Genomic DNA, 144,179 nt, shown 5'->3' on the forward strand with positions numbered 1-144,179 from the left:
ACTATATTGAAACATAGAGAGAAGCAAAGGTCCACCACTTGTCCAATCTAGGGTCCATTGAAACATGGAGAGAAGGATGCTCCACCATTTGTCCAAAATAGGCTCCATTGAAACATGAAGAGAAGCAAGATGCACCATGTCTTTGAGATGCTAGGCTCCATTGAAATACCTTAAACCCATGATATTTTGTATATGTGGGGTTTAAATTCAAGGTCCACCACTTGTCCAACCTATTATCCCTAGTAGCATGAGTGGTTTGGTCTCAAGATTCACCACTTTTCCACTCTATGTCATTATATTAAGAAGATCTGGGTGTTAAGGTCCACCACTTGTCCAACCTATAAGGCTATATCTTAAATGGTATTATTTACCACCACTTGGAATGCACATGATGGGTTTTACATAGGGGTATGGTTCCAAGGTCCACCACTTGTCCAAGCTAACTCTATTGAAACATAGAGAGAATCCCAAGCTAACTCTATTGAAACATAGAGAGAATCAAAGGTCCACCACTTGTCCAATCTAGGCTCCATTGAAACATGGAGAGAAGGATGCTCCACCATTTGTCCAAGCCACGTTTAATTGAAACATGAAGAGAAGCAAGCTGCACCATGTCTCCAAAATGCTAGGCTCCATTGAAATATCTTGAACCCATGATATTTCGTACATGGGGGGTTTACATTCAAGGTCCACCACTTGTCCAACCTATTATCACTAGTAGCATGAGTGGTTTGATGTCAAGATTCACCACTTTTCTACTCTATGTCATTATATTAAGAAGACCTGGGTGTTAAGGTCCACCACTTGTCCAACCTATAAGGCTATATCTTAAAGGGTATTCTTTCTCACCACTTGGAATGACCATGATAGGTTTTACATGGGGGTTTGGTTCCAAGTTCCACCACTTGTCCAAACTAACTCTATTGAAACATAGAGAGAAGCAAAGGTCCACCACTTGTCTAAGCTAGGGTCCATTGAAACATGGAGAGAAGGATGCTCCACCATTTGTCCAAGATAGGCTCCATTGAAACATGAACAGAAGCAAGCTGCACCATGTCTCCAAGATGCTAAGATCCATTGAAATACCTTAAACCCATGATATTTTGTACATGGGGAGTTTACATTCAAGGTCCACCACTTGTCCAACCTATTATCTCTAGTAGCATGAGTGGTTTGGTCTCAAGATTCACCACTTTTCCACTCTATGTCATTACGTTAAGAAGATCTGGGTGTTAAGGTCGACCACTTGTCCAACCTATAAGGGTATATCTTAAAGGGTATTCTTTCTCACCACTTGAAATGTCCATGATATGTTTTACATGGGGGTTTGGCTCCAAGGTCCACCACTTGTCCAAGCTAACTCTATTGAAACATAGAGAGAAACAAAGGTCCACCACTTGTCCAAGCTAGGCTCCATTGAAACATGGAGAGAAGGATCCTCTACCATTTGTCGAAGCTAACTCTATTGAAACATGGGGGGTTTACATTCAAGGTCCACCACTTTCCAACCTATTAACGCTAGTAGCATGAGTGGTTTGGTCTCAAGATTCACCACTTTTTCACTCTATGTCATTATATTAAGAATATTTGGGTGTTAAGGTCCACCACTTGTCCAACCTATAAGGCTATATCTTAAAGGTTATTCTTTCTCACCACTTGGAGTGACCAGCATAGGTTTTACATGGGGGTTTTGTTTCAAGGTCCACCACTTGTCCAAGCTAACTCTATTGAAACATAGAGAGAATCAAAGGTCCACCACTTGTCCAAGCTAGGGTCCATTGAAACATGGAGAGAAGGATGCTCCACCATTTGTCCAAGATACTCTCCATTGAAACATGAAGAGAAGCAAGCTACACCATGTCTCCAAGATGCTAGGCTCCATTGAAATACCTCAAACCCATGATATTTTGTACATGGGGGGTTTAAATTCAAGGTCCACCACTTGTCCAACCTATTATCTCTAGTAGCATGAGTGGTTTGGTCTCAAGATTCACCATTTTTCCACTCTATGTCATTCTATTAAGAATATCTGGGTGCTAAGGTCCACCACTTGTCCAACCTATAAGGCTATATCTTAAACTTTATTCTTTCTCACCACTTGGAGTTACCAAGATAGGTTTTACATGGGAGTTTGGTTCCAAGGCCCACCACTTGTCCAAGCTAACTCTATTGAAACATAGAGAGAAGCAAAGGTCCACCACTTGTCTAAGCTAGGGTCCATTGAAACATGGAGAGAAGGATGCTCCACCATTTGTCCAAGATAGGCTCCATTGAAACATGAAGAGAAGCAAGCTGCACCATGTCTCCAAGATGCTAAGATCCATTGAAATACCTTAAATCCATGATATTTTGTACATGGGGAGTTTACATTCAAGGTCCACCACTTGTCCAACCTATTATCTCTAGTAGCATGAGTGGTTTTGTTTCAAGATTCACCACTTGTCCAAGCTAACTCTATTGAAACATAGAGAGAAGCAAAGGTCCACCACTTGTCCAAGCTAACTCTATTGAAACATAGAGAGAAGCAAAGGTCCACCACTTGTCCAAGCTAGGCTCCATTGAAACATGGAGACAAGGATGCTCCACCATTTGTCCAAGATAGGCTCCATTGAAACATGAAGGGAAGCAATCTACACCATGTCTCCAAGATTCTAGGATCCATTGAAATACCTTAAACCCACGATATTGTTTACATGTGGGGTTTAACGTCAAGGTCAGTCACTTTTCCAAGCTATTATCCCTAGTAGCATGAGTGGTTTGGTCTCAAGATTTACCACTTTTCCACTCTATGTCGTTATATTATGAAGATCTAGGTTTTAAGGTCGACCACTTGTCCAACCTATAAATCTAGATCTTAAAGGGTATTATTTCTCACCACTTGGAATGACCATGATATGTTTTACATGGGGGTTTGGTTTCAAGGTCCACCACTTGTCCAAGCTAACTCTATGGAAACATAGAGAGAAGCAAAGGTCCACCACTTGTCCAAGCTAGGGTCCACTGAGACATTTAGAGAATGATGATCCCCCATTGGTGGAAGATAGGCTTCATTGAAACATGAAAAGAAGCAAGTTGCACCATGTCCTGAGTGGTTTGGTCTCAAGATTCACCACTTTTCCACTCTATGTCATTATATTAAGAATATGCGCGTGTTAAGGTCCACCACTTGTCCAACCTATAAGGCTACATCTTAAAGGTTATTCTTTATTACCACTTGGAGTGACCATGATAGGTTTTACATGGGGGTTTGGTTCCAAGGTCCACCACTTGTCCAAGCTAACTCTATTGAAACATAGAGAGAAACAAGGTCCACCACTTGTCCAAGCTAGGGTCCATTGAAACATGGAGAGAAGGATGCTCCACCATTTTTCCAAGATAGGCTCCATTGAAACATGACGAGAAGCAAGCTGCACCATGTCTCCAAGATGCTAGGCTCCATCGAAATACATTAAACCCACAATATTTCGTAGATGAGGGGTTTACATTCAAGGTCCACCACTTGTCCAAGCTATTATTGCTAGTAGCCTGAGTGGTTTTGTCTCAAGATTCACCACTTTTATTAAGAATATGTGGGTGTAAGGTCCACCACTTGTCCAACCTATAAGGCTACATCTTAAAGGTTATTCTTTCTTACTACTTGGAGTGACCATGATACGTTTTACATGGGGGTTTGGTTCCAAGGTCCACCACTTGTCCAAGCTAACTCTATTGAAACATAGAGAGAAACAAAGGTCCACCACTTGTCCAAGCTAGGGTCCATTGAAACATGGAGAGAAGGATGCTCCACCATTTGTCCAAGATAGGCTCCATTGAAACATGACGAGAAGCAAGCTGCACCATGTCTCCAAGATGCTAGGCTCCATCGAAATACATTAAACCCACAATATTTCGTAGATGAGGGGTTTACATTCAAGGTCCACCACTTTTCCAAGCTATTATTGGTTATAGCGTGAGTGGTTTGGTCTCAAGATTCACCACTTTTATTAAGAATATGTCGGTGTTAAGGTCCACCACTTGTCCAACCTATAAGGCTACATCTTAAAGGTTATTCTTTCTTACTACTTGGAGTGATAATGATAGGTTCTACATGGGGGTTTGGTTCCAAGGTCCACCACTTGTCCAAGATAACTCTAATGAAAGATAGAGAGAAGCAAAGGTCGACCCCTTGTCTAAGCTAGGGTCCTTTGAAACATGGAGAGAAGGATGCTCCACCATTTGTCCACGGTAGGCTCCATTGAAACATGAGGAGAAGCAAGGTGCACCATGTCTCCAAGATGCTAGGCTCCATTGAAAAACATTAAACCCACGATATGTCGTAGATGAGGGGTTTACATTTAAGGTCCACCACTTGTCCAAGCTATTATCACTAGTAGCATGAGTGGTTTTGTCTCAAGATTCACCATTTTTCCACTCTATGTCATTATATTAAGAATATGTGCGTGTTAAGGTCCACCACTTGTCCAACCTATAAGGCTACATCTTAAAGGTTATTCTTTATTACCACTTGGAGTGACCATGATAGGTTTTACATGGGGCTTTGGTTCCAAGATCCACCACTTGTCCAAGCTAAATCTATTGAATCATAGAGAGAAGCAAAGGTCCACCACTTGTCTAAGCTAGGCTCCATTGAAACATGGAGAGAAGGATGCTCCACCATTTGTCGAAGCTAACTCTATTGAAACATGGGGGGTTTACGTTCAAGGTCTACCACTTGTCCAAGCTATTAGTGCTCGTAGCATGAGTGGTTTTGTCTCAAGATTCACCACTTTTTCACTCTATGTCATTATATTAAGAATATTAGGGTGTTAAGGTCCACCACTTGTCCAACCTATAAGGCTATATCTTAAAGGTTATTCTTTCTCACCACTTGGAGTGACCATGATAGGTTTTACATGGCGGTTTGGTTCCAAGGTCCACCACTTGTCCAAGCTAACTCTATTGAATAATAGAGAGAAGCAAAGGTCCACCACTTGTCCAAGCTAGGGTCCATTGAAACATGGAGAGAAGGATGCTCCACCATTTGTCCAAGATAGGCTCCATTGAAACATGAAGAGAAGCAAGATGCACGATGTCTCCAAGATGCTAGGCTCCATCGAAATACCTTAAACCCACGATATTTCGTAGATGGGGGGTTTATTTTCAAGGTCTACCACTTGTCCAAGCTATTATCGCTAGTAGCATGGTTTGGTCTCAAGATTCACCACTTTTCCACTCTATGTCATTATATGAAGAATATCTGGGTGTTAAGGTCCACCACTTGTCCAACCTATAAGGCTATATCTTAAATGATATTGTTTTTGACCACTTGGAATGTGCATGATATGTTTTACATGGGGTTTTGTTCCAAGGTCCACCACTTGTCCAAGCTAGATCTATTACATATATATTATACATACAATATTCAACTAGATTCCCTACCTATCATGTCCAGTAGCATGGATGCTCTAGCTTGAAGGTCCACCACTTGTCCAACCTATACTCTCTTATGTAAGGGAGATCTCGCTATAAATTCAAAACCTTCCCGCCTAAATTTAAAATATCCCTCCCAAATCTTAAATATCCCGCCTAAATTTTAAAATATCCCGCCCAAATTTTAAAATTCAAACTTTTTTATAAAAATTTAAATTTTACTACTTAAATTTAAAATATTCCACGCGAAATTGATTTTAAATTCAAGTTTACCACAAAAAGATATCATTATACCACCTAAATTCAAATATGCAAACCTCAAATCATTATATTGTACATAAATTCAAACAAATTCAAATTAACAAGCCTAAACTGATATTAGTTTGCATAGATATGAATTTATCACACCTAAATTATGTCACCATGTTAGAGAGAGTGGTTAGAGAATTTGAACAAGGTCCACCACTTGTCCAACCTAGATACCAAGAAGGATTGAGTGTACAAGGTATTGTTTGGAGGTCTTTATAGTCCACTGGTCTCAAGGTCCACCACTTGTGGTAAGGGTCACCAAAAAGTGTATATATTCATCCAAAGAAATACGCGTATTTTTGGTCTACATGTCCTAGTTTAAACCATTTATGTCCATTAGGTGTATCACTAAACAACACTACTATTTTTGAGAATCAGAAGTTACAATCATATCTACAAATGGATTAGAGGAAAATCAGCTCAGCATACATCCAGAACTCGCTACAAGAATCGACTTTAACAGATCACGCAAGTAAGTCTTCCATTCAATTTTACTAGTATTACAATGTGTTAGTTATTTGTGATATTTATGTATGTATATATACTATGTGTGCATATCGTAATTAAGTGTAATTGTGTATCTGCATTATGTATGAGTATTACAATGAAATAACACAAATATACATACATACACATAGATAACACAGACGCACACATACATGAGCATTACGAGAGAGAGGGGGGGATGGGGTGAGGTGGTGATGTGGAGGGAGGGGGGAGAGGATGAAGTGGGTGTGTGTGTGTGTGTGTGGATAATAGAGAGAGAGGGTGGTTCTTTCTGTGCTTGCACAGGCCCGAGCCATAAATGGCTGAGAGTGAAAGAGAGAGTGAGAACAATGAGGTGGCGGGGGGGGGGGGGTCGGGGAAGGCCGTGTGGGCCTCCGACAAGAGAGCGAGGGGGAAGGTGTTTCTTTGGCAATGAAGTGGGGTAAGGGGGGGGGGGGGGGGGGGGGGGGTGGGTGGTGTGAGAGGGAATATTATCCCTTTGCATGACAGCTCAAGGATAAGAGGAGAGGAGAGAGTCAATGGGGTGGGGAGAAGGAGAATATTAGCGGGCCAAGGGAGGAGAATGAGGCCGAGGGAGGGTGAGGCAAGTGGGTGGGTGAGAGAGAGAGGGAATATTATTCGGGCTATTGGCTTGCATAGAGAGCGAGGGAGGGGGTGTGAGAGGGGGGGCGGTAAGAGTGTGGATAGGAATACGGGAGAGAGAGAGAGTTTGCATGCGTCTCGACACAGAGGGAGTGCGAGAGAGGGGGGGTGGGTTCTTGAGGCTGCTACTGGCCGAGGGTGCCCAGTAAAGGGGGGGGTTATTGAGGGTCGACGGGGTGTGGGTAAGAGAGGGAGAGAGAGTGTGTGATTGGCCATTGGTAGGCAAGGAGGGAGATAGCGAGAGAGGATCTCCGGGTCAACTGTGGTCATGAAACCGCGACAAGAGCTGGGGAGAGCGGGTTGTTAGCAAGAGAGGAGGAGTGGATGAGGGAGAGAGTGGGTGCCGAGAAGGGAGAGAGGGAGGTGTGTAGGGAAAACGAGAGAGAGAGAGAGGGGGGGGATATTTCATTCGATGCCCGCCTCGGGAGTAAACTACAGGGAGAGAGAGAGAAGGGAGAGTGAAATCGAGGGCGGCCGGCTAGGCTGGGGCATGGACGAGCGAGGGCATGGGGGGTGATAAGGCCAGCCAATGGAAGGGGGGGAGCCATGTGACGAGGCCATGCCAGTAAAAACCAGCGTCATAAAGTTTTCCAGGCATTGCCGAGCCTTCCAACGGCACCGCCAAGGTTTCAGCAAGGGAAAAATAAGTTTTTTTTTTCTTTTTTTCTTTGATTTCCAGAAATCGGCCATCAATGCAAACTGAAAAGGAAGACACCAAGAAGAAGCTAGAAGAGGCTGAGAAAGCCAATGCTGAATTGAACGACCTTTTAGTGACCATGGGGGGTCAAGCTGAACAGGAAAAGAAAGCATATCAAAAGCAGATTGATGAGTTAAAAGGCCAACAGCAGACTGAAGAGCCACACTTGAGCACAAGGCCAACAACTATGGAAGGAATTGATATAGACAATGTGTCAGATCCAGTGGACACAACAATACAAGAGGACATCCTTGTGGGACCATCCCAAGAGCCCCGGGATCTGACACAAGAAGAAGAAGACAATCTACAAAAGGCAATAGAAGCAGTAATAAAAGACACCGCCAAAGAAGCAATGCAGTGGGAGCAGAGGATATTGAAGTCTATGACCATTCAAAAATTAGATGCAAATGTCATTTGACATGAATGGCTACAACCCTCTCTCCCATATCCTCTTTTCAAGTATGAAGCTGCTACAATAAACAAGAGGATTAAAGAGGAGCCGATAGTGCCACTATATGAAGAAGATATCACCAAACCAGAAGGTGTTAAGCTTATTGTGGCCTCTCAGTCAAAATTGAGGAAGGCATAGCTAACTAAATACCCACAATATTTAGTACATTTGGTAGAGACACCTAAATAATCAGAGACAACCTTAGATTTTGCCATCTACAAAGGATGCGGACCTGGAAAGAACAAGAACTGCTAAAGAAAAGCCACCCCACGTGGCTCAACTACCCAAAGCTGTCAGGATTGAAGGCAGGTGAGAGAATGAGTGAGCAATACATGGTGAAAACCCTAACGGGCGCCATTAAATTGTTGACTGGCTCGCCTGACCTCTCTTGCATTATGCTCAGGAAGATATGTAAAACCCTTCTGGAAGTTTTTGAGATCTTTAAACTTGGACAGGCAATAGACAGCATATTCTTCTTCCAAGACACATATAGATGTGCGTATGAATTGTTTGCTCAACCTTCCCATGAGGTGATACATGCCCTCTACTAGTGAATAATGTTTTTGCCCTCGTACCATCTCTAGGCCTTTGAAGAAGCCTTCTACACCGATTTCTTCACCATCAATACGGATATATTCGGCCCTACATTACTAGCCCAACATGCACGGTATGAGTCTCTTCTAAAGATGCACGAAAGCCTCCACTGAACAAGCAGTTCTACTGTCATGTCGGGGATGACATGATCTAGGAGGGGGGAGTGTTAGTGGCTGGACACACTCAATGGAGGATGATTTCCCAGTGGGATACTAATATACTTTGTAATCATTCCTTAATTGAGAAGAAACCGTCATTTCACCTTTGTAAATAGTGGGGCTTGCAGAAGCTTCCAAATTGTATCCCATTTTTGACATTTAGACTTAGTAAATGGTTAAATTGGAACATTAGGGTTTGAGATTGTAAGGTATTTATACCACTTTTGACCTTAATGCAAAGAACCCTTTTGTCATTTTTCATAAGTTTGTCTGTGTGAGTTGAGCGTACTTTGTGTACGAGGGAGAGTGAGAGTTTATCTTGACGCGACGCGCACACTGCTGGTCGGAATTGAGTGCGGAGAAGTGCAACATGGTACCATTGGAGAGAGCTACTGTCACCACCTACATTGCAGGTGTACGACCCCACTTTGCGAGATGTGATTCGGTGAGCATACGTTGTCCGTTTTTGCATTTCAGCATATCCACACATTCGTAATGAGTAGAGCTACACATTAGGCACTTTATTTTTTAGAAACGACGACCTACAAAAACCTGTCAGACATCCTACGTGATTCTGCACCGGGTGTTTAGGGTTGGGGTTTTGGGTCGCAGACCTTAGGGAGAGCAACCTATTGGTGTTAATAGGATTTTCCTCAAGTTCCATAGCGTTTCAAGAACGTTTGATGGGTATTTGGCTCTTGAAAGCATTGTAGGAAATCTCCTCTTGTGTACTCTTGAAGGCTGTAACTTAGACATTGGGTAAAGACCTCTGTAGGAAGTATTCAATAGTCGGTCAAGTGTATGTTGACACCCTATGCTTGCTTCCACATGCCTGCGGGTCGAGCTTCGTCCTAGCTGACAAATCTTGTTAGGTGAGTTCTCGTTGTGCTGACGTCCGTCGCGGCGTATCCGCCAACAATCTCTGTCACACCCTCTGGCGGGCCGCCACAAATATTGTATATTCTCTCTCTCTCCCTCTCTCTTTCAAATATTGTCTCTCTCTCTCTCTCTCTCTTTGCTCGTCCACACCCCAACCCCGGTGGGCCGCCATATTATACCCATCTCCCCTCTCTCGTCCACACCCCCCTCGGCCTTATTTACCCTCCCCCCCCCTGTTTTCCTACCCAACTCTGGCAGACCACCAACCTTATATCCCCCCCCCCCATCTTCACCTCCCACTAGCTCTCTTTCTCTTGGGAGAGTGGTCTTGCAAGACATGGAAGGAATCCACTTAACATCTCTCTCTCTCTCTCTCTCTCTCTCTCTCTCTCTCTCTCTCTCTCTCTCTCTCTATATATATATATATATATATATATATATATATATATATATATATATATATATATATATATAATATACCCCCCCCCCCCCCCCCCGGTTGACTAAACTCCCCCCCCCCTTTTGCGCCCTCTGTCGAACCCGCTTGCACCCATTCGCCCTCGCTCTCGGACCTAGTCTATGCGGGCGCGCTTGAAGCAACACCACACACACCCTATCTATCCTCTCACCCTCCCTCACAACCTCACCCACACTCTCTCTCACTCACGCTTGCACACACACACAACCCCACAGTCCATCTTCCGCTCCTCCCGCTATCTCTCTCCTCGCAGCCTGTACAGATGTCGCACCCGAAACACACACACATACACACACACACACGCTCGCACACACACTCTCTGTGTCACTCCATCTCTCCCCGCCTCTACGTCGCCAGCAATAATTCACCAAAAACTTTAAAAAATATATATATTTATGTATATACATAATATACCCCCCCTGTTCCCACGCACGCTCGCGCACACACATATATATATGCACCCATACACACACACACACGCATATATGCACACACCAATGGTAAATAAAAAAAAAACAGAGGATTCAACAGCAACGACGACATCAACAAAAAGGAGGACGGCCCAAATCACGCGACATCAACACTAAAAAGAACAAAGGCGCCGAAGGCATGCCTCGGCCGACCCCAAAGACATGAACGCGATACACCGACACACCGACAAAGCTACCATTTACTGGCATCACACGACCACGATGCCCCTTTCAGTAAACCGTAGGTTTTTATCATCATTTTTTCAGTTTTCACCCAAGCCTTGTAAAAAGATCCCAACTTGTAAATTCTCATATCTCTAGGTGATGGTCACAAAGGCCCACCTAGAGGTTTTCCTTTTTAATGACTCCCAAGACAAAGCAAGGGTCAACCACCCAGGACCCACCAACTTGCTTTGTCTCCCTGATTAGATTATCCTAATCACACCAGATTATCCTAATCTAAAGCAGCCAACACCTATAAAAAGGCATTGAGAGGTCACTATCGGGGGGGGGGGGGAGTTCATGAGAGGTCAGCACTTGGTAGTATTTTGGTGGGAGGAATTGGCAACATTTGCATCACAAGAGAGGGGACTTATCGTAGTGGCTTGCTTTGGGAATTATATGATGTAAAGGAATCTACGTCCACATCTCAACTCCAACGGTCGATCTTCACACACTCATGTTAGCAAGGTTTCATGTCAATGATCATATCTAGAGAACGCACCGAGTAGGTTCACTATCTCTCCCTCTATCTCTCTATCACCATGATGTGCCACCTCACTGGAAATAAGGTTGTTGTAAATATGGCAAGAGAATAATTCTCCCTCACACCCCCAAGGGTTTTCATCACCTGTCTATTCTCTCTATTCTCTCTCTCTCTCTCTCTCTTTCTCTCTCTCTCGCTTTGTGTGTGTGTGTGTGTGTGTGTGTGTGTGTGTGTGTGTGTAGAATTCGTGATATTTCAAATCACTGTTGTCTACATCCTAGCCACTCAAAGCTATAGGTGGTGCCCCCTGTTCGCTTTGTCGTGACGGGCTTGTGGCGTGCATCGGCTCCCGGCGTTTTAGAGGCCGTTGGGGTTCGTGTCTCGCTTTGCTCCCGTTAGTAGGATGTGTGTTCCTAGGACCATAAGGTGCCAAAGTAGAAACTCTAGGACCATAGGTTGATCTTTATTTTAATGAGAGATCCTATTGTCCTAGGGTTGTAGAGCTACCATTGTGGTTATGTAGGCACCCTTAAGAGGTATAAATGCTCCTCTAGACCTTTTACTTTGGAACCTTATGGACCTAGGAGGGTGATTCTAGTCTAATAAGAGATCATATGACCCTAGGGCCATAGGGTGGCATAGGTGCCCTTGTAGAACAAGATTGTTGTCACACTATGGACTTAGGGTAATAGGGTTCCTCGATAACATAGAGAGAAGGCATAGATGCCCTTGTAAAACCAGAATATTGGCACAATATGGACCTAGGGCCATTGTGTTCCTCAATAACATAGAGGGATGCCATAGGTGCCCTTATGGAAACTTTTTGTTGTCACACTATGGACCTAGGGCCATAGGGTTCCTCAATAGCATAGAGGGGACTCAATAACCCTAGGTCCATTGGGTGACAATTAACCTATGGCCCTAAGGCCATGGGATCTCTAATTAAATTTGATTTCCCACTATTCCATTGATAGACCCATGTAGGTGCTTGTGAATGGCTCAAATACTCCTCTAGAGTCTCTACATTGGCACCATATGGCCCTAGGTCAATAGGATATCCTCTAATCTAATGAAGGTTCTTATGGTGTTATGGATATATAGAAACCATTGTGCACATGTAGGTGCCCTTGAGTGTCTAAATGTCCCAATAGAGTGTCTACACTCCCACCATATGGCCCTAGGTCCATAGGGCGCCCTCTAATCAAATGAGATCTTCTATGTCCATGGTACGTAAGTAGGTACCCTTGAATGGCTTGAGTTCCCTTTAGAGCTTCTACACTGGCATCCTATGACCCTAGGTCCACATGGAACCCTCTTATCAAATGAGAGCTCCTATGTCCATGGTACCCATGTAGGTTCCCTTGAATGGCATGAGTGCCCTTTAGAGCTTCTACATTGGCACCCTATGGACCTAGGGCCACAGGGTTCACTCAAATTTAGTTACAGTATCTATGTACGCCTTTAATCTTTAGAGTCCTTTTAGATCTTCTACATTGGCACAATGTAAACTACCTCACATTCTCTAGCCATGCCCAATACCCATACACCTCGGTCTAGAGGTGCACGGAGACTCGACCATTGGGTTATTAGCTTGTCTTTATTGGTCAATACCTATATTCATGGGTCCTACGTACGTGCACACCCATGTATCTCTCATTAAATTAGAGGTAGAAGTAAAATCTCTAGGAGAATAGGTTGCTCTCTATTTTAATGAGGGATCCTATGGTCCAAGAGTCATAGCGCTGGCATTGTGGCCATGTAGGCACCCATAAGTGGCCTAAATGCTCCTCTAGAGATTTTACTTTGGCACGTTATGGCACTATGTGTGTCTCTCTAATCTAAGAAGAGATCATATGACCCTAGGGCCATAGGGTGGCATAGGTGCCCTTGTAGAACCATGTTGTTGTGATACTATGGACCTAGGGGTTTTGTCCACTACAATGCATGTAGTGGACACAATGCCTTTGTCTTCTGGTATTTCTAAAATGTGACGTCTACCAATAGCTAAAATGTGACCTCTACCATAAGCTTAAACTAGCTAGAATGCCAAAAAGTGCATCTTAGCTTGACTATGTAGTATTATGCATACTTGGGAATATGTTCTATGTACATCGGGTTATAATCTTGTCCTTGTTGATCAATATCTATTTTTATGGGTGCAATATACGTGCACACCAAGGTCTACATGACAATGCATGTATTGGAGAAAACACTTTTCCTTCTGGTTTATTTCTAAAATGTGACCTCTATGGTAAGCCTAGACTAACTTAAATGTCAAAAATTTCATCTTAGCTTGATTATGTAGTACTATACATACTGATAATATGTCCCCTTCTGTAATGTGCCTACAAGTCCTAAACCCTAGCAACCTATGATGCAATCAAAATGGTTCTTTAAGGGAATCTAGGCCACCCTATGGTCCCGGTGTCATATTATCTCTCATTACATTAGAGGTAGCATGTGTGGGGCCCTAGGGCCATAAGGTGCCAAAGTAGAAGCTCTAGGACCATAGGTTGATCTTTATTTTAATGAGAGATCCTATGATCCTAGGGTTGTAGGCCTCCCATTGTGGCCATGCAGGCACCCTTTAGTGGTGTAAATGCTCCTCTAGTGCTTTTACTTTGGAACCTTATGGCCCTAGGAGGGTTCTTTTAATCTAGAACTAAGGGTCAAGCTAAGGGCTATCCTATGTATGCTTGTGAGGAGCACTTTGGTGAAAGTAAGGCCCACTTTGTGTTTACACATGGGAGGAGTAAGGGAATGGAGACCAAATCTAGTGGGAACCTTTGGAGTGCAGATGCCGCAACACACCTCAGGATTTTGTGGGACAATAATGCTAAGAAAGTGGATTGGCCAGATGTTTTGTATCATTCATCTATAGGGTATCATATGGATAGGGTTAGTGAAGGGTCTTCAAAACAAGACCGAGTTGATCTGAAACAAAAGCCACAAGATATATTGCATCAAGGTACAAGTTTAAGAACTAACACTTTGCAAAGAAGCTAGTATAAGATTTCATGGTGGAGGTTGTGCTATCTACAAAAATCAATGGCCAAATGATAGATTTTGCGGCTTGTATTTCAAAAACTTAAACCTTTATTAAGACCTGGTTGATTTGAAACAAAGGATACAAGCTACAGCATCAAGGTACAAGTCTAAGACCTAAGGATTTGCAAAAAATCTAGCAGAAAATTTCATGTTGGAGGTTGTGTTATCTACAAAAAACAATGGCCAAATGACAGATATTGAGCTTAATAACTTATTTCAAATAATTAAACCTTTATTAAGTACCAAAATTATGCACTCAGTTGGATTAGCTATTTTCATACTAATGATCATACTATAATGCTTTTCTTCTAATTGTAATAAATTTGCAAGGTGGAAAAGGGATCACAAAGATAGTATGTGTGTTTTAGAACATGGATTGGAAAGTGATTTGTCGAACCATTTGGAGAGTCCATGTGAAGAGGACTAGAGATTGGCATATTGTGGCATGTCATGTGTATAATCAATACACACAAGAACTTCAAACAATTGTTGGGTATGTTTTGACCATGTGAAGAGGATTAGAGATTGGCATACCATTGTTGGGTATGCATTGACCATGGGAAGAGGATTAGAGATTGGCATACCAACATGGATGTCATATGTATAATCAATACATGCAAGAACTTCAAACAATAACCATTGGTGAGTTTGGATGTTAATAAGACTAGTCACCCTCCTGCAATTGGGATAGCTTGCGTAATGGTTGATTATGTGTTGTCTATTTATTTTTCTAATTGAGTCGATGATGATTTTGTAGAGTGGAATGCGGAAAGTTGGCAATTACTCTTAGCCATTTTATACTTGCACAGTATTTTAGATTTACATTCCAATAAGCCACTATGGCTCTGTAAATAATTGTAGTGGGCACTCATGCAAGAACTAATAAGCTTCACTCGTTTACAAAAGTGAAGTAGTTGTAAAAGAGGGGCCTCAATTTTTGGCATGTTAAACTCACAAATAATATATTAAATACCAACTCCACAAGAGAGGTTCCATGGAGTTTGGGGCTAGATTTTAGGCCTTTCTCTTGCAGATTCTCTTCTCTACTCTCTTATGCTATGCTCTGTTTGTTGTGTATTCTCTAATCAAGTATCCATCCCTTACAATTCTCTTACACACTCTTACAATCTTGTCTATGTCAATTCTATTTTCTATGTGTGTGTGTGTCATAGTTTAGGTGTGTGTGTGTATGTGTGTGCTTAGAATTGGGAAAAGAGGTGGACAGGTTGATGGTGATGTTTGTCAACATGTGTTGAATAGTTTAAGCAACCGATCCCCCCCTCTTCTCTCAAAAATGGTATCAGAGCTTCGGGTACGAGAAAATTGGCAATTAAATTCCAATTCCAAAGAGGATTTTTTTTCATTTGGCAATATCAAATCTGCAAGGTGAAGCTAATCGGTGATCCATCGACAAATTGACAAGTCAAAATTTTAATTTTCTCATCGACAATCAAAATTCGGTATGGCAAGTTTAAAAATTCAATCTATTGGCTAACTCTTGTGGATTGTGGAAAAGGAATAGTAAGGACGGTCTTGGGATTACGTTGAAGAGTCAACCAAGAGAAGAGGCGGCGGGCCTAACTGGTTACTCCCAGATGACCAAGAGATCGAGGAATGGAATCCACAGCTGCAGACATGACTCCCTTAACACCAGTACAACCACTAGGTATTTTCATGAAATGGGGTTTGGATTTTATGGGACCTTTCAAGAAGGTTATTCCCAGGAAGAATAGGTATATAGTGATGGCTACCTGCTATGTAACCAAGTGGGTAGAAGCTAAGGCTCTTCCTGACAACACAGACAAATCCACTGCAAGATTTCTATTTGAGAATATTGTCTGTCGCTATGGCTGTCCTGTGGAGATTGTGTCGGATCAAGGGACACACTTCATCAATGACACTATGGAGATCCTTATGGATATGCTTTCAGTCAAGCATCGGAAATCCACATCTTATTATCCTAGATGCAATGGACAGGCCAAAAGCAGTAACAAGACCATTAAGACTATTCTCACTAAGATCGTGCAGAAAAAGCCAGACCAGTGGGATTTGAAGCTTCAAACTGCTTTATGGGCATACATGACATCTTATAAGGTCACTACATGATTAACACCATTCATAATGGTATATGGCACTGAAGTTGTTGTCCCTATGGAGTTTGTTATTCCAAGTCTCAGAATAGCTGTAGATATCGGTTAGATTTTAATCACAATCTTAAGAAGCGACTGGAGGAACTTACCCAGTTAGATGAACTAAGACAAAGGGCTATGCTGGAACAGGAGATTGTTCAGCAAAGAAGGAAACACTGGCATGATCAAAGGATTAAGGTCCGGGAGTTTCAAAAAGGGGATCTGGTATTCCTATATCAGTCCAAATTGGAGCCTAAGAAGCCGAATCTAAAGATAGCCTGGGTAGAACCATTCGAAGCGGATTGGGTTTTCTCCAACGGTACGGTAAGACTGAAAGACCTATCTCAATTAATACTGCCAGGGGTATATAATGGAGCTAAAATCAAGCTCTACTATTCAAAAGCTAGAGAGCCTTGCCAGAAACAGGGTATTGATGATCTGGGCGCTGAAGACCAAGAAATTCCAGAATCAGCTATCTTGCGACTTTTTCATGTGCAGCCACTTCCAGAACTAATTCTCCTAAATGATTTTCTCATGTTAAACTGATCATTTAATATGGGGAAGTGCCAGGGGAGAAAAAGGTAGAATATTGGTTAAGTTAGCGGACCGGCCACAGTAGGGATCCAAAGGAGGGAAAATAGGGATCCAAAGGGGGGGCCATCTGCAAAAGAGCTATGTGCAACAATGGTCTCAAAAGACCCTAAGGTTTAGCCCATTAAGACTTCCAAAATGCTAAGGTTCCAAAATTCAAAGATTGTGTCCAAAGGTCAAACATTAGGGGAATTGGATGCTTTGAGTGTGTCCCAAAAAGTCTTTGTCAAGCCCTACATAGGAGAGGGGAGAGCCCAAGAAGTAGGGGATGAGAGAGAAACACCCACACACACTCACAAGCTTCATTTGTACACAAGGGGAAAAAGGGACACATGTCAGCTCCCTAGGCCAGATGCCCACAAGGTGTACTCAAATCGTATTGGATGGCCATGGAGGTGGACCAATGAGAATTAGGCTAGAGTAAATCTAGTTTAATTAATTTAAAAACACTTAATAAAAGAACCAATAAGAATTAAGCTCTCTAGAAGACTATTGGACAGTCTCCCAAGGGGACCAATGAGCATTCAGCAGCCCAATGGCTTACCCGATTCCTATTGGCCAGGAGGCAAAGGGGTCCAATGAGAGTTTAGTTGCATTTATTAATTACCTAAATCTCTCACAAAAGGGGAAAGGGGGACACATGTCAGAAGGCTATCACTTATGCTGCTTAATTTCCATTGGTTGAGGCTGGGGAGGTTCAATAGGGCTGTACCATGAGTAATTAGCAAGGGAGATCGACCAAGAGAGAGAGGGGGTTGACTTTTGCAAGGCATTATCACACACACACACACTCACACAATCTCATGTGTGAAGCAAAGAAGACTCTCTCTCCTTCTCAAGCTTTAATGGAAAGCTTACCACCTACTCCAAGCTTGTGAGAAGGGAGGCCTACATCAGCAACTCTTGGCTTTGTGATGCAAGAGACAAATATCAATGCATGTTCATCTTCTCTACCATGCTAATTACTAAGCTAAGCTATGCTAATATGAGTGATTATGTGAGGAGATGTACATCTTTCTCGTAAGAACACTCCTTCTTTCTCTCAATCTACTCTCATACCCTGCTAGCTCTCACCATCTTTGAAGGTGTGTGAGGTCTTGGATCTGAGACCGTGAGGGAATTGATGTTGTGTTTGATAAGTGTTTTGCTTAGTGCATAAATTTTCCATCTTCATTGCACTAGCTAGTATTGAAGGAACACAAAGAATTGTACTGTAAAATGTCTCTCTTGATGGGAGAAACCATAATACAAAGCCTTTTGGAGGGGGGACCGGCTCCATGAAAATCCGGTCCTCAATTGTTGTCAACTGCTTAATTTATCTCTCTTTTGAAGTATTGTTCATTCTATCTAACTAGGTGTTATGCTTTTTGTTGCTCTCTCCACCCAAGCACTCTTGTTATTATCACTAGGAAGCTATTCTAATGAAATGCTCACTATGTTCATGCTATTTTCCGCTACACACAAGTTACTAGACCATTAAATGTTATAGCACTCTTCTCTTTCATGGTTTTCCATTTTTGTTCTATTGCACACCATTTGGGTTGCTTAACTTGGGGTTTAGTAAACAATTGGATCCTCTTAAGAACCTCTTCTATGAGCTGTTCCTGACTCGGTTGTATCTCTAACCTCTATACTAATTTAGAGGATTTGGATCCACTTTGTTGTGATGATGAGTCTTCACAGCAAAGATGATGAATCATCTTCCAGATTTTTGTACTCCCCTTCTTTGTAGACAACACAATTGTCTACCAAGTATAGAGCTTCTTTGGTTAGTTTATTCAATGTAGTGATCTTTTTCATATGGAGATCTTTTTGGAGATCTGCATTCCTCAGTCCTTGGATAAAGATAATCATTAGCCTTGACTGGGTTGGTAGTTACTCTACTGGGGACAATTTTACGTATCTTTTTAGCCTTCAGGCTGCTTTCCTCACCGATTCTCTTCTTTCTGTTTGAACTTATGGATTTGTGAGACAATGTTATGAGCTATTCCTCGTTGGGATAATTCCTCTATAAACTCGTCGAACACTTCCTCCATCAACTCAAAATCCCTTCGTTCCACAAAATCAAACCAGGTAGCAGCATCGTCCTCAAGGGTCAAACCAATCCCACAAACTGTGTAGGGAAATCTAGGACTTCCTTGGCTTTAATGACTCGTACGAAGGCTGCAACATGATCGCTGGGATCTAAATTTTTTGAATACTCCTTGTAAACCCAGTTTTGGACTTGGGAAGGCCTAATCCTATGATGATCTACAAATCTAAGCATAGAATCCCCACGCCTTCCTCCTAGAACTCTCTCAAGTCTTGGAAAATGTAATGGTTCTTCCCTTAGAGATGCTCCCATTTTGTAACTCCTAATTGGTCTTGCAAGTGGATACTCCTCTCTAGGGATCCTCTCTTCTCACTCTTGTAGGTAATAGGGCACTTCTACTCTTGCCATATTTTGCGGTCCTGTTTTACTTTCATCTTGGTATTGCCAATGGAGTGGTGGTATTGGTGGTATTCCTAGCCCTATCATTTCCCGATAGCCACCTAAGTTAGTGTTCATGTCCGGTGCTGCATGATTTTGAATCCATGCCTGTAATGATGGCGATGTTGGAAGGTGGTCTAACTGGTTTGGTAATGGTTGTCTATTCAACTGAGCTGCGGTGTCATGATCATCTACAAAGGGGTTTGTAGACTTGCTAAAGGTTGATCTAGAACCTTGATCTGTCATAGGAGCCTTTGGACCAATTATTGAGCTCTCCATTCTTTGAATCTCCTCAGTTCTATGGGTACATATTCTCATCCAAACTTATCAACATTTATGATATTAGTTCCTTCACTGGCATCATAAGCAAAAAAAATAGAGATTTTTTGTTGTGCTTAGCTTTGATGTGTATGGTGTCAAGCATCTGAAATAAGTTTTTGATTCACCATAGGTATACTCATAAATTCCTACATTGTCATAACCTGTGGGAATTCTTATTATCTTTTTATCATAGACCCTGGTGGCATTAGGGAGATCAATATGAGGTGGAATACCTTACACTTGGGAATCAAAAAGTTTCAAAATATATATATATGAAAAGTAAGAGATAAAAATCACGATAATTATCTACTAGCTCAAAAATACACTTTTGTTATATTAAACTGATCGTTTGATATGAGAGGATAAGAGGGGAGAAGAGTTAGTATGTTAGAATGTGGAGCTAAAAGACCTTAGGGTTAGCTTCAGCAAAGACCTCTAATGGTTAGTGTAAAAATCCTTAGACCTAGGACCTTTAGGAAAGACTATGGTCAACCCTAGGACCTTAGACATTAGACAAGCTAAGCTAGTTTTTGACAAACCTGCTGACTAAGGTGCTTGAGGTGCTTAGTGACTTAGAAGCTTGAGATGACCAAGGTGCTTGGAAGTCAAAGCATCCTCCTACAAGGAGGGGGTGAGCCCTAGAAGAGGGGGATAAGAGAGCACACTCACACACACACACACACTCCATGGGCCACCCAAGCCAAAAGAAGCAAATATAACACATGTCAGGCCACTAACTAGGTTGCCCAATGTGAGAGAGCACATCTTCATTTGTGACCTTCTTTGTGAGGTTGACTTTGCGCGAAACGGGAAACAGATTCTCGACAATGCCTCTGTCCCTTAGGGCATCCTTAAGGAGTTGGAAGATAGCTTTGTAAACCTTAGTGCTGATCCCAACTTCATTGCAAACCTATTGCACATCACTTTCACTTACCTCATTAGCTAGCCTATGCATCAACTCCTTGGTGACCGCCTCACTAATGTGCTCCCCCTAAGTGATCGTAGAATGAAAATCACATCAAATGTATTGAGAAAATTAGTGAGACGATTTACTCGATCTTCTTGGCTCGATCCACTACATACCTCCTTAATAAAGTTCCTTGATTGCAAGAAAGAGAATGTGAGTGGTGAGTGTGTGTTGGGCAAAGGCCTTGTGGCCGGCACGCACGGAGTCGTAACTCGCTGGAAAGCCATTCGATTGTATGCAGAGCAGTGGAGTTGCGCTGAGCAGCATAGAGCAAAAGCGGGCAAGAACAGCGCCTTCTCATCAACTTGTGTGTGTGGGTGGGTGGGTATGTGCAATTAGTATCATCAACTGGTTGCCGACAGCGCTGTGCAATTGGAGCTCCTCATCAATAGAGCTCTCATCAAATGGTTACACGCACACACACACACACACACACACAATCGAATCGACAGAGCAGCAAATTGAAAGATTTTGTTTAAATTTCTTTTGTAAGGGGCTGTGCACAAGGTCGACAAGGGAGATGGCTTTCAAAGATCACTTAGGGAGCGACTTTTGAAATTTGGAGAAGAAGGGAGATGAATGCACTCGTTCTTCTCTGACTTTGATCATTTCTTCTCAGATTGTGCCTTCTTGGATTGCGTCCATACTTAGAAGGCATCGACATCTCTCGCACACGGCGTAGATTGGCTTCGGCATTCTTCTCGACATCGGTGGCATCGACACTGGCAATTCTCCCTGGCAGTAGCGCGGCTACGGTTTTTTGACGTTCTACTTTGCATCGGTTCGTCTCGGCTACGCATCATCGCTCGCTCCCACGGTCATCGATTAGCGGCATCGGTGACGTAGCAAGCGCGAACATCACATCGGCTCCTGGTGACTTTGCCACACAGAGAGCGATCTAGACAGCACACCGGCTTTCTCACCGCTCCGCATTATTATTTCCGGAGGAAATGGCATAACCAATCTACCGCACTTGTCAGGCTCATTCTCTCACACACACACACTTTCACTTCAGTTGTGTCGAAGTGAAATGGGGGTCTTGATACTAATGCTTTTTAAATAGTAATATGGAAAAAACATTAGTATCAAGAACCCCATTTCATGGCAACCACACTTTGAGTGGCTCATTGCCTGGGGAGGTAAATTATGCTATGCAAAGAGGAAGAGTGTGATCTGCAAGGCACTTTGTACAAGGTCCAAAACATTCCAAGTTGCAAAAGCACTCATCCCAAGTTTCTTCACAAACACAGGTATGAAGCTAGAGGCATGAATACCTCTAGGTTTCAGGGGAGGACTAATGATGAGGGGCTTTTTCGGCTCCCCCCCCCTCCTTCCACTCCCTGTTGCATGCGTGCAAGGCGACGGGGGGGGGGGGGGACCCTTGCCCCCCTGAGGGCCCTTCACCCCCTGCTATCCTATCCCCATCCCCAATCGTGTTTTCTAGGGGCAGTGGCATGAGGAGAGGGAGAGAGAGGAGGGACCCCTTGCCCCTCCCCTTGCTCATCCCCCCCCCCCCCCCCGCTCCCCTCTCCCTCCCTCCTGCTGGCATGTAGCAGTAAGAGAGAGAGGGTAGCACCCTTACTCTCTTGCTCACTCTCTCCCTCTAGCTCTCTCTCTCTCACACACAAACACCCCCCCCTCCCCTCTCGTTCTATGTCACACACACACACACACACACACCCTCTTTACCCCCTGTCCTCTCGTTCTCTGTCACACACAGACACACACACACACCCCTCCCCTCACACACATGCACACATATATACAAACACTTTTGCACGCTCATATGCACGAAGACACATACACATACATACATACACCTTCACACACACTCACACATGCTCATGCGCACATAAACATGCACTTACACGCTTATGCACCCTCACACGCACACACATACACGCAAAAAAGCACAAGCACACACGCACATAATAGAAAGGAGCCACACACGTGGCAGACACAGTTAAAAAAACAACAAAATCATTGACAATCACCAAACCGACAACGGATTCAGACGCCCAAGTTGCGCTGAGCAGGCCCCAAACGCCACGACTACGCCGAAGGCATGCGCAAGAAAGCATTGAACCATACAAACGACGATTTGGGCGGGTCTCGAACGTCGTGCATCAACCACAAGCAATTATCGATGACGTCAAAGCTTTGTAATTACTCATTCACTCCACTTATTTTCGTTTGGTATCAAAAAAGAGAAAAAAATTATCATGCATAATGGCGATAGCAAGACATCATTCAATGAAGCCATTGCTACTTTGGTAGCCTCCAACGACATTTTTGGCGGTTTTATCCTCTCCAATGACAATTGCCATTGACAAAGCCCTTGTAAATTCCCCTCTCTCTCTCTCTCTCTCTCTCTCTCTCTCTCTCTAGCTAGCTGCGACTAGCATACCATAATAAAAAAACCCCAAATTCCCTCTCTGTCTCTCTCTCTCTCTGTTACAATCTTCTCTCTCTAGTTGCAGTCTCTCTCTAGTCGCAATGACCACCCACGTGCTAGAGAGAGCATCTAACTGCACCATCTTCTCAAGCAATCCAAAACAACAGTCTTTTGTGGGCGTTAAGGCCATGTGCCCGCCCCTATGTGTCTAGGATAAGAACAACCAATGACCATTAAAATAAACCATTAAATCCCCTCTCTACGGCTATATAAGGAGCATGAGGGTTGATCTCAAGCGGGGCGTGCACAGAGGAAAAACAACACATCACTCTCAACGTGATCACGGTGCACAAAGAACCACAACACATCAAAATCACGACACGACCACGGCGCATTAGACAGGCAGAAAACACTACAAACACTATCACAATCGTACGCACCATAATGCGACGATCATCATCACCACAGTCATCACGGTGATAACCACTATCACCATCACGATCACCATCATGCACAAATCATCATCAACACTCTCACCATAAACAAACACTTTGGTCGTCCCAAGTACAAAGGCAAGGCAAAAGCTTGCACCACTAAAGAGAGAAGGAGATTTGGCGCACCGGCACCCATTCTCCATGGTGGTTTGTGCATCAGGCGATTTTGTACTAGTTTTCTTATTATACTAAATGTTTTAAAAGCATTTTACATCTCTCTCTCTCTCTCTCTCTCTCTCTCTCTCTCTCTCTCTCTCTCTCTCTCTTGTGTAAATACCATGTTTATCTCATATGATCATGCACGTGCGGCTACTCCATCACCGTCACTGCTGGTAGCACCAAACGCCCTGTGATGCACCCTCTCTCTCTCTCCCTCCCTCTCTCTCTCCCCACTTGCTAGCATCCATTGTGTTTTTATCTTGATCGTCCCCATTCATGTCCACAGTCTGTCATTCTTTTTTGCATCCTAGCCGCAACACAAGCTAGGTGGTGCCCCTTGTTTTGTACCCCTTGTGAGGAGGTCGTGGAGCACAACCCTGGTGTAGAGGCCACTGGGTCTGTTCGTTGAAACCCCGCGTCAACAGAATGGAGCTTTTGACAACAATGCGGAGTGGAGAGATCGGTCCCGACTCTACTTCAATGTAGGTGATGGCACATATGGTCTCACGGATGATGACTTTGTTTCTCTCCATGATGACAACGATAGGGGTTTAGGCCTAGGGCTACCCGCCCATCTATTCAATATCCTGTTTCCTTGACTCTCTAGGGGGTGCAAATAATTAGGTTAGGGTTCCTTATGCTGTTTGATAGTATTCAATAAGGGTTGGTGCCTCTTCCCACTGATGTGCCTCCCAGAGGTATTCTTTGTGTTTTCTAGTGGGTACAAGAACACATTGCCGTTGTGAGCGGGATGGAAACACACAGAACGCCTCTATAACAATCCGACACACACTCTTGGGAAGATACACACACACACACACACACACTATGGGGCACCACTCGGCTTACACAACCCACCTGGCCGACACAGGGAGCACACCGATGGAGTGAGAGGAGAGAGACTATCCTTTTACCCACTCCACACAGAGAGAGAGACACACACACACACACACACCTAAAAAACTCAGCTCAAAAGAGGAGAATTTCTGATGTTTAGATTCAATAGAGCTTGGTCCAACACCAATGGGGCAAGCAGCTCACACAATATGGGTTAAATATGCCAGATACAATCACAAACTGGAGCAGAAGCTTTGCTCATACGAGAAACTTACACAAAAAAAGCAGAAAAAAGTGAGGAATTTGGCAAAATGGATAGCTCCATCGCGTCCGGAACGGCCCAAAACCCCATTCTATAATGTCAAAGTGCTCAAATCGGACCTCGGATGAGCAGTTTACGGCCAAAACAGGCTCCAAAATGAGCAAAAACACATCTGCGGCTGTTCCTCCTCTCTTCTCCACGTTTTTTCTGGTCTTCTCTCTGTTTTTTCAGTTCCCACACTTAGCTTTTTGACTTGGGCACCCTTGGCCTTTTAGATGACCTCAAACGGACCCCGAACAGGCCAAAAATTGACCTCGCAGTGCATAGTTGTCACCCTGCTGCATCCATCCGCACACCTGGCACTCAACTGTTTCCAATAATGCATCCTGCCACCACGTGAAGTGGACCCAAAAGATGGTCCTCATGATGAACTTTTTGCATAATTATCACAAAAAAATATCCACATTGTGTCCGTACTTATTCACGTGCAAGTATTGACCCCATTCAACCTCCTGACGCCACTGAACGTCATCCGACGCACCTTCTTACCTCATGTCGTCGGCCCGCAGATAGCTTCCTCTAGAAGTTTTACGCGCTACCAAATCCTCATTATTGTAGAAAAAACACACTGATACTGGTAGCGATGAAAATCGATGCACTATGTACATGCTGTCCTACCTGTACACATGTGGGCCCCACGTAACCACCTAGCTCTGGAAAATGGGCAAACCTTTATTCGATGCACCATGCATGGGTATGTACATATGTGAAATCCCTTGCTCCAAAAAACTCATGACATAATTTGCCCATCCTTTAGCCTGCTAGATCATTCATGATCAGCAGCAGCAAAAAGAGATATGAGACTCGCCGCATCACAAGTCTCCTCATCCTTCACATACATTACTTGCTCTTCAGACAACTCATCTTGCTCCACCATCATCAATCTAGCATGATACAATTTAAGACGCAATCCATTGACCCTTGACTTATGCAGAATTCCATCCAGGTTAGCCAACTGATATGTGCCATTCGGAAAACACTCCACTACCCTGAAAGGGCCTTCCCACTTAATTTGAAACTTATTTTGGAAGGTGTTGTCCAGCTTACTGTTGTAGCGCAAAACCAAGTCATGCTTCTTGATACCCTTACTTTTGACCTTTTCATTTATCTTTGCCAAAGCCTTACCCTGCATCTGCCCATAATGCTCCAATGCACTCATCCTATCCAACTGAACCTCTTGTAACTGTAAGAGCCTCTCTTTGAATGCATCACTAGGCGGCCCAAGCAACTTCTCTAGCATCTTGACCGTAGGCAAGTCTACCTCCACAGGCAATAGTGATTCCTTTCCATACACCAAATGAAATGGAGTGAACCCTGTACCAGTCTTCACCGACGTACGGTAAGCCCATAATGCACTAGGCAATTCCAAATCCCAATTATTTCCTTGGTGCTCTGTCACTTTCGAAAGGATTTGTACCAACTCACCATTGAATCTTTCATTTAAGCCATTACACTGCGGGTAATAAGGAGTGGTATGCTGATACCTAATCTTCATCTTCACACATAAAAAGTCTAGCAGTTTAGCTCAAAATCCTGGCCCCTTGTCTGAAAGTAGCTCTAGTGGCACCCCAAACTTGCAACATATTTCATCATACACAAATTTTTCCACATCCTTTGCAGTGATCTGTTTTACTGCTATAGCCTCTGCCCATCTAGAGAGATAGTCCACTGCAGTCAAATATAGCTTTTTCCCCTGCTTGTGATAGGTAGCGGACCTATTGCATCAATCCCCCACTTTTCAAACACATCAAACGCCATTATGGTTTTTCGTAGCTCTGGCTTCAACACTCTCTTCCCAAATGCTTGACACCTATTGCAAGACCTATACCAATGGTGAACATCCTTGTGCAAACTAGGCCATACATACCCCTCTTGCAAGATCTTATGTAAGGTGATCTTTAGAGCAAAATGGCCGCTACATGCGCCTTCATGGTTCTCTTCCAACACTCTATACAGCTCCTCCTGCCAAGGTACACGTCTCAACACAAGATCAGTCCCTTTCATGTACAAGGCATCACCAATCAATTTGTACCTGTATGCTCTACGCACAAAACCATACTTCTTAGACTTCTGAGTCTCCTTTGGAATGATTCCTGTTAGCAAAAACTCCTCTTCTTGAGCCAAAATTTCTTGGCCATGATAAAGAGATAAATTGGTCCTCAACACAAATAGCTCCCCAATCATGCTTTGAGCTGCTTCATGTGCCTCTCCATTTAGAGCACGTTCAATGTGTCTGATGCTCCATGCTTCAAACTTTTTTAGCAGGCCTTTGATTCTGAAACACATTTCCTTCAATGTGGTGTTCTTGCTCTTCCACACCCCCACCACTTGCTTCACAACTAACAAGGCATCACCTTTTATGCTCAACCTTCTAACCCCATGCTTCAAACAAATGTGTAATCCGGCTTCCAAAGTAGCATATTCAGCCTCATTGTTACTATGTGCATCAAATTCGAACCCTCTCTTGCATACTAACTTCCCCTTTGGATCATAAAGTGCTATACCCCCTGAAGCCGCATCATGGCTCTTTCTGTATGAGCCATCAAAGAACAACACATGTGCATTGCTGATTTGTGGCACTTCTTCAACTACCCTTCTCAGCACCTCTTCCTTAACAAGAAGGGGATTCTCCTTGTAGGTCAACAAATCAGCTAAGGTAGCTCTTGTACTGTCTTCCACTAGGAAAGAGAACTCAAACTCTTGCAGCTCAATTACCCATTTCTTCACCACATTTGACATGTTTGTGCCATTAATTAGCTGTGGCAAAAAGGCATAACTCGTCAAGAAAACAAAAGGTCGTGGTAGCAAGTAATGACGAAATCGTCGACAAGAAAATACGACACTGGCCATCACTAGCTCTACTTCCGAGAATTTTCTCTCAGCTACCAACTTTACTCGACTTGCACAATAACTGGCCTCATATAATGGCTGTCCTTCCCCTTTTGAAATAGCATGGCTCCAATGGCATCATCCCCTACTGATGGATTTACATAAAACACTTTCTCCCAATCAGGAGCCTGCATGGCTGACAACCCCCCAAACACCTCTTTCACCTCTTGAAACACTTCTTCACACTTGTCATCCCATTGCAATGGGTCATGCTTTGCCACTTGTTGTAATGGATAAAGGAGCTGTGAAGACAATGGAATAAACCGCGCCATATAATTCACCTTGTGTATAAAGGTTGCCAATTGCTTCGTACTCGTAGGTGATGTAAGAAGAATAATAGACTTGACCTTGTCTGGATCAGCCTCAATGCCATTTTCTGACACCATGTGGCCCAGTAACTTCACCCTTGGCTGTGCTAGATGACATTTCTTTGGATTTAGTTGTCCTCCACATTCATCATATCGAGCTAATACCATCTGCAACTTCTCATGGTGCTCAGCCCTACTGCTATAGACACAGAAGTCGTCCATAAAAGCCTTAACACAACTACCAATGAATGGTTCCAATACCCAATTTGCTCTCTCTTGATAGAAAGATGGTTCATTTGACAACCCAAATGGAAATACTGTGTAGCAATAGCAGCCCCATGGCGTAATAAAAGTTGTCTTTGTGCGGTCTTTAAGAGAAATCTTCAATTGAAAATAGCCTGAAAAACCATCACACACACTGTACCTCTCATAACCTGCCACTGAATCCAAGATCTGATCAATGAATGGAAGAGGATATGGGTTCTTCTTAGTGGTTGCATTTAAGGGTTTAAAATCTACACAAATCCTCCACTTCCCATCCTTCTTTGGACTGACTACTACTGGACTCACCCATTCTGTGGTTTCCACTGGGACTATGAACCTTGCCTTCAATAACTTGTCTACCTCTTTCCGCAAGGCTTCCATTTGCTCTTGACCCATCCTTCTTAGCCTTTGCCGCATTGGCTTAGCACCTTCTTTCAGCTCTATATGCATCTCTTCGCCCTTGAACCCTCTAATCTCTTCATATGAAGTAATGAACAAATAAGGAAAACTAGCCAGCATGTGCAAATATATCTCCTTCTCCATAGCTGAGAGGTCTCCATTGATCATTTGCGTCATCAATTCCTGCTTCTTTGACAACTCAACCTTGGTTTGCATCAACCCTTCAATCACTTCATAAGGCCCTTCACTTTCATCTTCAACCACATTCGCAAATGCAACTAAACCAGACTCCTGGATTTCTTTGTCCATCAAAAGAAATGCAACATCAGCATCCTCATCACTGCTGGTAATACTATCACTATCCTCATCAGTCACTGTGGAATAGTCTTCATCACTAGACTCATCCTCATCTTCATAGAGCTCCTCCAACCATTTCCTTGTGTCCATGTTATATAGCTTCTTGGCACCACGTCGCCAATCTTGAACAGCTCCCACTGCACGTAACCATGGTCTGCCCAATATAATAGGATATGCTCCCAACCCCACTGGCATCACATGAAAATCAACCACTGCCTTTGCATCATATGCCTCCACTTCTAAGATCTTTACAACACCTAAACATTTTACTTTTTGATGGTTTGTCAATCTGATCCGAAAACCAGACACCCCAGTCACTGTAAGACCCACCTTCTCAACGCATGAGTGTGTTATCACACATATTTGGGCTCCACCATCCACATAACCTTGTCCCAAGTTTTTTCTTTTATGCCACACATCTACTATTGGAAAAATGTATGGTAGCTCATCCATTGCCAACACCTTCACTGAACCTCTCTCTGGTTCTTTCTCCATTGGGTTAACCATCCTCTTCCATTGCTGCTTTATCTTAGGCACCATCTCTATAAGCTGCCCAAAAATAACATCGGCTTTCTTGCTTGTCAGATCCTCCTTCAAGTCATAGCTTAATTGCCCATCCCCTAGTGGAAAATTTGAAACATGAAACTTGCGACGAGCCCTCCTTTTCCTCTTGGCCTTGACATCCTCGCCTTCATGAATCTTTCCCTTCTTCTTACTAGGACCTGGGGCACTTCTTCCTTCCTTTTCCTATGTGGTCCTCTTCCCAATAGGCATCACTAAGGTATCATCTAGCTTTGATGCCTTCTCTAAGGTGACTACACTTAGCACTTTTGTCTTTCCCTTTTCCTCCTAGGTTAATCCACTGGTTACTTCATCTCCCTTAATTTCGATGCCATAATCATTTGACCTAGTTAGCACCTGTCTTGGCAATGGATACATGTCTTCCCCCATCCTTGGTGGCTTATCACATTGCGGGCTGATGTGTCCCAACTCTTCACAATTATAACATGTGGGCGTCTGCCTCCAGAACCTACCATTGCTTTGTCCAGCACCATTCTTGGGTCTTTCTTCACCTCTTGGCTAATTTGCAAACCTCCCTCGACCTCGATTATTTCCCACTTGGCCTAGCATGTTTAGGTTGAGATTCTTCATTAAATCTACCACTTGCCTCATGTCTTGCCTTAGCCCATCATCTTGCACTGTTGTAGTGACCACTGCTGGCATAACCTGAGGAGTAACAGAAACCACTGGTTCATGATGAACCGCTGGCATGCGACCTTGTAAAGAGTCCATAGGCTGAAATTCAGACCTCATAGGCAAAGAATCCACCCCTAACTGGCTCATTTTCCTCAGCTTCCACTCTTTGTTCCTTGCTACCTCCAATGCATCTTCATATGTCCTAGGCTTTTTTAGCTCCAGCCTCCAACGTATATTCTCCCAAAGACCAGCCGAGAACCTGTCCTTCTTCATCATGTCAGGCGGGGGTACTTGTGGTGCTAAAGCCTTGCACATCCTCTCCCATGCCAATGAAAACTTACGTATATACGCATCTACTGGCTCACCTTCCTTCTGCACCAAACCCTCTACTTCTTGCCACACTTTGTCAGGATCTTCTATCTTCACAAACTCCACTTCCAACCCATGCTGTAGATTATCCCAACTCAACCTTACGGGTGGATCAGCCACACGCAACTCCTCTTCAAATGCTTTGGACCAAACTCGTGCATCACTCTTCAAACAAATTTGGAGAAGACGTAACATCTGCGCCGGGTCATGAATCTAGTTGCTAATGCAGGAAACCTCCATCTTTTCCAAAAAGTCTTCCACATCTTCATCACTTCTTCCATGAAACTCCGGATAAGAGAAAGCCATGGCTACCCAAATTACAATGCTTTGAGAACCCCTTCGAATACACGTGCAAGAACCCAAAAAATTTTACTACCCAATCCCCAGAAACTTCAATGGATCTCAGCTTTAGATAAGGACAAACACATGCACATTGAATGAGTTTTCATAGTTAATCATTGGAATTACAACAGGCAAAGGACATTCCAGTATCTCTCGTAATCTTCTTGGCGCGAACATAAAGACTATGCGCTGCTGGAAAAAAAATCTTCCTGGACACATGAACATTTATATGGATTCTCTGAGTTAAATGAAAAGAAGTTAATTGAGGTCCATCGTGATTATCCATTAAAAGCCATCCATGTAGATTCCAAGAAAGCACACTTGACTAATCCTCTGATTTTGCCAAAATTTCAGCAGCATAACAACATAAATGGCTTAAAAGACAAAAAAACCAGCCATCATAACTTGGAAAATTTTTGATAGAGTTTCCCCAGAAGTAGAGCAGTGAGAACCCAAAATATAGACTGTAAATGTATGCATAAACTGCCAACAATAGAACCCGAGCATCAAATATGAATCACTAGTACATAGCCTATGGCGAGGTCACGAAAAGGGTGCTCCAGCTACCTGTATCACCGAAAGGATCTCACATTTGAGAATCCCCCAGCTCAATAAAACCTCACGCTATCGACCCTCACACGGAGGCTAATGCAAATCGCGTATAGTCAAGTCTCAGAAATGACTATCTTCCAGACCAAGTCTCAGAAATGGCTGGGACTGCCAAATAAAACCAAATATGGCTCCACAAAGGCGTACAATGGCAGTTTCCACAAGTAACGTACAATACCAGTAGACAATATGCTCAAACAGGCGCCAAATGATGCATGCCCACTGTAACTGCAAGTGACACCAGTGCTAGTATATCACTGTACTCCAGCTATCTATAGCTGTGTGAATCACCTGTACCTGTACATGTCCCTTTAACCTGTAGTCTGCAACCTGTAATCCCGAATCTCAAAGATTGAAGCTCGAAGCAGAAGGTACTCGAAGAAGATCCTCCGGGGGGGCACCAAAAGAATGTGAGCGGGATGAAAACACACAGAACGCCTCTATAACAACCCGACACACACTCTTGGTAAGATACACACACAAACTATGGGGCACCACTCAGCTTACAAAACTCACCTGGTCGAGACAGGGAACACACCGATGGAGTGAGAGGAGAGAGACTATCCTTTTACCCACTCCACACAGAGAGACACACACATACACACCCAAAAAACTCAGCTCAAAAGAGGAGAATTTTTTATGTTTAGATTCAATAGAGCTTGGGCCAACACCAATGGGCAAGCAGCTCACACATGAATATGGGTAAAATATGCCAGATACAATCACAAACTGGAGCAGAAGCTTCGCTCATAAGAGAAACTTACACAGCAAAAACAGCAGAAAAAAAGTGAGGAATTTGGCAAAATGGACAGCGCCATCACGTCCGGAATGGCCCAAAACTTCAGTCTACAATGTCAAAGTGCTCAAATCCAACCTCGGATGAGCAGTTTACGCCCAAAATAGGCTCCAAAATGAGCAAAAACACACCTGCGGCTGTTCCTCCTCTCTTCTCCATGTTTTTTATGGTCTTCTCTCTATCTTTTCAGTTCCCACACTTAGCTTTTTTACTTGGGCACCCTTGATCTTTTAGATGACCTCAAACGGACCTCGAACAGGCCAAAAACTGACCTCGCAGTGCATAGTTGTCACCCTGCTGCATCCATCTGCACACCTGGCACTCAACTGTTTCCAATATGCATCCCTCCACCATGTGAAGTGGCCCCAAAATATGGTCCTCATGATGACCGTTTTGCATAATTATCACAAAAAAATATCCACGTTGTGTCCGTACTTATCCACGTGCAAGTATTGACCCATTCGACCTCCTGACGCCACTGAACGTCATCCAACGCACCTGCTTACCTCATGTCGTCGGCCCGTAGATAGCGTCCTCTAGAAGTTTTACACGCTACAAACTCCTCATTATTGTAGAAAAAACACACTGATACTGGTAACGATGAAAATCGATGCACTATGTACATGTTATCCTACCTGTACACATGTGGGCCCCATGTAACCACCTAGCTCTGGAAAATGGGCAAACCTTTATTCGATGCACCATGCATGGGTATGTACATATGTGCAATCCATTGCTCCAAAAAACTCCTGACACCATTACTAGGATTTTGAACTTCATGGAGTCTTCCTCTCGTTAACTCTTTGAATCACTTGCGATTATCAACACCAACACGTGTTTCTTGTCCATTAGCATTGCCCCTTATCTTTGTTTTTGCATCCATGTTTGTCTGCTTTAAATGTGTTGGTAGCACAATACACGGAAAATTTTTTTAAACTAAACAATAGATCCTATATAATTCTCTATCATAATCCCTTGTCTAGGTTAAAGAGTTAAGTAGTCTGACTAAGTTCCACCAATGAAGATACCTACCCTTCCTCGGATTGGCAATTGAACGGAGAGAACTATGCCATTTGGAAATCAACCATGATGGCGGCCTTTGACTCATACGAGCTTGAAGATTTTTTTTTGAGAAACTTTTGAAAGCCAAGGGGTCCTACAGAAGCAAAGTTATGGGAGCGTGTCAATGCTCGGATCCAATCATTCATCATCCTCAATAGTACTGCTTCAATCATCAGTCACATAAGATTGATGAAGGATGCGAAGCAAATTTTAGATCCTCTTTCATCCTTGTATGATCAAAATTCTCCAATGAAGCATATTGCCTTGGAGGTACAGTTGAGGACCTTGAATGCACGAAATTCATCCACGAGGGATCACATCAACAAGATGCACGAGCTCCAACAAGAGATACTTCACATTGGAAATCTCATCAGTTCAGAGGACATGGCCATTCAACTTTTGGCCCAGTTACCCTCTTGATACTCCAACTTTTATTCTTTGCTGATTACAAGTGGACGACTGAATATTATTTCTTGGGACGAGATTGTTTCAATGGTGTTGGACCAGGAGGAGTGGTTCAATGTGGGGATGAAGCCAGGATCCGAAGCCTTGGCCGATTGTTCCAACAACAACAACAAGAAGCAGAAGGGTAAGAAGAAGAGAAACAATAATTCAAAGAGCAGTGATGCTGAAAAGGATGCCTTGAAGGCGAATCGGCATTGCAATCATTGTGGTGAAAAGAGCCATTATTTGCGGAAATGTCCAAAGCGAGTTGGCAATGCCTTGACATCTGCGGTAGTGGTAGTAAAGTCACCATCCTTTGTTCATTTGGAGATGTTACCCTTTGAGGATTCTCCAAGGAAATCGGAGACTGAGAGAACACTTGCAGTTTGAGATAGTTGTGATTGGATTCTTGATAGTGGTGCCTCTCGCGGCACATGACACATTTGAAAGATCTCATGGCAAACATGCGTGCGACAACATGGTACCGTTTTTTTGGTGAAAAATCTGAAATTCCTATTCACAACGAGAGATACTTGGAGTTGATTCTTGATGGAATAGGGGTTATGCATGTCTCCAAGGTTTTATATGCTCCCAACTTGGATTTCATCTTATGTCTATACACGAGGTTGGCAAGCTAGGCATGGAAGTGATATTCATAGAGGATGCAGTGTCCATTTGGGATCGCGAATTAGGCAAGGAGGTTAGAGGGGGCACGGTGGATAATGGACTCCTTGGAGTCCATGCTTTTTTCTCATCCATTCGGATTACCACAGGTGATCTCTGGCATTACAAATTTGGCCATTTGAATGATGACTCTCTTTGGCTTGCTATTCAACAACAGATGATTCAGGGCTTACCAGATGTTGGGAGGAAGCATGACAAATGCATTACTTCCACTTGTGGAAAGCAACATAGAGATGCTATACACAAGCAGGCTTCACGTCAAACTATTGTTGTTTTGGAGTTGGTTCACACCAACCTTTGTGGACCTATGCAGACCCCTTCCCTCAGCAAATCTCTTTATTTCATGTTTCTTGTGGTTGTTTACTTGGGTATATTTTCAACAACACAAATCAGAGCCATTTGAGCTTTTCAAGTGTTGGCATGCTCTTGTGAAGAAGGAGAGCAACCAAGTATCGAAGATTATTTGATTAGACAAAGGCGACGAGTTTACCTCCAAGCTTTTCATCCAGTTTTGTGCGGACAATGGCATCAAACGGGAGCTTGTGAATACTCAATCTCTCTTAGAGAATGGAGTAACTTGTCGAGCGGAAGAATAGGACCATGGTTGAGATGGCATGGACTATGCTTGAGCATTGAAAATTGCCAAAGTCCATGTGGGCTGAGGCAGTTGTGACGGCAATCCATACCTTAAATCGTTCTTCGACCTCTTCAGTTCTTGGAAAGACTCCATTTGAGGCTTACTTTGGTAGAAAGCTCGATCTTTTCCATTTTTGGATATTTGGGAGCGATGCATACATCCATGTCCGAAAGGAGAAGCGAGGAAAGTTTGACTCCAAGTCCAAGAGAATGTTGTTTGTCAGCTACAACGACCTTTCAGAGGGATATCAGCATTACGATCTAGTGAAGAAGGACGTTGTACTTAGCCGTGATGTCGTCTTCAATGAGAATCTTCCTTCATAGGGGGACTTCCGCTCCCAAGACTTCCACGCCAACCCCAAATTTGCCAATCCTTGGAGACCTTGATGATCATGTACCTCTTGAAATTGATGAATCCTCTCTTCCCACCCCTGTCCCTCAGGCTATGGAGGATATATCACACATTCTTGATGATGTTGATGATAGGGGTTCTCAACATAGTCGAGAAGTAGAACCCGATGTATCAATGGCTCCCTCCCCATAGGGGGCAAGACAGACAAGTTGCCAAAATGGATTTTGGGGAATTTGCGAGATGCAACGACTTTAAATATTTCATCGGACTGGGCTGATGCCGGTACCACTTGATGCTCTCAACAACTATGGATTACTGGAAAACTGAGCCCTTGTTACAAGTGAACTATGCTTTGATGTCTACGGTAATCAAAGATAGAGATCCTCTGATAGTTGAGGAGGCACTTCCACAACCCAAGTGGAGGTTGGCCATGTGGAAAGAACTTGATTACAGTGAAAAGGACAAGACTTGGGAGTTGGTTCCATGCCGTGCCAAGCAAAAGATGATTGGTGTCAAATGGGTCTACAAGACCAAGTACAAATCTAATGGTTCGTTGGACAATACAAGGCACGATTTGTTGCCAAAGGCTTTTCTCAGAAACATGGTGTGGACTATGATGAAACCTTTGTTCTGACCGCAAGGATGGCGACCATTCAGCCAGTTTTGTCCCTTGCTACCTTCTTTGGGTGGCCTGTCTATTGGATGGATGTTGTTTTGGCTTTTCTCAATGGCAACTTAGAGGAGGAGGTGTATGTGGAACAACCTCTAGGGTTCTTAGATCGAGACTTCTCTGACAAGGTTTATAGGTTGTGGAAGGCCCTCTATGGCCTCAAACAATCTTCTCAAGCGTGGTACCAAAAGATAGATTCTTTCTTTCTAGGACACTCCTTTGGTCGTTGTTTTGCAGATCCAGATTTGTACATTTTCAGTGAGGGAGGATTGGTGACTCTCATTATTCTCTATGTGGACGATCTTGTGATTACGGGTAGCCATGTTGAGCACATCCGTAGTATTATGGAAATCTTGGCAAAGGAGTTTGAGATGACAGATCTCATCTTGCTTCACTACTTTCTTAGATTGGAGATTTGTCACACACAGAGGGGGGCATCTTTCTCTCTCAATAGCGCTATGTCGAAGAGTTGTTGGAAGCATTTGGTATGGTTGAGTGTCAATCTATCTCATCTCCTATGGATCCCAACCAAAGATTGTCACAATATGACTCCTTAGATATAGATGATGCTACAAAGTATTGGAAGCTGGTTGGCTCTCTTATTTGGGTTCTAAACACCCAATTTGATGTCGGATTCTCTGTGGGACTTCTTAGCTCTTTCATGCAAAAGCCCGTCAAGTCACAGATGGAGCAGGCATTTTGAACCCTACGGTATTTAATGGCGACCAAGTCATTAGGCATTCATTACGTGGCTAGAGGTACAAATTCCCATATCATTCTTAGAGGATGGAGTGATTCACATTAGGGAGGTGATCCAGATGGACGACGATGGACTACAGGTTATGTTTTTTCCTTTGGCTCAAAAGCAGTTTCATGGAGCAACAAGAACCAACCTACAATTGCCTTATCATCCACATAGGCTGAGTACAGGGCTATTTGCAGTGCTACATGTGAGTCAATGTGGTTACGGGGTTACTTTTGAAGATTGGATTTTCCCAGCAGACGACCATCATCTACTCTAACAACGAGAGTTGTAAGTCCATTGTGACGAACCCAATTTTTCATTCCAGGACCAAGCATATACTCCTCCACTGTGTGCCCACTCTCATACCAAACATGGAGTCATCCATTGCCTCCACGAGTGCCTCTCTGCCCACACCCACACCTCTATCACGCTCTATGTTGTTCCTTGAAGACACCAAATAACACGGGAAAACTAGAGCTGCACTCTTTCTCACTCTTCTCCCTGACCTTGCCACCACAATTGAGCTCCATATTGACGCATTTGCAAAGACTGTGGCGTTTATAGACGAGAACATCATGAAATATGCAGTTGCTATTGCACCACATGCAGGGATCTAGGTACCTTGCAACCTCTTGCGTTTCATTCACAAAGGAGACCTCCCGTTCGCCAAGCAGCTCAAACGGTATAAGGATATTCCCACTGATGTAGGGAATTTCCTTGACGAGAAGTCTACGAGGGTGCTGGCATTGAAGAAGTGCAAATTTGAGGTGCAGTAGCTCTCTCAAATTGCTACATTCATAATCTATGTAAGTGAGGAACTACATTCGGAGGAGGTGAGACTACTAAGTGCCAGTTTTTGGGCCATCTGTGCGCCCTTGTGGCCAGCCTTTTTTGCTCTTAGGCACTCACTAGCAATCCCTTGGAGCATGAAATTCAATGCATAAATGATGTTTGAGACCCCAACCCCCCACCTCCACCACAGACCCTCACATAATGACATAGATAGCCAGAACTTACACAAGATAAAGAAAAGGCATGGAGTTTTATTGAGCCACCACCTAAAAATCATCACAATGGCAATTGAAAATTACATAACAAGAAATGAAGAAGATGATGATTCCTCATCCTCTCTCCATTGCTGGCCAAGTGCTTTCATTCTTTTCTTTCGGTGTTGCTCCTATGGATGCGATGAGTCATTTCCTCGGATGTTCTACCTAGAGCTTGAAGAGGGCCCTGAATGCCCCGGAGTCCGTGGACGTTTATGTTTGTTCCCCACCCAAGGTAGCTTTTGGGTGCCTTGAAGAGTATTTGAGTTGGCATGCGGATGCACTTTGGCGGTTTGTTTCATGTATGCCATGGAGTGGGGTGAGAACTCACCTGTGACAATGATGGAAGAAACAAGTAAAAACCAAGTGAACCTTATGTTTATAAGGTCTTAGTTTTAAAAAGGGCCCTTTCCAAATGGGAGATTGTGAATACTAGATCTCTCTTAGAGAATGGAGTAACTTGTGGAGGGGAAGAATAGGACCATGGTTGAGATGGCAAGGACTATGCTTGAGCATTGAAAATTGCCAAAGTCCTTGTGGGCTGAGGCAGTTGTGACGGAAGTCCATACCTTAAAATTGTTCTCTGACCTCTTCAGTTCCTGAAAAGGCTCCATTTGGGGCTCACTTTGGTAGAAAGCTTGAGGTTTCCCATTTTGGATATTTGGGAGCGATGCATACATCCATGTCCCAAAGGAGAATCGAGGGAAGTTTGATTCCAAGTCCAATAGAATGTTATTTGTTGGCTACAATGACCTTCCAGAGCGATATCGACGTTATGATCCAGTGAAAGGATGTTGTACTTAGCCCTGATGTCGTCTTCAATAAGCATCTTCCTTCAGAGGGGGATTTTGCTCCCAAAACTTCCACGCCAACCCCAAATCTGCCAATCCTTGGAGGCCTTGATGATCATGTACCTCTTGAAATTGATGAATCCTCTCTTCCCACCTCTGTCCCTCAAGCTATGGAGGAGATATCACACATTCTTGATGGTGCTGATGATAGGGCTTCTCAAGATAGTGGAGAAGTAGAACCGGATGTATTAGTTGCTCCCTCCCTAGAGGGGGCAAGACAGACAAGTTGCCAAAATGGATTTTGGGGACTTTGCAAGATGCAATGACGCCGGATTTTTCACTGGACTAGGCAGATGCTGGTACCACTTGATGTTCTCAACAGCTTTGGATTGCTGGGAAAATTGAGCCCTTATTACAAGTGAACTATGCTTTGATGTCTACGGTGATCAAAGATAGAGATCCTCTAACAGTTGAGGAGGCACTTCCACAGCCCAAGTGGAGGTTTGCCATGCAGAAAGCACTTGATTCCATAAAAAAGGATAGCACTTGGGAGTTGGTTCCCTGGCATGCCAAGCATAAGGTGATTGGTGCCAAATGGGTCTACAAGACCAAGTACAAATCTGATGGTTTCCTGGACAAGCCAAAGCACGATTTGTTGCCAAAGACTTTTCTCAGAAACATAGTGTGGACTATGATGAGACCTTTGTTTGGACCGCAAGGATGGCAACCATTCAGCCAGTTTTGTCCCTTGCTACCTTCTTTGGGTGGCCTGTCTTTTAGATGGATGTTTTTTTAGCTTTTATCAATGGCAACTTAGAGGAGGAGGTGTATGTGGAACAACCTCTAGGGTTCTTAGATCTAGACTTCCTTGACATCATTTACAAGTTGTGGAAGGCCCTCTATAGCCTCAAACAAGCTTCTCAAGCATGGTACCAAAAGATAGATTCTTTCTTTCTAGGACAATCCTTTGGTCGTTCTTTTGCAGATCCAGACTTGTACATTTTCAGTGAGGGAGGATTAGTGACTCTCATTATCCTCTATGTGGACGATCTTGTGATTACGGGTAGCCATGTTGAGCACATCCGTAGTATTATGGAAATCTTTGCAAAGGAGTTTGAGATGACAGATTTCGTCTTGCTTCACTAATTTCTTAAATTGGAGATCTGGAACACACAAAGGGGGGGCATCTTTCTCCCTCAAGAATGCTATGTCCAAGAGTTGTTGGAAGCATTTGGTATGACTCAGTGTCAATCTATCTCATCTCCTATGGATCCCAACCAAAAATTGTCACAATATGACTCCTTAGATATAGATGATGCTATAAAGTATTAAAAGCTGGTTGGTTCTCTTATTTGGGTTCTCAACACCCAACTTGATGTCAGTTTCCCAGTGCAACTTCTTAGCTCTTTCATGAAAAAGCCCGCCAAGTCACAGATGGAGCAGGCGTTTTGAACCCTACGGTATTTAATGACGACCAAGTCATTAGGCATTCATTATGTGGCTGGAGGTACAGATTCCCATATCATTCTTAGAGGATGGAGTGATTCAGATCAAAGAGGTGATCCAGATGAACGACGGTTGACTACAGTTTCCTTTGGCTCAGAAGGAATTTCATGGAGCAACAAGAAACAACCTACAATTGCCTTATCATCCACATAGGCGGAGTACTGGGCTACTTACAGTGCTACATGTGAGTCAATGTGGTTATGAGATTACTTTTGAAGATTGGATTTTCCCAGTAGAGGACCATCATCTACTTTAACAACGAGAGTTGTAAAGCCATTGCGAGGAAACCGGCTTTTCATGCCCGAACCAAGCATATAGAGATTTAGTACCATTTTGTCCAAGAGAAGACCAAGGATGGCTCTATTTGACTAGAGTATATCCTGGCGTTTGAGAACCCTACTGATATCTTCACTAAACCCCTACCACTGGTGACTCTATCCTCTCATGCCAGCTCCCTTGGACTTGTTTCTCATCTAGGAGCTAAGAGGGGGTGTTAGAGTTCAGATTCTTGTCCGGTTTTAGCTCTTATATCTCCCTAGAGAAAATTAGAGAGTGAGGAATGTTTTGTGGATGTGCTCAGTTGTACTTGAGGTCGGTAGGCTGGCACAACCGTTCCTAGGGTTGCACGGGGTCACAACCTTCATTTTTTTGCACCACTGCTATTATATGTGCGTAGCAGGTCACTTTCAGTGAGTTTGCACATTTATTAGCATTTATTACTGGTTTATGGATCGTGGGGTTTTTTACAGTATGTTGGGCATTTTATGCAATCGGCTATATATGCAATACCCCACCCCTTGTACTTAGTGATGTCATGAGCAGATAGCCATCATTTGGGTGAACTCCTCTCTCTAGCATTTTCTCTCTCTTACGTTTTTTCACGTGTGCTACCCATATCCTCTCACTAGCATTTTTGCATGCCATAGCCACATCTCCCTCCCCCCCTCTCTCTCTCTCTCTCTCTCTCTCTCTCTCTCTCTCTCTCTCTCTCTCTCTCTCTCTCTCTCTCTCTCTCTCTCTATCCGTCTTTGTCTCTAATGCTCTCTGTCTGCATTGCATTGAGCACCTATTTGCACGATCACATACAACGTGATCGGCCCGTGCCCGTGCCCATTCTGTGGGCAATACGTGATAGGAGTTTGACATGGAGGAGATCTATCGTGATAGATTTGAGATCCATTGGGCTGCCTGATTTTGAGAGGAGTTTTGATCGTGGTAGTAGAGGAGATTGCGACCGGACTCACCCTATTTCGTTGCACCTTTGGCAATTCTCATAGAGGTGCACTTGATGCTGCAAAGTATTACTCATAGGCTGACTTTATGTTGAATGTTTACATATTGGAAAGAGAATGGAAGAAAAAATGAAGATCTAGGAGGATTGGGGTGTGGACGGGGCTAATGCTATCTCTATTAAAGCATTATTACTCTTTTGTGCTTTAACAATTTTACTTGTAATCAACATGCCAACTTTGGCACATTTTGGATTTTTGGTACGGTTTCTCTATGAGCTATGGTGTTTTCATGTACAATTCTTTTGAGTACCATTTTTGTGTAATTAATTGAAATATTGGTATCATTATAAGTCATCTGGTTTGTGTGAATATGATTGTGTGAAGTGACTGCCCACTCATAAATTTACGTATCTATTTAAAATGTTTTGTTTTTAAAAAATACCACTATAAAAAAGGGGGGGGGGGGGTGTCTCGATAACTCATTTACAGTTTTAACTTTCATAAACCTTGAGCTCCTCCACTATCTTCCCACTCTCATACCAAACATGGAGTCATCCATTGCCTCCACCAGTGCCTCTCTGCCCACGGCCATCCCTCTATTGTGCTCTATGCTCTTCCTTGAAGACACCAATAAGACGGGAAAACTAGAGCTGCACTCTTTTCTCACTCTTCTCCCTGACCTTGCCGCCACAATTGAGCTCCATATTGACGCATTTGCAGAGATTGTGGCGTTTATTGAGAAGAACATCGTGAAATATGCAGTTGCTATCACACCATATGCAGGGATCTAGGTGCCTTGCAACCTCTTGCACTTCATTCACAAAGGAGACCTCCCGTTCGGCAAGCAGCTCAAACGGTATAAGGATATTGCCACCGATGTAGGGAATTTCCTTGACGAGCAATGTACAAGGGTGCTGGCATTGAAGAAGTGCAAATTGGAGGCGCATTAGCTCTCTCAAATTCTATGTAAGTGAGGAACTAGATTCGGAGGAGGTGAGACTACTAAGCCCCAGTTTCTGGGCCATCTGCGTGCCCTTGTGGCCATCCTTTTTTGATTCAAGCACTCACTAGCAGTCCCTTGGAGCATGAATTTCAATGCATAAATGATGTTTGCACCCCCAACTCCCCACCTCCACCACATACCCTGACATAATGACATAGATAACCAGCACTTACACAAGATAAAGAAAAGGCATGGAATTTTATTGAGCCACCACCCAAAAATCATGACATTGGCAATTGAAAATTACATAACAAGAAATGAAGAAGATGATGATTCCTCATCCTCTCTTCATTGTTGGGCAAGTGCTTTCATTCTTTTCTTCGGCCGCTGCTCCTATGGATGCGACGAGTCCTTTCCTCGAATGTTCTGCCTACAGCTTGAAGAGGGCCCTGAATGCCCCGATGTCCATGGATGTTTATGTTTGTTCCCTACCCACGGCATCTTTTGGGTGTGTTGGAGAGTATTTGAGTTGGCATGCGAATGCGCTTTGGTGGTTTGTTTCATGCATGCCATGGAGTGGGGTGGGAACTCACCAATGACAATGATGGAAGAAACGAGTAAAAAGTAAGTGAACCTTACATTTATAAGGGCTTAGTTTTAAAAAGGGCCCTTTCACATTATAAGTTTTTTTTTTAAAGCTTTCTTTTTCTAAAGTGGTGATTGGGATGGATGAACCTTAATGAATGGAGAAGTTATTGGCGCTAGATCCACCTTGACCCTTGCCACACCATGTGTTGAAGCCATGTTGCATGCTTGATGGTGGGGGTTTTTTGCCACTTTGCGCTCTGATTTTGATGGTGCAGTTTGCGCACTTCGCTTGTTGATTGTCGTGCATCTCCATGCCTTGGCTACTAAAATATTTCTAGCAAACCATATTTGCGCATAAAAAACGCTCCATTCGCAAACAAAATATGTTGTTCACACGAGAGAAGGATGAAAACTTATAAAATGTAAAAATGCTTTTTGAATACTTTCACTATCTGAAATGGCTTACCATGTAATGTGTGATGTTGTTCTCACCCCACGTAGTAGTGAAGACCTTAGTAAAATACACAAACACCACTTGAAATGATTGTTGTTGCTCCTCTGTTGTGCTTGTAAGACCCATAAGCTTGACCATTCTGTCAAAAGTTACCCAAACTTGTTTTTACTTGTACGCAAACTTGCCATTTGAGTCATTGTCAATTATGGCTTTGCATAATTCTTTCCAAAGCTCCCAAAGGTTAGTTGCCCTATGGTTGGAGTTTTTTTGAACATTTTCTTGGCTTGAGTTTCGAGATTAGCTTTCTTCAAGAAGTGTCTTGGTTTTTGCCCACTATAGGCACCTGTTGAGAGCGATCTCATAGGCCTCCCTTGTCTGCTTTGCTACAACAATTGAAACATTTTCACCATGACAACCAATTGAGTTGAGAAGCTCGTCCACCTTGGTTATCGCCTCCTTGGACTTCTGCAAAGGCTTCATTGTGAAAGCATAGTCAACGTGAAGCTTTAACAACATGTCAAAAATGCGCATGAAAGTGTGTAATGTACAGAAATTCACATAAGATAGAGAAAATGGAAATATGGGGTTCCAATTTTTGTCCTTCATTGCATGATCGGGCACATCAGCATGAGACATCTCAAAACATATGATTCTCATTCCCTGCCTTCATCTCCGAGAATGCATGCGTCGATAGCTTCGTCTCCATCCTCTTGCCATGGAAGCCTTGCACCAGCCTTTGTAGAATTCTTTTGTGGTTTTTTTTTGCTTGGTTTGTATCCTTGTGTGCAAAATGAACAAGGGTAGAGGGAAGAAGCCCCTTGTTTGCAGCCAAGAAAACACACCAGCTGAAATGATTGGTGTTTCTCCTCTGTTGTGCTTGGAAGACCCATAAGCTTGACCATTCTATCAAAAGTTACCCAAACTTGTTTTTGCTTGTTTTCAAACTTGCCATTTAAGTCATTCTCAATTGTGGCTCTGCATAATTCTTTCCAAAGCTCCCAAAGGTTAGTTGCCCTATGGTTGGAGTTTTTTTGAACATTTTCTTGGCTTGAGTTTTTGAGATTAGATTTCTTCAAGAAGTGTCTTGGTTTTTGCCCACTATATGCACCTGTTGAGAGCGATCTCATGGGCCCTCCCCTGTCTGCGTTGCTGCATCAATTCAAACATTTTCACCATGACAACCAATTGAGTTGAGAAGTTCCTCCACCTTGGTTATTGTCTCCTTGGACTTCTGCAAAGGCTTCATTGTGAAAGCATAGTCAATGTGGAGCTTTAACAACATGTCAAAAATGTGCATGAAAGTGCGTAATATACAAAAATGCACATAAGATAGAGAAAATGTAAATATGGGGTTCCAGCTTTTGTCCTTCGTTGCATGATCCGGCGCATCCAGCATGAGACATCTCAAAACATACACTTCTCATTCCCCGTCTTCATCTCCGAGAATGGATGCGTTGATAGCTTCGTCTCCATCCTCTTGCCATGGAAGCCTTGTGCCACCCTTTGGAGAATTCTTTTGTGGTTTTTTTTTGCTTGGTTTGTATCCTTGTGTACAAAATGAACAAGGGTAGAGGGAAGAAGCCCCTTGTTTGAAGCCAAGAAAACACATCAATTGAAATGCTTGGTGTTTCTTCTCTATTGTGCTTGTAAGACCCATAAGCTTGACCATTCTGTCAAAAGTTACCCAAACTTGTTTTGTACGCAAACTTGCCATTTGAGTCATTGTCAATTATGGCTTTGCATAATTCTTTCCAAAGATCCCAAAGGTTAGTTGCCCTATGGTTGGAGTTTTTTTGAACATTTTCTTGGCTTGAGTTTCGAGATTAGCTTTCTTCAAGAAGTGTCTTGGTTTTTGCCCACTATAGGCACCTGTTGAGAGCGATCTCATAGGCCTCCCTTGTCTGCTTTGCTACAACAATTGAAACATTTTCACCATGACAACCAATTGAGTTGAGAAGCTCGTCCACCTTGGTTATCGCCTCCTTGGACTTCTGCAAAGGCTTCATTGTGAAAGCATAGTCAACGTGAAGCTTTAACAACATGTCAAAAATGCGCATGAAAGTGTGTAATGTACAGAAATTCACATAAGATAGAGAAAATGAAAATATGGGGTTCCAATTTTTGTCCTTCATTGCATGATCGGGCACATCAGCATGAGACATCTCAAAACATATGATTCTCATTCCCTGCCTTCATCTCCGAGAATGCATGCGTCGATAGCTTCTTCTCCATCCTCTTGCCATGGAAGCCTTGCACCAGCCTTTGTAGAATTCTTTTGTGGTTTTTTTTTGCTTGGTTTGTATCCTTGTGTGCAAAATGAACAAGGGTAGAGGGAAGAAGCCCCTTGTTTGCAGCCAAGAAAACACTTTATGGTCTTTAAGTCCCTGCCCAAGTACCACTCCACATCATAGCTACCTAAACCCTCAACCTCCAACTTCTCACCTGCAAGTTGGAGTGTATTAATTTTGTAATCCATGGGGTTCACTCAAAAATCCATGAAAACACTGCATTGGTCTCTTTGGGCACCTCAATGGCACCCACCACCATATGTCCTTCTCCGATGGCACATTAAAAGAATAAGGTGGGAGATGGACCCACCAAATCCCTTTGCATTGTCTGCAATAGGGATTCATTCATTAAAGTGATGCTCAATCTCTGGAGACTTTCACCTTTGACTATTTGACACTCATCAAGTTTTAGCACAAAGGAAACCTTTGTTCCTATCACTATGTCATATGTAGAGAAAAAATATTAGCCATCATAGTATATCTTTACAAGACTATAACCAAAATGAAAAAGTAGGGACACTGACTTTGGGAGGTAATGCATAGAATCGAAGTGAAAATAATTTACTATTTTGAAAGTCACTTTTTGTGCCTTGATTATGCACGTTTTTTATGATGTGAAGAAAAAGAGAAAAGAAGTAGTAGTTAATGCTACACTCCCTTTTCCCCCTTCACTTTCAAAACGCTAGTGAGAGAAATAGACATTCTAGCCTACCACATCCTACATTGGCCTAAAAAAAGGCTAGAGGCTCAGGGTATTCACCATGAAAAACTTATCGCACCACGTAAGTGCATGGGAGGGTTTTTTTTTTACCAAGTTACGTAAACATATAGGTAAGGGGCAGGCCCCCAATAATTTGTATCCTAAGATGAAAAATAAGGGAGGGGAGTATCATGTTATGTGGGGGGGGGAGGGCAGGGGGAGACTTGACCCGGGTTAATTATTGGTAATGAATGGTCCCCGATGTGCACTAAAAATCGGATGAATTTAGGAAAAGTTTTTAATTAGGTCACACATCAAATTTTGCATCAAGCTGGTCATAGATAAGAGCAGGTCAAGGATTTATTTACACCAGCTTTGGATGGGTCAGAATTGGAGAGTAGCTTGAGTGCAGGCTGATCGGGCACATAGTTTGAAAGTCAAACTAAGACACATTCAGGGTACATCTAGTTATCAACAGAAGTGGTTCCTTAGTACATTGCCAATCACTATGCTACACACTCTTTGACTAGTTTTACTCCATAAGATCATGTAAGATCTAAATTTCAAATATAAGAAAGGGGTATGCTAGTTTTCTTCATTGATTTTTGTATAAGCATATAAAGGGGGCTCATCTTCCCTAATATGAGTTGTATATAGGGGTTTTATCAGAGTTGTCCGCTCGCAAGTGGCGTCTAGTTTTCTATATAGAGTGAATCCCTTGGGGCTAGAGGTGCCTGTTAAAAACTATAGCTTCATGAATGCCTTTTTCCTTTTAGCCCTTTTCACAACATTAGCTTTAGTCCCTTAAATTTAGGAGTCCTTGTATGGACCCAAAAGGGTTCATATATTTCCTAATGATGCACCGTTATGCACATAGTCACACTTTTTTCATAGAAACCTATAAGCCTCACCCACGGTACTCATTCCATATACACAAGCTACACACTTGATAGCCACATGCTATTTGTGGTAGCTCACATAAACCTTTCCATTACCTTATGTGGTGCATATCCATCCTCTCATCAATTCCACTCCTCCACCTCGAGTCTATGTAAGGCCGATATCCAAAGCTTGTACTCTCTCTGTCCCCAATTCTAATCAATCAAGAAATCTCATTTCACTTCTTTGAGAAAATAATATCTATTCTATTTATTTATAATTGTTATGGATCCCTACCTATGATGAATGCCTCATTGGTCTATCAACCATAGGAACTACAAGAGATTGGAAAATCCGTTGTTCCCTCTTGATTGAGCTAATATGTAGTCAATTACAAAATTGGAAGCATCAACAAATTTTTATTTCACTTTGGAGACTTTAACATTGGAGAAAAAGACAAATATTGATTACTCTTTTTAAATGACTCTTCACATTCTTTGGTCTAGACAAAGAGAATGATCAAGCCATACATGGATTTCGCAATTATAGCATACATGTAGATAAATCTTTGATGATATTCGCAATGTCATATGAAAGCTTGAACTTCCTTAACATTTGTAGGTCTAGGAATTTCTACAATGACCAATATATGTTTGAGATTTTTGGTCGACCTAACCATGAATATACATTTCTTAGGATTTAAAAAAATCATATATAGATGGGATTTTTCAAAGCTCTTCTTTAGCTGTTCAGATTGGTCTATTCTTTTTTATGAGTGCACGCATAAATCATCCTTGTAAACCTTTAGGAACGTGAAAGCATGACTCATTATCCTCGAAATCGTAGCTAGAGAGCTAGTCTAGCCAAAAGGCACGTCTCTATATAAACATATACCCCATTCAGTAGTGTACACTATCTAATAATTTTGTTTTGGATCACTGGCTAGTTGATTATATCTTGAAAATCCATCCAAGAAGCTAAAGGCCTTTTTCTAGCCGCTCTCTCTAGTACATGATCAGTAATAGGAAGAGGGTGGTTGCCTCTCTTATAGTTTATGCATTTAACTTTTGGGATTGATCCACACTCTCAATTTTCTATATTTCTTCAGTACTACACAAATTAGAGATAGCCAATCCGTGTGTTCACTTTCATAGATAAATTCAGCTTCCTTGAGATTTTTATCTCCTCTTGGATTTTCTTGGCAAAGGTCTCATTGTGTGTGTAGGGTCTTTGTCTGCTCGGATTGGAATCATCTCTCATTGATATTGTATACAGATAAATGTTAGTTTCCACACCCTTGAGATCTTTGTATGTTGACAGATGTTATGATCCACATCCTTGAGATCTTTTTATGACCATGAAAAGAAATCTCTATATTCCCTTAAAGTTTTGATAATAATTTCCTCTTCTTTTAAGGAAAAATCATTTGTAAGATATGCATGCTTTATCTATTTCCTAAGTTTTGCTAGGTCAATCTTCTTAGCATTCTCCAACGCTTGAGATTTCTATGGGTCCTTAGAATGTCTTGTGGATTGTTTCACTATGATCCTTCAATCTTCTTAGCATTCTCCAGCGCTTGAGATTTCTATGGGTCCTTAGAATGTCTTGTGGGTTGTTCCACTATGATCCTTCTACCTTGTAGCATACATTTCTTATAATGAGATGGAACACTCATGGCACTATATTTTTTGTCATTTTTCTACTCCATTTTTGTCCTTTAGACCTCTTTCAAGGTTTGTTTCAACTCTCCATATTTAACTATCGTTATTTTTATTGTCATGGAGGGTTCTTTGTCCTCTAATTTGGGTTTATTTTGTGTCTTTTATTGTGCTTTTGTCAGTGGATTCAAGTTTTTCTCTTTATATTGGGTGAGGCATCTACCTCTCATCTTGTATTTGACACAATCATTGGCATTTATCAACATCATGAACTATATTTTCTTCATGATCATTGGCATATGTTTAGTTCTTAGAGGCTTAACTTCTTGTTGCTCCTATGTCTATCTCGGTGTCGGAAATGTTGATTGGAAAAATCAGAATATTTTTCCTTGTAATAGAAATTTTTCCTTTTAAACCCAAACTGGATTATTTTTCTATTTTCTTGTTCAATGTTTATAGTTTTTCAATCAATAGTTAGTAATTGTAGTATGAAAAGATACAAACCTCTTTATATTAAAAAAAGAGGCTAATCCCTAGTAGTTGTAACATTTTGAACGTGGTGAATGAGGGAGTAGAGGATGATTGACGCCCTATGCAAGGTCAAATTTATGTTATTTGCATTTTTAGTTTGCAATTCAGATTTGAAAATGTAATCGCCCTTGAGAAATGCAATCACCTGACAGATTTCTGATTTTGGTATATGTACTAAAAGCTATTTGTCAAGGGATTCTATGAATGCAATGGAAGTAAAGGCTATTTTTCTTCATTCTTATCTTCATGTTATGGTCCCTCATAACAGTTTGTAATCCATGCTTGGGTTTCATTCTCTCTTGGATGATTTAGAGTGAGAATCAAGAGGATTGGTAGTTGAAACATTTTCAATATGGTGAATGAGGGAGAGGAGGAGGGTTGAGACCATATGCAAAGTCAAATTTTTGTTTTTTGTGTTTTTAGTTTGAAGTTTCGATTCAAATTCGCGATTTTTGTGTATAACACCATATTAGTGAATTTGAAAATTTCTTAATTCCCACTTTCAAAGCAAGCTTAAGATTTGACTACATGGCCAAATCTTAGCCATACTTTTGAAAGCATGGCTTGAAAATCCTTTTCAAGTACTACCTTGTGGAAGTAATTGGTCTTAAAAGATAGTTTAAAGATCTGTCTATATGGCCAAAACTTCAATTACCCAAATTGGCTCTTAAGTCTCAAAGTGTCTAATATAGTGTTGTATGTACTAAAAGATGTTTGTTAAGGTATTCTATGAATGCATTGGAAGTAAAGGCTATTTTCCTTCATTCTTATCTTCATGTTATGGTTGCTCACAACACTTTGAAATCAATGCTTGGGTCTCACACTCTTTAGGATGCCTTTGTGAGGATGGAAGAGTACGAGTCTATTGACAAGAGAAGGGAAAGAGGAGATTGAATGAAAGAAGAAAATGGTGTGGAAATGGAAAAATTTGAAAACAGCATTCAAAATTTTGAAATCCAGGACCCTGAAAAGTGAGTTTAAGTGGTACCCTAAAAATTGAATCAAGCACTCATAATTCAAGATATAATTTTTGCACTTTTGAACTTGAAAGCAACTTGGACATACGAAGTAAAGAGAAGTTTTTGAATTCTTGTAGTTGAGTTCTTTCAACGAATTTGAACTCAAATCATTTTTGGACCTAAATCTTGAATCAATCAAAGTGGGATCTAGAACTTCAACAAAGTACAAGTTCATAAATTGGACAACCGTGAATCAAATTTTTGAAGACTTGGGGCGTCAAAAGTGTTTCAAGTAAGAAATATTTGAATTTTTGCGAGTGATTACTTGAATTGTTTATTTTAGAAATCCTAGAGCATGTATAAGCAACTATGTGTTACGGTTGGAGTGGATCTAGGTATTGTATGCTATGCTCTCCACTTCAAGCTTGCATATAGTCTCTGTTCAGTGCGGTGCACTGAATATGAGGGCTAACATTGCTATTTGGTTTTTGATCATAAAATGAGTAAGGAGAAGAAGAAGAAGAAGAAGAAAAAGTGATGTAATTGTCAAAAACATGGTCACTATACAAAGCAATGTCCTTATATGTGTCAGCCTTGTCAGAATTAGGAGGTTTGTGTCATGTAATGCATGCCAAAGTTGTATAGGGAGTTGTATCAAATAATTCAATGTTTTCAATATGCATCATGTCATCAAGACATGTGTGATGCTCAAGAGGATGTAGGTTGATTTTTCTACTTTTTTTGATGATGCACACAAGTGTATAATAGTCATGTTGGTAAGAAGAGGAAGTCATGCTCAATAGCACAGCAAATATCAAGGTTACAAGAAGCTATTGAAGTTATTTCAAAGCAATATGAAGATGAGTTTGATGATTGTCTTAGTGATGATGATGTTCAATTGTCTCTTTATCAACTTGCTAGTGGTTCTAACATAAAAAAACCTCAAGTTGTTATTTTTTAGTTACAAATAGCTTTTGAGGCACCTACAATTTAAAACCTTGAAATTTCAAAGCTTAAATCTGATTTTTCAGCACCTAAAGTTTTTCAACCTGATTTTAATGGTCTTGAACATGGGATCAAAGTTGTAGAAACTTAGATTATTAAAGGAGGCATTGTTCAAAGCCAGGATATGAAGTCCAAGAGATGATGGAGGAAGAAGGAGGAAGTGAGGAGTAGCTCATGAGCCAAAAGAGCCAAGAGGATTGCTAGCTATCCCCAAACCCACATCAAAGAGACTCACCTCTTTGCAAGAAGAGAATGGGAGTTTTCCAAAAGAATAATTGATGATTGAGAAGAAGCGAATGCAAGTGGGGGTGAGCCAAAGAAGCCACCAGGTGTTGTTTAAAGACAGAACATGAAGTCCAAAAGATGATGGAGGAAGAAGGAGGGAGTGAGGAGTAGCTCATGAGCCAAAGAGCCAAGAGGACTGCTAGCTATCCCCAAACCCACATCAAAGAGACTCACCTCTTTGCAAGAAGAGAATAAGAGTTTTCCAAAAGAATAATCGATGATTGAGAAGAAGCGAATGCAAGTGGGGGTGAGCCAAAGAAGCCATTAATATCCCATACAAACGCATATACCAAAATCGGACATCAGTCTTGAAGAGGTTGAAATTCAAGAAAAAATTAGATTACATTGTACATGAATGAAAAAGATGAAGGTAGATAAATACATAATGTGTCTTGATTATGAGGATTACATGATGAATGAGTTTTTGATATATCTTGATGAGGATTATCCCATAGGTGATACTCAGAAATCTTTTTGTGTTGATGGAGAAGTGTTTTTTGGAGGGAAACTAGGGATTATGCTACAACCTCTGGAGCCAACCAAGTGATGAAGTACTATATGGAATCTTTGCCAGAGTGATGTTTGGAATTGGAGCTGATCTCTTTAGATAGTTGATTCCTAGTGTTAGAATTTACAGCTACTGGAAGTCGTTGATGGAGCAAAAGATGTTGTGCGCACACTCACACACCCAGACAACTCAACACAACACAATAATTTACTTGAATTCCTCACCTCACTCACTACCACTCAAAATCTCCCTAAAAACTCTACCCACAAGCTCAATTCAAACTCCAAACGCCTCGACCTACAAGCCCTTGCCTGCCCGCAGACACTACAAGGTGAGTCGAGATGACCAACACTTGAAATCACGCTTGATGGTGAACAAAATATACAATAAAACCATCAAAAAACCAAAAAATCCATCCACAAAAGGACACTCTGAAACCATTGCTAAAGATTCACCAAACTCCACTCTGTTGGACTCTTTGGAGTAGCGCCAACCCTAATGGCACCGATACAGAGTCACATAGTCTTGCAGAAAGCCGCAACTTCTTCCCTCAATTCCTTGCACACACATATCCATGGAAACCTCAGAACTTCCATAGACTCTCCAAGGTGCAAAATGGAAGAGAGAAAGCTCTCATTCACTCCTCCATACACTCGAAAACAGGACGGGAACGCAACGGGACTGCACTAGACCCCACCTGTAGGAACCCTACTTCCTCCCACACACAGAGGGGTGAAAGTGTTGATATTGCTCTTCAAAAGTCCTCTCTCAGCTGGAACACTCATGCCACCATGAGTGATGTGGAAATTTGAATCCATTTCACACCTTTTTTGACCATTTTTTGATCTTTTTTGGCCCAGTTTTGGTCAGTTTTGACCCCCGGCGGGAATTTTTCGCAGGAAAAACCCCAAACGGACTCCAAAATTCACCAAATTTTGTACGCTTGATCCTGGATACCCAAATCACATTTCCAAATCCTCACATTTCATTTTTGACCACTTCTAGGGTGATGCACATATCACCGCAGATCATGCGCCGCAAATAGACAGTTACCGCATGTGTCAAACTTCTCGAGCGGGATGAGAGTACCCACACTTGTCACTTGCATTATTTACATTCTAGAAAGCTCAAAAACCTTATCTAGAGACAAAATAAGCCACCTAGAACCATATTCAAGGCCCCGATACCCTATCCAGGCATGTACGTATGCTCGACTGTCGACATGCAAGCACGCATATTTACCATGTGCACAAGTTGCACCTTTTTTCGAACTTGAAACCACTTTGCAAAGCTCCCTAATGCATGTATTTACATCTTTTTGTACATATGACCATGCATACAAACGCTACTTTGTACACGCCAAAAGCGGTCTATCATCATTGCCCACCCTCTAGGTAGAGCATTTATGCTCAACCAAGAGACTATTTGCATCAGGAACCACATCCCTTGCAAAATATTTCTTCAGTCTATAACCATTTATTCTGTAGCACAAACATTCAACAGATATTTTTTCCAACGCATAGGTGCCATTACAAAATACATACTTCACTCTGTATGGACCCAACCATTTGTCCCTCAATTTCTTCTGAAAAGTACAATCCAAGCGAGAATCATACTTCATCACCAGATCTCTCTCTTTGATTTCTTTCTCTGGCAGCCTCTTATTTATTTTATCCATCCTTGTCTTTGCTTGTTGACGATAATAATCACTGGATTTCTCTCTATTCATTCGCAACAACTCTAGAGAAAGAATTCTTTCTTGCAGCTTGTCACTACACTCACCTTGCATTCTGCACAACAACTTCAAGGCATCCAACTGCACTTGTATGGGCATAAGAGCTTCTTTTCCATAAACAAGCTCATATGGTGTAAACTGTGTTGACACTCTATACGCAGTTCTATAAGCCCACAAGCACTTTTCCAAGTCCAAGTTCCACTCTTTAGGATGCTCTCTAGCATACTTTGATAGCATCTTCACAATTTGACCATTGCATTTCTCAACCAACCCATTGCATTGTGGGTAGTAAGGAGAAGAATGCCTATGCTGAATTTTTAATTTCTCCATGAGAGTAGCAACAAGTTTTCCCCTAAACCCTGGTCCACGATAAAAAATGATAACCATAGGAGCTCTAAACCTGCAACACACCTGTTCATATAAAAAAGAGGCCACTCTTCCTGCTGTTACATTTTTTACTGCTCTTGCCTCCATCCATTTTGTCAAATAGTCCACAACCACAAGGATATACCTTTTACCATTGTTGGTCCTTGGCATTGGATCTACAACATCTACTCCCCATTTTGCAAATGCATCAAAAGACATTATAGCTTTCTGAGGCTCAGTCAAAAGCTTCCGATTTGCAAACACTTGACATTCATGGCATGACTTGCATAAAAAATAAGCATATCTCATCATAGAGGGCCAACAGTAACCTGCTCTCAAAACACGAAAGACAACCTGATCCTTGCCTTGATGGCTTGTTTCTCCATGGCAGTGCTCCAAAATCAAGCCTATCTCTTCTTTGACGGCACTTTTCTCAAAATGTTTTCCTTGCCATAAAGCATGAGATCCTCACCTACCAATGTGTATTTTCTTGATTTTGCAACTATTCTCTTACGCTGAACCTTTGACATGCCCTCTGGACATTGCCCTTTACCAAGAAATACTTCTACATCTTGCAATGATTCCCTTCCTACATACAAGGCTTCCTTGACCTTTAAAGGAGCTACCAAGGCATCCAACTTGTCCCTAGCCAACTCATCAGCTTCTTTATTATGCTCACGAGGAACATGATTAAACTATATCTTCTCAAACTCATGCAAAAGCTTCTTGATGCCATAGAACCACTTCTTCAAATTGTCTTTCTTAACATTCCACAAACCAAGCAACTAATTCATGACTAGCAATGCATCCCCTTTTGCAATGACCCTCTTCAATCCAAACTCAACACACTGCTTCAACCCAAGGAAAAGCGTGAGATACTCGGCCTCATTGTTACTTTCAGCTTCATCAAGATTGTAAGCTCTAGAAAAGATTACATCGCCTTTTGGGTTCTTAATGACTACCCCACCACTTGCCTTTTGAAGAACTTTCCTGTATGCACCATCAAACATCATTGTATACACATCTGTAATATCTACTTCCTCTTCATGATCATCCTTGTCAACCCTTGGGTAAGATGGAAGCTCCCCCCCTTATGTACGACTATGTCTGCCAAGTGAGCTTTAACAGAATGATCCAGTTTAAACTCAAACTCATTCTCTTGAAGCTCCAAATTCCACTTTAAGATGCGCTTGCTAGGCTTCAAATGTTGTACTACATCCGGCAAAAGATTCGATGTGGTAAGAACATAGAACTTTTGGGGAAACAGATAGGTTTTAAACCTTCGACAAGCAAGAACCAAGGCGAATACGGATTGTTCCATTTCCGTGTAGGAGAACTCGCTTATATTCTTCATCTTGCTCTCAAAATAAACTGGCTTGAAGTTCCTTCCTTGCTTTTGTAAGAGAACCGACCCAAAAGCTACTGACCCCACACTAATAGATACATAGAAAATCGATTGCAAGTCGGGAGGACTCACTGTTGGTAAAGCACACAATACCTTCTTGATGCCATCAAAAGCCTGTTGCATTTCTTCATTCCATTCAAAGCCTTGAACTCTTTGACTCAATTTCTAGAGAGGATACACATATTGACATACATCCAAAAAAAATGTGACAAATACCTGAGCTTATGCACAAATGATGCCAAATCCTTTCTGTTGTTGGGCGGATCCATAAGCAATAAAGCCTTAACTTTCTCTGGGTTAGCTTCTATTCCATTTTGGGAAACCACATGTCCTAGCAAAGGGACCCTGGCATGAGCAAACTTACACTTCTTTGGGTTGAGTTGCCCACCCTCTTGTTGAAGCCTTTCAAAACTCAACCTCAACTTCTCCAAATGTGTGACCCTTCAGCTATAACACCCAATGTCATCCATGAAAATGCAAATGAACTTACCCAACTTGGGACCAAATGTAATGGAATTATCCTATTCAACGTGAGAATAGCGGAAATTAATGAGAATACTTTCGAGAAATAACTTTGTGAGCATAGAGGGTAGACATAATTGAAGATAGCAACATAATCATAGCAATAAGTTAACTTGGCATGAACAATACTTTTGCAAGAGAGAGAATTTAGAGAACATGACAACAGTTGAGGACCGGATTTATGTGGAGCCGGTCCCCCCTCCAATAGGCATTTGTATTATGATTTCTCCCATTAAGAGAGACTTGTTACAATACATTCTTTGTGTTCCTTGTGACCTAGGTGATGCAATGAAGATGGAAAGCTTCATGCATCACAATCAAAACATAACATGAACTTGAAGAAAGCTTTAATTGTCCCAAGCCTCAGTCCCAAGACCTCAAACACCTTCGAAGGTGGAGAGAGCTAGCAGGGAATGAGGGTAGGGAAGAGGAAGAAGAAACATTTCATAGGAGAAAGAACTAGTTCCTCACTTATCATACTCTTGTTGCTAGCATACATAATAGCATAGTAATGAAGAAGAAGGAGATGACAAGCTCAAGCATTGAAGCATGGCTCTTGGTTGGATTTGCACTCCATAGCCAAGAGTGTTGGTGTAGGCTCTCAACCTCTACTTGCTGGGAGAGGGAGCTCTTGCACTTTGCATAGCACACAATGAGAGTGATTGTGAGTGTGTGTGGGTGAGTATACCCCTCAAGCAAGCCCCTAGCTAGCTTGGGTCGACCCCCCCTTGTAGCTCATGCTTGAAGCTCATTGGACCCTCCCAGGCCTAGCCAATCATGAGCAGGAGGCATTACAAGCAGTAGGGGTAGCCTTGAGACAAGTGTCCCCCTTTCCTTTTTGAGAGAAAGGGCTAGATAAATGCTAAAACAATTAGATAATTCATGTAATTTATCATTGGACCCCTTTGAAGCTTAGCCAATAGGCTTCAAGCAACACATGAAGGTAACATGGGTAGGGGCCTGACATGTGTCCTTGCTGCCTCTTCAAGTTGGGGCTTCCCTTGTGTGTGTGAGTGGGTGTTCTCTCTCTAGCCCCTAGGAAAAGGGCTCGCCCCCCCTCTTGTATGAATGCTTTTGACTTTAGGTGATCAAGCACCTTACTCACCAAGCATGACAAAGCACTTGAACTAGGGGGTGTTCCCACAAGCATCTCAGGCAAGCTTCTCAAGGCACCTCAAGTACCTTAATCATGCAGCAAGTCAAGCACCTCAAGCATGGACAAGCACCTCGAGCTTGGGCCGGGTTCCCACCTCAAGCTCAGCCCTAGCTTACCTAAGGTCAAAGGACTTTTACACACATTTATTGTAGGTCTTCAATGAAGCTAACCCTAAGGTCTTATGCTCCATTGGTTAGCCTTGCTCTTTGATAGACCATCTCTCTTTTGGGCCCCTTTACCATTGGCCCCGTGTTGAGATAGATCTATAAGCACATATCTATATCTTAACACTTGTTCCCATTTATTCTCCCACATTAAGTGATCAATTTAATATGAGAAAATCATTTGGGTTGGTTAGATATTAGATTTTATGACACCAAACACTCTATTCATCCATCCTTGGAAGGTAGCATATGCATTAACAGCCCAAAAGGCATTCTTTTGTAGGCAAAACAACCCCAAGGAGTAATGAAGATCGTCTTCAATCGATCTTCAATGGCTATCAAGATCTGAAACTAGCCAAAAAATCCATCCATGATTGAGTAACGTTCATGACTTGCAACCTGATTGAGGATTTCATTTAAAAAGGGTAGTGGATAATGATTCCTTTTCGTGGTAGCATTCAAAGGTTTGAAATCGACACATATCCTAAATCTTCCGTTCTTCTTGGCCACAATAACAACTGGAGAGACCCATTCGGACTCCTCCACTCGAAAGATGAAATCTGCTTCCAAAAGCTTTGTCACCTCTTTATGAAGTGCCTTCTCATGAATGACCCCCAATCTCTTAAGCTTTTGAACCTTTGGCTTGGCACCTTCTTTTAGATTGATTCTATGCTCGACTCCTTTAGCTCCTTGCAACTCTGTATATTCAGTGGAGAATAGCTTTGGAAACTCCTTGAACATGTCTTCATACTCCTTTTTTTCCTTTTCTGTCAAGTCCTCTCCTAGCATGCTCCTTACATTCATTTGGGCAGGCTCTACAATTTCTTTTGGACTGTCCTTCTCCTCCTTGACCTTCACATCATGCATCGATGCTTCCTTTTCAACACTTATCCCAAAAAGATCAGGACATAATTGCATCAAACCTTCCTCTACACTTTCTTCTGATGATGTAGACGAAGCATCACTATCGTATGATGTGGTTTTCGTCGAATCCGTATCTTGCATCTCCACTAGGGGCTGTGTACGGATCTCGTTTGTCTTCATGTTGTAGACAATGGTCCTTCCTTTATCTTTGTCGGGGATGGTGATCAAGCCCATGCCCCAATCCTGCTTAGCACCAAGGGTTATAAGCCATGGCCTCCCTAAAATGATTGGATACGCATTCTCACCCGCTTGCATCACGTAGCAATCAACCAAGCACTCAATCCCCAAGAATTTTATCTTCACATCTTCAGCTATTCCAAGACACCTTGCCTTTTTGTGGTTGACCATCCTCAAACGGATCAAAGCATTCACTGACATTTTAACGCCTGCTTCCTTCATGATAGCCTCGGTCATGACACACACCTGGGCACCACCATCCACATATTCTTGCACTTCCGTCTTCTTTCCCAGCATAGCTTCAACTATTGGCACCATATCCACTGGGTGACCAACCCTCAAAGATGACACCATGCTTTGACGCTTTTCCTTCTTGGAAGGGAGCCGCGTACTCACACACTTGGTCCACTGCCTCCTCAATCTAGCATTCAAAGCCACCAACTGACCAAAAGATATATTTGCCTTTTGATTTTGTATGTCGTCGACAATATCATAGTCTTCAACACCTTGGCCAAGAAGGAAGTCCTTTGGACCAATTTTCCTTCTTCGCCGCCTCTTGCTACTTTCTGGTTTTTCTTCTACCTTATCCTTTCCTTTCCTCGCTCTTTTTTCCCTCTCTTCTTCTGTCTCTTTCTCCCTATCATGCCTAGCTCTCTTATTGGCCAAAACATCCACATCTTGATGCTCAAGGGTAATGATGTTGATAGCCCTACCTTCTCCATTTCTAGGCAACAATTTTGGTGGTTGTTGTGGCAGTGGTGCTTCTAGTGCCCACTCTTGATGATTTTCTTCTATTCTTCCTTGACCACGTCCATATAGGGGGTATATCCCTCCTCTCTCTCTTGGTGGTTCAGGACAATCAGGGGTGTAATGACCCTCTTCATCACAATTGTAGCAGATACCTTGTAGCCTTCTTCCCCTGCCTCTCCCAACTGGCCGCTCCTCTCTTTGGTTCCTATTCATTATGTTAATTCTTAATTCTTGCACCTGACCAGCAAGATCATGCAAAACCCGGGCCGTAACAGGATTTGGACCTTGAACCACTCGCTCCACTCTATCATCCATTGTCACAGGGACCATTGGTTGCACCACAACTGGCTCAGTGTGTGTCATGCCTTGCTCCCACCTTCTCTTGATCTTCTTGCTCTTGGCCTCGAAAATTTCCACAGCTCTTTCAAATGTAGCAGGCTCCTCTTGATTGACCTTCTCCATTACACTTGGATGGAGACAATCCATAAATTGACACACTTTAAAGAAATCCCCTGGAGGTACTTGGGATGCCACCTCTAATTGAACCCAAAGTCCTTTGATGTGTTGCAAAAACTCTTTAAAGTTAGCATGAACATCTTGCTGCAAACCTCTCAATTTTGTCGTCGCTTCTGTTGCGGTTAGTTTCTTTCCAAACCTGTCAAAAAATGCCAGCTTCACCTGCTCCCATGTTTGCTTTCTGTCTTCCTCTAAACCTTCAAACCATCGCGAGCTTATCCTTTAAGCGCAAGAGGAAATACATGAAGCTTTGCTTCATCATTCACAATGTGCATACCAAGTGTGTGCCATTCCAAGTCCGCAATCCAGTCCTTCAGATCCTCCTTCCTTGTAAATACTGGCCGACTATACGCCATCCCTTTGAAGTCCCTTCTCCCTTGCGTGAGTAATTCCACAAAATTTGAAGTCTTGCACCTCAACCAAACCACCACTTTTCTTCAATAAAGCTCGAACTTCACAGCAAAACCGCTTCACCTGGGTGCACAACCGGAAAATTTCCGCTCCCCAGCGGGATCGCCAAAGGATGATGGAGCAAAAGATGTTGTGCACACACTCACACACCTAGACAACTCAACACAACACAAGGAATTTACTTGAATTCCTCACCTCACTTACTACAACTCAAAAGCTCCCTAAAAACTCTACCCACAAGCTCAATTCAAACTCCAAACACCTCGACCTACAAGCCCTTGCCTGCCCGCAGACACTACAAGGTGAGTCGAGATGAACAACACTTCAAATCACGCTTGATGGTGACCAAAATATACAAGAAAAACCATCAAAAAAACAAAAAATCCAGCAAAAAAGGCCACTCTCAAACCATTGCAAAAGCTTCACCAAACTCCACTCTGTTGGACTCTTTGGAGTAGCGCCAACCCTAATGGCACCGATACAGGGTCACATAGTCTTGTAGAAAGCCGCACCTTCTTCCCTCAATTCCTTGCACACACACATCCATGGAAACCTTAGAATGTCCATAGACTCTCCCAAGTGAAAAATTGAAGAGATAAAGCTCTCATTCACTCCTCCATACACTCGAAAACAGGACGGGAACGCAACGGGACTGCACTAGACCACATGTAGGAACCCTGCTTCCTTCCACACACAGAGGGGTGAAAGTGTTGATATTGCTCTTCAAAATTCCTCTCTCAGCTGGAACACTCATGCCACCGTGAGTGATGTGGCAATTTGAAGCCATTTCACACCTTTTCTGACCATTTTTTGACCTTTTTGGCCTAGTTTTGGCCAGTTTTGACCCCCAGCGGGCATTTTTCGCAGGAAAAACCCCAAACGGACTCCAAAATTCACAAAATTTTGTACGATTGATCCTCAATACCCAAATCACATTTCCACATCCCCACATTCCATTTTTGACCACTTCTAGGGAGATGCACGTATCACCGCAGATCAGGCACCGCAAATAGACAGTTACCGCATGTGTCAAACTTCTCGAGCGGGATGAGGGTACCCACACTTGTCACTTACATTATTTACATTCTAGAAAGCTCAAACACCTTATCTAGAGCCAAAATAAGCCACCTAGAATCATATTCAAGGCCCTGATACCCTATCCAGGCATGTACGTATGCTCGACTGCCGACACGCAAGCACGCATATTTACCATGTGCACACGTTGCACCTTTTTTTGAACTTGAAACCACTTTGCAAAGCTCCCAAATGAATGTATTTACATATGACCATGCATACAAACGCTACTTTGTACACGCCAAAAGCGGTCTATCATCATCACTTCAATCAATGAAATTGGAATGGAATATAAGAACTGAGCTGGAATAGTTAACTAAATTGAAATACTCAACTGGAACTAGAAACAGATTGAATGAATAGAAAAGTGTTTTAGGTTCAGATTTAGAGTTTATGAAGAATGAATACAAGGTATCACAGAGTGAAGCCCAATTGACTATTGTAGTAATGATTACAGAGTAGAGTTACAAGTGAAGAGATTATCACTCAAGACAGCTTCAAAGACTAGAACCAAGAGACCAGAAGTAAGAATTCAAAGAGTACAAGCAGCCCCAAAGTACAATCCACCTGATTACACTGTAATGGGTCCTATTTATAACCTCTTGAGGTTATTATGGTAACCGCTATGCTAATTACTGGCTGGTCCACTATTTGGCTTCCAAAAGACAATTTCCACCTATTGAGACTATCTCCGTCGTCTACATCCTTCCCTCCTTTCTTTAATTTTGGTAAGACTCCAAAAATTTTCAAAAAAATCCACCATCTGACCCTTTTGAGGTGTTAAGGTCTTTGCCTGCTTGCTGGGTTGGCTGATGTTCCTCATGAGTTGGCCTATGTTCCTCATGATAGTACTCTTTTGAAGTTGCTAGCTCTTCTAGTATTGTTAGCTTCATACCATACTTCATGCTTGTTGAGTGCTTGACACCCCTATAGTTGTAGTTCCATGGGCGTCCAACCAAAGAGACTCCAGTACCTTACTAGAAAAGTCCACCATCTGATTTTGAGAATGGTTGGAAAAATCCACCATCGGATTCTAGGGTGGAACTACCCAGTATCCTTCCACTGAACCCACTTCCTCTTGCCCTTTGGTCGTGTTGGTGTTTCAAAATTCCTAGTGCCAGAATTGTCCTTCTGGATAAGTCTATAAATGCCCTCCTGCTTAAGCTGATCTCACCTTTCTGTAGTCATTTCTACTTCATAAGGCGTGAGAGGATGATAGGTTTTAGTGTCGGGATCATAGAGCATGTATTTTCCTTTTGTTAGACGAGTTCTGTCCAATTTGTGACAATACAAAGCTGTATGGATCCATCCTTCTGGAAGAGGCTGATTTGTTTTAATCCTATCTTCAAAGAGAATCTGAGTCGTCTCTCTATATTGTGGTCCTAGACCTGGTCTAGCTGTAACATCCTTTATAGGGATTTTAGAGGATTCCACAATAAGTTGCAGCAGTTGGTTTGTGATCTTGGTGAGACCTCTAAGCTGGATTTTCCATTGTTCCATACACAACTTAATTCTCTGTATCTTCTCTTTTAGTTCCCCAGGAACATTTAATTGAAGAGCATCATTGAGCAGTGTTTGCCAGGTTTTCCATTTGACAGTGGATCGCTCATACCAATCCTGAAGATCATCAGTAATATTATAGTATGTGAGCCTATCGACTGGTTTTGGATGTTGAGGATACAATGCTGGAAAAAACCTACGCAGCTTAGCTTCTCTGGCTGGTAAAGCATACAGAAGAACTGGAGATTTGGGTACAAATTCCAATAAATGAGGACAGCTTGGATCTCCTGCTGCATCATCTTTCTAGTTACTCTGACCAGCTGAAACAGTCTTCGGAGAGCAGTTGCTTGTTCTCCTACTGTCATTTGAGTTCAAGGCCCTTTACTGGTGGTAGCCTCATCTTCAAGAATATCTTGTACCCTCTGATCCAGAACTCTCTCGGCAATTTTCATTTGTAGTAAAACCTCTTTTAATTGACCTCTGACGTCCTTCATACATTTATAGGTTGGCTTGTTCCCCAGCAGGAGCTCTAATTTGATGGCTAGGGAATGACGGTCTGCAGTAGACTGATGTTGCCAGTGTGGATTAGCTATTGTTTCATTAAAGTTTAGTATCCATTCAGGTACTCTTTCTAGCAATTGAGTTCTGCTAGGATGGTTCGGTAGTTGGCACACCTGTTGGTCATGGAAAGTAGCTCATTTTCAATGTTGGACCATTTCTCTGGCGCCAACATACAATCGCTAAAATCGTTCAAGATCATACAAAAGAAAATCATCCTCCAGATACATCTTGGTTATAGGAGCTTGCTGATGTCTTAGTCTCTTGTCAGTTTGATGAGCTAGCTATAATGAATGTTGCTCATCACCTTTTAGAACCTTAGTTAGAGCTTTGCCTTTCCCTTTCTCATCCGTACTGTGCTATGGTTGGTGCACTGGTGAATTCCTAGTGTTGCTAGGCTGTTGATCTCCAGCCTGGTGATCACCCAACTACTGACCTTCATACTGGTGTGGGTGGTTTGTATTGGACTAATTTCCTCCTGTGCCCCTGCTCCAACAGCACCAGATCCTGAAGGTCGATACGGAGGAGATTCATCATCATCATGCCTTCCTTGTGGCTCATCATCCTTCTCTTCCTCTTTTGTTGCCTTATCATTATCCTCATCGAGGTTTTTCTGTTGTTCAATATAATCCAGATAGCTTGATTTATCAAAGCAATGTTTTATTCAGAAATTATATCCTGCAAATCACTTTGCATTGTTTCCATAAGTGCTCTCAGATTATCTACATTGAAAACAACATTCCCCTCTAGATTCAGTATCTCAGTAAAATTATTATATATATCTTTCAGCTAAAGTGGCTTTCAGGGCAATGTAGCTAGTCTAGCAATGAGTTGAAATCAAATCTCTTCATTTGCAGCATGGTTTTGAATCTATCAGCAGCTCTTTCAGCCTCTCCCTTTTCTTCTCTAAGCGTCTGTATCTCAGACTTGATCTTGGACAACTTATCTTCTAAGTGCTGAATGGTCCTAGCTGATTGATTCTCAAGGACACTATGCCATAGGGACTAGGCTCCTCTCTCCTGCTCCAGCTTTTCAATTTGCTGCTCAGTCTCCCTCAGTTCAGTTTTTAACTTGTTCAATTCATCATTTGACACTGAGGCATCCAACATTTTTCCTATAGCATTCACAATAGTGTTCCAAGATGATTGAATAAGTACGGAACAACCAACATTCACTGTGGTTGGGTCACAGGCAACTGGCTTGTAAACTGTGATAAGGATAGGAGCCATATATGGTAGTGTAGCATAATCAGATTTGTGCAAGAGTAGACATCCTTTGAGAGGCTGAGTTTGCAGCTGTTGTAACCAATCCTTCTTAGTTAAATGCAGATCTACTTCACTGTAAGAGATGGAAACCTTACCGAGTGGACTCAAAGGTGCTGGTCCTTTTCCCTTATTAGTCTGACCCACTGACTACTCAGCACCAGTCCTATCTGGCTGGTCATTTCTTGCACTGGTGGTTGCTAAAATTTTCCCTGCTGACTAGCTAATTCCACTAGTGGTCTGGACGAGAGGTTTTTCAGACTGGCCAGCTGAAGTATGGTCTACTGGAGTCTTTTCAACAGACACTATTTTGACTTGACTTTCCAGCTACCTACGGAAAGCACTTCTTTTGGCCAATGTAGTTTTTGGTCTTTTTGAACTGCCAGCCTCCTCTTGCATGGCTTTCCTCTCTTGTCCAGTGAGAGCTAACTGGTTATCTGGGGCTTCTTCATATGATAATAAATCCACATTGTTAGTTATTGGAAAGGGCTTCTGGCTCGAAGCCATCCTTACCTGGTGATGAGCATCTAGAGAAGCTTCCTAGTAAAGGAACTGCCAAACATACCAAGCTTTGAAAAAATTTTGGGACTTCAACTTAGCAGTCTGCTGAAGCACATTATGTGACAGAATCTGACATAGATTTATTGGAACTATGGCGTTCAATATATTTGCTAGTAACATAGCAAAAAAAAAATTGACATATAAGCTGGGTTGTTTTTGAGACTCGCAGCTTCAACTACAAAGCGGTAAGCAAGATGAATGTCCAGACCTGCTACTGGAACCCCTTGCACACTGGCTTTGTGTTTCTTCTTGGCAGCACCATCTTCTCTCAGAGCTGTACTGATCTATTTTGCTATTGCTAAAGATGGCTTTGGCTCATTTGGAATCTTGAATGCAAAAGCAATATTCTACGGACAATAGACCATAGCACTTCCATCCTCCACGTTGAAGGAATCAAGAAACTGTCTAATGATAGCTATGTCGAACTCAATTCTTGTAGCTTGCACAACCACATGCAAATCTCATAGTCGGAGTAACGCTTTGGCTTGCTTAGTAAACACATACCACTGTATTTTACTATGAGAAATAAGTGGAAGAGAATATTTTGCAACATCAATAAGTGCTTGGGTTTCCTCTATAGTCTCCTGCATTCTTTCTGACATTTTCTTCCTACCCATTCACCGTGCAGACGATGAATTAGTAGAGGGAGAAGAAGAGGACTTACTTGAAGCTTCAAATTTGTATCCTCATGTAGCTGGTAAAGATAGATAGTAATCAGCAGTTCCTCAAACAAAGAAGTTTACGGTTGTAGTGACAAAACTTCAGAGCTTGGAGATGGAAAATGGATAACAGTAGGTAGACGTCGCGCAGGAGATTTACAAGGAAAAATACCTATGTGCCTTATTGTTATATGCGTTCGTGCCATAAAAGCTCCACTACTTATTGTTCCTAGAGTCCTTTGCACCACAAATGATGTGGCACACATGCATTGGCTAATCCTCTCCATCTTCTTTGAAATGATTACCTGTAATAGTCCAATTGACCATTTTCCCCATAAAAGATGATATTGATTTTGACACTTTACTGATTTTGGTACTGCCATGGTGTTATCGTACTGAGACTTTTCCAATCGTTTGACTGGTTCTGGAACTGGCTGTACATGAAAAACGCTTAAAATAGCTGATTCTAGAATTTCCTGGTCCTCATCTCCAAGACTACCAGTACCCTTTGTTCTGAAAGTCTCTCTGTCTTATGAATAATAGAGATTGATTTTAGCCCCATTATATACCCCTGGCAACAATAATCTAGAAAAATATTTGAATCTTATTGTGCCATTGGAGAACACCCAATGAACTTTGTATGGAGCTGTCCAAGCTATCTTTAAGTTCGATTTCCTAGGGCCTAGCTTTGATTGACATAACACTACCTAATCTCCTTTTTGAAACTCCCTCACTTTGATTTGTCTATCATGCCAATGTTTCCTGCTTTGCTGAATAATTTCTTGTTTCAGCATAGGCCTCTACCTTAACGCATTCAACTCTGTTAACTCCTCCAATCTCTGTTTCAAATTGTGATTAAAATTTAACCCATACTCGGTTGCCATCCTGAGACTGGGTATGACAGATTCCATAGGCACAATAGCTTCGGCGCCATCATTCCCGTGGTGACCTTATAAGCTGTCCAATATGCCTAGAGTGCTGTTTGAAGTTTCAAGTCCCACTGGTGTGGCTCTTTCTGCACAATCTTAGTAAGAATAGTCTTGACAATCTTGTTACTACTTTCAGCTTGCCCATTGCATCTAGGATAATATGGTGTTGATTTCCAATGCTTGACTGAAAGCATACCCATGAGAATATCCATAGTGTCATTGATAAAACACATACCCTGATCTGACACAATCTCCATAGGACATCCGTATCAACAAAAAATATTTTCAAATAGGAACATAGTAGTGGATTTTGTCGTGATGTTGGGAAGAGCCTTAGCTTCTACCCATTTGGTCACATAACAAGTGGCCATCAATATATACCTATTCTTCCTTGGAGTAATTTTCTTGAAGGGACCCATAAAATCTAGATCTCATTTCATAAAAACACCCAGTGGCTGAACCGGTGTGAGAGGAGTCATGTCTGCTGCCATGGGTCTACCCATTCTTTGGCATATATTAAAAGTTTTACAAAAGCTTCTAACATCAGATATTAAAGTCTGCCACCACAAACCAACTTGCAAAATATTTTTGGAAGTGATATCAGTAGAAAAATGTCCCCTAGAATCCCCATTATGTGCCTCCAAAATAGCTTGCATTTGTCCCTTCATAGGCACACATCTACGAAGAACCCCATCGACTCCCAATCTGTAAATTGATCCTCCAATGATGGTAAACTTTAGACTCTTAATAATCAGAGCCTTCTTCTGATTCTGAGTCCAGTTATCTGAGTTTCCTCCCTTAGAAAGAAACTGATATACCTCATACAATTCTAGATCAGTTGATTCTATCGCTGTTAACTCAAATAGTTCTGCATCCACTGGCTCGTCTCTTAAAGACACCTCAGAGTAGCCATATGTTCTCGTGGATACGAAATCAGCACCAGAATGGTTTTGGCCGGGGGGCTTATGGAAGATACGAAATTCAAATTCCATCAGGACCATCATCCATTGTATCAATCTGCCTTGAATAATGACTTTATTGATAAAAAAATATTAAGGCATGATGATCCACATAAAAATAAAATAGCTTGCTTAGCATATAATGTTTGAATTTGGTAGCACTAAAAACCATCCCTAAGGCTTGTCTTTCAGTAGTTGTATACCCTTGTTCAGCTTGATTGAACCTACAACTGGCAAAGTAAACTGGATAATCAGTTCTTACTTCTCACTGAGCCAGTATTGCTCCCATCACTAGTCCTGAAGCATCGACATGTACATGAAAAATGACATCGCAATTTGGTTGTTGAAGAATTGGCTTACTAATAAAAACATCCTTAAAATTCCGTAAACTCTCCTCACATTCATCAGTCCAACTGAACTAGCTGGTCTTCTTTGTAAGTTCATACAAAAGTAATGCCTAGGAAGAAAACTCTCCTCACATTCATCAGTCCAACTGAACTAGCTGGTCTTCTTTGTAAGTTCATACAAAAGTAATGCCTAGGAAGAAAACTTGTGCACAAATCATCGATAAAAATTGATATATCGTAGAAAAGAACTTAATTCTGACACATTTTGAGACGCCTTGGCCTGTTGGACACATTGGATCTTGTCATTGGCCATTTCTATACCATTCCTGGATACTACATGTCCTAGTAGCTGTCCTTTCTAGAGTAAGAAAATAGATTTGAGTGGGTTCAAACAGATTCTCTTTTCTTGACAGCGCTGGAAAACCATTTCGAGAAAAAGTAAATGCTCCTCCTCCATTGAATATATAGTAAAATAATCCATAAATATGGCAACAAATCGGTGAAGGAATTCACTGAATAGTTTTATCAAACATCATTGAAAAGTGGCTGGTGCATTGCAAAGACCAAATGGCATTACGAGATATATGAATGCTTCCCACTCAGTAACAAAAGTGGTTTTACTCCGATCTTTAGGAGCAATCTATAATTAGTTATAGCCACTATAACCATCCATAAAGCTATACATCTCATATCCTACGATTTCACCTAGAAAAATATCCATGAAGGGTAATGGAAATGGATCCTTAATTGTTTGAGCTTTCAACTTCCTATAATCCACACACACTCTGAGCTTTCCATTTTTCTTGGGTACCACCACAACAGGGAACAACCAGTCACTAATAGATACTTCAATAATGAACCCAACCTTTAGAAGGTTATCAATCTCTTCCTTGACCTTCTTAGCATAATTTGGATTCATTCGGTATCACTGTAACCGTACTGGTTTGGCATCTAGTTTCAATGGTATTCAACGTTGACATACTTCTAGCTCTACTCCTTTAAGATCAATACGTTCCCATGCAAACACATCCTTGTACTGCTGGAACATATATCGGGCCTTCTCTTTCATCTTAGGATTCAGATGTTTGTCGACTTTGATCAATCTAGGATTTTCCTCAGAACCTAAATTCCATTCCTCTATTTCCTGATCATCTCGAAGTAGCCAGTTAGGCCCTCCACCTTTTCTCTTGGTTGACTCCTTGACGTAATTCCAGGACATTCGCCTGGGCTCTGAATTGCTATTCTAATTTTTAGTAACTTCTTCCAAGTGTATTTGTTTAGAATCCACTGGTATACTGGAATTAACTAATTCTTCTGGCCTTCCAGTTAGCTGAACTCTCCGTTCTCCAAAGTTCTGCTCAGTGAATTGGTCTAGAAATTGCTGCTTTTTCTTTTTAGCGTGATCTTTGTCCAGTATCACTACGTTGAGATCTATCTCGATTAATGGAAAAATATTCATTGCTGCCAGCATTCTCTTAATTTTCTTCACCTTATACTTATGGCATAGCTCTTCAAGCCTCAGCTCCTTTTTCCAGCTCCTAGTGTCGTTCATTTGAATTTGAATTTTGCTACTGGCACCTTGTATTTTTAGAGTTTGATTAGCATAGTCTTGAACAGCCTGTGCCATTCGCAACCATGGGTGCCTCAATAGCATCCCATACGCGCCTTGCACGTCTAATACTAGGAAGCTAGTTTTGAATTTTTCCTTGCCCACTCTTATCTGCATACCTTCTATCTTACCAGTTTCCTGCACTACTCGATGGTCCACCATTTAAACTTTGAAAGGTGCAGGTTTTAGATTTGTAAATCCCATCCTTTGTTGAAGATGTGCCCCAAGGATGTTTACCCCTACTCCTCCATCCAATATGACACCAGATAGTGTCTCCTATTTTTTACCTAACTTTATAATCTACCTGGATCACTGGCACTTCATCATCTTTGATAGCAGCCAAGTCAACCGTTCTGGCTTCTGCCTCTCCCTTCCTTTACTGATTGATGAAATTCTCTTCTTCATACAAATTTTTTCTAATGTCCTCTAACTCCACCGTGAGTTTTTGAATTCTATCACAAATTTTGACATGAATTTCCTCCTTCTCATGATCGGAGTTGCTATCTTAACTTGAAGAATTGGTAGTATTTGCACAATACCATTCCTTTTTTCTAGTGCTTTGAGCTCCCTTATTAGTCCCTAATTCTTCCATCAATCCCTAATTTGCAGCCAACATGGTCTAATGTGTTCCAGACCTTGACTCTCTCATGGGCTGTGCATGCCGGAGTGTGCATCCTCAGAGAGAGAGAGAGAGAGAGGGGGAGAGACATGAAATGTTATATTGATCATAGAGATTAATATAACATTCCATGTCTCTCCCTCTCTCTCTCTGCCGGTGTGCGTAGCCCGCCCCACAGAGAGAGAGTGTGAAAGAGAGAGAGACTATGCGAAGGCCTTCAGTCCTCACTTATCTAGTAATGGTAGAGCCCGCTCATAAGCACCCTTCAACAAAACATTACATGGGATACACTCTCAAAGCTACCATCGCGTTGCATAGAGAGTGTAACCCAAATGATTTTCCTATATTAAATTGATCATTTAATGTGGGAGGATACCCACTAGATTTTAAATTTCATTTGGGGAAAAAGAAGAGTATAGAAGATTCTAGAAGTTTCTAGAAGCTTAGAGAAGACTCTAAAAGAAGCTCCAAGCCTCTAGAAACATTTGTGATTTTAAAAAGAGGGTCCCAAAGATTAAATAAAAATCAAGGAAAAGAAACCAAAAAATATATATAGTGGTTGTCGCAATCTCGTGACAATGTTTCTTTTTGTTGTGGATGTTTGTTCTTGATTCACTCTGAGAGTAGGGTGATACTCACTTGGGATTTGCTCCAGGTAGATAAAGATTAGTAGCACTTATTCACTCTCAGTTTCAATGAAGTTCCTTCGGATATAGTTTGCAGTTCATCACGATGTATATGGTGATTGGTGAATTTCTTTGGTTCTTTGTCATCAAAGAGTTAATTTCTCTGTAGCCTTGATTGTCATATTTTTTGGACTTCCCATGGCATCTTGGAGATTCTGGCATGTGGTATATGACCAGATGTAAGGTGCAGCGGAAATGAATGATGGTAATGATCAGGATGAGTGCTCAGAATTTTACTCAAGGGGTTCTTTTTACTTACGGAAGGGAGAGTCTTCCGTTCTTGAGAGAGAGAGAGAGAGAGAGAGAGAGAGAGAGAGAGAGAGAGAGAGAGAGAGAGAGAGAGAGAGAGAGAGAGAGAGAGAGAGAGAGAGAGAGAGGGAGAGAGAAGAATACGACACCAGATGGGGTCCCAAACCCCCCGCCAAGGGGCCCCCTCTCTATTGCTAGAGAGGTATTTGCTTTAGATTGCACAAATCTGGTACAATAGTCTAGATGTTGTGACTTGCAGACGATGTCAAGGACTATGATGGAAATGATGAGGACGGTTTGAAATACAAAGTCTGGGTTCAGACTCAGCCGGTGGAAGAAAGAAGTCTTCACAAATTTGCCGCCGCCTAGTGTGAACAGTGTGGAGGCAAAACAATGAAAAAGCAAAGGGGGCTAAGAGAGGCCATCAACTCTTCCGAGGGGGGGGGGATCGGAAGAAAAATGGAGGGCCCGGCGGAAGAGTGCCTCAACTTCAACCAATCAACTTTTTCCATGGAGCATTGACACCCCTTCGCAGTTTTCTTCTGCCACCTAGTCTGAACCCACCCAAAAATGCTACGGGTGAATTTTAAAAACGCTGGCTGAAATCTGGAAATGCTGGCTGATATGATGGTATTGTGAGGATCTGCTACGGTAGGGGTGAGATTTGTGAAGCTAAGGGATAGATCTGCAAGAATTGAATGTTGAAAACTGGAAATGATGATCTGGTTGGCTGATTGGAAGTGTTGTGGACTGAAATGCAAGGTTGATCTAGAGCTTGCAAAAATGTTAGGCGTTGAAGGCTGAAAATGCTAGGCTTCCTGTCAGTACTGCTAAGGAGAGACTCTACAAGCTGATAACTTCTTTTGCTACCTCTTTTGCTAATGATTGGCGCCCCCTCTTCTCCTTATATAGGTGGAGATGGCTGGGTCAAGGAGTTGCTCCCCAAGCCCCATGACCTCATAAAATATTTTATTAAATAATTATAAAAGAATCCCTACTAGTGGTGTCCATATGCGATAGGGGAAACTGATTCATGTACTGGAACATGCTCATGTTGGGTCCTACTGGGTTGTGCAATCAGAGGGTACGCAACTACTCAAGTGCCTGGACATGCATGGCTGCGCACAGGCTCACAAGGGTGCCGGAACACTTCTTAGGCTATCTTGAACCCTAGAACTGGGATAGTTTGTCCACATGCACATATGGCTAGATGTGTATGTGACATCCCCTCCTTTTTAAAGTGAGGTATTGTTACCAAGTTGCATGCAGGGTTTCTTGTAGTTGGCCAACAACTCTCGGTAGTCTTTGAAAAGGTCTTTGTCCACCCACACAACTTCATAGGTTTTTCAATATTTGAACTTCAAGAAGTACTATTGCACTTGTTTCTTTGAGCCATGGTGAAACCGATGCAACAAGACTTGCTTCGGCTCCATAACTTCGGCTTCATCTATGATTTCTGGTTCTTCTTCTTCAGAAATATCCTTCGGAGGTGTACCCTGAAACATTTTCAACCAAGAAACATGAAAATAATTGTGCATTGACCATGAGTTAGGTAGCTGCAATTTCATAGAGACATCCGTTATCTTTTTAATGATCGAAAATGGACCATACATTCTAAAAGAAAACTTAGGACACTTCTTCTCGACTTGCTTAAGGCATTTCTTCATGATCCTCAATTAGACCCAAACCCCTTCCTTGATAGTAACATCCTAACGATTCTTATTAGCGTGCTCTGGTGAATAAGACTCTTGAGCCTTGCTTAGCCAAAGCTTCACACTCTTAATAATCTCATACAATGACTGACTCTCAGCATTGGCATCATGCAATTGATTGACTGAACGAGTCAAAAGAGACTAAAAAAAACCGCTAAACGCTGCCTCATATGAAGTTCTACCAATGACAGAGGAATAAGAGTCATTTAAATTGCTTGGACTAACACGAGATAGAGCTCACAAGGAGGCTTTTGATCATGCACAAAAGACTTTAGAACATCAAAAGCCAACAGATTGTAGATTTTTGTTTGACCATCTGACTATGGATGAAAAGCAAAAGAGAAATTCAACTTTGTGCCAAAATTTTCAAAGAGAGCTCGCCAAAAATTTGACGTGAACTTAACATCCCAATCTAATACGATTGACTTTCGAAAACCACAAAGGGGGTACCAATGCTTAATGAAAAAATATGCTACATCTTGTGCGGTAACTATGGCCTTACAAGGAACTAACATGTAAAATTTGTTGAAACGATCAACGATAGTTAAGCATTGTGTGTTCCTGGCATTGTTTCCAGATTGTATCCCAGTTTTGATAAGTTAGATTGAGTAGATGGTTGATTTTGGAACTTTAGGGTTTGAGAATTGTAAGGTATATATACCACTTTTTGTTCTTAATGGAAGACCTTTTGTCATTTTGAAAACAAGTTTTGAAGTCTGTGATTGAGCGTACTGTGTACGAGAGAGAGTGTGAGCTTCATCTTGACGCTACGTGTGCTCCGGTGGTCGGAATCGAGTGCGGAGAAGTGTAGCGGGTTGCCCCCGACGAGAGCTACACACCGATACCTACATTGCGCGCGTACGATCCGGTTTTGCAAGCTCCTTCTACGAGCTTCATCTGGTGTTTGGGTGAGCATACGTTGTCCGATTTTGCATTGCAGCATATCCACACGTTCACATTGAGTAGAAAAACACACTAGGCCCTTTACATTTCAGATTTTGGCCAGACATCCTACGTGATTTTGCACCAGGTGTTTTGGGTTGGGATTTGGTTCATAGACCTTAGGGAGAGCGACCTATTGGTGTTAGTAGGTTCTCCTTCAAGTTTTATGGTATTCAAGATTGTTTGATGGGTGTTGGGCTCTAGAAAGTGTTGTAGGAAGTTTCCTCTTATGCACTCTTGAAGGCTGTGACTTAGAAAATTGCTAGAGACCTCTGTAGGAATTAGTTAGGAGTCGGTCGAGTGTAGGTTGACACCTTATGCTTGCTTCCACGCGCCTACGGGTCGAGCTTCGTCCTTAGCTGACATTATGTGTTAGGTGAGTTCTCGCTGTGCTGACGTCCATCGCGGTGTATCCGTCCAACATTGGCGCCACTGCCGGGGAAGAAAACCTTAGGTAGGTGACCGAGACTAATCCTTGAGGATTGGGATTTTTGGCTTGCCAAGAGTCTTGTTTTACATTTAGATAGGATCAGAGGGTGGAGGACTCTCTAGCTCTTAGAAAGAGTCTAGGAAGCGTGTGTCTGGCCTAGATCCTTCGACTTAGGTAGATTAGGTAGACCAAGATAGTTTTAGGTAGTAGTCGAGTTCTTGAGTAGGAGTTGGAGTGGTAGAAGTGGTGAGAGGAGAGCTTGAGAGTCCGGAGAGGCTAGAAAGCAACCAAAACATCATTATCACCATTTCACATGATAAGTAGGAGTAGAGTAAGTAGCATATCATGATTCAGGATCTAGAGCATTTCATGTATGTATACTTGCTTGGTAAAGTCATCACAAGTTTGTAGAAGACGCAAAAAGACACAAAAGTGTGTTTGAAAGCCTAAAAGAAGTCCAAAACTTACTGTGAGTGTTTTTGATAGATCTACAGAGCATCAAAAGCATTTCTTTCAGAAAAAAAATTAATTTCAAGCCAGGAGACATCTTACGCGTAGGATGTCTACAGGCTAATCTGGGGGTAATTTTGGGATTTTGAGTTGACCAGTGTGTTCAAAAGGTAGGGTTTACCCTAATTTCAACTAGAAAGTGAAAATTTGACCATATCTTGAGTGGATAAGGCTAGATAGACTGAAATTGCTAGACATCCTATCCAAATTGTGCCAAAACATTATTTTGAGATCAAAACCATAAGATGGTTGCAGGAGCATGTCTTGCATGATATATTGAGTGGCTGAGAGGGGTTTCACCTCATTAGGGTGAGAAAATTGGGTTCAAAGCAGACTTTAGCACTTTTGACTGAAAAAGGCAAGAACAGCTAAAATTGGGGACTTTTGAAATCCAACCAAAATTTAAGCATACCACTGGGTTACTGACATCAAGGGGAAGCCATGGGACAAGTTTGGGGTCATACAGGCCAAAAAGACATCCTACGCGTAGGATGTTTTCTGTGTGGTTTTGGACTCTAAACCAAATTTTGAGTATAGCAAAGTGATCAGCAACTCAAGGGGAGCCTGGGCTTTGGGATGAAGCCATTCTAATGAAAAAGACATCCTACACGTTGTCGAGAAATTAGCGGTCTTGCCGGGAAAGCACCGGGCTTATGGCTGTGAGAGTTTGTGAGAGAACTCAACAAAAACTATATGAAGGAGTTAAACCATAGATGCCATGAAGACTAGGGTTTGGAAAGAAGTGCAATCAAAGAAGACTCACTTTTTCTCTCTTGCATTCACACACACAAAGAAAGAACGCAAAAGAGAATGTCAAAATAATACGAAGATGAAAACATCAAGGCTATGGTCATATCGTATCATGGGTAATATGAAAGGGTTAATGGATGAGTTAATGGCATTCAATCTTGGCTGACCAAATAGGCTACGAATTGTTCTTTGGAATTGTAGTTTTGTGCTTACCATAATATATATATTTTGTCTAGTGATTGGGATTAATTGTGTGTACAAATCCTCTTGGTTCATAGCAAGATAACTACGCTTACATCAAAAGAAAAATTATAGTCTATGAGAGGTAGTATGATGGGATCCGGTGATAGAAGTATTTCATTGAGCCTTTCAGGGCCGAAGAGAAACACTATACGTTGTTGAAAGTGTATTTTACGGCTAATCCATACGTTAATTCTAATAGATCGTACAGAGTGAAAGCGATAGAAATGATCATCATGTGGGTTATTCATCTAGGATAGTATGCGAGAAATGTAGATATGAGAGAAGTGAAGAGATGAGAAGTTTCCCTCCCAAGCCCTATTCTTGCCCGTAGGCAATAAGGATACTGCGGGGAGAGATGTACCTGTAGCAAGAGAACCTAGAGAGGATGAATGAATGAGAGAGATAGGTTTGGTTAAAGAGATGAGATTAGATACATATATATATGTTGGATTAGAGATGAAAATGAAAACAACAAGAAATCAAGAAAACATCAATATAGAACACATCTTACTTGAAACCCTTCGGCACCATTATTGATGGAGAGAGAAGAAGAGTGGATAATTCCACTTTGATTGATACGCCAAGTACAACACCTTCTTTGATTAGAGTTGATCCTCCAAGGATGGCGTACAAGAATGGCTAGTTTTCCTCTAGGAGAAAGTATAGGCTTAGGCTTATGTTAATGGGGCTAAGTACAATTAGGCATTACTACTCACTCCCTCAAGAATTCCTCTCATCAATGGCTTGAATGCTTGAGTTCCTTCCAAGGAAGAAGAGGTCCCCTTTTATAGGTGAAGGGAACCCACAAGGGTTTACACAAGAAGAGAGGAGCCAGTGTGAACAGGAATTGGAAAAGTTGGAAATGAGCTGTCCCTGCATGATGTGGGCAGACTGGGGTCCAGTATTTTGATCATATCTCCTCAACCGTAGCTCCAAATAAAAAAGTAAAAATATGGGCAAAAACTTCAGCTCATTAGCTACGATTTTCATTTTAAAATCATTTTCCAATTTGGATTGGAACCTTGTGTAAAAAATTCATCAAAATAGGGTCCATTTTTGGCAGCAAAAGTCTTCCCGTGGTCCCCTTAGCCTAGACTTTCATTTAATTCCAAAGGACACCTCATGCCATATGAAAGCATGACATTGCTCCTTGACAAAGTTTTGTAATCATGCTTGCAATAATGCATTAAAATAAGTGTATCTTTGAAATCATGCCACCTAGTGTCCCACTAGGATTTGATTCCCTCCTAGTAGCTATTTAAAAAGAAATATTAGAAAAGTATAAACAATACATAGAATATATATATATTGGAGTTTACCCTAGATATAGGATCTAGCTAGGGTGTGAGATGATAATGAGATAGTAGAAATAAAGAATCAATGCTTTTTGCCCCAAGTTAAAGAGGCGGAGCTATTGATGCTTTTCCCATAGTATTTTCTGATGGTAAAGTAAGAATAGGTTACCCTTGAGAAAAATAATAGGATGAGATAGAAGGCTTATTATTATACTTAAATATGCATATGCACATTATAGGAAAGATAATTATGTATCTAAAAAATTACAAGATAACTCTTGTAGGATGCGTTCCCACTATGTACGTGTCACAACACGACATCCACCCCCTCTAAACCTGCACATCCTCCGGCATGTGCCAACCTCATGGTAACTTGTGAAAGCAATTGTATCCCCTGTCATCCCATGACCTCCTCCAGGATCATATGGGTAACTCAAAAACTTGTATTGTACTAAGCATTCAGATTCTCCGCATATTTTAATTGCTCTCGGATCAGAAGGAATTGTTATATACATCTGTCTCCAAAACATCGATAACAAATCTCCATTATGCGCAAAATCGTCATGACGTAGAGACATAAGTTCCTCATTCTCCTCTTCAAAAAACACTTCTAGGCTTCCTGTAATATACTTGAAAGATTTTTGAAACTGCACTTCAACCTTTTGACCAACCTGTAAATCCATATGTACCTCTTTCGCATAGAAGTCTGAATCTGCATCTTCATTCTCAAAAGAATCCTCTAGATATCATTTCTCAACATCTAGAGAAACCTCAGAAATGTGCATGGTAAACCTCTCATCAATTCTCTCACCTTTTACCAAATACCTCTCCAGCTTTATAGCATAAAACTTTGCATACCTCTCAAATATGGTGTCTAATTCCCTTTCCAAATAATCCTGGTAGGTATGCTCCCGGTCACTTGTAACCGACTGCTCAAAAACCTCCTTGGAGTTAGTCTCTGACACAATATCTTCACCCCTTCTTCCTTTTTGACTCATCGCTAAATTATCTTCAACTGAATCATGTCTCCACTTATCTAGGGAGAACCCTTCTTCATTACATGACTCTGGTGTCAGCATAGAGCTAGAATCCTCTTCTTGCTTCAAGGAATCACCATGTATACCCTTCCTATCCATAGCAGATAGATGCTCACAAACCTGCTTGCAATTTATACCCTGTGACACAAGACCTAAATCCCTTTTATGCCTCAGATATTGTTTGCATACCTGCAGGCAACCGAATTTCGTAGAACCCTGTATAGTAGGCACTTTATGGCAAGCATCTTTATTTGCATCTTCACACAGATAAGAAATATCACCCCCACCACAGACCATATCCGAAGAGGTTTCTTTCTCTTCTACTCTATCCTCTAATGTCACTTCAACCTGTATAGCATAACCAAACACTTTTCTATCTTTGATTTGTGAATCTTGAAGATTCATAGCTTCATCTGCAGAACCCCAATCCTCATGCAGAGAATCTGCATCTGTCATTCCTTCCTCTACCATGGAATTGTGAAATCTTGCTGCATCTAGCTCTAAATAAGGCACAATTTCATGAGTCATCTGCATCACATCTGCTACTCCATATATACAAGACATACATATTACTCTGTCAATGCACTCCTCTTCTTCCACCTCGTCTAACTGAGGTACTTCACAATCCGCAATGCTACTAACAGAGCTATACTCACAAAGGAAGAGATTTTCAGTCACCCCCTCTAAATCAACACTTTTGTAACTACGCATATCCATTTGGGTAGTACCACATGCATCAAACTCGCATAGGAAAGCATTGATAATGGCTTCTTCATCCTGGTATATGTCTTCAGTATAGGTATCCGGCTCTTCTAAACTTGGTAAAAGTTCCTGGATCTGCTCAAAAGTAGATTGTAGCACATCACTAATATAGCCGTCTTCCACTTGTTTTCCCTTCACATCCTCTGTCAAAACCATAGCATCCTCATCCTTGTATATACACTCATGTGCATCTTCAAACGAATCAAAAAGAGTGTCCAAATCATCTATCATAGCTGACGAGTTTGCATCATCCTCTAAGTCGCTTTGAGCCGTTTCAGGCGCTTGGATAGCATCATGAGAGTCATTATCTTGAGATACAAAGGTTACAAGACCCAAACGTGCATAAATAGCTTGCACTATGTCTGCTTCATCTGCATACAATAAATTTTTATCTTGCAAAAGATATGCATCTATTACTGCTTCTAAATTGGCCTGTATGGATGTGTTGACACTTGCATGGCTTACAGGAGACACCAACTCTAGCTGGTCACATCCACTTCCACTCTGCTCCATCTCTTGGTCTTGATGTTCCAAGCATACCTGTGTTATAGCTGTAGAAAACTCACCCCAGTTGCTTGCATATACACTTGCATAGTCTTGAACTTGGTGCTTGAAATCATCACTCACAAGTTCAACAAATGCTGCAATCATCCGAGCTTCTGGAATTGCTTGAAGCCTCATCTCTATCACATAGCACTCAAGAAATCCTTCTGGATCATAGCCTTCGAACATATTAAGCTCATTATATACGGATTGCATAGCGCTTTCAATCGCTTTTTGAATCCGGTCTTCTTCTTCAAGCCATTTGCATCTGTCTTCAAGCTCTTTCATTTCAGCATATAGCTGCTCCACTTTGCTAACCATCTTTATGTACTCTCACCCCGGCTTGTTCGCGTCGGGTTCACCAAAAATATGTCGAGAAATTAGCGGTCTTGCCGGGAAAGCACCGGGCTTATGGCTGTGAGAGTTTGTGAGAGAACTCAACAAAAACTATATGAAGGAGTTAAACCATAGATGCCATGAAGACTAGGGTTTGGAAAGAAGTGCAATCAAAGAAGACTCACTTTTTCTCTCTTGCATTCACACACACAAAGAAAGAACGCAAAAGAGAATGTCAAAATAATACGAAGATGAAAACATCAAGGCTATGGTCATATCGTATCATGGGTAATATGAAAGGGTTAATGGATGAGTTAATGGCATTCAATCTTGGCTGACCAAATAGGCTACGAATTGTTCTTTGGAATTGTAGTTTTGTGCTTACCATAATATATATATTTTGTCTAGTGATTGGGATTAATTGTGTGTACAAATCCTCTTGGTTCATAGCAAGATAACTACGCTTACATCAAAAGAAAAATTATAGTCTATGAGAGGTAGTATGATGGGATCCGGTGATAGAAGTATTTCATTGAGCCTTTCAGGGCCGAAGAGAAACACTATACGTTGTTGAAAGTGTATTTTACGGCTAATCCATACGTTAATTCTAATAGATCGTACAGAGTGAAAGCGATAGAAATGATCATCATGTGGGTTATTCATCTAGGATAGTATGCGAGAAATGTAGATATGAGAGAAGTGAAGAGATGAGAAGTTTCCCTCCCAAGCCCTATTCTTGCCCGTAGGCAATAAGGATACTGCGGGGAGAGATGTACCTGTAGCAAGAGAACCTAGAGAGGATGAATGAATGAGAGAGATAGGTTTGGTTAAAGAGATGAGATTAGATACATATATATATGTTGGATTAGAGATGAAAATGAAAACAACAAGAAATCAAGAAAACATCAATATAGAACACATCTTACTTGAAACCCTTCGGCACCATTATTGATGGAGAGAGAAGAAGAGTGGATAATTCCACTTTGATTGATACGCCAAGTACAACACCTTCTTTGATTAGAGTTGATCCTCCAAGGATGGCGTACAAGAATGGCTAGTTTTCCTCTAGGAGAAAGTATAGGCTTGGGCTTATGTTAATGGGGCTAAGTACAATTAGGCATTACTACTCACTCCCTCAAGAATTCCTCTCATCAATGGCTTGAATGCTTGAGTTCCTTCCAAGGAAGAAGAGGTCCCCTTTTATAGGTGAAGGGAACCCACAAGGGTTTACACAAGAAGAGAGGAGCCAGTGTGAGCAGGAATTGGAAAAGTTGGAAATGAGCTGTCCCTGCATGATGTGGGCAGACTGGGGTCCAGTATTTTGATCATATCTCCTCAACCGTAGCTCCAAATAAAAAAGTAAAAATATGGGCAAAAACTTCAGCTCATTAGCTACGATTTTCATTTTAAAATCATTTTCCAATTTGGATTGGAACCTTGTGTAAAAAATTCATCAAAATAGGGTCCATTTTTGGCAGCAAAAGTCTTCCCGTGGTCCCCTTAGCCTAGACTTTCATTTAATTCCAAAGGACACCTCATGCCATATGAAAGCATGACATTGCTCCTTGACAAAGTTTTGTAATCATGCTTGTAATAATGCATTAAAATAAGTGTATCTTTGAAATCATGCCACCTAGTGTCCCACTAGGATTTGATTCCCTCCTAGTAGCTATTTAAAAAGAAATATTAGAAAAGTATAAACAATACATAGAATATATATATATTGGAGTTTACCCTAGATATAGGATCTAGCTAGGGTGTGAGATGATAATGAGATAGTAGAAATAAAGAATCAATGCTTTTTGCCCCAAGTTAAAGAGGCGGAGCTATTGATGCTTTTCCCATAGTATTTTCTGATGGTAAAGTAAGAATAGGTTACCCTTGAGAAAAATAATAGGATGAGATAGAAGGCTTATTATTATACTTAAATATGCATATGCACATTATAGGAAAGATAATTATGTATCTACAAAATTACAAGATAACTCTTGTAGGATGCGTTCCCACTATGTACGTGTCACAACACGACAACGTAGGATGTCTAAAGCAATAAATTGAAGCCAGACTTTGACAGTGAGCATAGCAAGGTGTTGTATAGCCTAAGGCAAGCCTCCTAGTCAATTTTGGTCCAAATTGGAGTTGATTAGACTGATCAAGATCAACAACAGGCTATCGGAACAGATTTTTGATTCATTGACCAGCTTATAGGTGTCTAAATCAAAAAGTAAAAACATCTGTAGACTCAGCACATCAAGGGAAAACCATAGTACAAAAATCCAGGCAAAACAAAGCAGGAGATATTCTATTGGGGCCTACTGAAGAGAAAATTTGACTGGGCATAGACAGTGAGATTCCATTTGGCTTAAGGGTTCCAGAACTTCTTTCAGAAGTGAATTTGGACCTTGTTTTCCCATTTGACGAAGCAAAGACTGAATTTAGACTTTTTCGCGTAAATTGACCAACATTGAAGGGAAGTACAGTTTTAGATTAGCAGACCTAATCCAGAATATCAGCAGTGTATAAAATACAGTAGTGGTTGAGATTAACTCTCCAGTTATACCAATCATTACTAAGATAACCTCTAGTAGATAAATGCTTTGATTCGATTGCCGAAATTAAACGCTTGTGTATAGGTATATGCAGCAACAAAGCAAGAAGTTGTGCAAAAACTGATCCTTTTCCAGGTGAGTGGTTGGATTTGTGATAAATTGCATTGATAAGTTTGATGAATTTGAGATCAGGAAGATATATTGTTAGAGACAAGAAGGTGGCAGATGACCAAGGTAGCCTAGTGTCCACCAAAGAGAGTGTAACTCAGGCAAGGCTAGATCCGCTAGCACCGATTATTGAGGAAGGTAGTGATATTGACACTTCATCAGACAAATATTTCTTCATGATGTGTAGTCAACAGTCGGGAGGTTTCACCTATGACGGACGGATGCCAGGAGGAAGCACCTCTCAGAATCCTTTGAATGATTCCAAGCTCACTGTGATCTTCTTAGAGGGAACAAACTCGAGGGGAGCCCTAGTCTATTATGACTATCGAGGACGCAAGTGCATTTGTATCGAAGAGAGGCCAGCTCCTCAAAGATTGGAGATAATCTGAGTCTATGATGATGGAGATAGATTCCGAGACGAAAAGGGGAACCACTATCTCATAGTTAGTAACCGTGAAGATTACAACAGATATGGAGATAACGTGGCGAAAGGGAAAATGGTTTCAGAAGATCAAGAACCGCCACCAATTATTGATCGGCCCAGAGCTATTTTTATGTATGATAAGAAAACAACCAGGTTTCCAACTTATAACGAGAACGTGAGAATCTACAAGCATGAGAGTGAGGGTATAGTCTCTTAATTTTGCAGCAAAGAACCATACATAAACAAATTAAGCAAAGACAATGTTCTTTACTTATTCTCTTATGAAACTGCTATGGGGAAGGGTATAGTTTTTGTTGATAGATACGGTCGAGAATACCAACGTATTCTCCTAGAGGAGGTAGAAAGGGCAACAGGTCCAGGAGCATCAGCATATGCCCCTAAAGAAGTGCCAAGAGCCACCTACACCCCAAGCAAGTCAACGAATCCTTTTTCAGAAGATTATGATGCTACCTCACATTCCACCGGACCGCAAGCATTCAACAACCAAGACCAACTGGCAAACCAGCCATCATTGCAGGCATGGCTTCGACAGAGTGCAACAATGGAACAAGACCAAAACCGAGATAGTTGTCAAGCCGCACGAGGGCTAAGGGATTTGCAAGAACCACCACTCTATTCAAGGTATCAAGGAGAGAGTAAGCCAAAGACTCAAGGGTCGATAGAGCCTGGAGGACCACCCATAGAATGAGTTCGAAGAGATGAACCGTCTCTAGCAAGAACCGTTAGAAATTATGTCTTAGGAGCACCACTGGGAGAGGAACCAACATATTACAGAAGACCTGAGGAGGTATATCGATTAGGACGGGGAGATCCAATGATGAGGTTTGTAGACCATCGAAGAATTAGACCTTCTCAAGTGCAAAAATGGGTAAATAAGAAATACACAGGAAGCAGAGACCCAAGATATCATGTAGCGGACTTTGTGCGTGTAATTAGAGCCGAAGAGGTGTTAGACTTCCCTACCCAATTTGCAGGGTTTGGACTAACCCTAGAGGATGATGCCGCCACTTGTTTTGACTCTGTAGAGCGTAGAGACTTTGAGTCTATGGAGGAGGTGATTGACGAGTTTATCGAGGAATTCTCACAAAGGGGGATAGCTCATAATACCGTCTCATAGATCCATAAATTCAAACAGAAAGATGGAGAATTTGTACGAAAGGCAGCCCTAAGACTAAAAAGATATGTTAAGTTCTGTCCTGTTGAAGAACTGCCAACTCAGTCCAGACTCATGCTGATATTCATCCAGGGACTAAGGAATGCGGATCTCCAGAAAGACTTACATATGAAGAGGAGCACGACGTTGAATGAGTTGACCATAGAGGCTCTTTACCTAGTGGAAAATTGTGTGGTCTACAAAGAGGGGGAGTTCAAGGACCTTGACGACGATTCATCTTCACAACAAAGTGGAAGCAAGTCCTCTAAGACAACACCGAAAGGAGAAGTAGTGGTAAATCAAGAGTTGCTTGTAGATGAAGTGCTAAAAAAGATTAACTTGTACGCCAAACCCCAGGCTAAACAGTCCAAGTGGTGTGCTATTGAACAAAAATGGACAAACCATGGGACCGAGGAATGTTATTATAAAAAGGGGTATCTGAGAGAGACCTTACGCTCCCCAAGCTCCGGTTGCTTCTCCTCAAGCTCCACCGATGCCTAGATATCAAGCAGGCAACCTACCAGGACCTGTAGGGGTAGAAAGACCACAACCAGTGTTGGGGCAACAACCACCCCTACTAGGATTACGACTAGTCGGTATAAGATACACACCAATCGTAACTGAATCAGAGGATAAGGCTTTACTGCCTATGCATGCATATTATGAAGACCCCAATGGATATGTGGCAAACCCTGTCTATTATCCACCAGAAGAGCCCTCGACACCAGAACCATGGAGCATGATAGGAAATAGAGGACCACCAACTGCTGCACAGGCAGCAGGAGAAGGAAGATATAGCTTAGATGAACGAATATCATTGTTCATAGCCAATGGAGGCATGGGCGGACATAGACATTCTTACCAACAAAGAGGGGCACAAGGAGCACCTCAACAACCCAAGGGACCCAGCTATTAGTGTGATGGAGACCATTGGCTACGAGACTGTCCTCATGATGAAATCATTAGAGTCAACACATATTGCACTGAGTGTGGAGTTACTCATTTGATCCCTGATTGCCCTAAAAAGCCGAGCAAAGGACCAAGAACCACCTTGAACATGTTAGAAATAGTACCTTCGAGTGGAGGGTCGGAAAATGAAACAATCATACCCATTCGGGCAATAACACGAGCCCAAGCTCAAAGAAGGACGAACAAACCCATAGTTGAAGAACCAAAAACCGACGCCCAAAGTTCAGAAACAAAAAATCGGTGAAGCACTTGGAAAGCTAAAAAGGGGCGTAGGAAAGCTAGGAAGGAACGAGAGCATACAGCTCTGTCCGAGGAGTTGAAACATACAAAGGATAGATTAGAGCGGTTAGAGGATCTAGCTAGCCTAAGCTCACACACCACTACAACCATAGCACCCAAGGAAATAGCAAAGCCCAAAAGTGCAGGATCAGGAGGATCTGTACTGGCTGACAAGATAAATGAGCAGTTGGATGCACTTCTGAAAGCTTAAGAAGCTAGACTTAAAAAGAACCAAACCCAGGAGAAAAGGTGGATGACTTATCCATTTGCACAAATAGAAAAGCAAAGGTTGAAAATGTGTAAAAAGATGATCGAAACAGCTCAATCATTGATGGAAGACCTGCTGGGTAAACCTGCAAATTGGCATGAGGCACCAACTCCAACCCCTATCCAACCAACTTTAGAGAAACATGTGGAAACAAAGGAAAGACTCACTAATGCCTATGAGTCCATAGGAGAGCCTATCATAGTGCCAAATACCACAGATGAGGCAAGTGACGGGTTCCAGCCTAAAACATTAGCAGAAATGGGTAAGGACTATAATGGTCTAGACGATCTATGAAAGCAAATCCATGAGGCCAACGAGGCTAATAGGATGAGTAACCACATGAATAGCACAAGAAAAGAAAAGAATGTAATCTTACCTCCTATTGAAGAATTTGAGGCGAGATCACAAATGAACTTTGAGATACATTCACAAGGGGGAGACCAAGGATCAGTTAGTTCGGGGCACATCCAACAAGAATCACTGAAAACATTAACCTCTTAACTACGAGAGTATGAAGCCAAGTCGGAAGTGAGAGCAATCCCATCTCAAAGACTTTCTTCTAACAAAGTGATGGATTCGCAAGGATTGATTGAGTTATTGTCCACCATGTGGCATGCACAATCACATTAGCAGAACTCTTAAGGTTACGGCCAAACATGTGGACCACAGTAGGTAAATGCCTAGAAAAATTTGGAGTGAAAGACCCCATCTTGAAGCTACAGGAAGGGATCAGAGAGTTGGACAGTCCTCAATTAAACACTAGGCCAGCACCATTAAACAAGATTGGAGAGTACTGCGAAGGAGAAGATGGAAACACCACGCTGAAATTCTACTAGTAGTGTGGTATTTCCATCTTCTCCCTCGCAATATTCTCCAATCTTGTTTAAAGGTACTAGCCTAGTGTTTAGTTGAGGCTTATCCAATTCTCTGATCCCTTCTTGAAGCTTCAAGGTAGGGTCTTTTACTCCTAATTTTTCTAAGCATTTGCCTACAGTGGTCCACATGTTTGGTTGTAACCTCAGGAGTTTGGTTGACGTGATTGTGCATGCCACAGGTGTGGACAATAACTCAATCAACCCTTGTGAATCCATCACTCTGTTGGAATAAAGTATTTGATATGGGATTGCTCTCACCTCAGACTTAGCTTCATACCCCCCTAGGTAGGAGGGTAGAGTTTTTAGTGAGTCTGACTAGCTGTGCCTCAAACTAATTGAACCCTGGGGTCCCCCTTGTGAATGCATATCAAAGTTCATTTGTGATCTTGCATCAAACTCTTCAATGGGAGGTAAGATCTCACTTTTCTCCTTGTCAGCGCGATTTAGTTGGTGATTCACCCCATTAGCTTCATCTGCTTCCCGGATTTGCTTCCACAGGTCATCTAGACTGTTACAATCCTTACCCATTTCTATCAATGTTTTAGGCTGAAAACCATCAGTTGTGCACTTTGTTGAAGCCATGCCTGCAATGATGGTTGGGTTGCTTGTTGGTTCTGGTAGTTGAACCTCTGTTGTCGGTACCCCAAGAATTAGAGTTGCATACTCTGCTTAATTGTTGGAGTGGGAGTGTAATAACTGCCTGATGGAGAATACCCTTTCTTGTTGCTCATTGAAAATGACTATGCCAGCTGTAGACTTGTCCACTGCTCTCTTGTATGCTCCGTCAAAGAAAAGAGAGTGATCTCCTTCTAGCTTAGGATTATCTACCATTGGTGACTCTTCACTTGCTTCCGTGTTGAACTTCAGTTTCTTCTCATAATAGTGATGAGTAAGAATTCCCACTAAACTAGCCCTGGTGGACTTTTCCACTTACATGGTGTAGTCAAACTCTTGTAATCTAACCAACCATTTAGAGATCCTAGATGAGACATCCATGTGTCGCATTACATACGGAAAAACCTCCTCCATTGTCAGATTTACAAAGGGTCTGGGTAGAAGATGGGAGTGGAACTTTGTGGTAGCAAACATTAGTGCAAGAACCATGTGTTCTACTTCGGTGAATCCCTTTTCTGATGGGGTCATGACACGACTAGAGAAGTAAATAGGATGCATGAAAGAAGTTTGGGGACCCTTTTGCATCAGCTCCGAGTGTATCACTTCCTACACTAGGGTTACCATTTGGGGGGTGAAAAGGTGGGAATCATAGCTAGTATTTTCTTCACCTCGGTAAATTTCTGCTCATTTTCTTCACTCCATGAGAAGACATCCCTCTGGGTGACTTGTTGTAGAAGGAGAACCACTTGAGATAGAAAGTGAATGAACCTGCTTAAGTATCTTACCTTCTAAAGGAAAGAAACCAACTACTTAGATGTGGTGGGTGATGACAAAGATACCAAAGCTTGGATCTTGATAGGGTTAGCCTCAATCCCTTTTGCTGAAATTCCATGGCCAAGGAGAGTGACTTTGCTTTCACCAATGTGACACTTATCCATGTTGAGCTGGCCACCCAAGGTTTGCAGCCTGCTCAGGCCATCGTAGACTTTGCTTAAATGGATATATGCAAAAATCACCTATGGAAACCCGTATTGACATTCCAAAGTAGGGTTGGAAGACAAAAGTCACATAGCGCTGAAATGTGGCCGGAGCGTTGGTGAGGCCAAAAGGAATCACTCTATAAGCAAAGCATCCCCAAGGCGTGATGAAGGTTGTTTTCTTCTGGTCTTCTTCCACAATGCTAATCTGAAAGTATCGTGAGTAGCCATCACATACTGTGTAGCACTCATGTCCTGCCACTTCATTGAGAATTTCATCCTGGAATGGGAGGGGAAAGTGATCCCTCTTTGTGGCTGCATTGAGAGGTTTATAGTCCACACAAACTCTCCACTTGCCATTCTTCTTTGGTGTGACTACTACTGGAGAGACCCATTTTGAGTCTTCGATGGGATAGATGAAACCTTCCTATAGAAAATTCCTCACTTCTTTAAGTAGTGCCTCTTGTTGGATTACCCCAAGTCTTCTGATCTTTTGCACTACGGGTTTACTTCTTTCCTTGAGTTTTATGTGGTTCCGTACTACTGTGATTCCTGTGATCTTGTCATAGCCATCAATGAACAATGTAGTGAAAATACCTAGCATGATAACATATTCCTTCCTTTCTTCATTGGTTAACTCGTTTGAGAGAATCCGATGTAACTTACTTGCATTCTCTAGGGATTGCGTACCTGATGGTTCGTCTCGGTTTGTCCGGGGTGCTTCAAATTGTGTCAGTCTCTTTGGGTCTTTAAGGATGACCCCCATGACTTTGATGCTACTGTCACTCTCATTAGTTGTTGTTGTCTCTCCTCATGAGGTGGACGAGTAGTCGCTGGTGGACTCAACTTCTACAGCCTCCAAGATCATGTTGCATTGCTTCCCAGTCCTCATGTCGTAGAATATGGACTTCCCTTTAGCGTCCTTCATCTAAATCATTCCGATACTCCAGTCTTACTTAGCTTCCATAGCCATGAGCCAAGGTCTCCCAAGAATGATAGGGTAGCCCTCCCCTTTGTGTGGCATGAAAAAGATGTCTACCTCCACTTCTGTATTGAATGATTTTACTTTGACCGCATTCACAATGCGTACGCATTTCACTCTTACGCTATTTGCCATTTTGGCTCGGCAGGGTGCCGGCCTACTCACCTCTAGACCTAGATGGTGCATCATTTTTTCACTCATGATGCATATTTGTGCGCCACCATCTATGTAGACATTTGAGATTTGTTGTTGCTTGATGAGGGAATCCATAGTTGGTAGGATGTCGTCGATATCCCTCCCAGAGATAGCCCCAGCTATCCTTGGTCTTTATTTCTTGGTACTCATCACTCCGATAGAATCCACTTCTACTTTTTCTTTCCCTTCGTGCTTCTCTCAAACTGGTATTTCTACCTTTGCCTTCCCTTTAGCTTCCAAGCTAATAACACTCACCACTTGGTTTACAGCAGCAGGTGGTGGGGGTAGTGGCGGAATAAGAGGTTGCGGTGGTTGTTGTTGTACAGCTGGTCGAAGGATCTGGACCGGTGGAATCGGCCCTGGTTTCCTGGGTGGTGTGGTCTTGCCCTTGGTGGAGAGATCTGATTCTGTCTCCCTCCTCTATTGAAATTTTGCCTCCTTGGATGTGGGCAGTAGTACATACCATGGCCGTCTTCCCCGCAATTGTAGCAATGGTAATCTTGGTTTTGCCTTCATTGTCCTCTTCCTTGTTCTGGATTTTTGACAGGTGCATGCCCTTGCTGCACCAGATGCACGGATAAACTCTCGAGTTGGGTAGTGATGCGACTCAGCAGGTCTTACTCCTCTTTTGATGCCTCTTGTGGTTGGGCTTCATGAATGGCTGTTGCAGTCACTGGGGTTAGTCGGACTGAGCTTGTGTTGAGCCAGCAGAGGATAACACCCGCATTTTTGCTCACACCCATCATTTTGTAACCATTGATTGTAATAAATGTTATTCCGACATTAATTTTGATTTGAGCCATTCATTAAGTAACGGGACTCAATTGAGTTTCCAGCTTGTAATCCCGAAGTAATTTCACCTGTTGATATAAATAATTAGAGATGTTCTCACCTCCAAGGCTGAGGTATATAAGCCAAAGTTTTGTAACCTAAGGGAGATTCAATTATTAATCAAAGTGAGTTTTTGAGCGCCGTGACTGTGTCTGAGAGAGAGAGAGAGAGAGAGAGAGAGAGAGAGAGAGAGAGAGAGAGAGAGAGAGAGTCTTATCTCCTTGCTATGCGAGCTACGGGGCCGCCATTGGAGAAGCGACACCGCCATTGTGTTAGCAACAGTGAGAGCTACGCACAGATACCAAGAGTGCGCGCTATCGGCTTCTACGTGTGGTAAGTTCCTACGAGCTTCGGTGTGAGTTTTCTTCCAACTCGTGTGTCGGAATAGAGCGTGCAGCATATCTATAGAACCACAACGAGTAGAGCTACACATTAGTACCATCGGGGTCAAGTTTCGGTCACCTGTATTTTTCGGCCTGTCTTCATACGCGTTTACCGCACGGAGTGGTTATAGGTTGATTTAGCAGTTCAAGTCTTTAGGGTGTTGTTCTTACCTAGTGTATAGACTTCCCCTTGAGTTTGAGATCGGTTCGATGATTCTAGATCCTGTTTCGTATAGCATTCGTTCATAGTACGGATTTCAGTCACTTACGTATTTTAGAACTTAGATTTGATTTCCTTAGTAGTGATTGTCATTAGAAGGTCGAGTAGGTGATTTGACACCCACCTAGTTGTTTCCATGCGCCTGCGGGTCAAGCTCCGTCCTCGTTTGACAAATTCTGTTGTTGGTTGAGTTCTCACTATTTAGCTTCCGCTAACGGCGTAACCGCCTTAACATTTGGCGCCGCTGCCGGGGACGAGAGCCCTAAGTAGGTGACCTTAGACTAATCCTACGAGGTGAGTCGTATAAACTACTTTGTATACTTTAGTTAGAAAAGATCTAGGAGTGGTGGACTCCGAAGGTCTCGAGAGATACTAGGAAGTGGGGTATTCCTAGGTCTTCCGTGTTGACAGTATTTTTAGTTTAGCTTAGATTAGATTGTTTTTTATGGTGTTTAAGTGGTTGTTGACATAAAAAGCATTTGCTACTCCTTGTGTGGTAGTAAATCTCTTTATATTTTCAATTGCAAAAAATCCATTTTATGATTAGAAGTAGCTTAGGTAGGGCCTGATTTGATCCTGATCTAGAGCTATCAATTGGTGTTCTATTTGCTTGATGTGTTTGATTGCATGTTAGATCACTGAAAAAGTCGCTTTGGTAGTGAAATATGCAATAAACAAAGTTCAGAAAAATTTTCTGTGTAACTGATTGTTGCTGAGCACTTAAAAGAGCTAATGGAAGAGTTCTGTGCTGAAAAACTGGAAATCTACAACTTTAGACATCATACGCGTATGATGTCTTAGGACCTAAACAGAGACTAAAATTGAAAATTTGACATTGCCAGAGTGTTTAGAAGGGGGGTTTTACCCTAAGATCAACTTAAAACGAGAGCATTAACACTCAAAGAAACCCAAAAAAGACAAGTCAAAGTCCAAGAAACGCAAAGAATAGGAAATTTTGGATTCAAATCTTGTTTTTACATTCAAACCTGACAAAAACACTTGAAACTCAATTATAAACATTGGAGAAGGCTTAAAACCAAAAATAGTCAAAATCTGGGACAAAAGACATCATACGCGTATAATGTCTTTTGGCACTTCCACTACTTATTTTTGAAATCTGACCTAACAAGATTGTTACAAACACTGTAGGAAGCATAAATATCAAGTTTGGACCCAAATTGATGAAAAAGACATCATACGCGTATGATGCCTTTGACCTAATTTTGAACATATTTTGATACTTTGCTAACACAGATCCATTGTAATAGTTGTCTAGAGATATATTTCAAGTTTCATCCCATTTGGATAACAATTGACCCAAAAAAACAAGTCAAAAGCGGAAAATTGCCAAGAAAAGCCTGAACTAGCCATAACATGCTCAAACAGAGTTCAAACTGAATTTTGTGAGTGAACAGAGCATAAAGGGGCCACTGAGAGTGAGCATAACCAAAATTGTCCAAATCTGTGAAAAAAGACATCATACGCGTATAATGTCTTTTTCAGCATAACTGCGACAAAATTCTCACTTGATGAAACAGAAGTTGTCCAACTGACAAGATTAAACACTTGACCAAGTATCAATCAGTTTGGATCAATTCTGACCACAAAAACTTGGGGAAAACAAATTGCCGAGACGAAAAAGTTACAGTCCTTTAGGGGAATTGATGAATTTGAGATCGGGCAGAAATCTCCGGAATAATCAACCAAAACAAGGGGAACCAGCAAGTGTCATATCAACCGAGGGAAGTGTAAACCGAAGTTGGGTGCAACCATTAGAGCCGATCTTTGAAGGAAGTGTCTCTGATACTTCTTCGGAGAGATCTTACGAGATTTTCACCGAAAACTTGGAACACTTGAACCTGAACAACAGAGAAAATATGGCAGCAGGATCATCAAACCCTTCCGCCACCATGAAGCTATTGTTCATAAAATACCAGTACGACAATGAGCAAGGTGCAAATATCTACAAAGATGGAATGGACCGCTATTGTGTAAAGATAGAAGAGAGACCTAGTGAGTTCAAGGACTTAGTGCCTGTGAGCTATAGCGGGGATAGATATCTAGATGACGAGGGTACCATGTACTTGGTAGTCCTAAACCCTAACATTGTGGACAAGTGGGGATTGATGGGCACCAAAGCCAAAATAGATGAAGAACTCGAGGAGAAAGCACCAATAATGAACTTCCCTAATGCGAGGTTAAGAAGAGAGAATGAAACTACAAGGATCAACACTGATAACATCTATGTGGGGCTATACAAATATAATAATGGGGAGCAAGATCTCTATTATAGATGTGAAGAACCCTACACCGGAGAGTTGACAGACAAAAAAAGACTCTATGTCTTTACCTACACAGAGGGATCGGAAGTGAAAATTGCTGCTTACGATAAGTATGGCAGGCAATACTCAACAATGGGCAAGAAAGAATTAGAAGGATATACATACTTTGGGGGACCACTACATCAGTATTATGTTACTTCTAGCTCACATAGACCAGCACCAACAACTGGAGTGCAAAACTCAATGACAACAGGAGGACAAAGAACGCAGGTTGCTGACTCTTTCAGCCAACCTCAGTACTCGAAGCCCGGACCAATGGGATCATTACATTCCAGAGAGTCAATGGAGACGAATCGAGGTAGTGCAGTTCCAATCCCCACCTATACCACTCCAGGTCCAAGGTTTGAAGTGGAACCATCACATTTACCTCCCAGTAGTAGATTCAGGGCAGAGGAACCGACAAGGGTAACCCATGAAGTCCATGATGCTAGAGAAAGCTTTAGCCGAGACACAGGAGCAATGAGATTGGTAGCAGATCATAGACGTATGAGACCATCTCAAGTAGCCAAGTGTATGCCAAAGAAGTATGGTGGTTCAGGAGATCCGTATGCACATGTGTCACTCTTTAAGCAAGTCTTAAGAGCTGAGCAGATAACAGATTTCCATACACAATACGAGGGATTTGGTCTTACTCTAGAAGGTACTGCATTGAAATGGTTTCAACCAATGAACATAGGGGGATTCCATGACATTGACCATTTGCTAAGAGAGTTTGCTGAGGAATTCTCAAAACGAGGGATTAAGCACAATACGGTCTCACAAATATATGCTTTTAAACAGAGAGAACACGAAAAGGTGAAGGAAGCTTCACTTCGCTTCAAACAATACATTGAGAGATGTCCAGTACGTGAAGGACCACAAGATGACAGACTATCTGTTCTCTTTATTGAGGGACTGAGGAACGACACTCTCAAGAAGGACTTGCACTTGAAAGCTTGTACAAGTTTCGAGAAAGTAACGAGAGAGGCATTGTACTTAGTGGATAACTGTACGGTTTATGGAGAGGTGTCAGCGGATACAGATTTTGCATCCAGTAGCTCCTCCTCCGTAGCGAGCGAGACTACCACTAAAAAGAATGTTCAAACAACAACCATGCCAAATGTAGAGAAAATGATAGAAGATGCTCTAAAAAGGATGGCACCATACCAAAAACCATTGCCAAAAACACTGAAATGGTGTGCTATTGAACAAAAATGGACAAATCATCCAACAGAGGAGTGCTATTACAACAAAGGGTATGTAAGGGAGCGCCAGTATGCACCTCCTACTCAATTAGCACCACCTCAGATACATCCAGTACCTCGATACCCAACGGGAAATGTACCTGGACCTATGGGGATAGAAAGACCGCAACCGGTATTGGTACAACAACCACCTTTACCAGGAGCAAGACCAGTGGGCGTTAGATATGCACCAACCTTAGAGAATCAGGAAGAACAAGCCTTAGTGCCTGTTCAAGCCTATTATGAAGAATCGGGTGCACACATGTCTCCGACAGTGTATTACCCACCAGAAGAACCAAAACAACCAGAACCATGGGGCATGATGGGGAATGTTGGAATACCAACAATTACAAGTGCTTCTGATGAAGAGAGATACAATTTGGATGCAAGAACCTTGATGTTCATAGCTCATGGAGGGTTAACAGGACAAAGACCATCCTATCCACGAAGGACGAATCAAATGGGACCAAGACCAGCACTAGGACCCTGTTACAAGTGTGGAGGTGACCATCTGATGAATGTTTGCCCACATACGGAAATCATTAGAATTAACGCTTATTGCACTGAGTGTGGGGTTACTCACTTCATTGAGGATTGTTCAAAGAATCCAAACAAAGTGCAAAAGACGACATTGAATATGTTAGAAACTATTCCTACCAGCAGTGGGTTTGAAAATGAAACTCTGATACCAACGCAAGTTGTTACTAGAGCTCAAGCTAAGAAAACCACTAGAGAACCTGAGAATGGAAAGTTAGCGACTGAAGTGGTTAGTCAAGGACCGCGGAGTCAGAAAAACACATGGAAAGCTAGAAAAGCACGCATGAAGTTGAGAAAAGAACGTGAAGACGCTATTCTAGCTGAGGAACTAAAGCAAACTAAAGCTAGATTAGAAAAACTTGAGAGTCAAAACGGGAAACGAGAGATGAGCCCGGAAAGAACGAAACAAAAGAGTATCAAAGAAACAACGAGCTTAAGCTCAGGGGGATCAGTGCTAGTCGACAAAGTACACGAACCATTGGACGCACTGATGAGAGCTTACGAAGCTAGGTTAAAGAACAACCAAACACAAGAACAGAGGTGGATGACATACCCAAACGCGGAATTGGAAAAGACGAGACTTGAAATGTGCCAGAGAATGATCGAGACTGCACAAGCCTTATTAGAACCACCAAAAGAAACAATGAATTGTGGAAAGGAAAACCCAATTCAGCAAGAGACTATCGTTTCACGGGTAGCTGAAAAGACTCCCAGTGCACAAAAGCCTGAAAATACACAAAAGGATGACCGCATAGTATTGAACACAACCGATCAGGAGATAGAGAGTTTTCATTCAGTCATACAGGGGATTTACGGAAAAGATGAGGATTACAATGAATTTTGGAAACAAGTGAGAGAGGCAAACTTTGCAAACGAGCTAAGTTGCCAAGCTAATTAGACAAATTGGGAAAAGGACATCAGGAATCCTCCCATAGTGGAATTTGAGGCAGGATCTCAAGTAGACTTGGATCTGCAATCTTACTGGGGAGATGGGGGCTCTGTTAGAACAATGGAGAGCAAACCTCATTCACTGAAAACCTTACCTTCATACTTAGGAGAGTATGAAGCAAAATCCGAGATTAGAGCACTTCCCTCACGAAAAATCTCATCAGAAAAAGTCATGGACTCGCAAGGATTGATAGAGATTTTGTCAACACCAGTGACATGCACTATCACTCTAGCTGAGCTTTTGAGGCTAAAACCACATATGTGGACCACTGTAGGAAAATGCTTGGAGAAATTCGGGATAAAATATCCAACATCGAGATTGCAAGAGAGCATGGAGGAACTGAGCAAGCCACAAAAGAACGCTAAGCCTGTACCCTTAAACAAGGTCGGAGAGTATTGCGAAGGTGAAGAGGGGAATACAACTTTACCAGTTGAATTCCAAGGAGTGAAGACGATGGCAATACTAGACAGCGGAGCAGGGGTAGCCATTGCTACAAAAGAAATCTGGAAAAAATGGGGGAAACCAGCAATAAGGAAGACTAGGTTGAAACTCCAATTAGCAGATGGACACATGGAGAAACCTATGGGTTTATTAGAGAAAGTCGTAGTGACTTCTTGCGGCATTGAATACGAACATACTTTTGCTATTGTCGATTTTGCCAAGGAGAATAACTATGATATCATACTGGGAAGACCATTCATGAGACAGTTGAAAATGGTCCAGGATTGGGGCTACGATCACATATACCTAAGAAATATGGAAACCACTACACGTGTGAACCTGAAAGACCATAGCTACAAAGATGTGAACCAAACACCAGTAGAGGATTTTGATTCTGCTACTTTAGCGGGATCCGAATTTCCAGCTTGGTTAGGTAAACCCAAGGAGTTATGGATGTGTGGAGCTTCGAAATGTGGAAGTCTGAAACGAGAAGAATGTGTTTTAGAAAGGGCTATCGAAGACGAAACTTATGTAGGAGAACCCTTTCCAGAGGACACGTTTGAACCATTAGAATGGACACACATTCTAGCAACCCTAGATGTTTGTGCAATTCCTGATGGTCCCACAACGAAATTTTGTGACAAGGACGGGTACGACGTGGTTCCGTATTTCATGTTGAGAACTATACTCAAAAAAGAAACTGAAAAGAACAATACACTGGAAAAGGAAGATGAAGAAGAGGTGTTTCACGACATTTCCAATCATCCAGAGTGGGAAAATGAAGCAGACAACGAGTCAACGGACAATTCAAGCGGAAACGAAGAAACTATAATGGATCTCCGATTTTATGATTTTCCGAACCAAACAAAACAACGCCAGAAACATTGTAGAGCAAAGAAAAAAACAAAAGGGGTTAGAACCAATCCGATGCCTAGAATAAGAGGAAAAAATCAATTCCTAATGCTAGTAAAGGCTGAAGATTGTGTTAAGGATAAGATTTTTGGAAGAATGAGAGGCAGTGATCAAAAGAGCTTACGAAAAGACAAAAGAGGCTCAAGAAATCAAGTTCAAAAGAATGGAACGAAAACTGAAACAGAAAAATCAGAAAAGAACAAGCGCAACAGAGAATACACGGAGTCCAAGTTAGAACGTAGAAACAAGTACAGAGAGCTCAAGAAAACTCTGAAGGAAGTTTGGACGACAGAAATTGAGAGTGGAGAGGACGAAAACATCAAAATCAAGGAAAACATGGATGTTCCCTCTCACTATAGGAAATTCACAATAGAGGATAGGAAGGTGATATTAACCCCACCTATTCGAGAGAGGAAGGAGAACGAATCTTATGACGGACCAGAGGATGCAAAAAAAGTTGATTTAGTAGCTCCAGGTGAGACGCCTAGACCGGTGTACATAGCCACAGATTTGTCTCCAAGCGAGGAAGAGAGACTTTTGAGTCTTCTCAGAGAGTACAGGGATGTGTTTGCATGGTCTTATAAGGACTTAAAGGGAGTTGACCCATCGATATGCCAACACTCAATCCCACTGAAACAAGACGCAAAGCCTAGCAGACAGAGACCATACACATATAATGATACTTTTGCTAAGCGAATCAAGGAAGAGATAGATAAGCTAATGGAAGCTGAATTCATATACGAGATTGAACACACTGATTGGGTATCTCCGATTGTGGTAGTACCTAAGAAGAACGGAAAACTCCGAGTGTGTGTCAACCTAAAGAAAGTGAATGCTGCAACAATCAGGGACAATTATCCCCTGCCGATAACTGATCATGTTCTAGAGCGTGTATCAGGGAAAACAACATACTCCTTTCTTGATGGTTTTTCAGGATATAACCAGCTAGCCATAGCACTGGAAGATCAACATAAAACAGCTTTTGCAACGGAGTGGGGAATTTATGCTTATCGGGTTATGCCTTTTGGTCTAACCAATGCTCCCGCAACCTTCCAGAGGCTGATGACGCATGCTTTCAAAGAATACTTAAGGTTGTTTCTCGAAATATACATGGATGACTTATGTGTACATTCTCTACTGAGAGATGAGCATCTAGAACACCTAAGAAAAGTATTTGAGAAATGTAGGACATATCGCATTTGTCTCAATCCTGAGAAATGTGTGTTTATGGTCCGACAGGGCAGAATTCTAGGACATATTGTCTCACAAAACGGAATATCCACGGATTTAGAGAAGATAAAAGTTATAGTGGATATGCCTAGACCAACCAATGCGAAACAAGTACAGAGCTTTATGGGACATTGCGGATATTATAGACGATTCATTTACATGTACGCTATAATAGGCCAACCACTTTACAGGCTAATAGTGAACTTTGAATGGACAGAGGAGTGTGAGGAATCGTTCAAGAAATTGAAAGAGGCACTCATTACTGCTCCAGTCTTGAAATCACCAGATTGGGAGAAGATATTCCATGTGCATATAGATGCTTCGGCATATGCAATAGGATGTATTCTGGCTCAGCCAGAAGAAGGAAACATGGATTTTCCTATCTGTTACGCCAGTCGACAGCTCAACCATGCAGAGAAGAATTACACCACAACAGAGCGAGAAGGATTAGGAATGATCTATGCTGTGAAGAAATTTCGGCATTATCTTCTAGCCAACAAGTTTGTGTTTTTTGACGGATCACCAAGCCTTGCTCTACCTAGTGAATAAACCATGCAATACCGGGAGAATAGTGAGATGGTTCATTATCTTACTGGAATTCGACTTCACGGCAGTAGTAAAGAAGGGAAAAACACATCTTAGAGCTGATCATCTTTCGCGATTGACGAATGGAGAAGACCCTATAGGAGTAGATGACGACATGCCAAACGCGTACTTGTTCAACATAGAAATGATACCGAGGTGGTCTCAAAATGTCGTTAACCTATTAACCTATGGAGGAGAGTTCGATAGAAGAGAATACAACCTGAAACATATTCAGCAATCCAAGAATCTTCAATTGGTTGCAGGAAGGTTGTATCAATTGGGAAATGATCATGTTTTACGACTATGCATCAATCCTGAGGAATATAGTATATATCTGCGCGAAGCACATGTTCAGGAATGTGCATTTCATTGTTCAAGAAGGAACACATATAGGAATTTGTTACAATTGGGAGTCTATTGGCCAGGAATGAAAGAAAGCGTACATGAATATGTCCCTGTATGTATTGTATGTTCATCAAAACCTCCAGCCGAGTATTCGACATTATATCAGATAATGATCGCTCCAGAATGGAGTCAGTATATTGTTGAATATCTCACAAATAGAACTTTCCCAGAAGGAACGTCAAAAGCTCGTCAGAAATCTGTAGAGACAGAGGCTAGAGAGTACGCTTTAATAGGAGATCAACTCTATAAGAGAGGTAAAGACAACCAGCTTAGGATTTGCGCATCAGAGTCTGAGTATGTGATAATCCTGGAGCAAGCTCATGGAGGAGTAGGTGGAGGCCATTTCTCAGGTGATAAGACAGCAAAACTTGTCTTAGCCGCAGGAATATGGTGGCCAACATTACATATGGACGCTGAGGAATACGTTAAACGGTGTGATGACTGTCAGCGGACCAAAGTACCACTTAAAAGAGATGATATGCCGCTTAGACCAATGATGGGGGCAAGAGCTTTTGCAAAATGGGGGATTGATTATGTCGGACCCATTTCACCTCCTGCATATAAGACTCATGCACAATACATCATTGTGGCTACAGACTATCTAACAAAGTGGGTCGAAGCAAAGGCAACTCAAAAAGCAGATGCCAGGACCACGGCACAATTTCTATATGAATACGTCTTTGTACGATATGGATTGCCAATAGAAATTGTGAGTGATCGAGGCACACATTTCATAAATGAAGTGATAGAGATCCTTCTAGATGAATTCATGGTAATCCATAGGAAATCAGCCCCGTATCATCCACAAGCAAACGGACAAGCTGAAGCAACAAACAAAACCATATGCACGGTCCTTACGAAGATTGTATCTGAGTCGAGAACTGACTGGGACCAGAAGTTGCATTCAACATTATGGGCATATAGGGTAGCATATAAAACATCAATAGGAACGACCCCATATAACATGGTTTTTGGGCTAAATGCTATCTTACCAATAGAATTCTTGATTTCAACCTTAAGGGTGGCTAAGGATCTAGAGTGGACAGGGCACGAGCTCTTTGATAGAATAGATGACCTGGAAAAGCTAGATGAGCTTCGCCTAAAAGCAGTAGCTTCCATCTACGCTCAAAAAAGGCGAAAAAAGGAATTTTTTGATAAGCATGTGCGGACTAAAGAGTTTAAAGTTGGGGACTATGTCCTAGTTTACACTCTGAAACAACATGCTAAGAAGCTTAAAAAGCGAGGGGTGGGACCTCTGGTGATTAAAGATCTATCACCAAGTGGAGCCGTCAAGCTTGCTACATTAGACGGAGAAGAAATGCCCAATTGGATTAGTGGATGCAGAGTGAAAAAGTATCTTTTGCCGCTAACCCAAGACATGCTTCTCAAAATACATCAAGAAAAGCTGCGTGTCCAAAAAAAGAAAAAGATTGTAGAGGAAGCGCAAGCCGAGGCGAAGGAAAGAATGGAGAAAAGAAGACTACTGCATCAGAAACAGCGCAATGAAAGAGCAATACGAATAAACGCAGTCAGTATAACAGAAATGGGGAATGACAAAGAAGAACCCATCATTGAATGCAAAGTAGGGACCAACCAAATCAAAGCCAGAGCACTATTGGATTCAGGAGCTCAAGCTAACCTACTTTCACTCAGTTTGTATAGACAATTGACAAATGACACTAAACTACAAACTGCCAAGCAAGAGTTAAAGAGTTACTCTGAGAATTCAATCAAAATTGTCGGATGCACAATTTTACATATACAGATTAACCATTATGTGTATCCTCATATGTTTTACGTGGTTGAAGACCAAGCTACACAACATCCATTATTACTAGGACAACCATGGCAGAAGCAATACAATGCAATGATTGACTGGAGTTCTAATTCAGTGCTTATCAAATACGAAGGTGAAAGTCAATCAGTTAAGTTCACCAAAGGAGAAGAGCCAACTCCAAAGGACGAATCCAAAGACAAAGATAAACAACAACCAGAGAAAAAGAAGAAGCAATGGCAACCAAAAGTTTCTATACAACCGGACTACTCTTCGACGAGGAATTCTCAACATTGGATAAGGAAGACAAGCAATAATATAACAGCTCAACCTTGGGATAAAACGGAGTCAACGTTGGTATGGAGACCAAAAAAGGTGGTGCCAGAAAACACAAACAGAGTCTTCAATACCAGACAACAGAGTGATCCCCGACAATCAAGGACAGTGAAACAGATCTGGATTCCAAAGAAGTTCATGACGGCACAAAGCTACAGCAAGCAAATTTGGATCCCAAAGATTTGTAAACAGGAACTCCCTTCAATACAATCAACGGAAACTCCTAGGTATTTCAAGGCGAGGAAATCAACACACAGAACAAAGCAGGTTTGGGTCGCAAAGAGTTTGTGGCAAGCACAAGCAAAGCGGAAGCAGATTTGGATTGTGAAAAAAGACAACAAGGTAATGAAGAACCCATCTACTGATTCTACTACCGAAGTGCCAAAACCAACCCAAAACCCGACCACCAATCCTTCAATCAAACAAAGAGCAGCTTTATTGGAAAGAATGTTGTATCGTCGCTCTACAATTGCATTGGGAACTTATGACCAAAACAACTACAATGCTTCACCCACAGACACTTCATAGTCGTCCGGGAGGACTCAGACTAGGAGGGGGGGAGGTATACAGGAGCTACAAAGCAGCTACAAGCGGAAAAAACAAAGAAAAACAAAAATTATATTACAAGGACAGTGTCTTACATGATTTTGCAATTTTTTATGTTTGATTGCGGATATTGATAATATTTATGCCCTTATATACCTTGTTTTGCAACAAGAAGAGATCAAATGATGAATTTGGATCTCTAGATGTGTAAATATCACTAAATAAGAGTGTTTTTGGAGCTAAAAAGTGGTAATCCAAGTCCAAAAATCACAAAGAAGTGTATATTCATATACACAGGGTTACCAGCTATTTATCGTGTATGTTTGGAATTTTTTGGCTTCAATTTGCTATTTTCCTTTATTTTTTATGATTTTCTTAATAAAAATAAAAGAAAAATAAAAAAGCAGGTGAAATGAGATCGGAAAAAAGAAAAGAATAGACGGTGATGATCCTAATGACAAGGGCAACCCATGGTAAAAATGGGGTACAATTCTGAAAAAGTTGCGGAAAGCCCGAAATGACAGAATTTTGGCAAAGTGGACAGATTTCTCAGAAACCGGTCAAACGGAGTCCAAATTGAGAAATTTCAAATCCTAAAGTGCATTTCACGACGAGATAGGAGCACATGTCAAATTTGGTAACAAGTGATCCGGGAAGCCCGAAGTTAAGTATTTTTCACTTCACTATCAAGCTCATTTCCACTATTACCTTCTTGGAGAGAGCAAAGAGCACACAGGAGCATCCGACCTTCTACCACCTTCTACGACTGCTACGAGAGCTCAGAGGACACCAGACATGAGAGGTAGACTCGTTGCCATAAGCTTTTGATGCTTATCGTTAACTTTTGTCGCGAAAACTCACCAAAACCAAGAAACAAGAGCAGACGGGGAATGGGGAGGAACGCTAGGTAGGGGCACAACCGCCTAACCAAACCTTGCAAGAACTTAGAGGTGGGTTACCCTAGTATAGGAGATGAGTTTCTAGCACTCAAAGCTCGAGAAAGAACGACTGGAAAAACCCTAGGTCAACAGAGCCTGCAAGAGGCAAACAGAAAAAAGTTGTCGGAACGACACAAAACTTCTCAAGAAGCTTAACAACATCGAGGGCAATGCAACCATGGAGTATCTCCGGGTTTGATCACCAAAAGTAGGTCGGAACAACCGATTCGGCTGCGGACACACAAAGCGTCATTTTGGCATAACGGCTAAAATTGACGACCAAATGACATGAAACTTCACAAGCAGCTTCAACTATACATGGATGACTTATGTTTGCAAGCAAAACCCAAAAGAAAGCTGATTCACTTACCGATGGTGAAAAAGACGCTTTCGGGCAACCAAATGGAAAAGATGGAGAACGGGGAGCCAAAGTCAAGTTCAACCAAATAGGTGGCTTCACAACATATCCAATGAGCTGGAAATGCAACTCTCGAGAAGAAAAGTTGAAGAAATTCAACTCCAAGGCAAAAAGACGACTTCGGAGACTGAAATGCTTATAAGGGGGCTTTTTAGCTAAACTGATGACTTTTTAAGTTGAAAACTAGTTAGCAGGGCTTAGGGCACTAGCACAAAGCATTCTTTGCACAAAAAGACCAACATTTCAAGAAAAGACATCATACGCGTATGATGTCTCACAGCATGATTTTCACATCCATTTCAACATTTGAGTGCATAGCCTCATTCCACATGTTAATCACATCCTATGAACCAAGTATCATGAGAATTGGAGTTAGAAAACCCAAGGAAAACCAAAAAGACGCAAAGTAGGCCATAAAATTGATTTTTGGTCCTAATTTTGTCAAAATAACTCCAAACTCATTGAAACTTTGTAGGATTGTTGATTAACACATCTACAAGCTATCTGGAACCAAAAAGCACCATTTTGACACAAAAGACATCATACGCGTATAATGTCTATTTGCACTTACAGAGCCAAAAATGCTCATTTGTCATCATACATCCATTATATATATCTAATACATGCTACATATGAAGTTTGGAACCATTTGGTCAAGTGGATCACCCCATTAGCCCAATTAAGAGAAAATCCTTCATACAAAGCCTATTTTTGTCCCAAATCCAACATATTCAAGTCCAAACCAAGATTTGAGTATAAACAGTCCTTCACTAGCACATGGAGAGTCCACAGAACCAATCCCATAAAAATTGATGAAAAAGACATCATACGCGTATGATGTCTCCAGAGCCATTTTTAGTCCAAATTCTATCCAAACTTGATAAATCCACTGAATAAGCCTATCTAAAGCCAAAACCAAGCTTATAGAGAAAATTGGTCCAAAAATGCACTAAAAGACATCATACGCGTATGATGTCTCACTATGTGATTTTGGCACCTCAGGGCTTCAACCACCAAACAGAAGTGTTCTACATGCCATTTGAAAGTAATCCACCAAGTTTTACCCAATTTGGATCATAAAATCCATTTCCCTTTCAAAATTTTGCCAAGAGCCTGAACTGGACTAAACTGGCCAAAACTTGACCAAATGGGATCCAAACTCAAATCCAAGCATATGATACTCATGTATACACTATCAGCTACAAGCACAACCAATATGAAGTCATTTTGACACAAAAGACATCATACGCGTATGATGTCTCAGCATGATTTTGAGCCCAGTTTGCATATTTTTTCACCTACATTGCATCCTTAGGCCCTGAATAGCTCATGTTTCAATTTTCAAGTCATTTGAATAGTTAAAAGCTTCATTTCGGCTTTCAGTACTAAAAAGACGCTAACTTCTGAAATTGGAGTTACAGGATCCATGGATTCCGCTAAGTCATCGGCAACTAAGAGAAAAAGACCAACCATCAAGGATGCTCTTGCAGAAGCAGAACCTTTTGATATTCCAACAGAAACCCTCAAGCCAACCAAGACTTGGGTGGAGGAAGCAGTACTAGAAAAAGAGGGAATAAAGATCTACCAGGGGACTTTCAGAGATCCTCAAGGGCAATCGGTCGATGTACCTATGATCCCACGAGAATTAGTGGATTATAGCAGATCAGAGAACATAAGCAGATACCTGGAAAAGGCTGACTTACACAGGTTCTTCACCTCGAGACCATCAGGTGTAGACACAAGAAGAGTGTACGAGTTGGCAACATCCATTCAGAAGGATGGGAAAGCCACGTTGACAGCCATGGATGGAGAAACAGTTGAAGTACAAATCACTCCACAGCTCATTGCAGATGCATTGAAGCTGCACAACAAAGGGAGTTCTGTCAGAGAAAGAAGGGAGGCCATAGAGGTCTATGGATCAAAGAAACAAAATACAACCTACGGAGATATGGCAGATCAACGAGCGGCAACCCTTTGCCGATTATACAACCAGTTTTTCCATGTGTGCAGTAAAAGACCGCAGAAGTATACTACACCACCCCATGCCATTGCGACAACCATCACATGGGCACTGAAGAGCAACGTGCCAAAAGAGGTGAATTATGCTCAATACATCCACGAGCAAGTAATCGCCATGCACAACCAGAAGCCAAAGTACATAGGAGGAGGAGAAATTCTAACAAGAATAGCTAATGAAGCTATTGGAGCTAGGGATCAAGGGCCACGGGTTCCCTCCCAGAATGAGTGGCTTAGAGAAGCCGATGAGGAGGAAGAACAGCAAGAAGTATCCAAGAGGGCGTCCACAAGAGCACGCCAAAAACTAGAAATAGTTTCAGAACCTGAAGAGGCTGTGGACGAGCCGCTCAAGAAGAAAGTGAAGAAGAAGGCCGATCCCAAGCAAACCAAAAGTCAAAAAGCCGCAAGAATGGAAAGGCTGGTAGAGCAGTTTAGAGCGGAAAGAGCTCTAAAGGGGGACTTCGAAGAAATGTGGGTGCCAGACCCCAGTAAAGTCGGAACCAGCTCAGCCAGGCCACATGTTGATCAATATGATCAATATATTAGAGCTTATGAGGAGTCCGAGGCCATACTGGAGCAGCAACCTGTCGAGCCTTATACTGAAGAGGAAGTACAGCTTTTAAAAGCTGAGCTACAAAAGGACGACAAGGGGAAGAAGAAAGTAGATGAGTCTACTGAACCTCAAGAGAAATACGGGCAAGCAAACAAAGGGAAAGCCAAGATGACTGAGGACAATCAGCCCTCCTTTACTGTTGTACCAAGCCCGAAGAAGATGGAAATTATTGTGGAGGAAACCACAATAGAAATAGAAACAGAAGTTATGGAAAAGCCGGAGGCCGGGACCAAGGAAAAGGAGATAGATCCAGTTCAGCAAAAGAAAGATGATTATGAGGATCTGGTAGCGATCGGATACAGTGAAGAAGAGGCCCTGGAGGCAGTTTATGGGATATCCCTACGGAAACAAGATGATCGGAAAGGGACGAAGGAAAAGACAAAGGGTACAATGGAGAGTGAAGAAAAAATGGACGAACAGAACATACTAGAAGAGCCAAAGCCATTGGAGGTGGTGGCAGAAAGAGCTGTCAAGTTGACAGATGAAGATGAAAAAGACATGCACATGGTGCATGAACTGCTCAGCAAGATTAAAGAAAGATCCAGAGCAAAGGAAGTAGCACTTGAGACAGCAAAACAAAAGGAAGCAGAGTTGCAGAGGAAGTTAGAGAATGCTATGACTGAATCTGAAAGTCATAAAGCATCACTCTACGACGCAGAAAACGAGAGAGACGGCTTGATACTCCAACTAGCCGAAGCTTCAAGAGAGGTAACAAGTTCACAGGAAGCAAAGGAGCGAATAGAAGATGAGCTGGAGGCAGCCAAGGATGAGCTCATTGAGCTAAGGAAAAGAGTCGAACTTCAAGAAAGAACAATCACTAGACTCAGGACTACCCCTAGAGCTAGCAGAGCAGGAACGAACAAGAGGGAGCCCTCTTGTACCAGCTCTGGAAGACCAGGTCCGAAGCTTGCAAAGAGAGCTAAGATTAGAGCAAGTGCAAAGGTTGCACATGGCGGAGGGATCATTGGCTGCAGAGGAGAGGCTCACATCAGAAAACCAAACACTAAGGACAGAAAATGAGGCCCTCCGCAAACAGCTCCAAGACCTCCAAGAGCAACAAAGAAGAGAAACAGAGCCACCACAAGAAGAAGCAGGAGGAGCAGCCATAGAGCTACCAGAAACTGGAGAGGCAACCACAATTGAAGATCCAGCCCCAGTTCAAGAAGTGGCCTCGACTTCAGGAATCTCTGAAGAAGAAGAACAAAGGCTCCAGGACCAAATAGAAAAGTCAACAGAGGAAAGTGCCAAGGCGGAAATGGAATGGGAAAGGAGACTCCTCATCTCCATTAGACTTCAAGGTTTAGACACAAAAGTGCTCCATGAAGAGTGGATGCAACCCAGCCTGCCTTTCCCTCTGATGAAATTTGAAGTGATAAAGACGAAAAAGAGAATAGAGGAGGAGCAGTATGTCGCTCTTTACGAAGGCGATATCACAAAGGATGAACAATCAAAGAAGATTGTAGATTCTCAACCTAGATGGAGGAAAGGTTGGCTGAACAAATACCCAGCCTACCTCATCTACTTGGTAGAGGCTCCAAAGGAGATTCGGAAGGATGCAACCTTCTGCCCGGTGCCAAGAGTTAGAAACTGGAAAGAGCATGGCAGGATTGCAGAAAAGAAGCCAAATTGGCTTAATTATCCCAGGATGCCAGGACCAAAGGAAGGAGAGAGAATAGGTAAAGCCTACATGGTGAAAACCCTAACGGGCACCATCAAACTCTTTACTGGCTCTCCTGACCTTTCGTGTCAGATGCTAAAGAAAATCTGCAGGACTCTCTTAGCATGCATTGAAGTGTTCGCGCCAGATAAAGCCACGACCTCGAGTCTACTATCGACGGCCGACACAGTGACGGATATGATGTATGATCTTTCATTGCAGCCATCACCAAAGGTGTTACATCTCTTATACCAAAGAATTATGTTTTTGCCTAGCTTCCACATGCAAACATTCGAAGAAGCTTTCTACACCGGCTTTTTCACTCACGAAAGCAAAATATTCGGCCCAACCTTGACCATCGGCAACCTACGCTACGAATCACATTTGCAGATGCTCAAGACGACAGGACTCTATTGATCAAGCCTAAAAGTCATGTCAGGGACGACATGAACGCGGAGGGGGGGAGTGTTGAGCCAGCAAAGGATCACACCCGCATTTTTGCTCACACCCATCATTTTGTAACCATTGATTGTAATAAATGTCTTTCCGACATTAATTTTGATTTGAGCCATTCATTAAGTAACGCGACTCAATTGAGTTTCCAGCTTGTAATCCCGAAGTAATTTCACGTGTTGATGTAAATAATTAGAGATGTTCTCACCTCCAAGGCTGAGGTATATAAGCCAAAGTTTTGTAACCTAAGGGAGATTCAATTATTAATCAAAGTGAGTTTTTGAGTGCCGTGACTGTGTCTGAGAGAGAGAGAGAGAGAGAGAGAGAGAGAGAGAGAGAGAGTCTTATCTCCTTGCTATGCGAGCTACGGGGCCGCCATTGGAGAAGCGACACCGCCATTGTGTTAGCAACGGTGAGAGCTACGCACAGATACCAAGAGTGCGCGCTATCGGCTTCTACGTGTGGTAAGTTCCTACGAGCTTCGGTGTGAGTTTTCTTCCAACTCGTGTGTCGGAATAGAGCGTGCAGCATATCTATAGAACCACAACGAGTAGAGCTACACATTAGTACCATCGGGGTCAAGTTTCGGTCACCTGTATTTTTCGGCCTGTCTTCATACGCGTTTACCGCACGGAGTGGTTATAGGTTGATTTAGCAGTTCAAGTCTTTAGGGTGTTGTTCTTACCTAGTGTATAGACTTCCCCTTGAGTTTGAGATCGATTCGATGATTCTAGATCCTGTTTCGTATAGCATTCGTTCGTAGTACGGATTTCAGTCACTTGCGTATTTTAGAACTTAGATTTGATTTCCTTAGTAGTGATTGTCATTAGAAGGTCGAGTAGGTGATTTGACACCCACCTAGTTGTTTCCATGCGCCTGCGGGTCAAGCTTCGTCCTCGTCTGACAAATTCTGTTGTTGGTTGAGTTCTCGCTATTTAGCTTCCGCTAGCGGCGTAACCGCCTTAACAGCTTGATTCCTCTAACTCGTTAACTCTTGCTTGCATGCGCAACTTCTTGTCTTTAAGGCAGGCTACTTCAACTGCCAACTCATATGTTGCAGGAAGCCTTCCCTTCACCTTCTCTTTAAGAGACGACCACAGGCCAACAATGAAACGGTCCTTCTTTGGGAAATTAGACGCTCCTTCGCCTCCCTCTAGTGAGGCAACCCATCTCTCCCACAAATCCACAAACTTGGACTCGTAGGTGGCATACTCTAGCAGACCTCCCTACTTCAATTTCATTAGTAACTGCCATAGCTTCTTCGAGGTTGTGCCTCCACCAAACCTCTTCACAAAGGTAGCAGGTAGCACATCCCATGCATTTTTGGTAGCTTGAGGCAAAGCATTGTACCAGGACTTGGCCTCTACTTTCTTGAGTAGAGGAAAAATTTGAATCCGTGAGGCGTCGTCATCCTTGTTGGAAACCACACAAGCAATGTCAAAATCATCCAGAAAGTCGGTGGTGAGATCTTCTCCCATCTTTCCACTGAATGTGGGGAAAGAAACACTTTCCATGGTAGTGACTCAGGAAGTTACAAACCCTTTTTATAAAAAAAAATTAATGACAGTAGCGGCTCATAGCGGTTTTTACAAAATTGGATGGATAGATTAAAACAAGATAAAGATGGAAACATTGAAGGAGTGGTGGTAATCCAATATAGGGACAATGATAGGGTTTGGAGAATTAAGGATTTCTCCTAGCACCGCCGCACCGAACAGATACACGATCCTCTGTTGATAGAAGATTTTCCTATCTACATAGACATTCACATGCATATGTTGTAGGAATCTATACGGGAATGCTGTCGATCCGTTTTCCATCATGCACAGAGGGTGGATTACTTACTTATACTCTTACCATGCCAGTGTTTATGAGTTAGCACATCCACAGGAGGTCTTTGCCTTTCATGGGCTCCACCTTTCCTTCGTCGCTCAGCACGTACGGGGTGATGGCGATGCGTCTGACCACTCCCAGCCTTTTGGCTAGCAGCAACTGCAAATAATTACCGTAGTCGATGTGTTGCATGAATTCTACTCCATTCACCTGTAATTCGTCTCTAGCCCACTGGGTTGCACCCGTGGTGGAGAGCTTCTTCACGATAAGTTGTACAGGGTGACTGAGGAAGACCCTCTACCCGTCTTCCACACCAGCAAGAGCAGTAGCTGAACCACTCTTCCTTAGGGCATGGGAACCTTCTTACCACTTCTATTTTCAGGATTTTCAAAGTGGACTGGCAGTACTTGCATGCGTCATGAAAATTGATAGACGACCTTCTGCGGCTTAGCCTAAGATGACCTTCTCTTTGGCAGACAAATTACGACCCGACTTTCTGAACTTGAAGCACTTGCTTGGCCAGATGCTTCTTCCTTTGGAGTCATGTGTTTCCAGACTGGCTTAGCCTTTCCTTACCTTTGGCTCGAGTAGCCCCTTTAGGCCATTTTAGAGTAGAGGTTATACCTTTGATTGCAGTTTCCTTAGGAAAGAGAGGCCTTACCGTTTTCTTTCCTCCTTTGATGTGGATGACTTCCTCGCGGTGAATGTCAATGTAGACAATTTCAGCCCCTTCGCTACCTTCGTTGCTGGCACTCATTGACAGTGTGTTTTGGTTGACAGCAGTGAGAGAACTTCATAGACCTCCCACCTGATGCTCTCAATTTGTGGTTAGAACGAGCAACACGAGATGGGGAGCTTACCTCTTGAATGCTGACGACATTGCAACCTGGTAGTAGTACTTCAATGAAGGTGGCTAGTGCCTCCTTGGTCTCCTCCTCTTCCGTCCTCTTGAATGCTGACGACATTGCAACCTGGTAGTAGTACTTCAATGAAGGTGGCTAGTGCCTCCTTGGTCTCCTCCTCTTCCGTCCTCCAGTTAGAGAATTCCTTCAGCCATTCGTCCATGATTGATGGTATGTGTTACTTTTGGCATTGTAAACTGAAGGTTTTCGAGAAGCCCTCCTCAGTGGGGGCACCAAATGACGGGAGGAAAGCAAGACATGAACCCCGACGGCCTTTAAAATGCCGGGAGAAGATGCACGCCGCGAGCTGATCACGATAAAGCAAACAAGGGGCACCACCTAGCTTTGGCGGCAGAAAATGGTGATTTGAAATATCACGAATTCTATACACACACACACACACACACACACACAGGGAATAGAGAGAATAGACAGGTGATGAAAAACCTCAGGGGTGTGAGGGAGAATTATTCTCTTGCCATATTTACAGCAACCTTATTTCCGGCGAGGTGGCACATCATGGTGATAGAGAGATAGAGGGAGAGATAGTGAACCTACTGATGGCCGATTTTTGAAAATCAAAGAAAAAAAAAAAACTTTTTTTTCCTCTGCCGGAGCCTTGGCGACACTATTGGAAGGCTCGGCAACTCCTGTTCAACCTCAACGCTTTTACAAGCATAGGGTTACTTCCCCCCCCTTGATTGTCCGGCCTTATCACCTTCATACCCCTGCTCATCTATGCCCCAGCGCAATAGGCCACCCTCGGTTTCAGATACCTCTTCTCTCTCTCTCTCTCTCTCTCTCTCTCTCTCTCTCTCTCTCTCTCTCTCTCCCTGTAGTTTTATTCCCCCGGCGGGCATCGACTAAGGTATCTCTCTCTCTCTCTCTCATTTTCCCTACATATCTCTCTCTAATATCCTCCCTCTCGTACCGACACCTTGTTGACCCCAATAACCCCCCTCACTGGCCACCCTCGGCCAGGAGCGACCTCGAGCACCCACCCCCCCTTCTCTCACTTTCTCTCTCGCGCTCCCGCTGTGTTGAGCCCATAGAACAACTCCCTCCCTTGCTCTCTATGCAAGCCGATAACCCGAAAATATTCCCTCTCTCTTCCCCACCGGTCCCGTTCGCCTCACCCTCGACCTGATTCTCCCTCCCTTGGCATGCTGCCCCTACCTCTCCTCTCGTCTGCACCCGCTTCGGCCATATTCCCCCCCCCCCCCCCCCCCCCCCAATCTTCACCTAGATCTACCCATCCCCTCTCTCTTGGGAGAGTGGCCCCGCAAACCATGGAAGGAATCTCTCTCTCTCTCTCTCCATTCCCTTCTCATTCACACCCCCCCCCCCCCCCCCTCCCCAATCCTCTCTCACCCATTCCCTATCACCACCCTCACTCACACACTCTCTTCCCCCCCGGTGGGAACCCTCTTTTATTATATAATCTCTCTCTCTCTAACTCCCAAAAGGCCTGTTGACTAACCCCCCCCCCCCCCCCCCCCCCCTCCTCATCGCCCTCTGTCGCCACGCCACCACCTCCCCTCCTTCTCCAGGACCCAGCTCGAAGGCTCCAGTACCACACACCCTCCCACCTACCCATCCTCTCTCTCTCTCTCTCTCTCTCTCTCTCTCTCTCTCTCTCTCATTCATCCCAGCCTGTGAAGGTGCGCAAAGAACGGGAGTTTCTCCCCCCGTTATCTCCACACACACCACACACACACACTCTCTCTCTCCCCCCACTCACCCCATTCTCTCTCTCGCGCTTTGTTTACGGCTCCAGCCCGCTCGCAGTCTCTCTCTCACTCACTCCCTCTCGGGCCTGTACAGGCCTAGCAAAAACTGCTCTTCTCTCTCTCTCTCTCTCTCTCTCTCTCTCTCTCTCTCTACACGCACACCAGACACACACACAACCCACGCCTACACACACACACACACCATCACCCCCCCCCTCATCCTCGCATCACGTAGCTGCAGCAGACCGCCAACAGGGCCGAAAGAAAAAGATATATATAATATATATATTATATAAGCCCCGTTCCCACGCACGCTCATGCACACACATACACATACAAATACACACACACCCACACTCACGCATGCACATCCACATCTATATATATATATACACACATCCGCCCACATGCACATACATACACACACACACGCATATACACACCACAAATACAAAAAAAAACAAAGGATTTCATGACTATGACGACAAAGAAAAAGAAGGAGGACCCAAATCATGCGCCGCCAACAACAAAAAGGAAAAATGCGTTGAAGGCATGCCCCGGACGACCTTAAAGAGAAGTACGCACTACACCGGCGCATCAGCAACACACCATTCGCCGGTATCACGCAACCACGACGCCATTTTCAGTAATTTATAGGTTATTTTCATCATTTTTTCAGTTTTTCCCCAAGCCATTGTAAAATTCCCACTTTGTAAATTCCCTCTCTCTAGGTGATGGTCACAAAGGACCACATAGAGATTCTCATCTTTTAATAACCTCCCAAAACAAAGCAAGGGTCAACCACACCGGGCCCACCACTTGCTTTGTCTCCCCGATTAGCTTACCCTAATCACACCGGTATTACCATAATCCAAGCAGCCAACACCTATAAATTGGCACTGAGAGGTCACTATCGGGGGGGGGGGTGCAGTTCACGAGAGGTCAGCACTTGGTAGAGTGTAGTGGGAAGAGTTGACACTATTGGCATCACGGGGAAGGGGGGGCTTGTGTGTTGGTTTGCCTTGGGATTTGCACCATGCGAAGGAAGCCACGTCCACCTCTCGAGTCCAGTGGTCGATGCACACACGTACACATGATCTTGGTAGCAAGCTTCACAATCATTGAGTTCTCTTAGAGAACGCACCAAGTAGTTTGCACCATCTTTTCTCCCTACCTCTCTATCACCACGGGGTGCCACCTCGCTGGAAGGAAGGTCATTGTAAATACTACAAAAAAAATTGTCCCTCACACCCTCAAGGGCTTTCTTCATTTTGCAAATCTGTGTGTGTGTGTGTGTAAGTTTGCGGTGTTCATATCATTGTGGTTTGCATCCTTGCTGCTCAAAGCTAGGTGGTGCCCCCTGTTTGCTTTATCGTGAGAGGCTCGAGGCGTGCCATTCGGCCCCAGCGTTTTAGAGGCCGTCGGGGTTCGGGGTTCGCTTTTCTCCCATCATTTGGTGCCCCCATGGAGGAGGGCTTCTAAGACCCTTTGGTTTACCATGCTGAAAGTGATGCCCACTATCAATCATGGACGAATGGCTGAAGGAATATATTAAATGGAGGACGAAAGAAGAGGAGATGAAGGAGGCGCTAGCCGCCTTCATTGAAACTACTACCAGGCTGTAGTGTCGTCAGTATTCAAGAGGTAAATTCTCCATCTCGTGTTGCTCGTTCTAACCACAAATTGAGAGCATCAGGTGGGAGGTCGGTGAAGTGCCATCACTGTTATCAACCAAGACACACTGTCAATGAGTGCCAGCAACGAAGGCAGCGAAAGGGCTGAAATCATCTACATTGACATTCATCACGAGGAAGTCATTTACATCAAACAAGGAAAGAAAACGGTGAGGCCTCTTTTCTCTAAAGAAATTGCAGTTAAAGTTATAACCTTTACTCCAAAGTGGCCTAAAGGGGCTGCTTGAGCCAAAGGTAACGAGAAGTTAAGCAAGTCTCGAAACACACGACCTTGAAGGGAGAACCATCTGGCCAAGCAAATGCTTCAAGCTCAGAAAGCCGGGTTGTACCGAGTTTGCCAAGGAGGAAAACATACGAAGCTAAGCAGCGAAAGGTCGCCTACCGATTTGCACGACACATGCGAGTGCTACCAATTCACTTCGACAATCCTGAAGAAGAAGTGATAAGAAGATTCCCATGTCCTCGGGAAGAGTGGTTTGGCTACTGCTCTCGCTATTTTGGAAGACGGGTAGAGGATCTTCCTCCTCTTCCTGTACAGCTTATCCTGAAGACGCTCTCTACCATGGGTGAAACCCACTGGGCTAGGGACGAGTTGCAACTGAATGGATTAGAATTCATATAACACGCTGACTACAGAAATTACCTGCAATTGCTACTAGCCAAGAGGTTGGGAGTGGTCAGACGCGTCGCCATCACCCCGTACGTGCTAAGCAATGAAGGAAAGATAGAGCCCATGAAAGGCGACAACCTCTTGTGGATGTGCCGACTCATCAACACTGGCACGGTAAGAGTATAAGTAAGTATTCCACCCTCTGTGAATGATGGAAAATGGGACGACGGCATTCCCATTCAGATTCCTGCAACATATGTATGTGAATATCTATGTAGATAGGAAAGTCTTCTACCAACAGAAGATCGTATACCTATTCAGTGCGGCGGTACTAGGAGAAATCCTCAATTTCCCAACCCTATCATTCTCCCCATATTAGATTACCATCATTCCTTTAATGTTTCTATATTTATCGTGTTTTAACCTATCCACCCAACCCTATAAAAAGCCGCTACTATTGTTAATGTATTAATCTAAAAATAAAAATAAAAATAAAAAAGGGTTTGTAATTTCTTGAGTCACTACCATGGCAAGTGTTTCTTTCCCCACGTTCAGTGGAAAGAAGGGAGAAGATCTCACTACCGACTTTTTGGATGATTTCGACATTGCTTGTGTCATCTCCAACAAAGATGATGACGCTTCATGACAGAATTTTTCCTCTACTGGTGAAAGTAGAGGCCAAGTCCTGGTATAATGCATTGCCCCAAGCTACCAAGAATGCATGGGATGTGTTAAGGGCTGCTTTTGTAAAGAGGTTTGGTGGAGGCACAAACTCGGAGAAGCTATGGCAGCTATTGACGGAACTGAAGCAGGGAGGTCTGCTAGAGTATGCCACCTATGAGTCCAAATTTGTGGACTTATGGGAGAGATGGGTTGCCTCACTGGAGGAAGGAGAAGGAGCACCTAATTTCCTAAAGAAGGACCGTTTCATTGCTGGTCTATGGTCGCCGCTTAGAGAGAAGGTGAAGGGAAGGTTTCCTGCAACATATGAGTTGGCTGTCGAAGTAGCCCGCCTTAAAGACAAGAAGCTGCGAATGCAAGCAAGAGTAAACGAGTCAGAGGAAACAAGCTCGGCCCGACCAACCCCAGTGACTGCAACAGCCAGTCATAGAGCCCAACTGCAAGAGACATCAGAAGAGCAGCAAGACCTGCTGAGTCGCATCACCACCCAACTTGAGAGTTTATTTATGCATCTGGTACAGCAAGGGCATGCACCTGTCAGGAATCCAGAACAAGGAAGAGGACAACAAAGGTAGAACCAGGAGTACCACTGTTACAACTGCGGGAAAGACGGCCATGGAATGTACTATTGCCCACACCCAAGGAGGCAGAATTTCAATTGAGGGGGGAGACAGAATCAGATCTCTCCACCAAGAGCAAGACCACCACCACCTAGGCAACCAGGACCGATCCCACCGGTCCAAATTCTTCGACCACGTATACAACAGCAACCACCACCCCAACCTCTTATTCCACCACTACCCCAACCTCCTGCTGTGAACCAAGCGGTGAGTGTTATTAGCTTGGAGGCTAAAGGGAAGGCAAAGGTAGAAGAATCAGTTTGAGAGAAGCACAAAGGGAAAGCAAAGGTAGAAGAAGTGGATACTATGGGAGTGAAGCGTGCCAGGCACGAGGAAGCCTCTCAAAGAAAAGAGAAGATGGAAGGAAAGGACGAGTCTAGCAAGCAAGCAACTAAACCGCGATGGAAGATAGACATCGTGGACTTCTCACTAGGTGAGTATGCAAAACCCTATGACTTAGTTCAAGATGTGTTAATGCAAGGCCCGAAGATAACTTGGCCCCAATTACTCCACCTTGCACCAAGGATGAGGAGGCAATGGACAAAAATGGTAAGTACTAGGAAATCAAGACCCAAGATAGTTGGGGCTATCTCTGGAAGGGATCTCGATGACATACTACCAACCATGGATGCCCACATCAAGGGGCAATGAATCTCAAACATCTACATAGATGGTGGTGCGCAAATATGCGTCATGAGTGAAAAGATGATGCACCATCTAGGTCTAGAGGTAAGTAGGCCGGCACCCTGCCGATCCAAGATGGCAAACAATGTAAGAGTGAAATATGTGGGCATTGTAAATGCGGTCAAAGTAAAAGCATTCAATACAAAATTAGAGGTAGACATCTTTGTCATGCCACACAAAGGGGAGGGCTACCCCATCATTCTTGGGAGGACTTGGCTTATGGCTATGGAAGCTAAACAAGACTGGAGCACCGGGATTATTCATATGAAGGACGCTAAAGGGAAGTACATATTATATGACATGAGGACTAGAAAGCACTGCAACATGATCTTGGAGGCTTCAAAAGATGAGTCCACCAGCGACTATTCGTCTACCTCAGGAGAAGAGACAACCACCACCAACGGAAGTGACAGTAGCATCAAAGTGATGAGGGTCATTCTTAAAGACCCAAAAAGATTGACACAATCTAAAACACCCCCGACAAACCCAGAGGGATCATCAGGTATGTAGTCCTTGGAGGATGCATGTAAGTTACAAAAAATGCTCTCAAATGAGTTAACCAATGAAGAAAGGAAGGAGTACGTCTCCATGCTAGGTCACTTCACTACTTTGTTCATTGATGGCTATGATAAGATCACAAGAATTATAGTAGTGCAACACCACATAACACTCAAGGAAGGTAGTAAACCCGTAGTACAAAATCTCAAAAGACTTGGAGTAATCCAACAAGAGGCACTACTTGTCTCACTAACGCCCCGACCACATTTTAGCGCTATGTAACCTTTGTTTTCCAACCCTACTTTGGAACATCAATACGGGTTTTCTTAGATGATTTTTGCATCTATAGTTCACGAGCCCTTCATTTAAGCAAAGTCTATGAAGACTTAACCAGGCTGCAAACCTTGGGTGGCTAGCTCAATGTGGATAAGTGTCACATTGGTGAAAGCAAAGTCACTCTCCTTGGCCATGTAATTTTAGCAAAACGGATTGAGGCTGACCCTAGCAAGATTCAAGCCCTGGTATCTTTGTCAGGCACCTGGGTTTATAAGAATCAAGTTTTACTTGGTCAACTACGCCAAGTTAAGGATCTTCTAAGGAAGTTCGAAGCAGTGAAACTATTTCATGTCCCCATAGCAGAAAATTAGGAGGCAGATGCTCTAGCCAAAGAAAGAATACAAGACGTTCCCGTAGGAGACATCAAACTGAAGCTACCCCACTTTCAAGGTAGTGATGCTATGCCTGATGTCATCAGCTTTTTAGATACAGGAGAATGTCCAAAAGGATACACCAAAGGCCAGGAATAGTGGCTGGTTAGGAAGGCTACTAGATACCGCCTTGTAAACGACCACTTGTATTGTAAGAGCAAGGATCAAATTCTCAGGCGGGTGCCAATCTCTAGTGAGATCATAGAGGTAATTTCAAGTTTCCATGATGTCGTTTGCGCTGGTCATTTTGCTCTAGATATCACCAGTAGGAAGATTCTACAAGCAGGATACTCTTGGCCTAGTTTGAATAGGGATGTACACCATTGGTGTAAGACATGCAAGGCATGTCAAGTGGCCAGTGATCGCACATTAACCTACGAGCCACAAACTCCTATCATCTCATATGGTCCATTTGAGAAATGGGGAATAGATGCATTCGGTCCTTTACCAAGGGCCCAATCCGGTAAACTGTATATCATAGTGGGTGTAGACTACATGACTTGATGGACAGAAGCAGCAGCCACCACCCACATTACAGCCCAAGAGGTAGCAAAGTTCATTTTTGAGAATATCTGTTGCCGTTTTGGCACTCCTCTTGAGATAATATCAGATAGAGGACCAGGATTCAGAGGTCATTTGGTGGGAGAACTGATGACGAAGTTAGGCATCACACGCCGACATTCCACACCATACTATCCACAATGCAATGGTCTGGTAGAGAAGGTAAATGGAATGATTTGCAAAATCATCACAAAGCAAGTGAACAATCACACAGGGGACTGGGATAAGCATCTCATGGCAGCTCTTTGGGCCTACCGAACAACATTCCGAACATCACTATGTTTCACCCCTTTCCATCTAGTTTATGGGAAGGAGGAAATTCTACCCATTGAGGTATAGATAGCTAGCTTACGAGTTTTGGCTAGGCAGATACATGGTCCAATTGTAAATCTCTGAAACCACATCTTGGATATGGAGAGGCTCCAACTACATAGGGAAGAAGCAATCAATCACTATGCAGTGCAGACAGAACAACGCCGACTCACTTTCAATCAAGGGATTAAAGAAAAGGGACTGGAAAAAGGTATGTTAGTGCTGAGGTACGACAACAGATTTGACACCAAGAAGGACAAGAAATTTCAACCCAGATGGGAGGGACCATTCATCATCAAGAAACACTATGATAACGGCATCTATAAGCTGATGGAAGCAGATGGGAGAATTCACAAGACTAGGATCAATGGATGGAGACTGAAAAGGTATTTTCTTAGGTTTGATCCAGAATTCATGCTAGACATTCCGGAAGAGGGAGAACCCTCTAACTCCACAACTAAATATGCAGAGGAAGGGCTAGAAGCATGAATGTCTCTAGCCAAAAGGAGAGTGCTAATGATGGCCAATTTTTGAAAATCAAAGAAAAAAAAAAAAGAGAAAAACTTATTTTTCCTTTGCCGGAGCCTTGGCGACATTGTTGGAAGGCTCGACAATGCCTGGTCAACCTCACGACGCTTTTTCAGGCATAGGGTTACCCCCCCTTTGATTGGCCGGCCTTGTCACGTTCATGCCCCCGCTCATCTCTGCCCTAGCGCAGCAGGCCACCCTCGGTTTCAGATACCCCTTCTCTCTCTCTCTCTCCCTGTAGTTTTATTCCCCCAGCGGGCATAGATTGAGGTATCTCTCTCTCTCTCTCTCTCTCTCTCTCTCTCTCTCTCTCTCTCTCTCTCTCTCTCTCTCTCTCTCTCTCTCTCTCTCTCTCTCTCATTTTCCCTACATATCTCTCTCTAATATCCTCCCTCTCTTACCGACACCTTGTTGACCCCAATAACCCCCGTCACTGGCCACCCTCGGCCAAGAGTGGCCTCGAGCACCCACCACCCCTTCTCTCACTTTCTCTCTCGCACTCCCGCTGTATCGAGCATAGAACAACTCCCTCCCTTGCTCTCTATGCAAGCTGGTAACCCGAAAATATTCCCTCTCTCTTCCCCACCCGCTCGCCTCACCCTCGGCCTGATTCTCCCTCCCTTGGCCCGATACCCCTACCTCTCCTCTCGTCCACACCCCCTTCGGCCATATTCCCCCCCCCCCCCTCTGTTTTCTTTCCCAACCATGGTGGACCACCAGCTTCACACCCCCCCCGCCCTATCTTCACCTAGACCTACCCATCCTCTCTCTCTTGGGAGAGTGGCCCCGCAGACCATGGAAGGAATCTCTCTCTCTCTCCATTCCCTTATCATTCACACGCACACCCCCCCATCCTCTCTCATCCATTCCCTATCACCACCCTCACTCACACACTCTCTTCTTCCCCCCCCCCCCCCCCCCCCCCCCCCCCCCCGCCCCGCGGTGGGAGCCCGCTTTTACTATATACTCTCTCTCTCTCTCTAACTCCTAAAAGCCCCGTTGACTAAACCCCTCCCCCTCATCACCCTCTGTCGCCACACCACCACCTCCCCTCTTCTTCTCTCGGATCCAGCCCGAAGGCTCTAGCGCCACACACCCCTCCCACCTACCCATCCTCTCTCCCTCTCTCTCTCTCTCTCTCTCTCTCTCTCTCTCTCTCTCTCTCTCTCTCTCTCTCTCTCTCTCTAGTGTCCAACCCGCCCGCACGCTCTATCTCTCTCTCTCTCGTTCATCCCAGCCTGTGAAGGCACGCAAAGAACAGGAGTTTCTCCCCCCCTTATCTCCACACACACCACACACAGACACTCTCTCTCCCCACTCACCCCATTCTCTCTCTTGCGCTCTGTTTACGGCTCCAGCCCGCCAGTAGTGTCTCTCTCTCTCACTCTCTCTTGGGCCTGTACAGGCGTAGCAAAAACTACTCTTCTCTCTCTCTCTCTCTCTCTCTCTCTACACACACACCACACACACACACACACACACACACATACACCATCACCCCCCCTCCCCACCCCTCATCCTCGCATTGTGTAGCTGTAGCAGACCGCCAATAGGGCCGAAAGAAAAAAACCAAAAAAAAGATATATATATAATATATATTATATAAGCCCCGTTCCCACGCACGCTCGTGCACACACATACACATACAAATATCACGAAGGGGTGCCGCCTCGCTGGAAGGAAGGTCATTGTAAATACTGTAGAAACAATTGTCCTTCATACCTCCGAAGGCTTTCTTCATTTTGCAAATCTCTCTCTCTCTCTCTCTCTGTGTGTGTGTGTGTGTGTGTGTGTGTGTGTGTGTGTGTGTGTGTGTGTGTAAGTTTGTGGTGTTCATACCATCGTGGTCTGCGTCCTAGTCGCTCAAAGCTAGGTGGTGCCTCCTACTCGCTTTACCGTGACAGGCTCGAGACGTGCCATTCAGCCCCGACGTTTTAGAGGCCGTCGGGGTTCGGGGTTCGTTTGCCCCCGTCACTACTTGGTGCGTTCTCTAGAGATGACTCATTGACATGAAACCTTGCTAACATGAGTGTGTGTGGATCGACTAATGGAGTCGAGATGTGGACATAGATTCCTTTACATCATACAATTCCCAAAGCAAGTCACAATGCTAAGTCCCCTCTCTTGTGATGAAAATGTTGCCAATTCCTCCCACCAAAGTACTACCAAGTGCTGACCTCTCATAAACTTGCCCCCCCCCCCCCCCCCCCCCCCCCCCCCCCATAGTGACCTCTCGGTGTCTTTTTATAGGTGTTGACTGCTTTAGGTTAGGATAATCTGGTGTGATTAGGGTAATTTAATCGGGGAGACAAAGCAAGGCGATGGGTCCTAGGTGGTTGACCCTTGCTTTGTCTTGGGAGTTATTAAAAAGGAAAACCTCTAGGTGGGTCTTTGTGACCATCACCTAGAGATATGAGAATTTACAAGTTGGGATCTTTTTACAAGGCTTGGATGAAAACTGAAAAAATGATGATAAAAACCTACGATTTACTGAAAGGGGCGTCGTAGTCGCGTGATACTAGTAAATGGCAGCTTTGTCGGTGTGTCGTGTTTGTCTCTTCGCGGTCAGCCGGAGCATGCCTTCGACACCTTTTCTCTCTTTAGTGTCGGTGTCACGTGATCTGGGTCGTCCTCCTTTCTTTTGATGTCGTCGTTGTTGCTGAATCAAATCCTCCGTTTTTTTTGTATTTACCATTGGTGTGTGCGTGCGTATATGCATGTGTGTGTATATATATGGGTGCGTATATATATGTGTGTGTGCACGAGCGTGCGTGGGAACGGGGGGGTATATTATGTATATACATAAATATATATATTTTAAAAGTTTTTGGTGAATTACTGCTGGCAACGCAGAGGCAAGGAGAGATGGAGTAAGAGAGAGAGAGTGCGCGAGCGTGTGTGTGTGTGTGTGTGTTTTGGGTGCGGCACCTTGTACAGGCTGCGAGGAGAGAGAGAGAGAGAGCGCGCGAGGAGTGGAAGGCAGGCTGTGGGGCTGTGTGTGTGTGTGATCATGAGTGAGAGAGAGTGTGGGTGAGGTGGTGAGGGAGGATGAGAGGATAGATAGGGTGTGGGTGGTGTTGCTTCAAGCACGCCCGCATGGGCTGGGTTCGGGAGCGAGGGCGAGTGGGTGCAAGCGAGTTCGATAGAGGGCACAAAACGAGGGGGGGAGTTTAGTCAACGAGGGGGGGGGGGAGGTATATTATAGAGAGAGAGAGAGAGAGAGAGAGAGAGAGAGAGAGAGAGAGAGATATGTTAAGTGGATTCCTTCCATGGCTTGCGGGACCGCTCTTCCAAGAGAGAGAGAGCTAGTGGGAGGTGAAGATGGGGGGGGGGGGGGGGGGTATAAAGGCTGAGGGGGGTGTGGACAAGAGGGGGGAGATGGGTATAATATGGCAGCCTGTCGGGGTTGGGGTGTGGACGAGCAAAGAGAGAGAGAGAGAGAGAGAGAGAATATTTGAAAGAGAGGGAGAGAGAGAGAATATACAAAATCTGTGACGGCCCGCCAGAGGGTGTGATAGAGATATCTCATCTTATGCGCCCACTGGGCCGGGTGATGTAGTGGCAGAGTAAGTGAGAGAGAGAATTGGTGGAGCCGAGCAGTAGGAGAGAGAGTCTGTCTTCTGGCAATAATGGAGAGGTGTGGCCAAATTGGTGGCGCCCCGCTAGTGGTTAAACCTAGAGGGGGGTTGAATGGTAAAGAGCTTCCCTTTTTTGTTTTTTTTTTCTTCTTTGGTAATATGCCTTCCCTTTCTTGGGGTGTGGTTCTCGCGGTCACGGTTTCGAAAATTGGTCGTCACTACCTCTAATGTAATGAGAGATAATATGACCCGGGGGTCATAGGGTGGCCTAGGTTCCCTTAAAGAAACATTTTGATTGCACCATAGGTTTCTAGGATTTAGGACTTGTAGGCACATTATAGAATGGGACATTTTCTCAGGTACGCATAGCACTTTACATAGTAAAGCTAAATCATTTTTTGACATTCTAGTTAGTCTAGGCTTACCATAGAGGTCACATTTTAGAAATAAACTAGAAGGCAAAGGGGGTTTCTTCCCTACATGCATTGGCCTGCAGCCATTGGTGTGCATGTATATTGCACCCATGAATATAGATTATGATCAATAAAGATGAGATTATAACCCGATGTACATAGGGCATATTCTCAGGTACACATAATACTACATAGTCAAGCTAAGATACATTTTTTGACATTCTATCTAGTTTAATCATATGGTAGAGGTCACATTTTAGAATTAAAACTAAAGACAAAGGATTTTTGTCTACTAAATGCATTGTAGTGGACAAAAGCCCTAGGTCCTTAGTAGCATAACAACATGGTTCTACAAGGGCACTTATGCCACCCTATGGCCCTAGAGTCATATGATCTCTTATTAGATTAGAGACACACTCATAGTACCATAAGGTGCCAAAGTAAAAGATCAAGAGAAGCATTTAGGCCAACTTAAGGGCGCCTACATGGCCACAATGGCAGTGCTATGACCCTAGGACCATGAGGTCTCTCATTAAAATAGAGAGCAACCTATTCTCCCAAAGATTCTACTTTAGAGCTTCTACCTCTAATTTAATGAGAGATATGTGGGTGTGCACGTATGTAGGACCCATGAATATAGGTCTTGAACAATAAAGACAAGATTATAATCCGATGGTCCTAATCTCCATGCACCTCTAGACCGAGATGTATGGGTATTGGGTATGGATAGAGAATGTGAGGTAGTTTATGTTGTGCCAATGTAGAAGATCTAAAGGGACATTTGTGCCACTGCACGGTACATACCTTGAAACCATGTCCATAGATACTCTCATTACATTCAAGAAAAATTATTGGCCGTAGGTCCATAGGATGGCAATGGAAAGCTCCAAAGGGCACTCATGTCATTCAAGGCAACCTATGTGGGTACCATGGACATAGGAGCTCTCATTTTATTAGAGGACGCCATGTGGACCTAGGGCCATAGGATGCCAGTGTAGAAGCTCTAAAGGTCACTCAAGTCATTCAAGGGTACCTACATGTGTACCATGGACATTGAAGCTCTCATTTGACTAGAGGGCCCCCTATGCACCTAGGGCAATAGGGTGCCATTGTAGACGCTCTTTAGGGACATTTAGCCACTCAAGGGCACCTACATGTGCACAATGGTTGATTTATATCCATAACACCATAGGAACCCTCACTAGATTAGATAGTAGCCTCATACGTAGGGCCATAAGTGGCCAATGTAGAGACTCTAGAGGAGCATTTGAGCCATTCACAAGCACCTACATGGGTAACATGGCATCCCTATGACTCTAGGGCTATATGATCTCTCATTGGAATAGTGGGCAATCAAATTTAATTAGAGATCCCATGGCCTTATGGCCATAGGTATATTGGTACCCAATGGACCCAGGGCTATTGAGTCCCCTCTATGTTATTGAGGAACCTTATGGCCCTAGGTCCATAGTGTGACAACAACAAGTTTCTACAAGGGCATCTGTGGAATCCCTCTATGTTATTGAGGAACACAATGGACCTAGGTCCATAGTGTGCCAACAATCTGGTTCTAGAAGGGCACCTATGCCTCCTCTCTATGTTATTGAGGAACCCTATGACCCTAAGTCCATAGTGTGAGAATAATCTTGTTCTACAAGGGCACCTATGCCACCCTATGTCCCTATATGCTCTCTTATTAGATTAGAAGCACCCTCCTAGGGCCATAAGGTTCCAAAGTAAAAGCTCTAGAGGAGCATTTACACCACTTAAGGGTGCCTACATGGCCACAATGGTAGCCCTACAACCCTAGGACCATAGGATCTCTCATTAAAATAAAGATCAGTGTAAGGTCCTAGAGCTTGTACTTTGGCACCTTATGGTCCTAAGGACACACATGCTACCTCTAATGTAATGAGAGATAATATGACCCAGGGGCCATAGTCTGGCCTAGGTGCCCTCAACCATTTTGATTGCACCATAGGTTTCTAGGGTTTAGGACTTGTAGGCACATTACAGAATGGGACATATTCTCAAGCACGCATAATACTACATAATCAAGCTAAGCACTTTTTGACATTTTAGTTAGTCTAGGCTTACCGTAGAGGTCACATTTTAGAAATAGACCAAAAGGTAAAGGGGTTTTCTCCACTACATGCATTGTCATGTAGCTCTTGGTGTGCATGTATATTGCACCCTTGAATATAGATATTGATCAATAAAGACGAGATTATAACCCGATGTACATAGGACATATTCTCAGGTACACATAATACTACATAGTCAAGCTAAGATACACATTTTGACATTCTAGTTACTTTAAGCTTATGGTAGAGGTCACATTTTAGAAATAAACTAGAAGAAAAAGGGGTTTTGTCCACTACATACATTGCAGTGGAAAAAACCCCTAGGTGCATAGTATCACAACAACATGGTTCTACAAGGGCATCTATGCCACTCTAAGGTCCTAGGGACATATGATCTCTTATTAGATTAGAGACAACCTCATAGTGTCATAAGGTGCCAAAGTAAAAGCTCTAGAGGATCATTTAGGCCACTTAAGGACGCCTACATGGCCACAATGGCACCGCTATGACCCTAGGGCCAAAAGATCTCTCAATAAAATAGAGAGAAACCTATGCTCCTAGAGCTTTTACTTTAGAGATTCTACCTCTAATTTAATGAGAGATATATGGGTGTGCAGGTATGTAGGACCCATGAATATAGGTATTGACCAATAAAGACAAGATTATAACTTGATGGTCCTGATCTCTCTATAGCTCTAGACCAAGGTGTATGGGTATTGGGCATGGCTAGAGAAAGTGAGGTTGTTTACACTATGCCAATGTAGAAGATCTAAAGGGACATTTGTGCCACTGCAAGTCACCTACATTGAAAACATGTACGTAGTTACTCTCATTACATTCAAGTGAACCTTGTGTCCCTAGGTCCATAGGGTGCCAATGTATAAGAAGCTCTGAAGGGCACTCAGGCCATTGAAGGGAACCTACATGGGTACCATGGACATAGGAATTCTCATTTGATTAGAGGGCACCATGTGGACCTAGGGCCATAGGATGCCAGTGTAGAAGCTCTAAAGGTCACTGAGGTCACTCAATGGTACCATGGACATAAAAGCTCTCATTTGGTTAGAGGGACCTCTATGGACCTAGGGCCATAGGGTGCCAGTGTCGTCGCTCTATAGGGACATTTAGCCACTCAAGGGCACGTACATATGCACAATGGTTGCTTTATAGCCATAACCTTGATGGTGGCAGCCAAGATTTGAGAATCAGGCACATGAAGATTTTCTGATGGCAAGAACAAAGCCTTTTGTAAACTTATTTATACTCGTGCCAAGACCATGCACGCTATCCTCTTCCCATGCCCTAGCCTCCGAGTCAAAAGAACTTACTATAGAGTCCTTATCTTTCGTGCTCGCTCCATGTCTCCATGCATGCGAGAGCTTGTTCTCTACGCAATCAATATGACCAAATGTCAAGACGATGTGGTCGTAACTGAAAGCATAGTTAGATTTTTCATGGAAAACATAATCTTACTAGTTGCAAAACGTTTTTGTTTAGATAATCCTTACCTCTCCACTTTCTTTGGCTACTTGTGGCAAAGTGTGTCTTCAATGGACAAAAGGTAGAACACTTGGAGTCGCTCTAATTCTATGAGACTCCTTATAGGTTTCTCTCTCCCTCTCTCTCTTCTCTCTCTCTCTCTCTCTCTCTCTCTCTCTCTCTCTCTATGTGTGTGTGTGCACGATTACAATTTCGACCAAGTTGCAAAGCAAAGAGCTCCTTTAATGATTGAAGCACTACATTTATCACGTAGGTGAACATATCTGAAGAAAATAGAGGATGCCCAAAACATTCCAAGAACATGGGTACCTTGCAACCAATGTGATCGAACAAATGACAATTTGGAAAAAAAGATCGTCAAGAAGTTCTTGTGCTTTCGTAGGACACCATACTTGGCTTATATATTGATCAAAGCACCACAAAGCACTACATCCTTCATGTAAGGCCATAGGTCTTTACTGTGGAAGCATAGGTGAATGCATCTGGAGAAAGGCATTTCCTTTGCATCAGGTTAAAACAGCCCAGGGCTTGGTTTCCATAGCCATGATGGGCATAGCCTGCAATCAACACATTACAAGAGATGAAAATTTGTAGAGGATGTCCAACACATTTCAAGAACATGGGCATACCTTGCAACCAATGTGTTTGTATAGAAGATAGTTTGGACAAAAAGGTCATCAAGAAGTTCTTGTGCTTTCGTAAGGACACCACACTTGCATACATATTGATCAAAAGAACCGCAAAACACTACATCTTTCATGTAAGGCCATAGGCCTTTACTGTGAAAGCATAGGTGAACACATCTGGAGAAAGACATCTCCTTTGCATTAGGTTAAAATAGCCCAGAGCTTGGTTGCCACAGTCATGATGCACATATCCTGCAATCAGCACATTTCAAGAGATGACAATACATAGAGGATGCCCAACACATTCCAAGAACATGGGTATACCTTGCAACCAAGGCGGTTTAATAGATGGCAAGTGGGACAAAAAGATCATTAAGAAGTTCTTGTGTCCAACACATTCCAAGCGATGACATGCAATGAGCTGCTGTGATTAAAACAGTGAGAGCTGTTGATGGATATGGACATACTCTCTATATAAAGTTACGACAACTTCGTGCGTCTAAAAAAGCGAGCACTGGAACTGCTGCAAACTGCGATGATCTATTGAGATTAAAATAGTGAGAGTTGTTGATGGAGATGGACAAATTCACTATATAAAACTATGGCATTAACTTGCTGTGACATTAAAACAACGAGAGCCGCTGATGGAGATGCACAAATTCATTATATAAAACTGCAAGGATCGTTAAAAATAAGGATGGAGCCATTTGAAAATCAGAGACACGTAAAAGAATATGTACCTCTTAGATATCGAAGTAATAATAAGTTGACAAAATACATTATACCTTAATGAGTACATAAGTAAATACATAATTCTAGGGTGTCCATGCATTTCATGTCTAAATGATGCCTAAATGAGTACATAATCCCAGGATGTCCATGCGTTTTACATCAAGTAGGTGTAGCTTTATGTGTGTGTTAGTAGCATTAGTCCCATAGTTGCTACTTCTTAACATCAATATTAGGCCTCAAAGTTATTAATAAAAATCAAATAATAGATTAGAAAAAAGAAAAATTTAATGAAATATTGACAAAACCATGATATAATTGATAGTCATATTTAGAGTTTACAACATCCTAGAGTTTCTTAGAGAGCTATAATTAAATTGACAATGACATAGTTGACCATCCAAGCTCCAGACAAAAGGGAGAGAGATGTTACTTGCCACCATCCAAAAGCAAAAACAAAAAAGAAATTTAATTACAACTAATTTGTAGACCGGTGTCAATAGCCATCCTTAGTTGTTATCCATGTCATAGGAGCATGGATAGATAACTTAATCATCAACTTAGAAATTCATCCTAGTATTACTAAATGCTAGCGAGAGAGAGAGAGAGAGAGAGAGAGAGAGAGAGAGAGAGAGAGAGAGAGAGAGAGAGAGAGAGAGAGAGAGAGAGAGAGAGAAAGTCAATAGCATTTCCCAAGTTTAACCTCTTGGTTCCTACTTTGTGTCGATATAGAGAAAGATAAGGTCCATAGAGTGTGTCAATAACCTTTCCACATAAATTTATCCATTAGATAATGAAGGGGTGTACCTATAAAATTTCTATGAGACTCCACCTATTTGAGGGTTCAAGGGTTGTATAGTTTTAAGTTAGAGAATTAAAGACTTGAAAAACTTGCAAAGCCTACAAATTTAGAGGTAAATTGGCTATATTTGATGATTCTCACACTAAATTTCTAAAAATTTTGTAGGTTTCTCACCTTCGAGTTTCAAATTTAGGAAAATTTTGTTGTTGGGATTACACTAAAGCTAGGTTTCTTTCGAGTAGTAAGATGCAGGCTTCTATGATGGCTTACTTAAAGCTGACATTCTATGGTTTTGTGGGCTTTGCTGTTGGTGGAGTGCCTACCAACAGGGTGACTTTGGTGTGGGCTTTGCAGCTGGTAGAGCCATTATCCAAGGATTCTCAAGTACTTTTTTTCTTGATGAAGTCCATGATCGTATACTCGAAGTACTTGCTACAATGATGTCTATTTTGGGGTGCCTAGTATGTGATCTCTGTTTATTTTCTTTCTTTTTGTTCTCCTAGGATTTGCGACAGAAGCTGCTGATAGTGAGGGAGCACCCATCCCTGTCTGGAAGTTTTGGAAACTAAAAGCAGAGGTAGAGGTAGCGAAGGCAAGGGTAGAGGCAACAAAGGTGAAGGCAGAGGCAGTGGCCGAGGCAATTGTAGAGAAATTAAGAGCTTTGAAACGGAGATGTGACTTGGATGCAAAAGATTACATTGCCTCTATCACAAAGGAAAGATTGGAGATTTTTCAATATAAGTACTATTTAAACACAAGAGGCATCCTGGAGCTTTTTATCACCAAAATTTCTTTACAACAGCATATATCATACCTAACCTTTCCCGTTCTGCGGTTGTGTAATTCTTCTCTGCATTATTCAGTTGTCAACTAGCGTAGTTTACTAGGAAATCCATTGTCCCTTTTTGTGGTTGAGCCAAGATGGAGTAATTCCAAAGATTGAGCAAGAGTTTTTGAGCAAACCAAAAATCTAGCAAAATTGGTCAATCCAAGAGGATATCATACATAGCATTGTCAACTCTTGGTACATTTTGACAATACTTAATTTCATGTGACCCTTTTTGCGGAGGACTAAAAATATGTCTATTAACAATCATAATAACATCCTTCCCAACTCCCAAACACAATTTTTTTGAAGGCTATATTGCAGATCTTGTAAGCTTACATCGATAATGACAACCTTTCGGCTTCTTGAAATATTAACTTGCACCCACAAGCAAGTGTGGGAGAGGAGACACGAGCACCAAGGGAAGGTGGTGGGAGGATCAAGGGATGGCTTGTGCAAGGCATTTAAATATGTGAAGGACATCCGCAACATCTTCTTAGGGCATTCATGACAGACCATTGGCACATCTGGCTTCAATTAGTAGGCATGGAGGCAAAGGAGGTGATAACTGCTAGGGGCAAGAGGTAGAGCACTCACACCCACTAGGAAATATATATACCAGCTAGTAGCAGTGGAAGTGAGCATGATGTATAGATGTGTCGTAACTCTTTACATTCTATAATGTGTTTATTAGTGTTGATATAAATGGTGAGCAACCATACTGCAAGATTGTTTACTTGCTTTGCCAAGACTAGTGAATGGTAGCCTTTCAGAATGCATCTTGATTGCCTCTTGGCCTCTACTTGACTCTTCATGCATGTTTCCTCTCTCTACTTATCTCGCTCATGTGCACTATCTACCAGAAAGAGATGTTACAAGAGTACTTAGAGGTGTTTCTCACGGGAGGTCTCAACCCCTCCAAGCGCAAATGTGGAAAAACCGGTTTGGTGCAGATGGGCGGTGGGTCAAATCTACCTAGTTTCATAGCTCCACCCAAATGGGTGGAGTTTTGGTAAACCAACCAATTTGAGGAGTCAAGCACACCCACTCATGAGTGTGTGAAAGCCAAGGTCAAAGAGGTAGAGGTTGCAAAGATGGTCCAATGGGGGTTGCCAGTTAACTACAACACCTACCCATGCAAAACACCTGTTATATCATCTTTGAGAAACCAAAATCCTAAATCATTCCATGGTGACACAGATTGATTTGGGGGTTTTTATATCCCACATTTTGAAGTAAGTATGTAGATTCAAATTTTTGGTTTGGTTTAATTGAGAAGAGTCTCGATGAGATGCTATCTAGTAGAGCTAGGGAAAATGGGTAGGAGGGGAAAATAAAGGTCTAATTGGCAATTGAGGAGATGAGCAAGGCAAGTGGCGAACGAGGTCATGAGCAAGCAAAAACCTGCTAGCTGGCAAGCAACAAGGTGAGCAGCCAAGCCACATGGAGGCCGCAGAGAAGTCGACTCTCTCTCTCTCTCTCTCTCTCTCTCTCTCTCTCTCTCTCTCTCTCTCTCTCTCTCTCTCTCTCTCAGGTATGACTCTTCGATTTTATAATTTTTTTGCATGCCACTAATAGCTCTACAATAATATGAAGAGAAATTGCAACCCTACATTTGTACTACTTTCAGAAAATAGAATCCTAATAGCTTTAAGATAATATGAAGAGAAGTCGCAACCTTGCATTTGTACTAATTTTAAAAATAGCATCCTCACTGGAGAGAATTACGTTGTGAGCTCAAGCTCCCTTGCAAGATCTCATCATCGTGCCAAAATTGACGACCTCAAGCAGGCCCACTTGAGAAAGAGAAAAACCCAGATTTATAAGCTTCGCATCAAGCCGAGTTGTGTTACAAGCTGTCAGCGACAAGCAAGAGCTGCAACAATGATGGAAAGGTTCAGCAGCCTCACCTAATGCCTTTAGAGGGGGAGGTGGGGCGGAGGAGGTATGCTTTGGGGGGGGGGGGGGGGGGGGGGGGGGGGGGGGGTGCTCTATCGAGAGGGAGGTGACAATGAAGGAATACACTCTAGTGCCACTTCCTTCAATTTGGAAGATTCCAAACGGGATAGAATCATTGGAATTAATGGTTCCAAGTAGTAGAACACACACTGGGAGGAAGATTATATTCCTCTTGACAACATGGCACGTACTACTATATGATGTGGGCATCCTATTTGATGTACGTACTGGCACATCTTTTAAAGAATTCATTACTTTTTTAGATTCCCTCTAATTTCTTGGACAATCATACCTTAAAAAGTCTTAGCAGCTCCTAGTGCATCTCTATTTCGATAACTCCGGCTGCCCCTTTCTCTTCTGCTCACGACGTTCTATTACTGTATAGTGTTTGGAAAAAAATGTGTCTTAGCTTAATATCATGTCGTTTTCAATTTCAAAAATTTCGACCGAGGGCAAGGGAAAAAAGAAATATTCCAACCCAAAATAGAGAAAACTAGTGTTAAAAATCGAAAAAGTAACGAAATAAATTTTGTATCTTGGGAAAATGATTTTTGGTCCTGTACTTTCAGTTGCCTCTATGAGTCTACTGTGACTTCACCTTGGTTCAGACCCCAACTTGGACGAGAATCCCCATGCCAGTATCTCTGCCAAGTGGGCCAGCGTGCACAATAGCTACCCGACATTGCCCCTCTCACAAGTCACAACCTTGAATTCAACCCTTGACCAGTCTAGACATCGTCAACGTCTTCACACGACCTCGACACACCTCCCTGCATAAATTCTTGCACCTTTCAACATGTTGCTTAAGGCCGCCAGAAAACAGCATAGACCTTTGATCTCAATCTGCCACCAATGTCTGTACAAAAAATAGTGATGCTTACAGGTTATTTATTGACCTTTGAACTGTGTGTGTGTGTGTATGTGTGTGTGTGTGTGTGTGTGTGTGTGCGTGTGTGTGTGTGTGTGTGTGTGTGTGAGAGAGAGAGAGAGAGAGAGAGAGAGAGAGAGAGAGAGAGAGGAGTCACATCGTGTGGTACCGCATGCAAACAGATAGTAGCATGATAGAGAAGAAGAAAATTTTAAGCAGTACAAACAAGAAATGTCCTTATATTTCACTCCAATTCTTTTTCCAAAAAATTAAAAGGTATTCCTAATGGCTTTAAAAAAAATAAAAGGTGCTCCTAAATTAAAGATTCCACTCAAAAAAAAGAAAAATGATGCACTAATCTATAGCATGTAACGACAAGCAATGACGAAGCATATAGATTTGCAATAATATTACCTAAGGAAGATGAATACAACATTGAGAGAGAGAGAGAGAGAGAGAGAGATAGATAAATGCCAAAGGAAAAATGAAAGAGTAGATATTTATATGGACACAAAATGTCTTTTGACTTTCCATCTTCACTCGTCTTTTGACTTTCCACCTTCATTTGTCTTTTCATTTCCTAAACTCGCCCTTCACTTATGCACTTAATATGTTTTCTGAGATTAGGGAGACCTAATTGAAATCACTAAAAATTGTATCATCTTTTGAGAACCCAAAATCAAAGAACAACCTACTGTGCACGAGGACAGAGGAGGGTATTCTGTGCGTTTTCAATCGAGCAAGGGAGGCAAGACAATCTGTTGCACACTAGGGCAAAGGAGGGTGTTGTGTGTGTTTTCTGCTAACCAAGGCAGGCGAGGACTTTGCATTTTGAGAATGATGGATAGACGAGACAAGCCTTAAGATCAATGCTCAGGAAACCATAAAAAATAAGAAAAAGAGTGTTTGTGGAGACTTTCCAGAACCCCATTGCATGAGAATCTACGAGGAGGGTAAGTAGGATCCGAGGTGGATTTCAAAACATTGCTCTCTCTGAAAGAATCAAGTATAGAGTTGTTATTTGAAGTGCAGAATTTTAGGTCTACGGCTAGGAATAGCACAAAAAGACTCCAAACCACTCAGTCCGACTAGGGAGTAAGCTTAAAAGTTGTATGAACCAGTGGGTAAGCTCAAGGACACTTGGAGGTAAAAATCTCAAGAGTTGGCCAAAACTCAGATTATTTACTTTTTCTTGACATTTTAGGACAAATTAAGTTTTGACTTCATTCATAGGCTGAAAATAACTCATAATAGGACTATCCTTGAAAAATTTGCAAAAATTGGTTCATTTCAAGCCTGAAGCTAATAATTGCGATTATTAACTTTCAGCCCAAATTTGACCAGGGTTCATACCATTGACTCATTGAGTGCTGCCAAAATCGCCACCAACCACCACTGCGCAGTGCCAGGCCCGCGCGCCATAGCCATGGGAGGAAAGCTCCCCTCTTGTGTCCCCTAAAGATCCCACGCTCCAATATATATACCACGGCTTCGCTGTTTGAATTTGTGCATGTGGGATAATATACATGCCACGTGGCAGTTGTTCAAGCAAAAGCCCTTGGGATCTCCAAAATCCCCCAAAACAAATTCTCGTATTAATAAAAAAGCCCAGTTTTTTTTGGCCTCCTTCTCCAGATTCCCATTCTCGGCTCCAAGGTTGGATTGTCAAGCCGTAAATCTCGGCCGCGAACTCACTTGCTTGACTCTGGATTCTGACTCTGGATTCACCTTTCCTTGCTGCCCTTTACAATTCTCCGAGCCCCCAAACCGGGGCCGTAAAAAACCTCAAAAACCATCTGCAAATACTGCACTCTTAACTACTCAAGCTTGGCCATACCATAACTCTGTGCTCGAGGCTCGGAATCATGTGTCGTGACTTCATGCTAGCTCCGCGTGGTGTATACCCTGCTTCAGAACTTTGTCTTTGCTCAAAAGATGCCAGATGGCACGTTCACCAATGCAGCCACATGGGTTCAGACCCGGCCCCCAAAAAAACTTCAATTGATCATATCTTGCAAACCATGGTTGCGATCTGCAATCCGAAAAGACGGGTAGGCTCCATGAATTGAGATCTACACATCTATACCTTGACTCCCACTTGGATCACCTGTCCCAGCTGCCCTTTCCGGCAAGAATCTGCAAACCACTAAAACTTTAATCTTCAATAACTTGGGCTCCGTAGCTCGATTTTATGAGCCGTCTGGACTTGTTCCTTCAGCACTGCAAGCTCTTCATTCTTGGACCCAAAATCTGCACTTTGCATCTCCTTCACCTGCTACCCCAATTAGCCCCTCATGGAGCCTTTCTTGGCCTATAAGCCGCATCATGCATACAGTTCCACTGCTACCTTCCATCCCATGATTTTCCTAGCTGCTCCAAGCCTTTGCCATGCTTCTTCTTGCCTGCACACATATGCCCATGCCTCCTTCTAGAGTCAACACACTTTGGCTGCACCATCATTGCCCACCCCCCTTGTTGAGCATTTATGTTCAACCGCAAAAGAGCTTTATTTCACTATAAACTGCAAAACCTGGCACACACTATGAGAAAAATAAAACCATATGTACACTGTTTTATTGCACCCTATTTCCAAACCTTCAAGTGGGTTTCCCCACCCCCTACATCACATAGCTCCCACCTAGATCAAACACCTGCCTTTGATATCTTCACCCATCTGTAACTGCTCACCATAGTGCCGTACCCTAGCACCTAGACCACCATGTGTGTAGACTGTCCATAGCCTACCTTCTGCACTCCATGCATTCCTTTGCAACCTGTCTACTCAATACCAAGCAGAACCAAGCATGTTATCATCAAAAAAACATGTACCTGACACCAAGCTACAACACATGTTTAACCCTCCCTCCCAACCAAATAAAGTGGAGGCCTTGAGCGTATACCCGTGTACCTGCTGAACTAGCCTCCATAGAGTTGTATCTACCATCTTTTTCATCAACCATAATTCACATACGTTCATTATAAGCAAAGCCACTACTTGAGATTCTCCTTTCTCCACCATTGGACATGTCTGCTGCATCAGAATCTCCTCCGTCTTTGTCATCACAATCTCCTCTTTGGCCACACACTCAATTCCAGCATCATCGAGCACTTCCTTATCAAATGGCCCTTCAAGGTCAACCAATACCATGTGCTTATCAACTTAACCAAATGCTCTTCAATCACCTCTTCTACCGTTGCATCATGCTCCTCTATGGAAGAGAGAAACTCGTTCTCTAGCGCATCCATTTCAAGTTCCTCCATAGACACGGCCGCTTTATCTCTCTGGGAAAAATTCTACACATGTTGCACCACCATGGCACATTCCACCGCTACTTTCATCATCACAGCCATTAGCATGGCATCACATACCACCTTCACCTGCATATCATCATCTGTAGGTCTAGACCGCTCCACTTGGCTTTCATCAAGCATCTCGGCTTGCTTGGTTCCCTGATCTTCTTGCACATGTGCTATTACCATATCATCAGACATATAAGAGGGCAGCTTTATCTTTACTAGTTTGGGTTCATCAGATTTCGTCTCTTCGTCATAGGATGTGGACTCATCCGCACTATTCTCGTTGCTTGTCTCCCCGCTACTCGAGCTTGTATCCTCATCAACATCGACATCATATATCGACTCCATATTAGCATCTGCATCCACTTGCTGCTCCACAAAATCTTGACCATCTTCACCACTTTGAAAACTTTCTTCACCAACTTCTGAACCCTCGGTATCTGCATCCTGATTACATTCTGCTACCTTTTCATGCAAACTTTCAACAAGAACATGCTTTACCTCTTCAATCCATACTGGAACCTCCACATCCACTACCACTTTTGCATCTTGGTTCACATCGACATGGAGTTTACCCTCATTGAAAAAATCTTCCACCCTCGGCACATGCACATCACAAACCAGAAACCTCCAAGGAACATAACCAATAGTAGGTCTTACCTCAACATGCCTTGCATTTTGCACAACTGGAATCACCTTTGGTTGGACCGAAGAGCACTTCGCTACCTCCGCAACAACAGGCATATAATCTGTTGGCTTTAACACTCCCAATTCCAACTTTCGCTTCACCTTTCTGCTCTGTATCTTTGCCAGATAGACCATGTCTTCATATGTATCTGCGCCATCTTTGACCTTTTCTCCAATCCTTGGATGCAAGCACTCTAACAACTTTGATAGCTTCAAAGATCGATTGTTTTTTACCCCACTAGCAATCTCTAACTGCTTCCAACAAGCTTCAAACTGCTCAATAAAAATAGAGAAATCTTTACTCACATCCTGGTGTACCGCCTTCAGCCTTGCACCGGATTTTTCTACCGTAATCACCTCTCGAAACCGCTCCAGAAATTGACTCTACAACCTTTGCCATGATTGTCCGTCACTACTTTCTAAGCCATCAAACGACACCTTGGCTGGTCCTCGCATCAACAATGGCACGTCTGTAACCTTTTTGAATCCGTTGACATACGCATCGATAGCAGCCATAATTCAAAATCAGCTAACCAATCCTCGGGATCTTCATGGTGTGCACCTTGGGTCTTTTGTCCCTTCCATTTGGCCGCCCGGATCTCCCCCTTAGGCCTTTGAGTGCCCTTTGCTTGTTCTTTAATTGCCCTTCTCGGCTCACCTTCTTACCAACGAGACCCCTCCCTGTCAAGGAAATAGCGATGTCGCTATTGGGGGGGGGGGGGGGGGGGGGGGTACACCCTTATCCTCAAAAAACTTGACCCGTAACGGGTGTGGGCACATCCCCTTACCGACTGCCATGTCATCACCAAAATTCTGCACCACGCAGGCGCCCCTGTGCCGCCCTGCCTCGCCAGCCGCCGCCAAAATTGCCACCAACCACCACTGCGCAGCGCCAAGCCCACTACAAGAGGTTGTGTGCTCTTGTGACGCTGTTAGCGACGGAAATAGACTGGGTTTTTATAACCCCCGGCGTCGCTAAAACCGTCGCTATATGCGTCGCTATATAGAGATGCTCATAGCGACGGTCATAGCGACGGTTATAGCGACGTTTACACAGAAGTCTATAGCGACGCTCATAGCGACGCTACAGAGCCATAAATAGCGACGGTTATAGCGACGCCTGAGAGAAATTTTTTTTGGTGGCAGGGCATTGAATGCCCTGCCACCCATCAACCATATTGTACTTGATTCACTTTTTAAAAAAAGTGCAAGGGTAGATAATAGACCCAAAATAGTCACCCACAAGACACATTGTTTGCAAAATTGACAAGCGTAAAATTGACAATTGTACACATCATAGGCAAAATGAATTGATTGGAAAATGTAATAATGACAATTGTACAACATCATAGGCATAAAGAATTGATTGGCAAAATGAACTGCAGTGACAAATGTAATAATATACATGGTTCAAAAAGACGTATAAAATCCGTCTCATGATACATAAGCTATGAGAAACCCTAAACTTTTTCTATCTAACTACGGCTAAACTAACGTCGTCTAGTCAGACGTCTCATCGCGTCCAAGCGGCGTATCTGTCGGATTCTCCAAAAAAAGACAATAAGACAGGTTTCAGTAAGTATAAACATATAACGACATTTATAAAACAATACAAAAAATAGAAAAGAGTAAACCCTAATACTAACCATGCCGCCACGAGAACTGAGAATGTCCATTAGGGCGTTTAAGCCCTTCCTGCCTACGTACTCGCGCTCGTACGGTCTGGGATCACGTCCTGTCATCGACCACTGTCAAAACATACAAAGAATTCATTATGTTAGAATTAAAAAACTCATAAACCCTAAACTATCGAACATAAAGAGCAATGCGAAAACACTTACAAAATCGGCCTCAAATGATGCCCATCCACCGCTCCCCAAGTGGTGCGAGCTCCCTGCCTCTACTCGCGCTCTGGCTGCATCTTTTTGTTGCTTCCACTTGTCGGGATTCTCGCGCGCTGCTTTCTTCGCATTCTTCCAATCTTCTTTGGCCAGCCAATCTGGCCTGTTCCACCCATGCTTGATTGCTTTTTGCACTTCGGAACGCTTGTGTTTGTAGTATTCGCGCATTCGAATCTTCATCAGGTCTTCATTGAAGCGCTGATCCCGTGTTGGAACGAGAAACTCATCATGAACTATGCTGATGACTCTGTTTTTTAAATCACTTGGTACTTCACTCCATTTGTTTAGTATGTAGTGTCTAAACAGCTGAGAGCAAAGACCACGCATGCGCGAGATCACCTTCTTGCCGTCATCATGCATGATGATGCCGCCGCTGAAGTCGACGGAGTAAGGCAAGCCCTCTGGCCGGTGACGCGTGAACCTGGGTGTCCCGGCAGGGGTCTCTAGCGGCGTGTCGATGGGGGTACGGACGTCAGGTGTCTCCACCGGCGTCTGGGCCCCGAAGCGAGGAGTGTCGAGTGGGGTGGCTCCTGGCGGAGTAGGTAGAGGTGTGTAGCTGCTAGGAACAGTTAGCCATGCAAAACCTGGCGTAGATGGTGATGCTGTGGCTGGTGTGGGGGCGGGAAAAGAAGGGGAGGGTAAAGAGCCTCGTCGAACACGAGGCGGTGTGGAGGCATCGGTGGCGGAATCCCCACAACAACCGCCACCGCCACCACTAGAGCGCCGATGTCTAGACGAATGTGAAGCTCGTCTCGTCGACGCCGAAGCTTCGGAGCGTGCCGAATGCTCCAAAATAGAGGGAGATGCGGATGGAGTAGGAACGCGCGATGATGCGCTAGAGCGATGACGCTCCACGTACCACTGTTTCTGCTGCGGTGACAAAGAAGAAAGAAACTCCTCATCATCCATACTTGCATTAAACACACGAATATTTAAACTTAATATTGAATGAATAGAGTAGACAATGACACAAAGACCATTAAATACAATGACGTAATGACGCATATAAATACAATGACGCAATGAATTGAGTGATAGAAGAGGCAAGTCGAAAACTCAAAATTTTCAATCAAAAGATGTGAGCGCGATTAGAAAAGAGCGTTATACACCATGGAAGGTACTTAGAGAGCCAGAGCTTTTACAACACGGAGCAAAATTGTTCAAATACAATATTTGTGGCTTTAAGAGTTCTCTCTCTCATCCTCGCATAACTCAGCATAACTTCCTATATCTATATAGAGCTCTCCGTTTAAACACATACCCTCTGTTTCATTTTGTAGCTCCTCTGCATGCACCCCATATAGAGTAGTAGCATCTTGATGCTCGTCTGGCACCACCGCAGCGGCTTCTGATTGAGCATCTTCTCTGATCTCCTCCATTGATGCCGTTGTGATTGGCACATGGTAGACTTCATACGTCCTTGCACTACGAGGGGTACCTCTATGACGTACCACCGGTTTGATGTAGACTTTGTAGGATGAAATATTACCTGCCAGAGCCACATAACTTACATGAGAGCTTTCAAGCACATAACTTGTAAAAGGGGGATGTTAACTATTAACATACTTACTTGTTCACAATGCTCAGGTAGTACGAAAGTGTCTCTTAGGTCAGTCCATTTCTTAGTAGAATCCACCTCAAGAAAACTAGACTCTCCTCTACGCACAGTAGCGTTGCGACTCTCCATGATTATCTTGAACCATTGCACGTCGAACAAGTCGACAAAAAATCCTCTGTAATCGATCCTCAAAATCTCTTGCAGCGTGCCGAAGTAAGTGAGTTCCGCCACCACAGGATCTGCATCAGAGGAACGTCGTCGACTAGACTGTTCAAATTTTTCCATGATTCCACAATCTTGAGTAAAACGCTTTTTGTCGATTCGTTCCACCCTAAAATGTCGACCTTTACACCATGCTGCTGTGTATGACTTATACTACAACGAACAAAGATTATGAGTGGCCGTTCAAACGTTTAGAAATAAAGTCACTAGCTAGTCGTACATTGCAAACTTACCTTGGTCGCGCAACTCCGAGAGTACTCCCACTCTTCCTCAGTCACTTCTTCACCGCATTGTTGTGCGCTTTTCAATTGGTTGTGCAACCATCTTAAGCTCATGAAGGTTGGTAGGCTCTCTAGAACCATCGGATAGTACATCGGTGGTCGTCTTCCCCGTCTCCACTCGATTCGTGCCCTTTGTCGCTCTTGCTTTGCATCCTCATATTGTGAAATCCACTTTTGCATCACTGGATTGTGAAGCATGCAAAATCGATTGATTTTAGCCTCTAGATCTTCCGTCATCTTCTTCTCAACACCGAGATTGCACATGACAATCCCATATATGCGCTCATCATCTATGGTTCGCCATAGCGTGTCCCGGGATTTATCAAATCCGTCTAGCCACTCTCCAATGTACACTAGGGACTCTGATACCAACCAACCCTCCGGACGTGCCTTTTGACGCACATATCCCTTAAGTGTTTTCATGAAACGTTCTAAGAAGAACATCCATCTGGAATGAACAGTGCCAGCTATTTCCACCTCATCAACTATGTGAACAAGAAGATGCACCCGAATGGTTAGCATGGTAGTAGGAAAATGTTTCTCAAACATGCACACAAGCTCCGCAGCATTTAGTTTGGCGAATGGTATGGAGTCTACGTTGATCTCCTTTTGTGAGATCCATTGCACCAGCTTTGCAAGTTTGTAGATTGTGTTACGGATGTCGAAAGACAAACATCCCTCAATGGCAACCGGTAAAATAAATTGTAGAGTATGTGCAACAATGATATTAAAGTCCACATTTTATGCAATGATATTAAAGTCCACTATGAACGTACCTGACACATTTTATGCCAATCGTGTGACTTCAAACCGGTAAGCTTTCCTTCTTTAGTAAATCACGTTCGGAGCGAGTGCATTATGCCAGTGGGGGTCCGCAAAGATCGAATGGTCTCTTTTACTTTGCGTTCTTGGGCTCCTGTGAAAATCCATGGTGCTTTAGGGAGTTTTATCGATCCATCAGACGCTGTTTGCGGCCAATATTGCTCCATACGATCCACATTTCTAAGGTCAACTCTGGCTCTCAAAGTATCTTTCTTACCCGTCAGATGGTCCCATAGTAGATTACCCACATTCTTGAATTATATGTGCATTGGATCGAGCAAGTGATTGATCATGAGTCGGGGCCAGTATGGTAACTCGTACCATAGAGATAGTCTCTTCATCCCTGGAGGCAATCCGTCATCGCACATCTCCTTCTGCTCTAACCATGCTTGTGCAGACATCCTTGGTGGCTCTCTTCCCAAAAAGCCGTCGCGTAACACATGATTCTCTGGAAGATACGCTTGATGACCTTCGTAGATTTGCTTCTTCAGTGAGGGCGCCCTACGTGCATTCAGTCTAGGTCCACATGTGACACATGCTCTGTATCCACTTGTTTGAAGCCCTGCATGTATACACATGATAATAGATCAACTATGGGAAAAAACGAGATTTACAGTGTCTGAGTGAGGAGTGTCAATAGATCACCTGAGCATTCTGTTAGCCCGGGATAGTCATGCATGGTCCACATTAGAATGCCTCTGATCAAAGCATTCCGTCGTCCTGTGTGTCGGCTCATATCCACCACCTCTATGCCAATCCACAATTGTTGTAGCTCTTCCAATAGTGGACGAAGATACACATCCATATTCCCCACTTTATATCGCCCTGGCACAATCAAGCTTAGCCATAGGTGCGCACAATCAAGCTTAGCCATAGGTGCCCCTTCTTCGTAGTCAACCACGGGGGAATGTTGTAGTTGACGATGACAACGGGCCATACACTGTAAGATGTTGATCTTTGACCAAATGGATTTACGCCATCCATAGCCAGGCCTAAGCGCAAATTTTGAGCTTCCCTGGCAAAATCCGACCATGTTCCATCTATATGTTTCCAGGCTGTGCAATCTGCAGGAATTCGTAGCACACCATCCGAAGATTTATTCTCCTCATGCCATGATGCTAGGGCGGCCATGGACTTACATTCAAAGAAATGCTTGATGCGAGGAAGCAGAGGAAAATGTCGCAAAACCTTTTGTGGAATTTTTGTCCCGTGGAGATCTACTCGATATCTTTCGGAATCACATTTCGGACACTTCTCCATGTCTATGTATTCCCCTCTGAAAAGAATTCAGTCATTAGGACAAGCGTGGATAGAATTGTAATCCATCCCTAAGTTTCGCAAAATCTTTCTTGCTTCATCTCGGGAATCTGGCATCACATTGTCAGCTGGTAGTATGTGCTCTTTAAGCAATCTACACAACATAAAAATACGATACAGTCGTGTAAAAATCTATCAGATCATTATACATTTAGAGTTTTATTAAAGTAAACTAATTGTAATAGATCACCTGAAAAGCGCTGTGACGCTAGTGTCACTCCATCCAAACTTTGCCTGCATGTTGAGAAGAACCAGGAGTGCTTTCAATCTAGACATACGTGCTCCATTTCTGAATCCATGATCGTCTCGATCATTTCATCAATCTCGGGCTCAAACATTGCCTCGTTGGGAATGTGCTCTGCATGATCATCCCCCGAGCTGTCAGAGGCTACATCTTGTGGCCTCACATATGCTACTTGACCAAAGCGCCTGCGAACACGTCTATTGGGTTGCAAGATTGCTGCTTGTTGGCTAGCGTCAGAGTCCGACGAGTTATAATTGGCAACAACTCGATCTATAATAGATGGATCGAACTCGCCAAATTCGCGAACGTGCTGCAAAGAAACACGTCTTGTCCGTCGCATAGCATGCTTGCATTGATTACAAGGACATAAGACCCTTGTTGAGAGATAGGTGTTTCGGTTGGACGGTCCCACATCCTCGTCACTACTCATAATGAGGATCAAAATCTTATAACCTGGACAACAAATTTAATATTCTATTGGCATTCTTTGTCTTATCTCTCTCTCTCTCTCTCTCTCTCTCTCTCTCTCTCTCTCTCTCTCTCTCTTTACCTCACATTCTCTAGTCATGTCCAATCCCCGCACACCTCGGTCTA

This window comes from Adiantum capillus-veneris, chromosome 3 (assembly GCF_014529385.1).
Source record: "Adiantum capillus-veneris isolate H3 chromosome 3, ASM1452938v2, whole genome shotgun sequence".
In the NCBI taxonomy this organism is placed as follows: Eukaryota; Viridiplantae; Streptophyta; class Polypodiopsida; order Polypodiales; family Pteridaceae; genus Adiantum; species Adiantum capillus-veneris.